Source organism: Globicephala melas, chromosome 13, assembly GCF_963455315.2.
Source record: "Globicephala melas chromosome 13, mGloMel1.2, whole genome shotgun sequence".
NCBI lineage: Eukaryota > Metazoa > Chordata > Mammalia > Artiodactyla > Delphinidae > Globicephala > Globicephala melas.
Genome location: NC_083326.1, coordinates 3,005,670 through 3,149,848, shown reverse-complemented (window position 1 = coordinate 3,149,848; position 144,179 = coordinate 3,005,670). Strand labels below are relative to the sequence as shown.

General features: G+C 41.9%; 1 protein-coding gene across 4 annotated transcripts; it reads right to left on the bottom strand.

Annotated features, from left to right (window-relative positions):
* Nucleotides 1-43,047: 43,047 nt before the first annotated feature.
* Nucleotides 43,048-113,976, bottom strand: ARK2N (arkadia (RNF111) N-terminal like PKA signaling regulator 2N). Of its 4 annotated transcripts, none has more exons than XM_030867844.2 (5): nt 113,819-113,976; nt 86,679-87,463; nt 66,715-66,897; nt 55,430-55,556; nt 43,048-46,389 (listed from the first exon to the last, which is right to left on the bottom strand). In XM_030867844.2, the coding sequence occupies exons 2-5, from the start codon at nt 87,391-87,393 to the stop codon at nt 46,200-46,202; spliced, it is 1,215 nt and encodes a 404-aa protein (XP_030723704.2). In that variant the 5' UTR covers nt 87,394-87,463; nt 113,819-113,976; the 3' UTR covers nt 43,048-46,199. The 4 variants fall into 4 exon arrangements, with proteins under 4 accessions (XP_030723704.2, XP_030723701.2, XP_030723703.2 ...); XM_030867841.2 differs by lacking the exon at nt 113,819-113,976 and adding an exon at nt 113,208-113,495; XM_030867843.2 differs by lacking the exon at nt 113,819-113,976 and adding an exon at nt 112,094-112,212.
* Nucleotides 113,977-144,179: the final 30,203 nt, after the last annotated feature.

Genomic DNA, 144,179 nt, shown 5'->3' with positions numbered 1-144,179 from the left:
CTAAAGGAACATGATTTCCACCCCAGAATGCTATAACTAGACAAATTATTAAGCAGGTGGGAGAGTGACATTTTTCAGCCATGCAGTCTCCAGAAAGCACCACTCCAAACTCTTTCTCAAGAAGCTACTAGAACTTGTTCACCACTAAAACCAAGAAAGAGGGACACAGGAAACAGAAGATCCAACCAAAAGCCAAAGGAATTTCCTGGAGGATAGTGGAGGGAGGCCCTGGAGAGCAGTCAGTCCAGACCGGAGCAGTAGTTATCAAGCCCTTTGCTGCTATAGCACATAGTTCCCCTGACGATGTGCTTTATGAAAGCAAGGGAGTAAACCAAAGAAGAGAAAGCTGTGAGATGCAGGACATAGAAGCACACACACCCCCCAACTCAAGAGGAAAGCAAAGGAAATTTTAAGGATGACAGCAAAAGTGAGTCCCAGATGACAACTGGATGACAGGCCTAGAGGACAGCAGGTCTAGCCTGCAGATAAATGAAAGTCTCCAGGAGGGATAACTCCAGGAAAAAAAAAAAAAAGGAAATGATAGATTACCTCCTACGATTGACCTTATGGAAAAGTGTACATTGGAGGAATATGCAATGGGTATAAAAAAAGTTAAGCAAATGAAAGCAACAAAGCAATTATTAATTTTGGGGGAAAACAAAAGCAAAAAAATAAAGAAACAATAACATGCATTATAACGCTCAGCTGTGAATAATTTTTACATAGGCATAATAACAGAGTCTCTGAATGCTGTTTCAAGAAAAAATGTAAAATAACCATATTGGGAGGATGGAGAAGGGAAGGAGAGAGGATACTGGTGTAAGAGCACTAACCCTCATCTGTCATGATAAGAAATCAGTTGCATATAGTCAGAAGCAGCCGCATAGCACAGGGAGATCAGTTCAGTGCTTTGTGACCACCTAGAGGAGTGGGATAGGGAGGGTGGGAGGGAGGGAGACGCAAGAGGGAGGAGATATGGGGATATATGTATATGTATAGCTGATTCACTTTGTTATAAAACAGAAACTAACACACCATTGTAAAGCAATTATACTCCAATAAAGATGTTAAAAAAAAACAGAAATCAGTTGCATAAATATTTACAAATGTTATATCTTTTTGTTGAATTGAACCTTGTATCATTATATAATGCCCTTCTTTGTCTCTTATTACAATCTTTGTTTTAAAGTTGATTTTGTCTGACATAAGTATAGCTACCTCAGCTTTCTTTCATTTTCCATTTGTATGGAATATTTTTTCCATCCTTTTATGTTCAGTCTGTGTGTGTCTTTATAGCTAAAGTGAGTCTCTTGAGGCATCATATAGGTAGGACTTGTTTTTCATCTACTCTACGTCTTTTGATCAGAGAATTTAATCCATTCACATTTAAAGTAGTTATTGAGGGACTTCCCTGGTGGCGCAGTGGTTAAGAATCCACCTGCCAAGGTAAGGGACACGGGTTCAAGCCCTGGTCCGGGAAGATCCCACATGCCGCGAAGCAACTAAGCCTGTGCGCCACAACTACTGAGCCTGTGCTCTAGAGCCCACGAGCCACAACTACTGAGCCCGCATGCCACAACTACTGAAGCCCATGCTCTGCAACAAGAGAAGCCACCGCAATGAGAAGCCCGCACACCACAAAGAAGAGTTATCTCCCGCTTGCCGCAACTAGAGAAAGCCCACACACAGCAATGAAGACCCAATACAGCCAAATAAATAATTTTTTAAAAAAATAAAGTAGTTATTGATAGGTATGTGCTTATTGCCATTTTGTTCATTCTTTTCTGGTTGTTTTTACAAACAAATTGGACTTACAAATGCACTCTCAGAACAGAACTCATTCCTATGTAGGGGACTTACTGTACATGGGCAGAAGATATAAATAGACATTTTTACAAAGAAGACATACAGATGACCAACAGGTACACAAAAATATGCTCAACTTCACTAATCACTGGGAAATGCAAATCAAAACCACAACGAGATATCACCTCACACCTGTTCGAATGGCTATTCTCAAAAAAGACAAAAAAATAACATGCGTTGACGAAGTTGTAAAGAAAAGGGAATCCTCATGCACTGTTGATGGGAATGTAAACTGGTACAGCCACTATGGAAAACAGTATAGGGAATTCCCTGGGGGTCCAGTGGTTAGGATTCAGAGCTTTCACTGCAGTGGTCCAGGTTCAATCCCTGGTTGGGGAACTAAGATCCCGCAAGCTGTACATCACAGCCAAAAAAATAAAAAAGAAAATGGTATAGAGGTTCCTCAAAAAATTAAAAATAGAACTATCGTATAATCCAGCAATTCCACTCCTGCGTACTCATCCAAAGAAAACAAGAACGCTAGCAAATGATACATGCACCTCATGTTCATTGAGCATTATTCACAATAGCCAAGATATGGAAATGACCTAAATGTTCATTGATAGATGAATGGATAAAGAAGATGTGGTGTGTGTACACACACACACACACACACAAACACAATGGAATACTACACAGCCATAAAAAAGAATGAAATCTTGTCATTTACAAGATTCCACATGGGTGGACCTTGAGGGCATTATGCTAAGTGAAATAAGCCAAGACAGAGAAAGACAAATACCATATGATCTCACTTATATGTACAATCTAAAAACAAAAACAAAACAAAACAAAAAGCCAAGCTCATAGATATAGAGAACAGATTGGTGGTTGCCAGAGGCGGGGAGTGGAGGGTGGGCAAAATGAGTGAACGGGGTCAAAAGGTACCAACTTCCAATTATAAAATAAATAAGTCAAGGGGCTGTAATGTACAGAGTGGTGACTATAGTTAATAACATTGCATTGTACATTTGAAAGCTATTAAGACAGTAGATCTTAAAGGTACTCATCACAAGAAAAAAAAAGGAATCAATTGATAATGTCTTAATGTGACTTCACCACTCTTCCCATCCAGGGGTGGAGCAATCTGCCCCGTGGATCTGACCAGCCTTGGGAGTTGTTTTGACCAATAGAATATGGTAGAAGTGGCATTGAGTGAGTTCCACAGCCTAAGCCTAAAATAGTCCTGCAGCTCTGCCTGTGCCCTCTGGGAACACTGACTGGACCGCCTCACAGGAGTCTGGTTTATCCTACAGGAGGATGAGAGATCACAGGGAGGGAACTGAGGCACCCACCCAGCTACCAGGCATGTGAGTGAGGCTGTCTTAGACCTTCTATCCTGACGAGCACCCAGCTGAATGCAGCTGCAGGAGGGAACCTAGGTGAGACCAGCAGACCACCAGCCAACCCACAGAATCATGAGAAATAAAGAACCATTATTGTTTTACACCATGCAATTTTAGGATGGTCTATTTCACAGCAATAGATAACTCTTATATCAAGCCAGTTACCACTAAGGGCAACTGGAGCTCAACCCTGCTGGGGAGCCTGGGAGACAGTATGGAACATGCCTCAGAGTCATCTCAATCGAGGGAAGGGGTAGCTGGGATATTTATTTGCCAGCTTCCCATCTGTCATCGGTTGAAAGCTGCTTCCAAGGGCACGAACTCTCCAGCACTTTCCTTTGCCCTGCAAACAGGCCAAGCATGTTCCCTGTGGCCAGAGATCTGTCCGCTGTGGCACTAAGCAGTCTTCAGTGTATGTGGGGGTCTGGGAAGGGCACTGACAGAGCTCGCTACAGCGTGTAAACCAGCATGCTTTTCAGAAACTTCTTTTCTGTTTGATCGACTAGAGTCTATGCCTGTTGCCCGCATCCTGGGCCCCTGACTGATGAGTGTGTGCCTCTAGTCCAGTCCTTCCCGCTGCCAGCTGACCTGCTCCCTCTCTATTCCACAGTCCAAATTCTGGAGGCAGCCACGTGGATCAACTCTGCACACCTCCATCACCCCAAACGAGCAGAGCTCTTCCCTCCTCGTGGTCACCAAGTGGCCTGCACATGGGCTGCCTGCAATCAGGGGCCTACCTAGACCAGCCAGGGTTCAGTTACTTCTTTGAGCAGGGCCACTGAGTGTGTGCAGGCACCATGACTGATCTGCTGCAACAAGGTGGGAGAGGCATTTGTGTCTGAATTCCTGTCCCTGCCCAATCTCACCGTGGGAACTTGGCCCATTGTTTCCTGATTCAGAACCTCTGGGGCATGGAGCCCTCTGTCCACTATAGGACAGAAGTAAGGAGTTTCTGGTACCCAAAGTACTCACCCCATCCCCCGGTCTCCCTAAGGAGCCCCCAGCCCCCTGATGCCACCTAGAAGTGAGATGCATGCCTGCACTCCAAGTTGGAAACTAAAATGCATTTTCTCACATAAACCACACTATAAATGGTGACCAAGTTCAGTTAACGCTGCACTGTTAATAATAAACTTTAGGAACATTATGAATTAAATAGAAATTTGTGGACTGGCCTGAAAAACCAACCACCATTTATAACTTGGTTTCTATGGGAAAATGCATTCTGAGTTCCAAACAACTGGCTCACACAGAGATTTCTGGAACACAGCCTCGTCACAACGTTGGGAACTGTAGGTGGCTTCTCAGTATACCCAGTTAACATGGTCACTGTGGGTAGTTAATAGTGGGCTCTTGCTCCAGGCTCAGAGAGCCCTGAAGAAAGGTGTGGGATACTCTGGGCAACCTTGTGGGGCAGCTCATCCCTTCCTTCTGGAAGCTGATGGGGACCACAGAGCTGATGGGGAGAGCACAGGACACCTAGTCTGGCACGCTCCCCAGGGTAACACTCCTGACAGCCTTTGCTTATATGCTCGCAAGAGCAAGGAGCTCATTGCTTCACAGAGATTTTATAGGGCCAACTGTCACCGCTCAACAATTCTTTCCTATATTGAGCTGAAATCTGCCCTCCACTTCCTCCCACCCTGATTCCACCCCTGCAATTTCTACTCATCCTTCAAACCTTGCTTGAGTTTTAACTTCTCTATGAAACCTTCCCTAACCCCACCCACCTCCATGTTAGAGTAATACTAGCTGCTGTAACAAATAAACCTCAAACGTTTCAGAATATGTCTCTACTTATCAAAAAGTGGGTGTCTTAGCTCAGGCTGCTATAACAAAATACCATAGATTGGCAGCTTAAACAACAAGCATTTCTCTCTCACAGTTCTGGAGGTTAGTTCGTGGAAGTCCAATGATCTAGTGCTGGCAGATTTGGTGGCTGCTGAGAACCTGCTTCCTGGTTCATACACAGCTGTCTTCTCACTGTCTGCTCATTTGGTAGAGAGAGATTGCCTCTCTGATGCCTCTTCTAGTAAGGGCACTAATCCCACTTGTGAGGGTTCCACCCTCACAACCTAATTAATTTCCAAAGGCCCCATCTTCACATACTATCACACTGGAGATTAGGGCTTCAACATATGAACTTGGGGGGGGGGCGGGTGGAGGCACAGACATTCAATCCATAGCAGAATTTCCCATTTGGTGATTGAGGGTCCCAGGCTCCTACCAACCTGCCAACTTCCCCTCAGTAGGTGGGAAGGAAAGCAGGGAGAAGGCACACCTGCTTTTTAACTTCACTTCTTGCCTTGGAAGTGAGCCATCATTTCTACTCAGTGCCATTGGCAAGAGTTCATCACATGGCTCCACCCAGATGAAGGCAGTGTCCTCCATAGCTAGACAGGCATTTCTAGTGACAAATGCAGACCAAGGAAGCAGACCTGCAAAGTTTTGATGGACATCAGCTTGTCTTTTACCTAGTACACACACACACACACACACACACACACACACACACACACAATGCAAGTCAGCTCCTGGCAGGTAGATTCCCGGCCAATCTGCAGGTATTAAGCTGTATGCTGAGCTCGGTCTTACTGAGGCAAAAGTCCAGGCCGATCCCCCTGCTCTAAACTGATCCATGTGTCCCAAGGGTCACAGGATAACAGGAGGGGAAAAAACTTAATGCTCCAGGAAACACTTGCTCTAGTTGGAGGCACAATGGGAACAAAAGACTAGAGCTGGATCTGCTTGCAAATGCACAAGCTTGAGAGAGGCCCTGAGAACTCCTTGTCCCTAAAATATTCCCTATTGGCAGAACATCAGCAATTCCACCATTAGAGCAGCGAGACTGAGCCTTGAGGCACTGCACATGGATAATGGGCAAACTGTAATAATCTCTCCCATTTACTGAGCACTTACTATGTGGCAGCATTGTTCTGAGAACTTGATGCTATTAACTCAGTTAACCCTCTTCCACCGTATGACTGAGTTCTATTATGCTGTACGTTACAGAGAGGGATGCTGAGGTACTGAGGTTAAGTCACTTGCCCAAGGTCACAGAACCAGGTCGTGGTAGAGCTAGGCTACATCCCAAACCCTGGTGTAGAGCCAGGAGCTAATCACTGGGCCATACTGCCCAGCTGGACAACAGGAGGCCCTCAGTCCTTGGCACTTCTTTCTTTGTAGAGCCATCCCAGCCCCTTATATTCGGGGGGGGGGGGGGAGGCGGAGAGGGGAGGGAGCATGAAGACTCGAGCTTCTGACTCCACCAGGGTGCCCCCCTTCAGGGCGGGGAGAGAGCAGCATTCATGTGGATCAGGGGCTCTGAGCCCTCCTCACCCCAGTCCCCTGCCCAGGCTCCCCAGTCAGCCACCTGTCGCCTAAGCATCTCTGAGCAGCTGTGCCTGAAGGCCCCTCTGGCCCCTCGCAGTGAAGAGGCCCTGAGGCAGGGTAGGGGAGGCCAACCAGCCCTAATGGGCTTTTCTGTTGGGCTTGCAGCAAATCCTCCAGCCCAAGTTCACCAGGAGGTCGAGAGGTACTCCTTCCACCCCCATTGCCCCACCCCTAATCCCCGCAGCCTAGATGAGACCCACAGCTCCCATGGCGGAGAGACCAGAGAGTGTGGGTCCCACTGTCCCAGGATGGGAGGTACCCTAAGCCACAGCCTGAGGATCAGAGATGGAGACCCCCAGGGGAGCTGCCTCCCAGAAAGGACTCCTCACACAGGTGGTAGTGGAGAAGCTCAGAACACTTGGATTCCAAACTCCTCTGTCAATGACTGAAAAACAGCTTAGAAGGCACACTAGCATTTGGGGGTCTCGTTTTTCTCATCTACTAAATGGGCTTCCTTCCCTCAGTCTAAGTCTCCTGGGGTTTCACACGATGTCAGATTCTTACTGACCTGCCGGCCCCACAACACCCCCCCTTAAACCCCTTGTCACTGTAGCAAAAGAGCAGAGATTTTTGTGCATGACATTCTGCAGCCAAGAAAAACACTCCATATTATGCAGAAACAGATACTGTATATTGTTGAATGAAAATGACAGGTTACAAGGCAGTAGGTTCATATGATCCAAGTTTCATGAATCTAGATATGACATATAAACAAATATAAAACTTGGAGATAACTACATACAGATATATAGATACATAAACTTGGAGAGATATATATATCATAATGCTAACAGGGTGGAATAATTATCGGGAAGTTTTAATTTTCTCTTTTGTGCTTTTCAGCTTTTTAAAGTGCATTTTCTACAGGTATTCGTTACCAGATTGAAAAAAAAAATTCAGGTACCTAAAACTTTAATTTTGCCGTGTTCACTCCCCTGCTCCCCAAAACACCAAAGGCTCCTTCCAGTCCACATAATTAAGTTAGTGAGAGACCTTCCTTGCTGGAAGCATCTGAGACTGTGATGTTTAACTCTTTGGGATCCACCCACCTCTTAGAGAATCAGATGGAAGTTATGGGCCTCTCTCCACAAAAATACACATAGATGCAAACCTTATGTGATTTGGCAGGAGATTCTTGGACTCCATGAAGTCTGTCCATGAACTTCAGGTTAAAAGCTTCTGACCTGAGACTTCCCTGGTGGCTCAGTGGTTAAGAATCCGCCTGCCAATGCAGGACACACGAGTTCAATCTCTGGTCTGGGAAGATCCCACATGTCACGGAGCAACTAAGCCCACGTGCCGCAACTACTGGGCCTGCGTGCTCCAACTACTGAAGCCTGCGTGCCTAGAGCCCGTGCTCCGCAGCAAGAGAAGCTACCACAATGAGAAGCCCATGCACCGCAATGAAGAGTAGCCCCGGCTCGCCGCAACTAGAGAAAGCTGGCGCGTAGCAACAAAGACCCAATGCAGCCAAATTAATTAATTAATTATTTTTTTAAAAAAGCTTCTGATCCAAGTAAATTTCAAGCCAGGAGAGAGAAAGCAACTTACTGAATGTTGCCAGCAGGCTAGTGGCATTCAGATTCCTTTAAGGTTGTCTACAGTCTGACCCCCACTAACCTTCCCAGGTTTATCTCCCATTTTTGGCCTCCACTCAGCACACTTGGCCTTCTCCAGGCTTTTCCCAGCCATTGCTCTCCACCCTTCTGTTCAATGCCCTTTCTGCTCCCTACCTTCCAAATCCTCTTCATCAGTATCAAGGTTGGCTTCAGCTGCATGTAAGTGACCCCCATCCTCCCCCAGTAAGAGTGGCTCAAACACTCAAGGGTATATTCTATCTGGGTAAAGTCTAGAGGTGAGCGATGCAGGGCTGGTAGGGTAATTCCATAAAGTTGTCAGGATGCCAGGCTCCTTCTGCCTTTTTTGCTCTGCCATCCTCAGTGTGCACAATCAATATGCAATGTTGCCTCAGGGACCAAGACATCTATCTGAAAGCAGAAAGAAGGAAGGCAAGAAGAACAATAAAGGCACACCTCCCTCAAGTTTTCCTTAAGAAGCTTTCCCAGAAGTCCCAGGCACCACAGCGGCTGTATCTCACTGATAGAAGCTAGGCTCCTGGCCACGTCTAACCACAAGGGAGGCTGAGAAGTGTAGTCTTTCCCACTGGGCACCGCGCTAGGATTCTGTCACTAGGGAAGAAGGGTGGGATGGATATGGGCCAGGCAGTCTTCAGCCTCTGCCGTGTCATGTATAAAGCACGCTTCATTTGTGCAGCCTTGCCCACCCACTCCAACTGCCAGTGGTCTCAGCTTCCTGTGCGACCTTCTAGTCTGTGTCTAAGCCTTTTATTTTCCAATTCCCATCTCCAGTTATTATTTAAATATTTTATTGCTACCAAATTTGGAGGACTTGATACATTGTAAACACTATTTACATTTGTAACATGAATGCAATGCTTTTTTTACCTAAAATCTATGTTCCAATTTTGTAAATTGCCCCAGTGCTCTTCTTTTTTTTAAACATCTTTATTGGAGTATAATTGCTTTACATTACTGTGTTAGTTTCTGTTTTATAACAAAGTGAATCAGCTACACGTATTCACTCTGTATGACAGACTTTAGGTCCATCCACCTCACTACAGATAACTCAATTTCGTTTCTTTTTATGGCTGAGTAATATTCCATTGTATATATGTGCCACATCTTCTTTATCCATTCATCTGTTGATGGACACTTAGGTTGCTTCCATGTCCAGGCTATTGTAAACAGAGCTGCAATGAACATTTTGGTATATGACTGTTTTTGAATTATGGGTTTCTCAGGGTGTATGCCCAGTAGTGGGATTGCTGGGTCATATGGTAGTTCTATTTATAGTTTTTTAAGGAACCACCATACTGTTCTCCATAGTGGCTGTATCAACTTACATTCCCACCAACAGTGCAAGAGGGTTCCCTTTCCTCCACACCCTCTCCAGCATTTATTGTTCGTAGATTTTTTGATAATGGCCATTCTGATTGGTGTGACGTGATACCTCATTGTAGTTTTGATTTGCATTTCTCTAATGATTAGTGATGTTGAGCATCCTTTCCTGTGTTTGTTGACAATCTGTATAGCTTCTTTGGAGAAATGTCTATTTAGGTCTACTGCCCATTTTTGGACTGGATTGTTTGTTTTTTGATATTGAGCTGCATGAGCTCTTTGTAAACTTTGGAGATTAATCCTTTGTCAGTTGCTTCATTTGCAAATATTTTCTCCCATTCTGAGGGTTGTCTTTTGGTCTTATTTATGGTTTCCTTTGCTGTGCAAAAACTTTTAAGTTTCATTAGGTTCCATTCATTTATTTTTGTTTTTATTTCCATTTCTCTAGGAGGTGGGTCAAAAAGGATTTTGCTGTGATTTATGTCATAAAGTGTTCTGCCTATGTTTTCCTTTAAGAGTTTTATAGTGTCTGGCCTTACGTTTAGGTATTTAATCCATTTTGAGTTTATTTTTGTGTATGGTATTAGGAAGTGTTCTAATTTCATTCTTTTACATGTATCTGTCCAGTTTTCCCAGCACCATTTATTGAAGAGGCTGATTTTTCTCCATTGTATATTCTTGCCTCCTTTATCAAAAATAAGTTTACCCTGGGCTTCCCTGGTGGCGCAGTGGTTGAGAGTCCGCCTGCCGATGCAGGGGACACGGGTTCGTGCCCTGGTCCGGGAGGATCCCATATGCCGCGGAGCGGCTGGGCCTGTGGGCCGTGGCCGCTGAGCCTGCACGTCCGGAGCCTGTGCTCCGCAACGGGAGAGGCCGCGACGGTGAGAGGCCCGCGTACCGCAAAAAAAAAATAAAATAAAATAAGTTTACCCTATGTGCGTGGGTATATCCCTGGGCTTTCTATCCTGTTCCATTGATCTATGTTTCTGTTTTTGTGCCAGTACCATACTGTCTTCATTACTGTAGCTTCACAGTATAGTCTGAAGTCCGGGAGCATGATTCCTCCAGCTCCGTTTTTCTTTCTCAAGATTGCTTTGGCTATTCAGGGTCTTTTGTGTTTCCATACAAATTGTGAAATTTTTTGTTCCAGTTCTGTGAAAAATGTCATTGGTAGTTTGATAAGGATTGCATTGAATCTGTAGATTGCTTTGGGTAGTATAGTCATTTTCACAATGTTGATTCTTCCAATCCAAGAACATGGTATATCTCTCCATCTGTTTGTATCATCTTTAATTTCTTTCATCAGCGTCTTATAGTTTTCTGCATACAGATCTTCTGTCTCCTTAGGTAGGTTTATTCCCAGGTATTTTATTCTTTTTGTTGCAGTAGTAAATGAGAGTGTTTCCTTAATTTCTCTTTCAGATTTTTCATCATTAGTGTATAGGAATGCAAGAGATTTCTGTGCATTAATTTTGTATCCTGCTACTTTACCAAATTCATTGATTAGCTCTAGTAGCTTTCTGGTAGCATCTTTAGGATTCTCTATGTATAGTATCATGTCATCTGCAAACAGTGACAGCTTTACTTCTTTTCCGATTTGGATTTCTTTTTCTTCTCTGATTGCTGTAGCTAAAACTTCCAAAACTATGTTGAATAAGAGTGGTGAGAGTGGACAGCCTTGTCTTGTTCCTGATCTTAGAGGAAATGCTTTCAGTTTTTCACTATTGAGAATGATGTTGGCTGTGGGTTTGTCATATATGGCCTTTGTTATGTTGAGGTAAGTTCCCTCTATGCCTACTTTCTGGAGGGTTTGTATCATTTTGTCAAAAGCTTTTTCTGCATGTATGGAGATGATCGTATTTTTTTTTATTCTTCAATTTGTTAATATGGTGTATCACATTGATTGATTTGCATATATTGAAGAATCCTTGCATTCCTGGGATAAACCCTACTTGATCATGGTGTATGATCCTTTTAATGTGCTGTTGGATTCTGTTTGCTAGTATTTTGTTGAGGATTTTTGCATCTATGTTCATCAGTGATATTGGCCTGTAGTTTTCTTTCTTTGTGACATCTTTGTCTGATTTTGGTATCACAGTGATGGTGGCCTTGTAGAATGAGTTTGGGAGTGTTCCTCTCTCTGCTATATTTTGAAAGAGTTTTAGTTTCTCTAAATGTTTGATAGAATTCCCCTGTGAAGCCAACGAGTCCTGGGCTTTTGTTTGTTGGAGGATTTTTAATCACAGTCTCACTTTTAGTGCTTGTGACTGGTCTATTTATATTTTCTATTTCTTCCTGGTTCAGTCTAAGAATTTGTCCATTTCTTCCAGGTTGTCCATTTTATTGGCTTGTAGTTGCTTGTAGTAGTCTCTCATGATCCTTTGTATTTCTGCAGTGTCAGTTGTTACTTCTCCTTTTTCATTTCTAATTCTATTGATTTGAGTCTTCTCTCTTTTTTTCTTGATGAGTCTGGCTCATCAAGAAAATTGATAAAATGGTTTATCAATTTTGTTTATCTTCTCAAAGAACCAACTTTTAGTTTCATTGATCTTTGCTATTATTTCCTTCATTTCTTTTTCACTTATTTCTGATCTGATCTGTATGATTTCTTTCCTTCTGCTAACTTTTTTTGTTCTTCTTTTTCTAATTGCCTTAGGTGTAAGGTTAGGTTGTTTATTTGAGATGTTTCTTGGTTCTTGAGGTAGGATTGTATTGCTATAAACTTCCCTCTTTGAACTGCTTTTGCTGCTTCCCATAGGTTTTGGGTAATCGTGTTTTCATTGTCATTTGTTTCTAGGTATTTTTTGATTTCCTCTTTGATTTCTTCAGTGATCTCTTGGTTATTTAGTAGTGTATTGGTTAGCCTCCATGTGTTTGTATTTTTTACAGATTTTTTCCTGTAATTGATATCTAGTCTAATAGCGTTGTGGTTGGAAGAGATACTTGATATGATTTCAATTTTCTTAAATTTACCAAGGCTTGAGTTGTGACTCAAGATATGGTCTATCCTGGAGAATGTTCCATGAGCCCTTGAGAAGAATGTGCATTCTGTTGTTTTTGGATGCAATGTCCTATAAATATCTATTAAGTCCATCTTGTTTAATGTATCATTTAAAGCTTGTGTTTCCTTATTTATTTTCATTTTGGATGATCTGTCCATTGGTGAAAGTGGGGTGTTAAAGTCCCCTACTATGATTGTGTTACTGTCAATTTCCCCTTTTATGGCTGTTAGCATTTGCCTTATGTATTGAGGTGCTCCTATGTTGGGTGCATAAATATTTACAATTGTTATGTCTTCTTCTTGGATCGATCCCTTGATCATTATGTAGTGTCCTTCTTTGTCTCTTGTAATGGACTTTATTTTAAAGTCTATTTTCTCTGATATGAGAATTGCTACTCCAGCTTTCTCTTGATTTCCATTTGCATGAAATATCTTTTTCCATCCCCTCACTTTCAGTCTGTATGTGTCCTAGATCTGAAGTGGGTCTCTTGTAGACAGCATATATACAGGTCTTGTTTTTGTATCCATTCAGCCAGTCTATGTCTTTTGGTTGGAGCATTTAATCCATTTACATTTAAGGTAGCTATCGATATGTATGTTCATATTACCATTTTCTTAATTGATTTGGGTTTGTTATTGTAGGTCTTTTCGTTCTCTTGTGTTTCCTGCCTAGAGAAGTTCCTTTAGCATTTGTTGTAAAGCTGGTTTTGTGGTGCTGAATTCTCTTAGCTTTTGCTTGTCTGTAAAGGTTTTAATTTCTCCGTCAAATCAGAATGAGATCCTTGCTGGGTAGAGTAATCTTGGTTGTAGGTTTTTCCCTTTCATCACTTTAAGTATGTCCTGCCACTCCCTTCTGGCTTGCAGAGTTTCTGCTGAAACATCAGCTGTTAACCTTATGGGGATTCCCTTGTATGTTATTGTTGTTTTTCCCTTGCTGCTTTTAATATTTTTTCTTTGTATTTAATTTTTGATAGTTTGATTAATATGTGTTTTGGTGTGTTTCTCCTTGGATTTATCTTGTATGGGATTCCCTGTGCTTCCTGGACTCAATTGACGGTTTCCTTTCCCATATTAGGGAACTTTTCAACTATAATCTCTTCAAACATTTTTTCAGTCCCTTTCTTTTTCTCTTCTTCTTCTGGGACCTCTATAATTCGAATGTTGGTGCATTTAATGTTGTCCAAGAGGTCTCTGAGACTGTCCTCAAGTCTTTTCATTCTTTTTTCTTTATTCTGCTCTGCGATAGTTATTTCCACTATTTTATCTTCCAGGTCACTTATCCATTCTTCTCCCTCAGTTATTCTGCTGTTGATTCTTTCTAGAGAATTTTTAATTTTATTTATTGTGTTGTTCATCAAAATAAAAGATGCTCTTTAGTTGCTCTTTTGTTCTTCTAGGTCCTTGCTAAACGTTTCTTGTATTTTCTCCATTCTATTTCCAAGACTTTGGATCATCTTTACTATCATTATTCTGAATCCTTTTTCAGGTAGACTGCCTAGTTCCTCTTCATTTGTTTGGTCTGGTGGGCTTTTACCTTGCTCCTTCATCTACTGTGTTTCTCTGTCTTCTCATTTTGCTTAACTTACTGTGTTTGCGGTCTCCTTTTCACAGGCTGCAGGTTCGTAGTTCCCATTGTTTTTGGTGTCTGCCCCCAGTTGCTAAGATTGGTTCAGTGGGTTGTGTAGGCTTCCTGGTGGAGGGGACAGGTGCCTGTGTTCTGGAGGATGAGGCTGGATCTTGTCTTTCTGGTGGGCAGAACTGCGTCCGGTGTGTTTTGGGGTGTCTGTGACCTTATTATGATTTTACGCAGCCTCTCTGCTAATGAGTGGGGTTGTGTTCCTATCTTGCTAGTTGTTTGGCATAGGGTGTCTAGAACTGTAGCTTGCTGGTTGTTGAGTGGAGCTGCGTCCTAGCGTTGAGATGGGGATCTCTGGGAGAGCTTTCGCCTTTTGATATTATGTGGACCCAGGAGGTCTCTGGTGGACCAATGTCCTGAACTCGACTCTCCCACCTCAGAGGCACAGGTCGACACCAGCCAAAGTACCAAGACCCTGCCAGCCACACGGCTCAGAAGATAAGGGAGAAAAAAAAAAAGAAAGAAAAAAATAATAAAATAAAGTTATTAAAATAAAAAATATATTATTAAAATTTAAAAATTAAAAATTCATAAACAAAGAAAGAAGAGAGCAACCAAACCAATAAACAAATCCACCAATGATAACAAGTGTTAAAAACTATACTAAAGGGCTTCCCTGGTGGCACAGCGGTTGAGAGTCCACCTGCCGATGCAGGGGACACAGGTTTGTGCCCCAGTCTGGGAGGATCCCATGTGCCGCGGAGCGGCTGGGCCCGTGAGCCATGGCCACTGAACCTGTGCGTCCGGAGCCTGTGCTCCGCAACGGGAGAGGCCACAACAGTGAGAGGCCCGCGTACCGCAAAAAAAAAAAATCTATACTAAAAAAAAAAGGACAGAGACCTAGGACAAATGGTAAAAGCAAAGCTATAGAGACAAAATCACACAAAGAAGCATACACATACACACTCACAAAAAGAGAAAAAAGAGGACTTCCCTGGTGGCGCAGTGGTTGAGAATCTGCCTGCTAATGCAGGGGACACGGGTTTGAGCCCTGGTCTGGGAGGACCCCACATGCCACGGAGCAACTAGGCCCATGAGCCACAACTACTGAGCCTGCACGTCTGGAGCCTGTGCTCTGCACAAAGAGAGGCCGCGATAGTGAGAGGCCCGCACACCGCGATGAAGAGTGGCCCCCGCTTGCCACAACTAGAGAAAGGCCTTGCACAGAAACAAAGACCCAACACAGCAAAAATAAATTAATTAATTAATAAACTCCTACCCCCAACATCTTCTTTTAAAAAAAAAAAAGAGAAAAAGGAAAAATATTTATATATCTGAGACAGTCATAGCTGTTTTTAGGATTCGAGACAGAGATTCAGGGAACAATGCAAAGATGGTGTGCTCCATCCAAGACAATCTCCCCTTTGTCCTGAAGCCATCTGTAGAGAATTACTACACCCTGGTAACTGATAGCCCTCTGGTGGTCGCCTTGGCATCGGTGTCGTCGCTCTTCCTCTTCTTGGTGCTGGTGTTCTTTGCGGTGCAGCTGGGCAGGCCCCAGTGTTCTTTACACCACTACATAAAGTAAGTTTAGCAAGAGATTAAGACATTTATGGTTCTTTCTGTCGGTAGATTGAGGGACAAACCACTGTGTTCAAAAGTTACATGGATTACTTTTCTTCTTTCAGTGTGTTTATTTATTTGAAATACAGTTGGATTCATTTACTTCCATTTGAACTCAGTTTTACAGCTCCCTCCATCCTGGTTGATTTAATACTAGGTTTTTTTTTAATATATAGAATATTAACATAATTCCCAAAGTCAAACTACATAAAAGGTACACTCAGCGAGGCATCACTCTCCTAAACTTCCCTCTGGCCTCCCTCCCCCACCACCCCTTTGTAGATAACCAATTTCAGTAGTTTCTAGTTTATCTTTCCTTTGTGTCTTTTGAAAAAAAATAAGCAGATATCGTTATGTTTTCTTTTCCCTCCTTTCTTATATAAAAGGTAGTATGCTGTATGCTCTTTTTTGCATTTTGCTTTTGTCACTTAGTGCATCCTGAAAATCACTTCATATCAGTTCAAAGAGATCTTCCTCACTCATTTCACAGTTGCGTGGATGTGGATCCACTGGATGGATGTTTCCCAGTTTATTCAACCAATCTCTCGTGCTTTGACAGCTAGGTACTTTCCTATATTTTGCATCACAAATCATGCTGCCGTGAACCACGTGTACTTATGTATTTCCACGTGGTTGAGGTGTATGTTCAGGGTAAGCTCCCGCAGTTTGGTTCCTGGGTAGAGGGTAAAAGTGTACGTAGTTTTCTTCAGTGTGACAAATTCTCCTTCGTGGGGTCTTGCATCCTGCAAATCCCACCAGCAATGTCTAAGACTACCTATTTCCCCACAGCCTCGCCAACAGAACAGATTATCAAAAGACTGGATTTTTGCCTATCTGATGAATGAGAAATGACATCCATATCACAGTGTAGTTTTAATTCGCATTTCTCTTCATACTTTCACTTGTTTAAGGGCTATTGTTATATCATTTTGTGTGTGTGAATTGTCTGTTATATCTTTGGCACATTTTTCTACAAAGAAAAATCTTCAAGAATTCTTTTAAGATTAAAACAAAATTTTAATATTTTTTTCTTTCTGTTTTTATTCTTTATATTTTAGGGATATCTCATTTTATTATTGCTGTGTAGCATCTACCTCCTCTGTGCCAGGCACCATACTAGGGACTAGGAATCCTACACCTGGATGGTCATAGTTTAGAATAAGAGAAGAATTTGACACAATGTCCTAAAAGTTATAATAGAGACATGAAAAGGGTAGGAGGAACTTCTGTGCCTGATGGAATCCAGGAAGGCTTCACAGAGGAGGTGAACTTCAGAAAACTATCAAAATTCCAAAACGTAGAAGGGCAAACAGACACAAGTGGGGAAAGACTGGGGGAGAGGAAGGCATGGCCCAGGCTCCAGGGCCCTTTCCAGCACCTTCTTACCCCCTAGGCTTGGAGGGTGAGCTCAGACCCCTCCCACCTAGCCCTCTTCCTGGGCCATCCCAGTGTCCTTCCATGAGTCATAGTTCTGCCAGCTGCCACAGCTACTCTCGTGTACCCAAGATGGCTACACTAGTAGTGGGGGGGAGGGTGGAATTTTGTTCTTTACCTCTTTAGACCCAACTGCTCAGCTGTTTCAGGCACAATTGGGCTTGCTGCCTTGTTTGTGGGCCTGAAGACATCTCTGTGTGTGTGTGTGTGTGTGTGTGTGTGTGTGTGTGTGTGTGTGTGAGGAGGGGGGGCATATGCCCAAGAACATCCACGAGGAGTGTAATCTATTACCGAGAGGTCATGTTTCCTCCACATGCCTACAACCTGTGGGTTTGTAGCTAAAATTAGGACTCGCCTTCCCTCTGCCACCTGAGACTCCCGCCATCCCAAGCTGGGGAGGTTCACATTCCTGTCTCCCCCGCCTCTCCACCCAGGAAAGGGAGGGGACTCATGGATTCGCTGGGCAGGGAGGGACAGTCTATCAGAGGCTTGACCTGAAATGGTCAGGGAAGGCTTGCAGGCAGACATGGGGTCTGAACTAGACTGTGAAAGTCAAGTGGGATTTAGAGAAGCTGGAGAGGCAGTGGGGAGTGTGAACAACCCGAGGAAAAGACATGGATCCAGCACCCAGCACAGAGTGCACAGTAAGGAAGGGCTGTGGGAGCTATGGAGATGGAAGGTGAGACAGACACCAGCAGGTGCAAGCTGCTTATGCTGGGAGGGCAGGTGGACTGCGGTTATAAACTGACCTGAGATGTGGAGGGGCTTGAACACAATAGAAATCCATTTCTCCCTCTGTCTCTCATCTCCTCTTGGTCCCACTGCCTTTTCCCTCTGTCTCCTCTGCATAGGGCACCTTTCTAGCATATTTCGTATTTTTTACACATGTGCCTTCTTGTTTGGGCCCCATATAGTTTTAATGAATGCAAATGGGTTGTGTTACAGATCTCCCTCTCTGACTTTTTTCTCTCGGCTCTGTTTTAAGCTCCTCCATTTGGCTGTCTGTACATCAAATCTGTTACTTGTGACTGCCGCGTGCAGGGAGGCGTCACACACATCTGAGGATAGAACAGGGAGCCCGGTGGCCAGCACACAGGACCTGTGAGCGTCCAGCGGTGGGGTGGGCGCAGTAAGTTATCTGAAAGGGCGCAGCCCGGAGGCCCTTGGACATTAGATTTGTCTCATCTCCAGGAGGGTGCAGCTCCTTAGCCGCATTACCAAATGGCTGCTGTGGCTGCCACGTGTCCCAGTCCATCTAATTAAGCCTGGATTAATTTCAGAGGTGTTGGCCTTCTGACCCCAGAGTGTGGGGCACAGAAGGCTTGGCGCTGGGTCCACGTCCAAGCATCCAGGAGGGCATCACAGGCCAGGAGCTGCCTGGCAGGGTGGGTATCGAAGAAGGTCATGCCTCAGTCCCTACTGCCCACCTACCAAGGGCCCAACAGGAGTAGAAAACAGAGTACTGATCGAGTGCTGACTCTGCCCTGACTGGCTTCAGGAGGGGAGGGCGCCGAGTGGGCCTCATGGCTGAGGAGACCTTCCCTTGTAGAACTCGCTTCCTCAGCCCTAGGGGCCCCCAGAGGCACCAAGGGGAGGGTGCCAATCCCCCAGTCCCTCCCCAGTCTGAGCACTTGAGTGAGAGCATTTGAAGAAAGGGTTCTGCTGCCATTTGAAAATCACTCCAAGGCATCGCCTGGTCTTAGATGAACTGCATCTGGTCCTTGACACCTTCATGAAATGAGTTTAAGCCCCTTTCCTCCTGAGCGGGCACTTTGGTAGTGTGCAGACCTGAGCACTTGGGGGGTCAGGGCTGCCAGACAAGAGGGAAAAGGGGAGAAGGGGACGCCTATGAAGAACTGCCTCCTTCACCGTTCCCACCGCCCCTCACCCCCCAGCCCAGGTCCCTCCTCTGGTTCCAGTCTTCCCACCTGTTCCAGCTGACAAGGGAAGACTGTCTGTGGGCTCTCCCCACTCCTGGGACAGCCCCCAGCTGCCCACAGAAGGGATGGGAATGGATGACACAGAGACTCATCCCCCAAACCCGTCTCCCCAGCTTCAGACAAAAGAGGGTGGTCCCAGCAGAGCTGGAAGGAGATTCAAGCCGGACTGGATTTCAGGATGAGCCTCTGGCCTTCATCTTGCCTCCTGCCTCCTCAATATGAAGGAGCGAGGAAAGCCCGCCACTTACACCTTTCTCTTCACCTGTGGCTGATGTCAACGAAGGAAATTTACGTTAGTGTGGCTAACATTTTTGAGCGGTACGTGTCTAATTCTTTAGGTGCTAAGTGCACTATGTGCATTATCACATTTAAGGTAAGGTGCTTCGATTACTTCCGTTGTTTAGATAAGTAGGCAGATTCCAAGGTCAAGCGACTTGCCAGGGTCAAATGGCTTGCGAGGAGGTGGGTCAGCCGTTCACCCCAGGTGGCCTGGCTTTCAGCTCTGCTCCATGCTCCTCTAGGGGCAGGTGCTCCATTCAGTGGTGAGCAGGTCTGGCTGCCCCCCCCACCCCCAGGCTCCCATTTACTCCCAGGAGCCGCTCAGGCCATGGTTCTCATGCGGAAAGTGGGTGGGTATCAGATTTGCCTGCGAAATTTTCCAGAATGTCCCTGTCCTCTCCCTTCTCCGGCTTGTATCAGGATAGGCTTGCGTGAGGTGCACAGCACATAAGTGGCAAAAGCTCCCTCAGTGATTCCAGTGTTGTCCCTGCCGGTCCCCAGGCCTGCCACCCGGGGACCTGTGCCCATCAGGCCCCTGGGAGGAGCAGCCTCTATCCCATCTTATGTTTTGAAGGAGCCCCAAGGCTGCTGCGGCTTCTTGCACCTTTCCCATAGACCAGAGGTTCTGCCCATTTCCAAGCCGGGCAGAAGTGTGCAGATGTGACCACATAATCACACACGCCCAGCACCAAGAAGCATGGGGCAGGGAGTGTAGAGAAAGAGGATTCAGCCCGCAGAGATTTAACTTCTGGCCCTCATACCTAGCCCAGCACTCCCCTCACCTCACCAAGCCCAGCCCATAGCATGGACTGGAGTTATTCCACCTACTTGTGCGTAAATGTGAATGTTTCCGTAATTAAAAATTGGGTTTTATTCCGAATGGTTTGCAGTAAGGATCGGATGAAATACTGGATGTCTTGTACTTTGCCTGTGCAGGCGTGAGGCCTGACAGCCGGATTATCTGGCTCATCTCTTAATTCTCCCTGGAAGAGCGTCTGGTGGAAGCTCAGGGCAACAGCCCTCACTGGGAGGAAAGACACGGAGGCCCAACGAGGGTCACAAAGTCATGCATCTGTGAGGCAGGGACAGAGGGGCCTGAAGCTTACACAGGGTGGTTATTTTGTTTGTTTGTACATTTGTTTTGGTTGAAGGGGGGGCTCTGAAAGAAAAAGAATACGAAATAACAAAAACACAATTAAAATGAGTACAAACCTGAAAATTTGTCTAGAATGAGGAAAAAAGCATACTAAATTACAAATATTAAAAAGCCGGGGCTTCCCTGGTGGCACAGTGGTTGAGGGTCCGTCTGCCGATGCAGGGGACGCGGGTTCGTGCCCCGGTCCGGGAAGATCCCACATGTCGCGGAGCGGCTGGGCCCGTGAACCATGGCCACTGGGCCTGTGCGTCCGAAGCCTGTGCTCCTCAACGGGAGAGGCCACAGCAGTGAGAGGCCCGCGTACCGGAAAAAAAAAAAAAAAAAAAAAAGCCAAGAGGGGACTTCTCTGGCAGTCCAGTGGTTAAGACTCCGTGCTTCCACTGCAGGGGACATGGGTTCGATCCCTGGTTGGGGAGCTAAGATCCTGCATGCCACACGGTGCAGCCAAAAAAGAAAAAGGAAAAAAAAGCCGAGAAGTACCACAAACATCACAAAATCCAGAAAAATAACATAACATTTTAATTAATTTCCAGCCCAATCTACCTCTATTGTACTTCTTCTTTTTTTTTTTTTTTTTTTAAATTTATTTGGCTGTGCCGGGTCTTAGTTGCGGCACATGGGATCTTTAGTTGCAGCATGTATGCAGGATCTAGTTCCCTGACCAGGGATCGAACCCGGGCCCCCCTGCATTGGGAGCGAAGAGTCTTAACCACTGGACCACCAGGGAAGTCCCTCTACTGTATTTCTATCTTTTTTTGTCTGTATACTCTTTGAATACCTCTTCCTGAGACAATTCTGTAACTGTTTTGTTCTCCACAGAGAAAATGGAAAGATAGCCTAGTCTTTCCTCTAACGTGGCTGATCCAAACTTGTGTTTTGATTATGGATAGTTTAGAAAATGTTCACATTCACAAATTATTATTGGTATTGGCATGTAAATGTTTGGGATTGTTGTTAAATTTGGGGAAAACCTCTATCAGTTTCTTTTGTATGTAAACTATAGGAATTCAGGGCATTTCAAGTTTTCTTGTTCAAATCAGCCAAAAAATTAAACACCAAAAATCTGATAAATTCTATTTCATGTGATTCCCATTTTGAAAAAGAGTGTGTATTATGTTAAAAAAAAATCATTATTCCTGAAACTTGTTAAAGATGGTCAGGAAGACTTTATTCAAGGGGGGGCTGGCTACTACAATGGGGTTTGTAGAAGGGAGAGAGATCAGGCTCAACTCTGAATACAGCAAGGAAAGTGGGATTTATAGCCAAGGAACAGGGTGTTGGTCAGTGGATGGAAAATTACTAAGAGGAAGCATCAGGGGGAGGGGTTTCTTGCAGAAGGCAGGACAGGGTGATCAGACATCAGTGGGGGATGCTGGAGGAAGAGGGTGATCAGATAAGGAGGGGCAGATTCTGGCTAAACTGACTGACGTAGTAGGATTCTTGTTAAAACTGGGCAATGCAGAGACAAACACAGAAGCCCAATAGTGAGGGCCCAGTTGATAAGGGAATTCAGAGGAGCCTGACTAGGGTTTGGTCAAGGAGAGAATCTTTATCAATTCTAGGATTGCACTTCCATTTTGAATAGGAATTGATAAGAACAAAAGTTTTTGATTTTATGCATTTGAAGATCAGAAGAATGTTCCCCAGACTAGCTTGCGGCTTCATCATTTCAAAGTTTATTCTCCTACAGTGCCCACGTGTTCACAGCCCAGCCTCAGGGGGACACACTTAGTGTGATACAATCTCTGGCCCTGCACCTTTCACAGTGAGCCACAGGAATGTTCCCAGTAGCCATTTCTACACCAGCATGACCAGCAATGAGCTAACGACAGTCAGTCCTCCATATTCTCAGGCTCCACATCCTCAAATTCAACCAACTGCTGATCAAAATATTTGAAAAAAAATTTCCAGAAAGTTCCAAAAAGCAAAACTTGAATTTGCCACACACCCAGCAACTATTTAAATATATTTTATTTACAACTATTTACATAGCATTTAAATTGTATTAGGTATTATAAGTGATCTGGAGATGATTTAAAATATATGGGACGATGTTTGTAGGTTATATGCAATTACTACACCATTTTATGTAAGAGATTTGAGCATCCCCATGGATACAGAGGGATGACTGTATACATGCAGTGACTGCAAGCCCTTCTTCCACCACATTCTGATTTACTTGCCACATGTTTGTTGAGTGCCTGCTGTGAACTCCGCCCTGGTCAAAGTGCTGAAAAAGACCCTTAGTGCAACTGCAAGGCAAGCAAAGACTACCTCTAAGTATCACTAGAATTTCGATTCTCACCACCCCAACTCCTGAGACTCAGAACATCTCACCTAGATTTGCAGGGACCATCTAATAGGACATTTTATCCCCACGTTATCTTCTAGTGTGTCCTGCACTCAGCTCTCAAAGGACCTAATTGCATCAGGCACATAGCACAGTGTCTGGCATACAGATAGGGCTTAATAAATGATACTCGACTGAATGAATGAATCAGCAAATGAGTATCACTCCCTTAAGGACTCCCTAAGGCTTCCTACTGTGATAATGCTTTTCTGTGAGTTTTGCAGTTTCAGATACTGTATTCTGTCCTCTCATCCCCACAAATAGGCTGTTATCTGTCCAATTATCAGTCCTAGTTTGGCCCAGCAAATAGTCATTTGCTGACCTTGGCATTGCCATTGTAGTGGCCATCAAACCTAAACAGTCTACCTGACTTTCAAGGCCTTCTACAATCAACCCCGCCCTAAATATTTATCTAGACTCTTCCCTCTTACCCCCTCCCTAGTTTACTGTTTCAGCAAAGAAAGTAGCCTCGGACTTCCCTGGCAGTCCAACGGTTAAGACTCCGTGCTACCAAAGTGAGGGGCACAGGTTTGATCGCTGGTTGGGGAACTAAGATCTCACATGCTGCACGGTGCGGCCAAAAAATTAAGAAAAAGTAGCCTCACACATGTAAGAGACACATTTACTTTACTTTAACATGACGTTGACTGTATTTTAAACAGGTCGATTGTAGAAAAGTTGGGAAAACCAAAACGAACCAAAGCACAGTACAAACATTAATGTTCATTTTCTTGCCATCTCTTTTCAACGAACACATGCTTAACTTTCTGCTTTCAGCGAAGTTGAGAGCACAGCATTTTGCAACATGCTCTCTTCTCTCAGTGATAACACATTTCCTTCTGCCTCCATGTCTTCACCTATAGATACACAAATCTGAGAGGTGAAAGGGACCAGAGCAGGGCAAGGGGTCTTCGTTAACATTCAGAGAAGAGAGTGCCTAAGAACCAGCTTCTGCATTTAAATACCCCTGATGAGTGGGAACCTCTCCCTCCCAAGGCAGCCCGTCCACTGGGGGGCGCTTCTTCGACAGTGCTTTCATTCTTGGTGAGCAGAGACGGGCCTCTGGGAGGCTCTGTGTTCTAGTTCTGCTCTCTGGAACACTACAGGAGAGCCTACACGTTCCTCCTGTTAGCCTGTCCACTCTTCAAAGATTGATACAGCATGAACCCTTTTCTAGGTTCAACAATCCTGAACTCTCCTCATCTTAGGTATTCCCTGAATTCCCATTCTCACCATCATTCTTCTTAGTCATACTATTAAACTCTGCCATTCAGGGAAAATTACAGGTATCTTTTAGGTACATCTTCCTGATCTTCTATAATTTCCAGATTCTCTACCATGAGCTTATATTATCCCACTGGAAAAAAACATTTAACATAAAATGTGATTTCTCTGCTGTTCTGCTATTATTTTTTGCTCCTAATTAGCTGAATCCTGAAGTGTCACAATGACTCTACTGTGTCCTCCCTCCCACGTGTTCCGCTGGCTGTTCAGTGGCTGGACCAGAGTCCCGTGGCTGCCGCCAGGGACAGAGCTCCAGGTTGACAGCCATCCACTGGTCCAGCTCTTGGGGCAAAACTGTTCATACTGTTACAGACCTCACCTCACTCTGCCTCACCTTGCTCACATGTCTCTCTCATGTCCACACGGACAGCAAGGGAAGCTTCGCTCAGTGCTTGCCAAGATAACCTTTGCTTTTCCTAACATGCTAACAATAAATATGTTGAATGATTGAAAAAAAATCCTTTGGTAAATGGGGATTTGGGTTTGACATGATTTAATGAACTAATTCTGGAATGAGTATGGTTCTCTGTAAAGTGCTCCCAGACCATCTGTTTAATAATTCTAGAATGCTGTTGAGTGACATTAAGCTTATGTCCCAGGAACCATATTATTCTCCTTTTGAAAATCAGGACATTTTGCTCCCTCTGGCTGGTTAGTCCTTCTTCTCTTCTCTAACCCATCCTACAAGTCCTGTCTCTTCAGGCCAATCAGGATCATTCAGTGGATTCACCCTTTCCTGAACTCCTGTAATGACTCACAACCAGAAGGAAGCAGCAGCAATAGCAATAGCTACCGCTTATTAGAGCTTGTTCTGTGCCATGCACTTGGCTAAAAGACTTTACATTCTTTATCATGTGTATCAATTAATCACTGTATCATACTTTTGAATATATATAAACTTTTAATCACCTGAATAACAGGTGCTATTATCACCCCCATTTAGCAGATGAGGAAACTGAGATTTAGAGAAGTTTAGGTTCCTGTGTTGCTCAGTGTCCCTTAGCTGGTGAACAAGCTCAGGTTTGTCTGGGTCCAAAGTCTGAGCTCTCACTTCCTATCCCCCAGGTATTAGCACCTGTGTTACACAATTTAGCCCTTCACGTTATACCATTCTCTTATTGTTTCTGGAACTTTGGTCTTAATATTTCTGGCACCTCCTGGGCAGCACCTAACATGGCCTTAGGCACAGTCAGTGGGCCCTTAGCAGCTAACTGGTCTTTCTTGAACACTGCCCCTGGTTCTGTTCCTTGCTGGGAGCTGGCAGCATCCGTCACCTCCATGGCCAGCTGCTGGGAGAAGCTGCCTTGGAGGGGGCTGGGCAGGGAGGCACCAAGGGCCCAGCTGTCTCCACCTCTCACTTCAGGATGAAGAAGGGACCACATCACAGAAACCAGAGGGATGTGCCCAGCCCCCTAAGACCCTAGGAGGATGACACTCTCAAGTTTCCACCTTCTGTTCTCTCCCACTGAGCCTCTAAGGGCCCGAGGCCTCAGCTGACAATTCTGATAATCTAATTCTCAACAAGGCCTTCCTGGCCAGTAATTGAATCCTTTGTTTTCCTCCCAACACAATCAGGGGGCCTTACCCGCACATCTGCTCAGCAAAACACTGGGCCAGTCTTGGTGGGACAGGCAGAGGTGTGCAGACCCTCCTCAGACTCCAGGTGCTTCTGTTCCAGGTGCCACAGGTGCAGGCCTGACAACAGGACTGAGTGGCACATCTGGGACGCTGTCCTTTGCAGGACAGTCACTGTGCTTAGGAGGCCTTCAAGGACACAAGCCCTGGAGTGTGTCTGTGGAGGAGGATGGACTGAAGGCAGGATTCTGATAGGGAGGAGAGGGAGGCATGGGCCAAGGCCTGGGGGTGGGAACATGCATGACACATTCAGAGACAAGAAGTCAACCCGCCTGGACGGGCCTTCACGGCCTTCAGCCAAGGAATGACTCTAAGATGCCCAAACCGTTATCAGGAATTATGTGTGTGGTGGGGTGCAGAGGCGGGGCGCCACAGTGTCAAAAGGCCCGCTCTGACCATGCCTATCTCCAGCCCTCCGTCTACTGAACAAAGAGGAAACCTACTGGTAGGGCTAGGTGTAGGGGGTTCCCCAACTCTGGACACAGACCACCCAGTTCGTCGAGCCCAGAAATGGGCCATTTCCTCACCTCCAAGTCCTGCCTATTTCACCATCTTGACAGGTCTTCTATCATCCCTCTGGCAGGCGGGCCACCGTCACATATGACCTGTGTGGTGGCGACGGGCCCCCTCCTTGACTACTCTCCTCCAGGCATGTTGTTCTCTAGCACATTCTCCACACACATCTCCACACGCCTCCCCTGCACTGACACTCTCCAGTGGCTTCCCAGGGCCTTCAGGTCAAGAGCACGGTGATAACGCCTTCTGCGGCTTTGTTCCCCCATCTCTCCAGTGTCACGTCTTGTCACACTAAGCTCCCAAGATATGGGGTCGCTGTGAGGATTAAGCACATACAAGAAACCTCACTTCTTACTGTTGGGATGACTTGCCTGAGGTCACACTAGCCAGTAAGTGTGCAGTGTGATTCACACCCAGATGGCTTGTCTCCAGAGCCCAGCTCCTTCAAACTAGATTACGGTCCCTTTGGAAACTTCTATGGGCACCAGGAACCCCCATCAGCCCTCCATCCCAAGTTTACACACAAGCCCCCACTGCATTTAAGGCTTCTACCTACATGGCACCTCCTCCAGGAAGCTTTCTCAGATGCCCCACCCCATAGGTTTGGCTGGGGGCAGTGGTTGCCCTACTTTGCTACACATTGGAATCACCTGGGAATCTTTTTTCAAACTACTGATGCCTGACTCCCACTCCCAGACGTGATCAGGTTGGTTCTGGGTGCCCCCAAGATGACTCCAAGGTGCGGCAAAATCAGGTAACTGCTGGCAGTCGCTCTCGAATTGGAATATGCATCAGCATTGGCAGGAGGGCTTATTAAACAGATAGCCAGGCCCACCCCCAGTTCCTGATTCCATATACCTGGGTTAAGACCTGAGAACGTGCATTTCTAACAAGTTCCTGAGCTCTGCTGCTGCCCCGGGATCATGCTTGGAGAGGCCCTAAGCTAAGGAGTCCTCCAGATACCCACGTGTTCCCAGAGTGCTCAGTGATCATCACCACCTCTGCACCCATCACATCTGTTGTCATCGTCTGTGTGCTTCTTGGCCACCTTGGCCAGGCCGGGAGCTTTCTACTCCATTATCTTCAGTGACAGGTGTCAACACATGTTAAATCAATGAACCCACGACACACCGGGCAAGCTTTGACTGGCACTCTGCAGCCATCCTTGCTTCTGAGTGGGAAAGGAGCTGTTATTATAACCAGTGCTGTCTTTTACTGAACACAGAGGGGTGGAGTAAGTCATTCAGGCCACAGACGGAGAAAAGGGCAGAGCTGGGATCACACATGGCAGCCCCAGGCCCACACTTTCAATGGCTGTACCGAGGGGTCCTTTCCTAGGTGACCCCTAATCTCCCCACCCCCCTGCTGTCCCCACTCCCCCATCTTAGATTCCCAGTGAGTTTCGGAGTATAGGTCTCCATCTATTGGTAGGTGTGAGCGGTATTTTTCAAATGATCTAATCCAGGACAGAACTGAACAAACTAGATCAGAATGCACCCAGGTAGTAAGAGTAAGTATTGTTTAGCAAAATACACGTGCGCGCAGACCTATACTGGGTCGTGAGGTAAAATGCATGTCTTACTGTGGATCATGGTCCAAAAAGTCTGCAAATCCCTTTCTTAGAGGCAGAGTCTCCATCAAATCTCCATCTGCGGCTCTCAGCCCGAGAAGAGCTAGGCCGGCCCCTGCTGGGCACTGCCAGTATTGCACCAGGAGCCTCCACCGCTGTGAGCTTGGGGGTGGCCTGGCCCTGACTTGGTGAGTAGGTGTGGAAAGCAGCGCCAATTGCCTCATGGGAGTTCAAAATACAAAAAAAAATTTTCAATAAAAATTGTAATGAAATGTTATCAGTTCCACAGTGTCTTCCCTGTGCTCTGACCGCTCTCATCTCCCCAGGGAGAGCGGAAGCTCTTGGGGGCACGCTGGGATCTTGCGTCCCACCCGAGACACTGGTGAGGTGCGGTGCTCCACTCCCACGTGCTGACTGATCGGCCAGTACTGAAGAAGGAAGTTGTCTAGGGTCACCAAACACTTAGCTAATCATTCTGAGCACCCAGGCAAGAAATGGGTTGCAAAAGCAGAGGGAGACGTGCATCTAGAACATATTAAGTAGCTACTATGAGGCAGATATTCATAGATCCTATTTCATCAAGTCTTTATTCCTCCCTTATTATCCTCACTTTACAGACGAGAACACCGGGGCTTAAGATCACGAGGCTGATGAGGAACAAGTTCCAGAAGCTGGGCCTGCTAAATTCTAGGCCAGCACACCTGGAGACAGAGGAGGAAGTCGAGGTAATTGGACCCTTTTCCCAGCCGGGCCTCTTCTTCGCCTCTAGCTTTGCTCCCAGCTTCTCCCTGCACTGTCGCTGGAGGAGCTGATACCTTACAAGGTGACACAATAGTCTTGAAGCATGGGGCTATCCTGGTTTAGAGTGAGTCACTGTCGTGGGTTTGGGCATAAATCTTAGAGGTCCCCAAACCCTCTAAGACTGAATTTGCAGTCTTACAGAAAGCACATTTTCACAATTTTAAGCCATAACCATTCTCTGCTGGAGGATGAATCTGTCTAAGAGAAGCATTCTTGTCTACTGTGCACCAGGATGATTTGGGCTACGCCTGTTTGGGAGCTCAGGAGGGCTGAGTATATGGGCGGAGAAGAATTCGGAGATGAGGGCAATTTGCAGGAGACAGATGAGGAGCAGGGAAGGCAAGAGGAGGAGTAAGGCGCTTACCAAACGGCGCAGGTGTGGGCACCGCAAGAACCCAGACGCAGCCACGCGCCCAAATGCTTGGTGTGGGGTGATTTCTGCAGAATGAGAGAAGGAGTTCATGTTCAAGCTTAAATCCACGGCAGAACAGGGCGTGCACATATAGACACAGGAACCAAGAGACAGAGGTGACCCCCAAAACCTAAAACACAAGTCCGCAAACATCTTGAAGGGAACTTGGGATTTCCACAGGCATTCCACAGAGGACGGGCTCAGCTGACATCCTGGAGGGACCTGAGTATCCTCAATAGCCTTGTGCTCACCTCTGAAAACTACCAGGCAAGAAAACAGACAAACTCCCCAAGGAGACTTTTTTTTTTTTGGCTGCACCATGCAGCGTACGGGATCTTAGTTCCCTAGCAGGGATCAAACCTGTGCCCCCTGCAGTGGAAGCGCGGAGTCCTAACCACTGGACTGCCAGGGAATTCCCCAAGGAGACTCCTTCGGGAGAGCAGAGCAATACAAATCTCAATGCACTAAATGACCGTATATCATCAATCAACAAGTAGTTATTCATAGCCTGTTACCCCACTACCTCTCCCCTGCAGATGGCCCTTTCCAAATCCCTACTTGTTCTTTATCATCAGCATCTACAGGGTGTTTGTCTTTCCAATATCTTCTTAAGCTCTTCCTCCACTCTATAGCTCCTTGTAGCTCATCCCAACACCCCTTCCTTTTGTTCATCTCAAATCTCCTGGAAAGAGTCTGTCCTTGTCTTCACTAACTGCCTTCCTGTCCTCCTTTCCTGACTCCAAACTGACCTCTGCCTCCATATTGCTGATGAAACTACATTAGTAAATGTCCTTGTTGCTAAACTAAATGGACGATTATCAGTTCCTATCTCTCCTGCCCCTCTGTAGCACTGACCTGCTGGCCCTTCTGGCTCTAGGAAACTCTGGCTTTCACAGCACTGCTCTCTCCTGGTTTTCTTCCTACCACAGCTCCTTTGCAATCTTCTCAGAACAGTTTCTTAACCTCAGCACTATTGACATTTGGGGTTGGACAATTCTTTGTTATGGAGATCTGACCTATGCATTGCAGGATGTTTAGCAGCATCCCTGATCTCTACTCACTAGATGCCAGTAGTAGCATCGATCTCCCATCCCCCACTCCGACGTTGCGGACAACTAAAAATGACCTCAGGCATTGTCAAATGGCCCCTGGATGAGAACCACTGCCCTAGAAGGTGCCTTTCTTCCACTGGCCTCTTTTTTTTTTTTTTTTTTTGGAGGAGGGGAGGGGTGGCTGTGGTTTTTATCTGCCACCTTATGCTAATATGTAAGTCTACACCTCCAAAAGTCATACGGCCGCTGCCTGATGCCTATTTCCACTGGATGTCTCTACAGCATGTCAAGTTCAGAGTGAACTCAGCCTCTTCCTCCCTGTCTTAGTTTAGATTCTCCCAGAAGCAGAGCCTGAGACAAGCACTCAGGTGCAGGCAGTTTAATTAGGAGGTGGTCTCATGAAACAGGAGGGAGGAATGAAGGAGGGAGAGCAAAGGAGGAAAAGCCAATACAAGGTCCAACATCAAAGTCACTGCTGTGAGCAGTGGGGGCTCAGTTCCACGGGGCTCTCCTAAGAAGCATGCGGAATGCCTCCCAGAATTGTCTAACCACCACCGCAAAAAAATGTGAGGCTGAGCATTTATCCCCCAGCTAGGGCAGGTGAGGCAGGAGCATCCACCCACTGGCTCCCATCCTCCATGGCAGAGGGTTGTTCCAGGGCCATTAGCTCCCCCAATTTCTGGGCTGTGTTTGTGCTACGCAAGCCAAACAGACCCCCGTGGCTTTGAAGAAGGCTCTAGAATAGATATCAGAATGGTGCACACATGTGCTTAAATTCGGGGTGCTGTCAGCATGAGTCTAAGCTCACAAAGAACTATCACGGCTGCAGCTAAAATCAGAGACTGATGAAGGGGATGCGAGGCAGGGCACCCCAAATAGTCTATTCAATCTGCCCTCTGCACCACTCGGATCCACTTATGCCCCCACATTAAGTCTATTCAGTCACTGAGGCCTCAAGGTAGTGGCCAGCCGTAATTGTTCCAATGAAAATGCTTTGTACAGGAGAGTTAGTGGGACAAGTTACAACCCAACTCACAGCTGCAGCAGGTCTAGAAGCTGACACTGCTGATCATGGTCTTCCTTCTCCACTACCTCTTCCAGATTTTCCTCATTGTCAGCTGGTCTAGGTTGCTTGCCTGATGGGGTGACTCAGATCTACATCCCTGAGAGGGCTGAGACCTCAATGGACTTGGCCTTTTCAGGCCATAGTTGTTGCAAGGGCCTGTTCTTCTGATGTCACCAGGCATGGAAGCCCTGAGTTCTAGACATATTCCTGAGTGAATCTCCTGAGTTCCAGACATCCTCTCACCTGGTACAAGTGGACCACTGAGAGTGATGGGGAGAGGGACCAATTCTACATCCACCTTTGATTCCTGGACCTGTGTATTCTAGCAACTGGGGACACAGTGCCATAGATCAGCTCTATTCTGGATGACAGCACCTAACCCTAGTGTCATCCTTGAGCTGGGACAATAGCTGAGGTTTTTTGTTGTTGTTGTTGTTTTTATGGAAAACATTAAAAAATTTATTGAAAATTAGCAATAAAGATTTCTTAATGTTAAAAAACACAATTTTCCCCAATAAACTGCTACTTTAATGTGTAACTTTATACCAAAATTAAAATTTTATGCATAAACTAAATGAGGTTTTTAATTGATGTGAATGTGTTTCAGTGCAGGGTCAATAGATGTCTTCATCTTAGAGATGGTTCCTTTCTCCACTGTTGTAATTAGTGAGGGTTGGTCACCTTCCAAGCTGAATCTTACCTGACATGAAATCTGTACAAACTACTTTCCAAGTTTAAGCACAAGGTAGCAAGTTAGCTCTTTCTAGATGTATTTATCTTACTGCACAATGACTTGCATTTTATGGCTTCTGAATGAGGCATTTGTGACCAGGAAATCCAGCTCAGCGACAAGGGAGACAAACTCTTATACCTATCCCTGCTGGTGTTAGGGAGAGTCAAGGTTTATTACACGGGGCTGACATGTCAGAGACTCAGGGCAAACGCAGAGAATCTTCTCAAGCCCTAAGTCTGGATCCACTAATGAATGGGCTGCAGCCTGGTGAGTTGTCGTAACTCCTCACATCTCTTCTCATGACCTTGTTGCCATCTGTAAAATACAGCCTTTCCCACTGATAGAGAAGTTCCAAAGACACCGTAAGATCCTTGGCATCTGGGTGCTCAGGATGTACACAGCATCATGATTTCCTTCCTCAACTGGTTATGAAAAAAGACAGCCTCCAAAACATTACCTGAGTTTTTTACAAACCATTCCATCATCCTATTAGGTCCACGGCTTCCAGCGATTTGGTATATACCAGACCTGTGGATTCTGTGATCACATACCCGTTGTCACACTTCCTTTGCTGTCAGATGGGCCTCTTAGTCAGATGTGATGTTATGAGGCATCATATGTAAATAAATCAGGTACTTTGTGAACCCTCAGATGAACGCTAGAATAGGTATCAACCCCAGGAAGGTGGATTCGCTGCTCTTTCCAAGGTGGAAGAGGCCAAATGTAATGAACTGTCATCAGGTAGCTGGATGGTCAAGGACTCAGGGCCTGTCTCTGTGCTGACAGACCAGTCAGCAGTGGCAGTGACCAGAGCCACCTTGAGAGGGAGCTCACACTGTTGGGCCCATGCCTAGCCTCCATGCCTCACCATGGCTACCCTATTCGTGGGCTCATCGTGCAAGCCCCGGATGGCTGAGGTCAAGGCTGACCTCCACAGGGCATCATGCTGTTCAGCACCTCCTCTGTGCTGGGTGCTCTCTTGACAAACATTAGCAGAAACATAATAAAGACCCACACGCTTTGTGCCCACTCCCATAGGATCACTCACATGCCGCTTCCCCAGACCTCCTTGTCTCTCTTCTCTTTTTCCTTTCAGGTCTGACCGACCAGCCAAGCCCTTTGCCACTGCTCAAAATACATATCCTTATGGAATACAGACTTCTCCCTCTAGACCACACTGATGGACAGGTATACTTCTAGAAGTTCTGCCCACTGGGAGAGGTTCCATTAACCACTGTCCTTCAGGGCTACCCTGACTGGGGCTTTCGTGAAACCAGCAGCCTGTTTTTGGCTAACACCAACACATTGAACCAGGCCCGGGATCTTTCTTCCTCCAGCAGCTGGTCACAAGAAAATGCTTGGTGTGAACTGTGGGAGAGTCATCTATACAACAGGGGGGTTGCCTTGGAGGTCTGAGGAAGAAGCCTGTGCAGCTATAGCCTATTTGTGCAGCTTACTTGTGCCCCTTGGCCTTTTGCCCAGTCCTAGATGTACTACTTTCATCTTAGACTGGACTGTCATTGGGCCTGCCTGGATTCATAATGTGAATGGTACAAAACCCAGCTCATGATGAGCAGTTGATGTTTTGGTCACTTGGTGTTGCATGGTCAGGGCCCAAGAGCAAGCTGGGAGCTGCTTTACAAATGGTGAATAGCTCGCTGCTGCAGAAGGCATAGCCTTGCTCCAAAGCCTGTAGGATCCATAATACACCCCTTCTATTGGGGCTTGCCAGAGACTCCACACTGTACTTTAATCCACCAGGAATGCTTCTAGCACCACTGGATTTGCTGTATCATAATGGTCCAAGCAGCAACGCAGCTTGCATTGTAGCCTGGGTTTGCTGCAGAGCGCTTCCTTGCTCTAAGTCGCTCAATGAATGGGCGGGAACGGTACTTCCAAATATGGTATGTATTGTGTCCCAAAGCCAAAGAGGTCCACCAAGTGCTACGTCTCCTTCTTAAGGCAGAGAGTACAAAGTGCAATAACCTGTCCTTGTCTTAGAGGTCTATGACATGGGACACTCAAAAACCTCTGCTACATTCTCCACACCTGATCCCTTTTCTGCATTTCCTACTCAGTGGATGTAATAACCTGGGAGCCTCTCTTCCTGACTCCTCCTTCCTCACTCACATGCTGAGTACCCCCAACACTCCGTAACCAAGTCCTCCAGAGTCAACCTCTTAAATTGATTTTTTCATTCTGACCTCTCCTCCCTTTTCTCCTTCCCATCACCTGATACAGCCTTGTTCTCTTATCTGTTCAATTCCTGCAGAAGCTTCCTAATCATATTCCCCACTTCCAATTCCATTCTCCTCTAATTCACTCCCCATTTTACTGCCAGAAGGAGCTGCTCTTACTCCTCCCCTCCATACAATACTTTAGTGTTCCCGTCATTTCAGAGGTACACCTCCACTGCATGTATGTGTTTAGACGTTCATTTTCTGCCTCAAAGTGCAGGCTTTTAGAGAGTAATATACATGTTCTATTAGTGGAGACCAACAGCTAGAGCATCTGTGAGATGTTAGTGAGGCATTCAAGGCCCTTTGCCTCATGGCTCCCAACTATATCTCCAGCTTACTCCCCACCATTCACCCCCTTTCCCCCCAAAATGCAGTTCCTCTATGAGCCATGCTTTCTCTCTCACTTCCATGCTTTGCCTGAGCTTCGGAACAGCACCCACCCACACCCTCCACCTTCTACCTCCTCTGACCTCATAGTTCCTACCCATCCTGCAAACTTAGCTCACCATCACCTTCTGCAGGAGCTCTTCCTCCATTTGTTCACTCCACCCCAAAGGTGGCTCAGGGAGCCTTCTTTTTGTTCCCACTGCATTGAGCTCTGTCTCAGCACTTGTCAGGCTTTGTGACAATGGTTTGTTACACCAAAGTTACTTGAGGGGGAAGACTGACTTCCAGTCACCTTTATGTCCCTGGAGTCTGGCCCACTGCCTAGCACATAGCAAGTATTTAGTATTTGCTGAACCAGTGAAATCTGCATCGTACACAGGCAGCAAACTGGCAGCCTGCAGGCTAAATCAGGCCTGCAGACAAGTTTTATTTGGCCCACACAGTCCCTGGCTGAGCTAGATCAAATAGGATTGATTTAGGTTACAGGGCTGGTGAGACTGATGACACGAAATTGGCCTCTATTCTCTTCAGTTGACTGTCTAGCCAACCAGAGAGATGTACTCAGGCAATACACGAGACCAAGGATGGGAACTGATCACAGCTCCGTGAGGCATCCTCTGTCCCTTACAACAGAGATGCACCTGGAGCTTGGTAGTCTCAGCAGCCTCTACAAAATAAGGGTCAGTTCACTGGGCCACCCCGGGCTCGTCGCTTTTTATCCCATTCCTGAAGGACTGAAGGGAGTACTCCTGTACCAACAGTTCTATTCAAGCTGTATACTCAGGAGGTCCGACCATGGCCACACAAGAGTGTCTACAAATCAGAAATTTCACATATACGTTTTTAAAATCCACATGTCTTTTCTTGAAAAATCCACAGATCTGGCAACATCAAGCCTGTATTCTCTCATGACAAGTCACAGCTCTCCCCTTTGGACAAAGCATATGCTCTCTCCAGTGTGCCACAGTCCCCCACTTGTCTGGCCCAATGTGTTAACTTCCATTACAGCCTTGCTTCCACAGTCATTTGGGTCTCAAACTTCTAAAGTGCTTTGAATCATCCTATACTATTCTATTACCTTATTTGATTGCCCCACGCCACCACAGTGGTAGGCCTGCAAGTGGCAGGCCCTTCAGAAATGAAGAAGTTGAGATCCAGAGAGGAGGATGACCTTGGTAGGTCACACAGCTTGTTAGCAGTTAAGGCAGACCTTGGGACATTTTATTTTTCACCACCCCATGCCAGTTATCACATAAACAAACTGTTGATTGCTTTCTCTGAAGTATTTCACTTCTGAAAAAAATGCTGTGAGGGTTTAACTTTGCTGCTGTAAGACTGTTAGTAGCCTACAGACAAGTTTAATTTGGTCTACACGCTTCCCGGCTGAGCTAGCCAAACAATGTTGACTGGTGCAAAGCTGGCGAGACTGATGGCATCGACTGATGGCCCCCATTCATTTACTCCTATGACAATCCCATAAAGCGGGTACTCTCATCCCCATTTTATGAGTTAGGAACTAGAGGCACAGACAGGTTAGGTGAATGCAAGACTGACTCTCTGACAGTATACACTACTTTGGTTCTATCAGTTGTTAAAATAATGCCACATTTCAATCGCAGTTGGCAAAGAGCCCCTTCCTGGAGCTGCCTGGAGTGCCCTTCCCACCGCCCTGGTCGCTCCCCAGGATCTGCAGTCTAGCGATGAGAGGGTAAATCCCATACCTGCCACAGGAGGTTGTGCCAGCCCTACTTCCGGTGCTAATTCTGATTGGTTGGTGCCTGTGCTGAAGATTTTGCATATTTCACCGCTGAGTGAAAGGTTCACATTTTTAATGGTATACAGTTTTAATGTCACAACAAACAAACGTACTCTGCCAAGAGCCCAAAGAGCTAATCAGTAGAATTCAGCCGTCTACTTTGGGAAGTGGAAAATTACCAACTGGATAAAAGAGGAGAGGTACTACCCAGCACTGCATAAAACTAAGGTCCTAACGTGTTTTCTGCCTCAGCACCCCTGAAGGACACCACAAACTCTCAGCAGTGACACCGACTCTCAGGGGCTGGCAACCGAGAGAGCGTGTGAGTAGTTAAAGCAGAATCTCCCAGGCGGCAGGGGCGTAGCTAGCGAGACGCTGACCCCACTCTAACCCCATGTGACTCTCTGCCCAAATGGTGCAGTCAGGGCCACTCTAGCAGGATGTCAGCTATCAGGAATGGTCTCTCAGGGTGGCTGTAAACTTTCTGGGCAAAAACCAGGGGCAGGTCCCAGGAGCTCACAGGAAATGGTCCTGACCTTGCCTTGAGGGCAATCACTTACATTTCAGTGGGAAAGGGTTGGTTTCTTTCTGAAAAATCTTCACCCTCAGCAAGCCACACCTCTCTCCACAGAGGGTAGATCCCCTCCTAAAATTGCATCTCAGGGTCAGGGCAGGCCACACCCAGTGAGAAAGTTGGCCATGCCTGGCTTCAATTACTGTCATGTTGGTCTCCTGAGTCCCTTTTCAAAGCTGGGTTGAAACTTCCTCATTATGCCCCAACTATCTAAATCCATTTTCTGCAGTGTGCCTGCACCTATTCATGCCAAGGTCTTAGCAGCTTAAAGCATGGTACCCTCAGGTAATTGGGAATTTTTTTTAGTAACAGCTTTAGTTAGATGTAAGTCACATACCATAAAATTCACCCTTTTAAAATGTGTAATTCAGAGTGTTGCGCCATCACCACTATGGAATTTCAGAATATTTTCTTCACCCCCCAAGAAGAAACCTCTCACCCATTAGCAATCACTCCCTCCTTTCATCTCCCCCCAGCCCCTGGCAATCATTATTCTTTGTTCCTATAGATTTGTTTATTCTGGACATTTTCTATAAACGAAAGAATATGTGGTGGGGTCTTTTGTAACTGGCTTTTTTCATATGTTTTCAAGGTTCATCCATGCTGTAGCATAAAGCATCATCAGCTGATAGACATCTGGGTTGTTGCCTCCTTTTGGTATTATGAATGCTGCTGCTATAAACATTCGTGTACAAGTTTTTGTGTGGACATATGTTTTCATTTCTTTTGGGTGTATACCTAGGGATAGAATGGCTGAGTCACATGGAAACTCTACGTTTAACCATTTGAGAAACAAATTGTTTTCTGAAGCGGCTGGACCATTCCCATCAGCAATGTATGAAGCTTCTGATTTCTCTACTTCCTTACCAACAGTTGCTGTTATTTGACTTTTTGATTCTAGTTATCCCGGTAGGTGTGAAGTGATATCTCATTGTGGTTTGGATTTGCATTTCCCTGATGACTAATGATGTTGAGCATCTTCTCATGTGTTATTGACCAGCTGTATATCTTCCTTGGAGACATGTCTATTCAGATTTTTTTAATTGGGCTTTTTGTCTTTTATTATTGCATTGAAAGAGCTTTTATATATTCTAGATGCAAGTCTCTTATCAGATATAGGATTTACAAATATTTTGTCCCAATTCCACAGGCTGTCATTTTACTTTCTTGATGGCATCCTTTGAAGCACAAAATTAATTTTGTTAAAGCCCAAGTTATCAAATTTATTTTTTGTTGTTGCTTATGGTGACATATCCAAAAAGTACTGAGGGCATCTAAAAGGAATCAGCTTCAGATCTTACTCATTTCCACTAATATCATCTGGAACGTCATAAAGAGCTTTTATTCCTTCTGCTTGAGACAGAGAACAATTTTTATTATGAAATATTTAAGATATACATAAAGGTACAAATAATAACATACATCTGTGTCCCCACTACCCAGCTTAAGAAATTTTGCCAGTGAAGTTGAAGTCCCTGTGACCCCTCCTTACCTCCCTCTCCAGAGGCAACCATTAGTCTGAATTTGGTGTTTATTGTTCTCATGCATTTCTTTATACTCTTATTATGTGTGTATCAATTTTTTACCAATATGTAGTATTGTTTTGTCTTTTTGAACTTCATGTAAATGGCATCATGTAGTACAGATTCTGCAACTTGCTTTTTTTCCACTCCAGTGTTGAGGTTTATCCATGTTGATATAACTAATATAAGTGTATAAATATTGCTCTAGTTCATTAATTTTCACAGTGGCTACACCTTCTATAAACACAATGTTTATCCATCCTATAGATGAATATCCATGTTGAAATAGCCAAAAACTGGGGAAAAATGACACTAAACATTTCTGAGCATGTAAACCAGTTTCTCTAGAGCCAGGGCTTTCCATATCTTTTTACTGCAACCCACAGTAAAAATAAATAAAATACATTTTATATCTTGACCCTACGTACACATACATGTTTGTGTGTAGATGTTTATCAGTATATAACAAAAGTATCATGTAACAATATTGTCTCCTGTTATTTCTATGTTGTTAATATTTCCTTACATAAACAAAAGATGGTTTACAGACACTGAACTGATTTCATGACTTCCCTACCTAGGCTACCACAACAGTTTAAAAGTTGCTCACGGGTATCATCCCAGATAGTGTAACTACTGGGTCATGGGTCTCTTAGTCAGCTCCGGCTGCCACAACAAAATACTACAGAGTAGGTGGCTTAAACACAGGCTTTTTTTTTTTTTTTTTTTTTCCTCACAGTTCTGGAGGCTGCAAGTCCAAGATCAGGGCGCCAGCATGGTCTGATTTGGATGAGAGCCCTCTTTCTGGCTAGCAGACAGTTGCCTTCTTACTGTGTCTTACATGTCTCTTCTTCTTCTAATAAGAGTGCTAATCCCATCATGGGGGCTCTGCCCTTAGGATCTCATATAAACTTAATTACCTCCCAAGGGCCTTACCTCCAAATAACATCACACTGGGCAGTAGAGTTTCAACATATGAATAGGAGGGAGGGGAAACCCAAACCTTCAGTCCATAGCTTGAGATATGCACATATTCAGCTTTTTACTAGACAATTCCACTGTTTTCCAAAATAATTGTAGCAAATTATGCTCATACAAGAAGACAAGTGAATTGCCAATGTCTTGCCTCCTTACTGGATTTAAATGTATTCTTATCTGATTCTGCCTATGTGAAATGGTGTCCTGTAATGTAAGTTTGTATTTCCATAATTAGTAGTGAGCCTGAGCATCTTTTTTATGTTTACTGACCATCCACATTTTCCTGTTCCATAAAGTACGAGACAGGGAATCTATCTATGGGAAAAGTTTCCAAGGCCATTCCTGAGCTTGAGTTGAGAGGCATATGCAGGTGTGCGGTTCTGATGTTTAAATCTGTGACCACTTGCCCAAGAAAAAAGGGAACCAATCAAACATTACCTTCTCAGGAAGACTTCTTCCAATTCTTCTCAGGCCAGAACAAAGTAGAATCAGCAGCAATAACAATGAAGGAAAAACCAGGTGGAAAAAAGAGGCTTTGTTTTTCTTAAAGCTAAAAAGTCCTAATTTGGACCACAGAAAAAATCTACTCTTGCTAAGTCGAGCTATGTAAATCTGGATATGTTATTCTTCTGTTCTCAGTCTTCCAATCTGCAAAATCAGGACAACAATCTGTACCACTTCTTACCCCCATGTGAAAATTTTGAAATACATATTCTTTTAAAACTTTGAAAATAAAGAATTTGTAGAAATTCAAGGTTTTGTGGGCGTTAGTCATCCAACGCCTTCCAAAACTTAAGTGAGATGATAGAACTGTAGTCCTTTAAACAGCTTTCTGGAGTAAGCCACTCTCCTCAATTCCTGCCTGAAAAGCGACGGCTCTGCAGAACAATGAGTTATTCCCTAAAATAACACAGTCCTGTCTTTCAGTCTCAGAAAATAAATCTTAGAAATTCTCCATTTTAAGGCATAGAAATCAAATCCCTTAGCGGTCAGTCTTTCTCTGGAGTCTCCTGCTCTCTGGTTCAGGCTTTTTAAACATCAGTCCCTCTACCCTCTGGTCTGATTTCCCTCCTGTTGCAGGTGCCAAAATCCATCCTAAAGTCACACTTGCTTGCTTTAGACTCAAGCACAAGAGTGAGGGCTCAATGGTGCACAACACTTCACCCTCCCACTCTTAGGACAGAGCAGCCACGGGAAGGAAACAGAAATGACTCCTTCGAGGTGTCGATTATCAAAGCACAAAGGAAAAAACTGGTACCAAATAGTTTCCTTTACCAAAGAATAAGAAGTTAGATTAACAGAATTTACAACCAAGAGGTGTTCCCACCCTGAAGGCCAGGATCTATGAGCAGATCACACAAGCTGCTGCCACCACCTTCTTTCTGAGGGTTGACTTCACTGCCAGCACTCGCTCTCATCTTTTACTAACATCCACCTACCAAATGGGATCTCAAGGCTTGGCAGAAAGGAAAGAAAGAAATGGTGAATCCTCATCACACAAAGGGATCCTTGCCTAAAGCCATCTCCATCTAGAAGGCATGCTACACGCAAAGTAGCGCAATGGCAGTTGAATTGAGCCAGCAGTGTTACAACCTCTGTTGGGCTAATGGATGCTCTTTCCACATCACTATCATGTTCATGACCATCACCTGCATCTTTTTCTGAGCGCATTGCTCCTTCCAATATTTGACACTGCCTTCTTTTGCTCCAGGCATATTCTCCCAGCCAAAGCTCCACTGTATAGCCCAGGAACTTCTCTAATTCTGTAAATCACTGCTCTCAAACACAGAATCAAGAAAGTAAAGAAAATCATACCTACCAGTGACCTAGCAGGATCACTCCATAGATCAGCAAAATGGTTAAAACAAAACCTAAACCTAGAAGAAATTCACCTTACTTCAATTGCAAAATTGGAGCTGAAGAGATGTTTATGTATTTTGTAAAGATTTATGTAATTTTTCTGTTTGGACTAAAGTTATAAATAGCTGTCATCTACTGTGAAAAACATACAAACAAGGGAAGGCAAGGCCAAAAGCCAGCAAAGAATAGAAAGAGGAAGCCAGAATGAGATTAAGTACTAGCCACAGATTATTTTACTTACTCATGCTTTGTCTATTCTTCAAAAGCAGCGTCCAAGGGCAAAAGCGTTCAAAAACAAGACCCTAAGCAAAAAATTTTCTTCTAGAGCCCAAGAAAAGAAGTTTCTCATAGGCACTAACATGTCTAGGTCTCAGATACAAACTAGTATAAAAGAACCATTTCCCAAAACTAAAAACACTTCCTAACTGTTAACAGTGTACTTCCTAATTGTTAACAGATCTCTTTCCAGTGCAGGTAGGACTAAAAATTTGATGAACATAAAGAGATCCAGGAGTGAATATTTTAATAAACACAGGCTGTACTCTGTCTGGTTCCTCATTCTCCTTTACATGACGTAAGTTACAAAAGTCATGAGATGTTAACGCAGTAAGTAGTTCCTGTCATTTTGATAACCAAATAAAAACCCTGAAAATAGAACCAAATTAGGAGGAAAGTTCTTTGGGCTATTTTTGAAACACCCTGTATTTGCTTCAACCACGAGCAAAGTGCACACAGTCACAGCATCTTACCCTGGCACGTTGGTCTCTGGGAAGTAACTATCAGCTGAGTTTTGTTCCCAGGAGCAAAGGGGCCTAGCACTAGGGAGCCTTTCGCCAGCTTTGAAATCTCACTGGTTCTAACTGGAAAGGGAAGTGGGGGCTACAGGAAAGCTAATGCAAAACTATTTTTATCTAAATCTAACACACCAAAGGCCACCTGCAAAACATTCTAAGAGTAGGATACAGCTGTTGCTTGGAAAAAATCAGGGAACTTTAACAATAAGATCTGATAACAAAATATAATTCACTTTCACATCCAAAAGCTAACTTGGGAGCTGCTCCAGGCACCATCTAATTAACTGAAGCAGATGGAAAAAAAAAATCCTCAGAAATTATCTTTGTTTAAATACACTCTATTTTATTTTGTCTTAAAATAGTTTAACCTTTATGCTACAGACTTATTTCAAAAAACAGAAAATCTTATCTTGCACCAAAAAATATATATATAACACTCTGTTTTATTATTATTTTTTTCTCCAAAGACCATTAAATACTAAATGGAAACAAAAACTAAATAATGAAAAGAAGAACCAAATTTTGTTTTAAAAACTAGAGTCACACATTTTAAAACATTAATTCTAAGCAATGATTTGTCGTCACTGCATCAAGTCCACGCTCACACTCCAGCAACAGCAGATCTGTTAACCACCAAGTGCATTGGTTCCTAGCCATACAATGGCTAACATTTCATTTTCATGGTAAGAGGAGCAAAAGGCTTCAATGACCTTTGTACTCTTTAAACAACAAAAATATTTCCTAGTTATCCAGTGATTTTTTTTTAAGATCACTACCCTTTAAAACTTGTTAAAAGAATAAGAAGTACGTAGTGTTTTAAATAAAATGAAAAAATACAACAGCATTGGACTAAAATACGTGATTATTTTAAACAAACAGTGCACAATCTGAGGAAGTTTGGTTAGGGCGCAATCATTTTTATATATACATGGAAGTCGCATCATACACATACTGAAAAACAGGGATGGAGGGGAGCTCTTTGCCTTTAAAAAAAAAAACCTTTAAACTGAAAGACAATACTGTGTCCCCAGCTTTTTCAAAAACCTTGTGACACAGTATAAAAAGCAGGCAACAAATTCATTTTTAAATTGCCTATGGTGCTAATCTGCTAAAAGTAACAATGAACAATTGACTAAATTAGCAAATCAGATGGTTCATATTCACAATTGATAATAATAAAAGCAGAATTTATGGGATGCTCAATTGTTACGAATAATGGAGTCCATTCAGTCCGGCCCCTTCCATCAAAATGAAGAGACAACTACTGGTGAGCAATAGCTACGTATCAATATTGCTGTACTGATGCAATAGCTGAGTTACCGCTCTGTGGTTTCCAATTGGGGGAAGGGGGGCACTTAACCAAGTTAGTGCCAAAAACCAATCTGCGACCCAAGTGTACCATTTTAGTGGAGATATTACTTTGAAGAGACGGTGAAGCATAAAGTGTCTATGCTACCAAATGCAAAACTTTGGTTAAAAAAGACCCCCTTAAAAGAAATTTTAAATGTCAGAATTTTAAATTTACCACAATTTTTTTTTTTTTTTTTTTGTGGTACGTGGGCCTCTCACTGTTACCACAAAATTTTATCATTAATACCTTGCCAGAAACCACATCCCTACTCTCCTGGATCTGGCAGTGAAAGAAGAGCTGAAACATAGTCTCTCTTATAGTTAGTAGGTGGAAAAGTCCCAACCTAGTAGGGAGAAAAGCTATCTCTACCATCCCTTCCCCTCCCCGCTTTTTGCATATTAATTTTTGTTCTGGTGCATCAAGCCAGATAGGGTGCTGGAAAAGGGACAGGTGAGGGCAAAGTGTAACCCAATATAAAAGCAAAAGGCCAGAAAAGAGCTTGGTTACAACTCCGCTCTCCACTCCCAACCCACAGTGCACACAGCACACCCAGAGAATTCTCGTTAGAGGATGACTGTTAGGGACTAAAGAAAATATGCCCTGGGAAATCCCCTGCTATACGGAATTGGACAAAACATACTGCTAACGTAAGAACAGGTAATGCAAAAATGTTCTTTAAAGTGGGGCTCTGCCCTGATAGTGGGGGGAAAATAAGCTGCAAAAACTTCAAGTCATAGAATCCACTCTATTCTTTCCCCAATGATTTTCCTGGAAAATATAGACCAGAAATTGTACATTTCTGCTCTGTCTAGCATTTTAATTCAAGTCAAAAACAACGTGTAACAGTAAAATTCAATAAATTAATCCTAAAGTAAAATGTGAAGGTCCAAGGATACACCAGTAGTGAATGTGCAGAAGGTCCTATTTCGCTCTGGCCTCTGGGTCTTTGGTTTTTGTCTAGAATTGTGGCCACGTGAGAGACTTGAGACATGAGGTGCTAAAACTGGAGATTCAAGATCTCTTTAAAAGCCTGATCTATTAAAAGTAGAATGATAAGAAAATAAAAAGTTGATGAAGAACAGAGGCCAGATCAAGTGCGATGTTATCAGAGAAGGTGAAAGAACACATGCTTAAATACATTCCCATGGAGAGGTGTATGGACGAACTAAAGCAGCAGGAAGAAGGGTAAAGAAATAAGCGAGTCTTTACACACACAGGAGACAAGGCCAGGCAGCTGGAGCCAGGCAGCCGGACGCACGCACATGCGGTGGGTGTCCTGTTCTCCGCAGCAGCCCCACAGCACCACCACAGCGCCTTAGGCAGAACAGGCACTTGGTATAAATGTGTGTCCGCTGAGTGGAAACTGAAAATGGTCGTTCTCATGCTCGTATGATAAGGAAGAGCCGCCAAGGCATTTGGGAAGGGAGGCAAAGGGCTAGAGCCCCATTATATGGTAAAAATGGAAACAAAAGCAAACAAAAAAGCAGACAAAAACTGTGGAAAAACAAAAAGTGAGGTCTTCTAAGCCAGCATTACTTCACTCCTCCCTGTGCACAGTACATAGTGTTCTAATTCTAGGTATTGCTTGTAAAATAATTCACTAGTAACTACAATGTTATAGTAAAAAAGGTAGTAACTAATGCCACAAAACTCCAACACCGGCATTTCCTGAATTCCCTGATGCTCCTACTACCCTTTGTTATTCCTGTTAGATACTATAAAACCTACAGGGCCATTAATGTGTTTTGCATCTGGTTTCTTATGATGTATTTTGAATTTTCCACTTTTAGAAGGTAGAAGAGAAAAATACCCAAATATAGCAACAGGTCAACTTCAGCTCAAGTATCAAACAGTTGTCATTACATCCTTTACAGAGAGACCAGCTACAGAAGAAGGCACTGCCCTCTCAGATTTTTCAAGTTCCCAAAGCCTTAGAAGCCACACAACTTTTCATATTCAACCTAAGTAACAGGTTCTATGTTTCTCCCATTATTTGAACAAACCAGGGGGAGAAAAGGGATCTCTCAATACTCTCCTCAGATGCCCAAACCTCATGGTGGGGTATCTATCTGAAATGCCTCTGCCTCACAAGGAGATATTTTCCAGAGTTATGAATTATTGCAACAAGGAGATCAACTAAGTCACCTTAGCAGTATTTATAAACACAAAGGGTCATGTCAATTATCTGTGTTGTGGGAATTCAGCCAGGAGCAAAGTCAGGAAAAAAGGCAGAAGACTTAAGCTAAAAGAAAAGTAACACTTCTGTCTTCTATTTTTAAGGACAGGTTTTCAATGCACATGCCCTACTAGGTGCCAAAAAGGAACTGACTAATATGTGTGCAAATGCCCTAAGGTAGGAGTGCCAATGGGTGGGCTGACAGTGGTCAAGTCTACATATTAATTTTATTACACAGAAAAATAAATACAAGATTCAAAAACTGAAATCCATTTCACCTGGTAATTAAAATATCATTCTAAAAGGAAGGCAGTTTCCTAAGATTGAAAGTCACCAAGTAAAATGAAGTTGTCTAATAAAATTCATCATTCTCAGATTCCTACTGAGGGAAAGAAGAAATTCTTTTCTCTGTGATAAGTTACTTCCTAAGTGACTTCTTTTAATTTAAAAAAAAAAAAAAGGGAAGGGGGCAATTTTCCATGAGTTTCAATTATACAAATGCCACAAACAGCTTCTGAAGCTGAAGCTATGACAATGAACTTCCATGTCACAAAGAGGAGGAGGAGTAAGTGGAAGGGAACAGTGCAGAGGAAACACAGTGACATTGCATTACAGTAGGTATTTACGTCTGCTATCCTCATCCAATGTAAGGTCAACAACTTCTGCAGGTGACGCCCAAGTCTGCTGGGGAGTCACAGCAGTCCATGACTGTGTTTGCCGGGTGCTAACATACTGCGTGCCAGAGCCGTGCTTCCATGAAGAAACACTCTGAATCACACCTCCTCGAGGATGAACACACCTGAAATTGAAATGAAGAGCAAAAGCATGGTTAATCCTACAGAAGGCAAAATGGCTTCAGTTGTACTGAGATAAACCTACTACGCAAGTTCATCAAACCCAAAACCAATATCCCTCCCCCTCTTCCTCCTTCCCTCCATGTCTGGTCTGTCTCCCCACCTCTCTCAGTTTAGCCTTAAAAATGCCAAGATTTTTGTCTCAGCCACAAAGTCCTGAGTTACGTCTAGATCTGTACTGAAAATGGATAAGATGATGCTTCTCTGAATTCATTTAAGCCCCTGGGGTCTTCAGGATAGGGCAGCATATAAATCCTGAGCAAAATTAAGATGCCCAGACAATCTTAGTCTGAGCTAATGAAACAGTAAGAAATACAAGTGAAACTTGTTCTTAAAATAAGTTCTGTGCCATATTTGTTAATAGTACTTACAAAAACAGAAGTAGTAATACCCCTTTTACAGATTAGATGTCTAAACATCTTTAAGTACTAGGTCATGAGTTAAAGATCAATTTCCCTCAACCTGAAGGTGACAAGAGAAACACCTGGCTAGTTCATCACAACCACTTATGCTTCAGTGAAAATAACAAGGCTGAAGTACTCAGTTTAGATTCTCTAAAAGTATCCTATAAGAGGGACAGAACTGCCTTGCTGACAAATCTCATGAGTTCACTGATCGGGAGAGAACTGTTTCAGAAATACCTACATATTGAATTCCACATTGCAGTCAAATGATAGAACTGTGAACCTCCAGGATGAACCACTGAGTAAGTTTTGATTCATATGAGAGGAAGGCAGGCAGCTCAAGTTATCACTGCTCCTGAGGTCCACACACGTAAATTATAGACCTGTCTCCCTGCAGCATATGTGAGAAGTGACAAGTGGCACGATTCTAATCACACAAACTACTACAATGGATCGTGAGCAGCTGTTCTGACAACATGTATACGATGAGTGATGCTGAATCACTTAAGAACTCCAGCTTCGACCCCAGGCTACCTGAACCTATAGGTTCAAAAGAAAACATTAGAGTAACAACAGACAAGGTTTAGCTGCAGAACTGCCCTTAAGGACCCTTAGGCTTATGGAAAGAGGCCCTGCTCCTACAAAGGCTAGCCTGAAAATGACTCCCTTACCAAGAGAGGTGCCGAAAAACAGATCCCTTGAGGCCAGAGTAGGGGTAGACTGCAGATTTGTTACAGTACCAGAGAGCCATCATCTTTTCAGAAATGGGCTAAGAGTAGCTACTAACCCAGAGGCGACCATATTTTCAAAGATTAGCTAGTAAAAAGCATTAAAATAAGACACACAGGGACTTCCCTGGTGATGCAGTGGATAAGAATCCGCCTGCCAATGCAAGGGACACAGGTTCGATCCCTGGTCCAGGAAGATCCCACATGCCACGGATCAACTAAGCCAGTGCGCCACAACTACTAAGCCTGCACTCTAGAGCCTGTGTGCCACGATTACTGAGCCCGTGTGCTGCAACTACTGAAGCCCATGTGCCTAGAGCCCGTGCTCCGCAACAAGAAAAGCCACTGCAATGAGAAGCCTGTGCACCACAACAAAGAGTAGCCCCCGCTCGCCTCAACTAGAGAAAGCCCGAGCGCAGCAACGAAGACCCAACGCAGCCAAAAATACATAAAATTAAACCTTTAAAAAAAAAAAGAAAAACAAGTCCAAAGTCTAATCCAAATCTGTCCACCCCTTAAATACACTCAGATTAAATGACCGAGTAGTCACGGAAAAACGTCAGCCAAAGGAGTCCATCCAACATTTTATTTTTTTTGTGGTACGCGGGCCTCTCACTGTGGTGGCCTCTCCCGTTGCGGAGCACAGGCTCCGGACGCGCAGGCTCAGCGGCCGTGGCTCACGGGCCCAGCCGCTCTGCGGCAAGTGGGATCTTCCCAGACCGGGGCACGAACCCGTGTCCCCTGCATCGGCAGGCGGACTCTCAACCACTGCATCACCAGGGAAGCCCCATCCAACATTTTAAAGGAATGGTTTTGATGACTGATGACAACAGAATACTAAGATTATTAAGCAGTTTCTCCTCATCTGACATGCCCGACAGACCTATGAGGTAGATGTGGAAGTTCTTATCCATACTCTGACAGGGAAACTGAGGGTTAAAGAGGTTACATGACTTGCCCAGGGTCATACTGTTTGAAAGTATAGGCAAAGGAACTTCAGGCCAAGTCTGATTTCTGGTCCAATGCTTTCCACATCATGTTGTTGCTTTACAAATGTGTGTATTAAATTCAGTAAGGCAAAACACGGCAAGAGTCAGCAGAGTGCAAAGACAGGCCCAGACCACCAATTTAAAAATATAAAGCTGTTCAAAAGCTCATCTGTCAAGTAGTAATTGAAGTAAAGTTGGTTAGAAACTTAGAAAAATCAGGGAATGAATGACTACCAAAAAAAGTCAATGTAATCATTGACAGAATTCCTAGAAATAACTCTGAAATAAAAGCAGTATTTAGTCCCAATTGTTACTCTGCACTGCTCCTTAAGTAATCATACAATGTAACATCAGGACATCAGGTAGTAGCTTTAAAAGGGATCTAATCCAATCTTCCCATTTTACAGAAGAGAAAACCAAAACCAAAAGACAACTGCCCAGGGTCTTAAGAAAGTAAAACATGGAACCAGAACAAAATCAGGTCTCCACTGGGGAGTTTATTTCCAACTATGTCTTTCTCAGACTGCTCCCGAAGTACTTACTATACACTATGTTTGACTGTAAGGGGAACTGCCTAGCCCCTGCGGGTAATACAATAAAGAGCAAAGCAGATTCTAGAAAGTGTCCAGAGTAGGAGAGTAAGAGGTTTAGAGATGGTATTTACTAATGAAGAATGGTTGAAAGAGGTTATAAATAGTTCCAGTTACTGGAAACCAAATTGCGCTACTTTAAGCAAAAAAGAAAATTTACTGGAAAAGCACCTTTACTTGAGTACCTCAAAGAACCTAATGATGCTGGAACAACTTGGCCTCACTCATTTGACTCAAGCCCCAATCCTTAGTCTGTTTCTCTTCAAAATTTTAGATTCTCTGGAGAATGTGATGATCCTATCTTTGGTCAAAAGCTTTCCTGTCTCCTATTAACTGCAACTGGAAGGGCAATTGCCAGAGAAGTGAGAATCATCATGGAAGGCAGCTCCTTCACCAGTACAGAGATCTTGAGAGCAGAATAACAACCATGAATCAGTTTCTAGAAGGCAACTTTTGGATGATCATTACTACACAACAATTACAGCCACTACAAAATAGAAAATCTGCCTTTTAAACATTCAAGCAGTTGCTGGGGCATCTGTCAGGAATGTTAGTAAGATTCTGAATACAGGCAAAGCTATCCTGTTAGAAGTCAGGATAGTGGTTACAGAGGGCAAGGTGGAGCCAAGAGGGACTTCTGTTTCTTAATCTGAGAGCTGGTTACTTGGGTATGGGTACAAAAGCTAAAGCGTACACTTATTACTTTTCTGTGTGTGTTATAAGCCAATAAAACATTCAAATTTTTTTTATGATTTAATGACTTCAGCCACCTTGAATAAAATGGTAGCTAGGAGATGGATGAGGACAGAACAAGGCTTTCAACACATTTTTTTTTAAGTACAGGGGAAAAAAGGTTGAGCCCTATTTTATAAGATGGTACATTACAGAATAACTTATACCAGATGCAGAGGGGGAAAAAATTTCAGGAGGAAATGCGACTACAACAATTGTTATAAGCCCTACAGAGATGCCCTCTAAAGAAGGATGTGAGAGGCTCAAAATTTTGTTAAGGCAACTAACAAAGCACAGTTTCATGTACTATCACATATCCTTTTTCTATTATGAAAGATATGGGGTGGGAACATACTCAGCTGTTTTATAATTGGTCCAATCAGATTCTAGTGCAGACACCAGCTTTTTTCTCACAAAGCATTTAATCTGCATATGACTGGCAATAGGTTTGCACAACTAGAGTCACATTTTGAGTATTATAACCAAGAAAAACTGCTTAGGCCTCACTTCCATAGACCGCCCCCCCCCATCCACTATTTATAAACAGTAAGTTTTGATAGAATAATTTCCTGCTCTTCATATATTAAAACCAAAAAAAGGAGACTTCAGAGTAGAAAGGAAGAAAAACACAAAAAGAGGGCAGGTTCTGATGATCAGCTGTTGATACAGTTAACCTACTATTCTAAGAAAACAACATTAAAAATTAATCATTTTTGCTCTCATTTACAGATTCTGAAGGTGACCTCTTAGATAACATTCCTACTTATTTTTCCTAACTGAAGGTAGAGTGAATTCTTGTAGCTTCAGGGAAATGCTAATCTGCCTCCCTTGCTTTTTTTAGGGTTAATGTTAGCAATTGGTTCTAAGCAGCAATCAGTCTTAAATGCTAAAGACCCCCCACAGCAATTCTTCTGAAGAAGGGTGAACCAACATTAACCAATGGACCATAGGACCACGTGAAAGGAGGTAAGGGTCTGATTATTCATAAAAGCTTCAGAGAACAGGTACTGAAAGAACTGTTTCAGCACAGTTCCATAACATAAAGATACATGCATTCATCTTCCTAGGGCAATTACCAATGAAGCTTGCAGAAGAAAAGAAGGAAAATGGAACAAGGATAAAGAAAAATATTAGCAACAGGGTCATAAGTTAAAACTTATGGCAAAATTAAGCGGGCACTGAAGAACTAGAGATGATGGAAAAGTCTCCACCTCACTGGCAAAGAGCATCTTGTGAAACTGGACTGTCCAAAAATTAACACCTAGAAATGACATCTAGGTAATGACAGGAGTTCATCACAGCAATCCAAGGCAGCCATAAAAGATGCATTCAACCATTAGTTAGGCAGGCATGCCTTCTAGTCTATGACTAGAAGAAACACAGAAGCTAAGTGAACATACCAAAATCTAAAAGAAAAGAGCAGGGGAAGATGTTAGCATGCAAGAAAAGAAAAACAACTGTTTAACAAAAAAAGAAAAAGAAAAAAGAGGCACATCACAACTAGAATTACTGATATAAAGGTCAACAAACCGGAATGCTTCCAATATGGAAAAATGGCACCCAAACCCAAGTCAGAGCAACCACAGTCCCAAAGAGAACAACTCAAGAACCAAGTCTGAGTTTTTTAAAGCTCTCAGAAAGCCCACAAGGTAGAATACCAAAAGGAAAAATAAGAACAGGACAACTAAATCCAAACAAAACATCTATGCATGCAAATCGAATTAGAACAAAAAGATGTGGATCAAAACCTAAAACCTTCTTCCAAGCGATAACCCTGCCAGAAGCCCATCAATACTTCATAACTGCAACCCTAAACCTGTAAAAGAAATAAATTCCAGATGAGATACAGGCAGCTAAAGGGGCAATTCTGAAGCAACCAACAAGAAAGGCTCTCCCCCCACCTGCTTCTCAGCTTTTTTTTAATTTTTATTTATTTATTTATTTATTCTTTGGGTCTTTGTTGCTGCGCGCGGCCCTCTAGCTGCAGTGAGCAGGGGCTACTCTTTGTTGCGGTGCACTTCTCATTGCAGTGGCCTCTCTTGTTGTGGAGCACGGGCTCTAGGCATGCAGGCCTCAGTAGCTGTGGCACACAGGCTCAGTAGTTGTGGCACACGGGCTTAGTTGCTCCGCAGCACGCGGGATCTTCCCAGACCAGGGCTCGAACCCGTGTCCCCTGCATTGGCAGGCGGATTCCCAACCACTGCGCCACCAGGGAAGTCCCACTTCTCAGCTTTTTAATCTCAATGTTTGAAAAATTATCATGCTTCTTCTAAAGAAACTGCTGAAAAATTTTTCAGAAAGACACAGCAGAGTCAGTGAGATCCTGCTCAGTCCTAGACCCAAGGGCCAAAATAAAAGATCCCCTCAAAATGATACAAGAGTCCATTCAAAGTACTCCAACAGAATTTGTCAACTCTACATTCCATTTTATGGACAGTTATTAACCACCACTGAGATTTCAAGATAGATCTGTCACCTCCAAGATATGATTTCTCCAGGATTCAAATTAAAGGATCAGAATTTAAAAAACCAAAAAAACACATCTTTATGCTTCAGAACCCGTATGAAAAAGTCCTTGAAAGTAATGTTATAGCATGTTATTTAAAATGTACCCAAAGTCACTTGACTTAGTTAAGAGTGAAACAAAGATGTTTATAGGGTAAAATGACAATCTGGATAAAAGACTTTAACAAGTTCAGAGAAGGGTGTACTAGAGATAATCGGTGTGCATGTGTGTGTGCTGGAGGTGAGAGAAACTTGGAATTTAAATTTCCAAGTTTTAATAGAAATATAGTAATTTCAACTCCAGATAACAAAAATATTTGTAGAAAAAGAAGCTCAAGATATCATTATGGAAGGAAAGTTTAACAAAGAATCTGAAAAGAAGGGTAGCTCACTCTGTAACATTTCTAGGCACAAGGAGACAATAAAGAAGGGAGAGTCGGTAGGAGTTAATAGAGAACTGGACCATATCACTGATATGTCTCAGAACAGAGTAAGAGATTAGACAAGACAGCACAGGTTATAACCTATTCTTTCCTACTTGAATAGGAACACATGAGTAACACTGAGTTAAAATTTGAAAAGTAAGTCAAGAGGAAGTTGGTAACTGGATAATGTGCTCCTGGCACAACTGACGATAATTTACCTACATCAATCTATCAGTCAATATGCAGAATAAGTTTTATAGTACACAGTCTGAAATGAAATATACTGTAATATTCTACAAAGATCTTGGCATGGGGCTTAAAAATATAATAATGTCTTCTATACTTATATAATGCTGAAATAAAATGACAAACATATACTGAAGTAAAGGAAGAAAACAAGAGTTCTATCTTCTTCATCTCATGGATAAGTCAGCTTGAAGGAAATAGATGGGGAAATGAAAGAGAACTTCATAGGAAAAAGTTTTTGACTAAGGCAGAAAAAAGGAGAAAAAAGAATGAGGTAAAGGAAAGATTAAAGAATGAAAATTCTTCCCCACCAGAATAGGGGAAATAACCATTTAGAAAGAAAAAAGGAAGCAGCTATACAGGCATACTTACAGCATAAATATAGGATAGAGGATGAAGTGCTGGGACAATACTAGTTCTGACAGAGAATTAGCCACTTCTGGGGAGATGGCATGTTAAATTATGACTTAAATCTACATACTTAAAGTTCCAATTGTTTAACTAAAAAATGCTTTCAGAAAGTATAATCAGTTCTCATTAGAAGAAGGATCCTCAATTTATGTGTATGTCTATTTTGCCCCCACTCTCCACTCCTAAATTCACCTTTTAAATAAGTAACAGAAGAATGCTGGTGAATGTTTTATTACCTTCCTAACCAAAGATTAAAATCAGATCTAAAAATAATACTATGTTATATACCTATTTGAGGAAATCACAACTTAACTCTTGTGGCATAGGAGAAAAATTCTACATAGAATACAGATTTTTCCAAAGACTAGATTTTGTTGTGTATGTATGTGTGTGTGTTAAATGTTCCTCAGGTATACCTCTGAGAGGGCTGCAACTAATTCTTAGGACTGTATCTTAAAGCAAGAGTCAGTAAAGTTTTTCTGCAAAGAGCTAGACAGTAAATATCTTTGGCTCGGCAGGCCCTAGAGTGTCTGATGAAACGTCTCAATTCTGCCACTGGAGTGCAAAACAGCCATAGACAATATGTAAGTGAACAAACATGGCTCTATTCCAACAAAACTTTATTTATGGATAAATAAATTCTATTTGAATTTCATACAATTTTCATGTCACAAAAGATGTCTTCTTTCGATTTTTTTTCCAACCATTTAAAAATGTAAAAACCATTCTTAGCTTGAGGTCCATATAAAAACAGGCAGCAGGCCAGATCTGGCCCATGGGCTGTAATCTGCTCACCACTACCTTAAAGAATGACAAACCTTATAAAATTATTTCCATAATACTGTACACTAATTTGATGTCTTGTGGCTTTTTTTTTTTAATTCCTAAGAAACAAGATTCCCTAAATCACACAAACATCACTAGAAATACACTATCAGGAACTGACCAAAGTAACTTGCAACCTTTCATGAAAGATAAGGAGAGGTGCTCTACCAGGACATGGAAGCAACCTAAGTGTCCATCGACAGATGAATGGATAAAGAGGATGTGACATATATATACAATGGAATATTACTCAGCCATAAAAAGAAACGAAATTGAGTTATTTGTAGTGAGGTGGATGGACCCAGAGTCTGTCACACAGAGTGAAGTAAGTCAGAAAGAGAAAAACAAATACCGTATGCTAACACATATATATGGAATCTAAAACAAAATAGTTCTGTAGAACCTAGGGGCAGAACAGGAATAAAGACGCAGACGTAGAGAATGGACCTGAGGACACAGGGAGGGGGAAGGGTAATCTGGGAAGAAGTGAGAGTGTCATGGACATATATACACTACCAAATGTAAAATAGATAGCTAGTGGGAAGCAGCCGCATAGCACAGGGAGATCAGCTCGTGCTTTGTGACCACCTAGATGGGTGGGATAGGGAGGGTGGGAGGGAGACGCAAGAGGGAGGGGATATGGGGATATATGTATACATATAGCTGATTCACTTTGTTATACAGCAGAAACTAACACAATAATGTAAAGCAATTATACTCCAATAAAGATGTTAAAAAAAAAAAAAGAGGTGCTCTAGGAAGGGGTATGATGTCAAATGCAGATTTCTCAATTATTTGCTTCCAAAATATTTCAAGATAAAGTGAAAGGCAAGAAAATATGGATTGGGGGTGGGGGGGAGTACGGTGATACTTATGCCATACCAGAAAACTCAGTCAAGCCACCTAGACATTTGTTAAAAATAAGAGACAAACATTAGTTCTGTTTCACATACATGTGTGACCGAGATGTTCTTGATATAAGACAATATGCAACACATTCTGAAGCTCATACGTGTCTAGAATCAAAATGTATTTCTTTAACCACAGGAATTTGAGAAATAGCCCCACCATTCATGCCAGCCATGCCATGGCATGCCATACCATTTTCTTCTCTCCAATTAATATCCTACCTTGCATGTTCCTGAACTCCCACAATCTCCACTTCACTATCTGAAGAAGCAATGTTAATTTCTTCGTTGAGTGGTGCATTGCCAGCAGATGTTTTGTCACTTGCTAGGAATCCTGGATCCAAATGACCTGAGACAGAAGGGGAAAAAAATAAGCACTACATTTTGACTCCTTATAAGCAGCAGAAACAACTCACTGACAGATTTCTCCTCCCAGTTTAATCACTGAAACAGAATCCCCTCATGAAAGCTTGCCTCAGCGAAATTGTTACCCATGTGAAGGAAACTGGGCAGTGTTCTGTTAAAAAAAAAAATTATTAAACAGAATACATGCACATTGTTAAATGAATGCTGAAACAACATGGACGTATATAAAAGTAAGAACTTCAAGTCTCTCACTTTCTACTCGCATCCCTTAGGAGAAAAAACTTTGGAGTACTCTGACAAATATATATATCTAACTATAGGTATATATAAACTGTAATTATACTCTACTTCATTCTATAATGCTTTATGCATTCAAATCTAGTCTGCTTTTAAATGACCTGCATATGACAGGTTTGTCACCACTTAGAGGTCAATGGGGTTCTCTACTGCTTATCATTTTAATAGAACAAAATTCTAAACCAGAAAAGCTCAAAAGGGGACTTCCCTGGTGGCGCAGTGGTTAGGAATCCGCCTGCCAATGCAGGGCATATGGGTTCGAGCCCTGGTCCAGAAGATCCCACATCCTGCGGAGCAACTAAGCCCATGCGCCACAACTGCTGAGCCTGCACTCTGGAGCCCGCAAGCCACAACTACTGAGCCCGTGTGCCACAACTACTGAAGCCCGCGTACCTAGAGCCCGTGCTCCGCAACAAGAGAAGCTACTGCAATGAGAAGCCCGTGCACTGCAACGAAGAGTAGCCCCCACTCGCCACAACTAGAGAAAAGCCCACGCGCAGCAATGAAGACCCAACGCAGCAAGCAAGCAAGTTCAACGGCACAAATGGAGTAAATAATAGGATCACTAATATCATATTTATACTGGGATGCCTTATGAAAGATTTAACAATCTTATCTCAATTTTAAACAATTTTAACAATTTTCTCCTAAGGAATGTAGATTTGACAAAATCGGACCCAAGGGAGTTCCCTGGCAGTCCAATGGTTAGGACTCCAAGCTTTCACTGCTGAGGGTGTGGGTTCAATCCCCGGTTGGGGCCAAAAAAAAAGGGTTAAAATTCAACCTATGTACTCAGCTCTTGAATGTTCTGACTTAAAAGGATGAATTTTAGAATATCTAGGAGTTAACATGGAATAAATAGAGTCGTAACAGGTACAAATTTTCATTTACTCTTTAAAGGGTATTTTTAATTGAATATATTGTCATCTGATACAAAATTATTTCTCCCTACTTAAAAAAAAATCCTTTGTGACACATCATAAAAGTTAAACCAATATAAATAAGATTTTATGTACACAGCTTTCTCTTCCCCTCTCACCTCACTCACTTCAATGCTTCAAGGTCATTAAGACACCTTGTACTTTCATACTCCTGCCAACTTCTAGTATAACCCTTTTGGAAAATCATGGACAATTCCAAAGCAAAAGCCTTACAATTTTTACACTCTCTGACCCTATAATCCCATCTCTGAGAATTTAGCCTAACAGCAAAAACTTTAAATAAGCAAAGTGTCATGATGTCAAACGATAGTCACTGGAGTGCTATGTAGAAATTTGGGAAAAGTGTAAGTATAGCATACAAAGAGTTACATATAACAAGATAAAAATATGTATGGGCTAGTTAAAAGCTATGAAAAGTAATCAAATTTGAATATGATTGTGGGTCTCTTTTTACAATTCTCTAATATTATTTCTACTCTTTTTCTTCCATTGAAAATGATGCACATATGAGAAAACAGAAGATTAAAAAGGCTTCTAGATACAACTGGTGATTGAGATTGTATTACAGTCTGCATAGGCTTGTTAACCTTCTGTATTAAAAAATAATCTAGATAGGATTCTACGTGGTGTGGGCAGTGGTACTGAACCCTACAAGCATACAAAAGGTGGCATCCACCAGACAAAACCCAGTTTTGTTAAAGCTAGGGTGGTTACTTAAGTGCAATTGGTTAAGTCTGGATTTGGTATACCTAGATTCTTGCTCTGACCCCAATACTTTGCTTGCAGCCAAGTCTTTTATCCAATTTCTACTTAAATGTTGTAGTTAAGACTGTCGTCATGAACACGGTTCCTACGGCACTGCTACGGAGGAATACAAATTGAGTCTCCCTTTTTCCCAAACCTTCAACTTGCCCATATTCAGTATTTTGAGCAGCCTTGCTTTGCGCAGCTATAACAGTCTACTTTATCTATTTGTTTCTAAAATAAATATTTGTTTATGATATGCTGTGCACTGTGCTCAGTGCCAGGAATACTACAGGGAATAAACAAGGGAGGCAGTTTCCACCCTCAACGAGCTTACAATATAGTCAGGGATAAAAAAAGCAGTCCACTGCATTATGGCTTGAAAACTAGTCTGACAGGGAGGTAAATAATAATGCCCTGGATGCACAGAGAAAAGGAATGTTTCCTGGACTTGAGGATAATCAAGGACACTGAGCTCTCGGGGAAGAGCAGGCACAGGTGAAGGGAAGTACCATAAGGAACACTGTGTGCCCTTGAGGGTATAAAAGTTTGGTGAGATTTGGGATAATGGTAGTAAAAAAAAAAAGTAATGAGAAATGAGCTGGCAAAGTCAGCAGAGGTCAGATCATGCGTAAGGAGTCTGGACTTGACCTTAAGAAGTAGGAAGCCAATGAAGGATTTCAGTAGAGGAATGACATGATCTGATTTTGTATTTTGAAATTTTTCCTTTTGGAGTATGGAAATGGAACCAGTAGCAGGGCAAGAAATACTAGAGGCAAGGAAACCAGTTAGACTGCTATAGTTTCCTGGGTAAGAAATGACTATGGCTGAACTAGGAATGAAACAAAAGGAGAAATATTGTGTTTCTCTAAGTACAAAGGGTGAGTAATGTTGGGAATCAGGCAAAGTAAAAACGATGCCTAGGTTTCTGATTTAGGTAACTGGATACAGTGCCATTCAGTGCACCAATGAACATGTGAGGGTGGTTGCTTAGGATGATAATGTGCTGTTGAGATGTCCAATAGGCAGTTGAAGGTACTACTGTTCTAAAGCTCAGGTCAGAGGTCTAGAGAGGAAATAACAGATTTGATAAGTCCTCCCAACAGGTGGGGAGATAAAGGTCATCCAGAGGAGTGAAGGGGGCTTAGAAGAGAACCTTGATAAACACCAATAATTAAGGGACGGGCACAGGAAGAGGAGCTCACCAAGGTTCAGCAAGAGACAGAGAAAGAAAACCTGAAGATATGAAGCCAGGGCACCATAAAAAGAGCATTTCTAGGAAGAAGTGCTTAACAATGCCCAGTACAGAGGCCCAGTAAGAGGAGGAACTAAGTAGAGGCCACTAGAATTGGTGATAAGGATGACCATACATGACCTTGGCCAGGGGAACCTCAGAGGAATGATGGGGCTGAAGCTAATGTAGCAAAGCAAGCCGAAGAAGAATGGAAGGGAAGGAAGAGCAGACACATTTTAAGAAGTCTGGCTATGGAGGAAAAGGCAATAGACGGTACTGAGAGGAATATGGGTTTGAGGGAGGGGGATGCGTATGTGCATGTAGTATTTTTACTGGCCATATTTAGAAAAAAAGGCAGAGAATAGCTTTGATGGCAGAAAGCTGAGGTAATCTTGATCTGTAAAGAATGCAGAAAGGGGCTTCCCTAGTGGTGCAGTGGTTGGGAGTCCGCCTGTCGATGCAAGGGACACGGGTTCGTGCCCCGGTCTGGGAAGATCCCACATGCCACGGAGCGGCTGGGCCCGTGAGCAATGGCCGCTGAGCCTGTGCGTCCGGAGACTGTGCTCCGCAACGGAAGAGGCCACAACAGTGAGAGGCCCACATACCGCAAAAAAAAAGAAAAAAGAAGAATGCAGAAAGACCATCTGCAGAGCACAGGTGTGGGTAGGGCAGCAGAGTCAGCTTAGAAAAGTGAAGTAGCCACTGTGAAGAAAGAATACTGCCTACGGAAAGGCGGAAGGTGCCGGGCAGCACTGAGAGCCAGGATGAGATTGCAGATAAGGAAGTTAATATGACCCACAACTTTCCAACTACATGAAAAATCATCTCCAGTGTGGATAAAGGCTGTGAGTGTGCATCCAGAGATCAGACTTGGCCAGCTGGGTACAACAGGAAAGCCAACTATACGAGGAGCTGAGGATATCGGTAAAGGAGAGTTGGGCTTAACATATGCTAGATAGGTAAAGAAATGCAGCTAGGGGGAGGTGAAAAAGGACTGGGTGATAGGTTCAATGAGGTAGAGGAATAGTGCAGTGGAAGTTAACAGTATGAGTCCAAAAATGCTGCCAGTTCGAAATGAGAAAGCATCAGGAAGAGGTAGGAGGAAAACCAATGGTTATGAGAAGTAAAACGTACTTCCACCCTCCTCGCCACTCACAAAATATACAACCCTCTGGGACCATCCATTTGTCTGTCTTGTCCCCTACTCAGTTGTTATTCTCCTTTGCCCCAGCCACCTATTACTCCCCTTCCTACAACTCTTCCACTCCACTGCCCTCTGGAGTGCTAGCTCTATGGAAAACGGCACTGAACCTTCTCTTCACCTCCTTGTGGAAACCTGACTTTCCTGAAAATGCTGCCTCCCCTGCAGGCCTCTGACTCCTACACCTCAGGTTGGGGATCAGGATCACTTACAAACTACTGTCCTCCATCCTCAAGTACCAACACCAGCAGTCCTTATCTTCCAAGTTTTCCTTTCACTCTAGAAGTTTCACTCAATGTGAAACATTATTGGCACTTAGTTTCTTTCTTTCTTCCCCCTCTCTCCTTCCCCTCTCCACTTTAAGTCCTGCTATCACTATTACTCATTATTATATGAATGCTCATTATCTGTATGGACAGCCACCCCCAAGCTCTCCATGCCTACTCACTAAGAAGCAAAGAGTAGAGAGCCCCAAGAGATACTTAAAACCCCCTGTGGCAGACTCACAGCAACGGGCTCAGCCCTAACCATACTAAAAATAAAGAAGCTAATTGAATTAAACCAAACTGAAAAGGCAAATTGTAAGAAGTCACGGTTGCTATAACCTAACTCTTCTTCCTTGATTACTCAATGCTTTTAAACAACAGAAATTAAGAAAACACAACAAGAACATGACAGAATTAGTTAATTCTTAGTAGCTCTGTGTCCAGCTCTATTTCCACAGTTCTAATTTATAATTCCAATTTGTGGAATGTTCTGTGAAATGTCACAGTCATCAATATTTCCAAATAACGAGTCTTCATTGATTAGGCCCCTCATCCTGACCCTATCACCTACATAGCCTCAATTCAGATCAGGAAATATCATCACTCTGCCTTTTTCTTTTTTAAAGAGGAACGAAATGAAAAATTACTATGCTAACTTTTGCTCATAATTTTATATCTTAAGAAAAGCAGGGGCTTCCACGGTGGTGCACTGGTTAAGAATTTGCCTGCCAATGCAGGGGACACGGGTTCGAGCCCTGGTCCAGGAAGATCCCACATGCCTCGGAGCAACTAAGCCTGTGCACCACAACTACTGAGCCTGTGCTCTAGAGCCCGCGAGCCACAACTACTGAGCCCGCGTGCCACAACTAGTGAAGCCCACGTGCCTAGAGCCTGTGTTTTGCAATAAGAGAAGCCACTGCAATGAGAAGCCTGTGCACCACAATGAAGAGTAGCCCCTGCCCGCGCGCAGCAACGAAGACCCCACACAGCCAAAAAATAAATAATAATAAATAAATATATTTTTTAAAATCTTTAAAAAAAAGCAAGTTAAGTATCACCCAAATTTAAGATTCTTCTAACTTTATTCATCCATTATGTATTCAGAAACTAATAATTTACATATTGCTTTTACATTATCAGATCAATCCAAACCATTTTGGCGGTGCACTTTTGGCCATAAAATTTATAATCCAAATTTGCTGGCATTTAGTATTGTTAAAGAACCTGTATGATGCTCTAAAACTGATCACTTAAAATCAGGGTCTGCTCTTGTAGCCATTATCTTTATTGCTTGGTCTAAAAGTCAGTACAAGATAAAACAGGGGAGGCGGGCAGGGCGGGGGATGAGGTGGAGTGGGAAGGTACAAACAAATTTCCTGGTGAGTGTTAACAACTCTAGACTAATGGTGTGAGTGTTCTACCACATTTCCTCTCAGAGCCATTAAATAAAATGTGCCACTCAGGTAACAAGTCAGCTGGGATCTACACCAAAATCTGTGGGATCCCATGCTCTGTAAGAGACACCATGGCATTCTCCAACAGCCAGGAATGCATCCCCTCCTCTATTTCACAGCCAGGACAATTAGTCCTTTTCTCTCAATGTAACCCTCTTCAGCAAGTCACACATTCTTTTGGAAGCTCTAGTGCAGAGCCCAATACTCTTCTGGCCTTTGGGCCATATGCACACTGCACCAGCCCCCCTTGACCTCAAAGGAATCCAATGGCAAAGCAGTGCCTAAAGCATACACAAAAGTGAGTCAAAGATGTTATAAGGTTCTTCAAATACTGTCAGTGGTACTAATCTACTCCTATTCTAGAACAAGAATAAGCTCTGTAGAAAAAGTGTAAATACCACAATTACCATATATTAAACTGAAAATAAAGCAGAGGATTTATATTTAGTTATTGTGGCATCTGGCCGTCTCTGTGTAGGTCTTTCCCTGTGTAGCTCTTTGGAAAGATAACTGCTTTCACTCTATAAGAAAATTTTAAATTTTTGTCCTCCCACTACAGATCTTTTCAACACATAAATAAATCAGAAAGTAGAAAAGGTAGTAATTAAATTATCATGGCAAACATTTTCTTTTTAAATCATATATCTACTAAGAACTAGTCCTAAGACTATTTGAAGTATATAAAATTATTACATACTGGATGACAGTGGCATGCTAGGTATAAAAAAGATTACTATCTTAAATCACTACTCATTTAGCTTTAAAGCAAACAAATTATTACCGTGTTAAATTTTTTCAACAAAAATATTAAAAACTTTAAAAAGTGGGAGAAAAGGAGATCAGAAATCTAAAATCTTACAGTCCACATGTACCAGCTGAACAAGAGGAAACTTGATCTCCTTCACAAGACTTGATACAATGATTTTAAAGTGCTAACAATAGAGGGCTTCCCTGGTGGCACAGTGGTTAAGAATCCGCCTGCCAATGCAGGGGACACAGGTTCGAGCCCTGATCCAGGAAGATCTCACATGCCGCAGAGCAACTAAGCCCATGCACCACAACTACGAAGCCTGCGCTCTAGAGCCTCCAAGCCACCACTACTGAGCCCCCACGCCACAACTACTGAAACCTGCGCACCTAGAGCCCGTGCTCCGCAGCAAGAGAAACCACCACAATGGGAAGCCCACGCACAGCAACGAAGAGTAGCCCCCACTCACTGCAACTAGAGAAAGCCCGCACGCAGCAATGCATACCTAACACAGCCATGAATAAATAAACAAACATATTAAAAAATAATAGTGCTAACAATAGAAACATGGTCATTTTGGTCTGATCATAAAAAGCCCTACTCTAAGAACAGGAAACCCAAGATTTTTTTCTCTTCACTACAACTAAGCTTGTATTATGGACAAATCAAGATTACCAGACCTATTTTAAGGATGGGGAAAATGCTCATAGTCTACCTTCTTAATAAGAAGGCTGATGGAAAAAATGAGATCATTTGTTTAGAATTTTTAATTTCCGGGGGCATAAATACATAAATAAATTTAGTGTAATAATTATAAGCCTTCCACACCAAGAGTACTTCAGACTTCTGCTTCTTTTAGCCTCATCTACATTTATGTTTACAGTGAGCTGTTATTAGCAATAAGCAAAAATCAAGCTATTTTCATATATACTGGTGCAGTTTCCTAAACATGTCCGATGCAAAAGTTATTAAAAACAGATTCCCAGACACCATTTCAGATCTATTTACAAGATTTTCAGGGAGAAATCTAGGAGTCTGAATATTTATAAGCACTCCAGGTAATTTCTATGCTCAGGTAAAGTTTAGGAAATACTGCAGCAAGAGCAACTCATTCCAGGGCAGGAGAATAAATTAGAAATCCACTGACTGGGTCCATAAATCACTTCCTTAGCCTACTTCAGCATAAATGTATTAACATAATGCCAGTTAGCATTCCTGAGGGCCTGCTGTGTACTTCATCCTATATGAATCACATTATATGTTATTCCACATAACAGTATAATAACCTCTTGGGGTGAATACTAGTTTTATCCAAGTTTTGTAGATAGGGAAAACTGAGGCTTTACATAATTTACCTGAAGTCACACAGTATGCAAGTGGCTCTGCTGGTTCAAAATCAGGCTGTTTGCTGGCAGCAGGCTGCCACCCACTATACTGTCCACTTCTAGCATCAAGTGAGAAGGAGTAAACATATGGCAAGAGCTGAAATGGAAAGTTCAGAAAGTTTTCTGGGTCAGAAAGTTTTCTTGACCAATGGCTTTCCTAATTTCAACTCTTTTTCCTTGGTTGAAACTAAAACTAAACAGTAAAAACTATTTTGCATACAAGAACATCATCTAATTGCTTAGAAAAAGAGATAAGCTACTCTATCCCTAATGATTGCTTATGTGATTCTAAATGGAGTGGGACTGTAGACCTGGTCTGAGATGCTGCTATCAGTTAGCCACTGCTGCTATTAATTAATTAGTTCAGTGACTGGGTTTTTATTTTATTGGGAGGGAGAGAAGGAAAACTCAGATTAACCATTACAACATTTATCTTAAACTCCAAACTCAAGAATGACCATCTAATTGATACTAATACTCCCAAGTATCAAAACTATAAACTGGCAATTGAGAATAAATTCTATGAACATTTTGTTATGATATAGTAAGTATATTCAAATTCACAAGATGGGTTCCCACTATGATAATTACATCAAGACTACAGTGTATTATTAAGTTTTATTTATTACTCACAGACCTGCATGTTAGATATTAAAAAAACCCAAAACTTTGAATGAGACAATAAATGGCTTCATAAGAAAATATCATGGGGATCTCTTGAACAGTGATGTCCATGTCCTACAATATACAAAGATCTACACATGATTTGTAATATATAGAGAAAGCACACACATGTGCTTTCTCTACACATGTACCAAGAGACATGTACAGGAAATGTCAATGGCAGCATCATTTGGAATAGTACCCTAACTGTCCAAGAAGACAATGGGTAAGTCTATTATGATATAGTCATACACTGGAATACTAAATAGCAGTGAAAAGTAAATGAACTATAGCAACACATCAACAAGAATAAACTTCACAACATGTTGAACTAAAAAAGCAAGTTGCAAATGATTGCCTTCTATGTAATACTAATTAGTATTAAAACATGCTTGTTTACAGATACAAAACAAATGCAGCAGAAGTATGGAGGAATACACAGGAATGCCAGACATTAAATACCAAATTCAGGGGAGCTTTGGAGTAGAGAGGGGCTGTTTCCCTCCTCAAATATTTTTGCCATGTTTTATTTCTTAGAGCTAAGCACCAAAGGCTAGTGGTATTTTTAAATAATCAAGCTAACAATTACTTGAACCTGAAAATGTGATGCTCCCCCCCCCACCCAATGCTAGTGACTTTAATGATACTGTAAGACCCCAAGCCTTGCACTTTTAGGTTAACTCATATTAAACTGCTAAATTTGTTGTAGATGAGAAAGTCAAATATTAACAATTCCATATAGTTCAAACTAATATTAAAATTCTCTGTATGAAAAGCAAAATAACAAAAAGTAATTGTTCATATTTTTCCTAAGAATTTACTATAAAGTGGTCTACATTTCATGGCAAGACTAAGGAAACAGGGTAGTAAAATTGAAGTAGAACGGATCACTTAACTGTCAATGGATGAAAATTAAGATAAACTACTCCCCTTTGATATAAAGTATTACTACTTGATTCTTTTCAAAGTACTTATACACATTAATAAATACTTAAAAGATCCTTGTTGGGCAAATCAAGCATTTATACATATAAAAACTGAAGTCCAGAGGAGAATCACCTTGTCCAAGGTTAAATAGGCAGTTAGCAGTCACAACACAGTTAAAACTAAATCCAGGTCCTGTTCCAAAATTAGTCACAATAAATTAATCAGAAGCTCAACAAATAAGAGAAACTTTTTTATTCAGTTTCAATCAAAGATTATGAAATGAACAATTAATGACAATGATCTGTGGAGTTCTGTCTCCCCTTTTAAACAATTTAAATATAAAAAGTTCTAAATTATAACTCACTGTTACTTTTGTAATAAAAACTCATTTCCCATAAAAATAATGTTTTAGGTAGTTATTAAGCCAACGCAATTTATAATTTAACTAGAAAACTATAATCCTTCTATGGCACTAAAGAAAATACACACTACATAAGCAGTCTGTCTCTCAATCCCTTCTACCTCTTTTCTTAAACTTTTCTAAAAGCACTAGTACTTTTAGAAAAAGGTTTAAATTAGAAAGAACGTTGGAAGAAAGAGTTTTGAGGAACATAATGAAGGAGACTTGGAGGCACTGTGCAAGGTTTTCAAAGGTAACAGCAATAGGTTTTTCAGAGAATAAAATATCACTCTTAAGAATCATCCCAGAACCAAGATAAACAACGTAAGACAGGTAGAGAGATTTTCCTGAGATAACAGAGACAGCAACGGAAAGGAGTTGGAAAAGACAAAATGAGAACAACTGTAAAGGAATTAACAGGGACACTGCACACTGAGGCAGAAGAAACAGTGCAGCACTGCACTGCAACAGCCCCACAGGGCAAATTGTAACAGCTCCCTCCCCAAACTATAAGGTCCATAAGTGAGTGAAACCACTAAGAAGGGGGGATGGGATTGCGGGTGGGGGTGGGAGGTAGTATCAGGTCATCTGGGTAATTTTTACATGTTAGGCATTTTTAACTCAAGAAGTACATATACTGAAATCTACCGATGCCTACAATTACTGTCTTAGATATTCTCATTTTTGCTTTCTTGTGATTAGGAAAGACGAATGACATGCTACCCAAATCTTTTCTGTTATAAAGGGCACCCTGGAAGCCACAATCATCTAATGCCAGATGTCTCTTAGTTGGCCTGCTCTCCTCAGCAAGGAAAATAGCTGCCAGGACACATGCATACTATACCATCAGAGAAAGGGGGGAGCGGGGGAGGGAGACCAACCTGCCTCTGCATTCAGCTCCTCTAGAAGCCCGCTGGTCCTCCAGGTAGCTCCTGTGTCCTGGCCTCCTACAGAATTACTGTGCTCTTGAACTACTGCAGCCGCCAATAAATTGTCCACATTTACCACTTCTGGCTCAGAGCTGGTGTCAGACATATCATAATGAGCTACAACTGGAGGTCCATCTAGGGAGGAAAGAAAATGTATACTTGTATCTAACTTGTGGGGTGAAAAATACTTCTGCAACTAAGAGCCCCCTAAATGCCAATTGTCTTTATCTTATGATTCTACATGGTCAGAAAAGCTGCACTTTATACAATCTAATATTTTGTACATGATATGAAAGTGAAAGAGATAACCCGAGCTTACAAAGATGAGGGACACATTTGGCAAGGAGGAAAAAGGGTGTTATTATGAAGAACAAAGACAAGAATATACTGAACAAAAGTTACACTGAATTCCTGTCATTCTCCTAAAGAGCAAAAGATTAAGAAAAAGGGGAAGACTCTACAGTGAAAGTGAAACTGATTTTTTAAAGAAAAACACTGAGGCAAACTATTAAGCTCAATTTATATTTTAAGAGAATGAATCTAGTTTCTTCCTCTTAGTAGCTAATACTAGAAGTCCCTAATAGATTCAGAGAAGAAAATCAAATATATATTTTTCTACTTTAAGAGCTCTACTTGACTGACATCTATTTCCAGTAAAGCTCTTTTATAATAGTAGGGATGTTATGCATCTTACAATATGCTACAAAAAGACAATGCTCATGAAATCCATCTTCAGGATTTTGCTTTGGATGTCTTATGAGGGATATTTCTATTTTATTTTCCCTGAGAAAAACAACCAGCTCATACTCCAAGGAAATGATACACAACCTTATGGGTTATTTGAGAGGAAGATGTTAAAATTCTTAGAAAAAAGAGATCCCTTCTACCTCCAAATCACCCTAACTAGCTGAAAATGGCAGCTGAGCTCTGAAGTAATTATACTGCAGTGATTCATGCTAAAATAATTCAATATTCATGCTTGTAAAATAGATACATGCTTTAAAATGCTACCCTTTTCTAATATAAAAGCAGAAAGCAAAAATAAAGTTTTCAGTCAACTATGAAACACATCCCTTACTACTACTGCCATTTTAAAATAAAATGCTTTTCCTCCCCCAAGAGCTATTTATGAAGTGCAAGCAAATCACTTATTTCCATAAAGATTTCTTAATATAATCCAACAAATTAACATTAAACAGACCTATTTTATGAAACTCTTGACTATGAAGGAATACATATGCCAACGAATCATTAAAATAGAACACAATGAAGGATTACTGTTTTAATACAAACATCCATTGTGTAAACTGTCACTAAACAAAACATGGAACACACTTGGGGTACTTATCCCTTAAGACTAAGTTCCCAAGCCATAGGTTTATGTAGCAACATTTTTAAAATAAAAAATGACCAAACATAAAAGCAAATGAGTTGTTAAGTGCCACCGTATAAGGAACAGACATGTCACAATATGAAATTCTGACGATCATGACAATTTCAGTTGACTACTTAAGAATAATTTCCAATTCCCAAAAGGGTAAATCATGTTCATAAAATTCAAGAGTGTGGCCTCAGTAACAGTTAGTAATGGATTTTAGATCAAATAGCAAAAACCTGGTTCATGTCTGAGGTTTTTCTTTTCTAAAAAAGAAAAGAAAGCTGTAACATTTATGGAGTTCTCGTCAGAGTTCAAAATGATTATTATGGAATAATAAGATACTGTGTGATGTCCAAATAGTTGGTTGCAGAAAATATGAGGGTCAAGTACAATATTGACTATTTGACCAAATGTTCTATTTTTAAAAGGGCTTTATTAAGTGTTTTGTGTTTGAAAAAAAAAATAGTGATTTATTTTAAAATTTATATCACAAATACCATTCACAACCTCTTGCCCTCACATTCCCCCCACCACAACCAAATTGAGGCAACAGGTCAACAGTCAAGTCAAAATTGTACCACTCCTACATGTGAAATCATGCAAAAAGTATAAGTGTATATGTACATGCAGAGTAACATCACCTACCCATGGAAATAACTTGTCTGAAAGTCTTCATCAGTAGGATATACAAGCATAAACTTGTTATCTGGCTTCATTCTTGTATCTTCCATATTTCCAAACAGCACACCTTATAGCTTAGCTTAAATTTAGTATTCATCATAAACAAAGACAGTAATATTTTCACATTTTAATTATACTTAAAAATTAAAATAAATTATCACTGTCAATTTTTATATCTAGTATATTCAAACAATGACAAGTCAGTACTATATCAACTTTAATAAAGTAAAGGAAAGGTTGCCTTTCCAACTTTGCCTTCCAACAAGAAACCACAATTAAGGATCTTGTGTTCCAAAGTCATCTTATACTTATTAGCAAACCAAAATTAAATAAGATGTGTTCAAAGCACTTAGCCTCAGGGCTTGGACTTTGAACCGCTAAGTGTGAATATTAGCTAACTGATGGGGACAATCTGTGATATTCTTTAAAAACACGATTCTTGCTACACAGCAGAATTAAGAGACAGGTAAGATCCTTTTAAAATAAGTATCTCTTGAAGGAAAAAATAAAATCAAACCACTGAGGAGGAGCTAGAAAAACTCAGCATATTAATAACAGAAGCAGCTAGCTACGCTTCCAGTTTGACTCCACCAATTCATTACAGGATGGAATAAACATGAAGCTACTGTCCTTCCTCTCGCTGATTGTTAAAACAACTGCACCGCTACTAAGATTATTTTGACTTTCAAAAACATCAAAATAGTCACTTCAAGTAAAATTACACATGGAAACATTTCCAATTTAAAATGTAGTCACTAAGCAGTCCATGTTTACAACATAAAAGGTTATCCAAACCGTACATTCTCCCATTTGGTATCTGTCAATCTTACAACATCAATTTATAATGATGAACTTAACTAGTTTTTCTATAGTCATTAAGAGCATCTCTCTATAAAGGTAAATTTAACACAATTATTTAATAACTACTTGGTCTGTAGTTAATCCAAGTGCTGTTTCTTCTCCTGATTGAAATATCTTGAAATTTTTGCTGCTCATTACAAGGGAAGAAAAATAAAAGGTCAAGCAATCCACCGACTATGTTTTATTTCAGAACATCAACTTGTCTATATTATGCTAGATAGGTTTGTGTCCTCTCTCTGACTTCCTAGTCTATAAACAGGTTCTAACTTTTCAAATACCAAAATACAGATGTATCTGTTCATCACACATTCCTGATACAGTGAAGTTTACCCCTGTGTGACTTTAAACCTTCTGTATTATTATCGACAAATGTTTAATTTTATGAATTAGTTTCCTTTTATTCAAATATGTTCTCTTCTAAATCTCATGGAAAAAATTTGAATCACAGAAACAAAAAACCAAAGCAAACCAAAGCCTAACATCCTCTACTACGTTTATCTCTGACAAATCCCTCTTTTCAAAGTTAACAACAAAAAGCACAGAATTTTAGAACTACAGAATACATAATTTACCAGGCTCATTTTACAGATGAGAAATTTGAGTCCTCCGTAGGTGAAACCAGAATAGTTTACAGTTGTTATCAGTGATGAGGGAATGGGAAATATACAGAATGAGACTGGGAGCAGCATAGGAAGTACACAGATTTTTGGCAGCAAATACGTAGGTTAAAGTCCTGCCTACTTAACTGTATGACTGTTTGTTCACAGGGTTATGGTTAAGGTTAAAGACATAACACAGAACACAATAGTTCAAACACTGGTCCAATGCCCCACCTTTCCATTATAATTAGCACCTACCCTACTTCATTATTTGCTTGCTTATCTTTGTATGTAAACTCTGCTGTACACAGCCTGCAAGCAAGAAGCTTTGAGAAATCATCACTGACTGGGCTGGTGCCTTCTACTGGTCATAGATTAACCCACTTGTTAAGTAAATGCTTTGCTGGGATTAATGAGGTCATCACACATGTGGCTTTCGTATTTTTATTTTTGTTTGAAGTGAAATGGCAGCTTGGATGTATTCATATGAAAGTGTTTCAAAGCCAAATAGAGATCATTTGGGATTATTTCATATTTGGCATCATTCTTGCCTACAGAGAGAGCCCTTGCACTAACACAAGTTTTGTCAGTCTCCCAGTATGAAATCTAATCAAATCTAGGAAACAGAATTCCTCTTGTATCCCAGAGACATCTGGAAACACCACTCCTCCTTCTCTCTCTATTGCTAAGTCTTAGGCCCAAGAAAAGGTGGGGCAAATGGACAAATACAGTGTTTGCTCATTCAATTCCCATTTCAATGGCTATAGTAATATACAATAAAACCCAGAATAAATCCCTTCTCTCCTCTTTACTACAGCCAATCTCCCCAAACCCCTCACTAGGAGAGAAAAAAAATCCACCTTGCTGCAAAGGACCCCACAGAGGTTCTGTTGCCTCAGTCATTAAAGGGCCTAATAAACCCAGTGCCATTATCTACAACATCTAGAGAGAGTGGGAGGGGGTGGAAATCACACTCAGCCTCAATCCAGATAGTGAGATTCAAAAAGTTACATCTAAAAGAAGAGTTCTTAGAAATTACCTAGGCGAGGAGTCTAAGAAGGAGGAGCATGTGTGTGGTGACTAAGTAAGGAAAAGAAGTGTAGGGGGAATAAGGTGTGGGCCTGAGGGACTGAGAAAAAGGGAAAACCTCAAGAGTTGCAGAAGGGAATTTGCATTTTGGTAGAACCTATCCAATAAGAAAACAGCTTTTTCATTACACATCTAAATATTTACCAAGATGAAAACTGATTATTTTGCAAATGAGAAAAAATACTTGAGAATACATATGCTGTATTTTATTACTATCAGTATATATACACACATGGAGCGAGAACAATTAGAATAAAAAGAAAACAGTCATTTTCAAAGCATCTCTTGGAAAAGATAACTACATCAACCAGAAAAGACAAAAAATCTATATAGAAAAGGGCCATCTCTAGAAAAACAACTTTAAGTACCAAAACTGTGTATCTTTTCTTTATAACAGTAGCATAAAGCTCTTTTAGAAAAAAGAAAAATAAGAAGATAGTGCTAAATGAAAATGAAATGCAGCAATATGCACTGAAATTTTATGTTTAAGAGTTAAAAAAACATTTTAAAAATAAAATTGAGTCAATAACTATTTTGTACTTTTCGCATTATACTCATCTCAATTATGAAAAATTTAGATGTTATAGTTTCCAAGGGAGGAATAAAGTTTTAAGGATTACATCTGTTCTTACATCATACTGACAAAAAAACAGGTCATTTTGCCCACCCAGAAAAGTTACCTACGATACTGATGAAGAGTTAACTTTGAAAGTATCAAAGAGGAAGTAAAAGGAAATATTCAAGATTAAATACAGAAAACAGGGCACTTGAAGAGGTCACTGTCTTTCAATTTATCTTTGTATCTCAGGGACAAATCCACAACCTACTGCTTTGAGGATTCAGATCTATAGAGAACAAAACTAAAATATCTGCACTACATAAACGAAGGAAGAAGATGAAAATCAGATATGACTTTAGCTACATCCTCATGTCTATGTACCCTGCAAAAGACACATCCATTCCGGCTTTTTGATTATTCCTCAATGTAGTCTAAATTTTGATATTTTCTAAATATTCCTAAATTTTTAATAGGATAACTTAGAAGGACATATAAAAGAGAAGAATCTCCACCTTTTATGTTAACACTGGTATTTTGTTATTTTCTTTTTTGATATACCAACTACAAAAAAACCTGAAAATTATCCGAAAAACATCATGTAAAATCTATTATTAGTGATACCTAATTCCATTATGGAAAAGCAGGTTTCCTGACTCAGGAACACCTAATGTGAATTAACTGGTAGGGAATCACTATAACTAATGCAATATGATCCTAAAGAGAGTAACAAGAAACATTTCTTTTTTAAAATTTTTATTTATCTAGGTTAGTTGATACACTTCAAATGCAGAGTTAGGTAAAAGATATAAAGAAAATGCAATAAAAATTAAAATCACAGTAATTTGATAACATTCTTCCCAAATCTTAAAGTTATAATATGAATACCTTCATTACCAAAGAATACATTTCCTCGTGGATTACTATTCCTTCATTTCTTAGGATGTCTTCTATTTTAAGATGTAGTAATTTAAGATACTATGAAAAGATCTACTCATTACTAGTAAACTAACAGTTTGGTTTCAATCCCCACTAACTTTCCTAAACGTCAGAGAAATTAAAAACAGAAATCAAGAAAAAAATGAAAAGTATAGAACTCGGAAGTTATTCACGTTGATTACAATTAATGTACTCATACAACTGTTCTAGACAAATTAAAAAGACAAGTTTCTTATCTGTACAGTGATTAAGGGCACATACACCATTTTTAGAGAAGATTTTGAGAATTATTCTTTGAGAACAATTTTTATTAGAACAAATTTAATAATAAATTAATAAATTTTCAGTTTAATAAATTTGCTGAAATTGTTTTGATACTGTATTTTCTGACATGTGGAACTCCACAAAATCTTTTTCATTGTGCCCTCACTGTACCATTTAAATAATACCAACAGAAGAGAGGAAATCAATACAAGTTAAACAAAATATAACAGGTAATTATTTTTAAAAGTCACCTTCTGTAAAATAACTTGCCTATAATATGTTACTCTAAACAAATGATGATACATAGCATGAAGTCTATTCACCATCTTTCCTATAATTTTCATATAACTGTACCATCAGGCAAATTTAGCTGTATATTAAAAATGAAAATTATCAGTAATATCAATCTGGGTGTTTTGTTTTGCTCAACAAAAGAAATCACTATAGCATTTCTTTCATTAACAGCAGATTTAATACATTTAAAATGACTTCATTTCTAATATTCTGACTTGCATACAAATTTTAAGTAATAAATCTAATTAAACTGAGCTGTACCTTGACCCAGAGACTAGAGTCTCTGCTGTTAAATATACCTAACACTAAGGAATGACAAAAGCAATGATGCAAAATAAACTAGTTCATGTATATTCTTTTACTCAGTCGGCTAATGAAACAAACAAGTGGTCCAAACCTTTACTTGATAATCTAAGAAATAAATTTTTCCCTTTAACTAATCACCCTAACTAGTATGTGGGCAACTTTTTTTCAACACACATTTAGGAAGCAATAAATGGATACATTAATGACCTGAATCCATTAAAATCCCTGTAGACTATTGCATAGTTATGTCTCCAGCAACCTGTCAACTATAACATTAATAAAAATACAGAATTAATTATTTCAAAATTCTGAAGGTGGGTACACATACACGAGCACGTGCACAAACATACCCCCTTGAGACTAGGCTTATTCCTTTGACTTGGTAACAAAAAACAGGCTTTCTCTTGGAGCCCCAAAATGACAGAACCTTTATTCTAAATTTAAAAAAAAAAACACACTTCATGCAAAATATTAAGTTTTAAGATTTTAATTTTACTGAACTGTGTTCTAAATTAAAATTTTATTTGAGCTCTTATTACACTCAAGTTTTAATAAGCACACAAAGTACACATCAATATAATTAAAAGTTATCATCTAATGAGTGGCTCGCATAACCTGATAATTCTAACCTGCTGATTAAATTCTCTTAAAATGATTAGAAATCTAATGTCCTAGAACACTGAACTAGTATAAACTAGGTAGAAAACAGTCTATAGACAGATTATTAGAAAACATTTATCTTCACTGCCCCCCCTTTTAAATACCAGCAACTAAATTCCATAAGTACCCATTAGAGATGACATAATCCAGATACGGGATTATATTCTTAAATAAAAAGCATTTGGACCATGTCTAGATTAATGCTATAACTTGAAAGAAGTTTCTGTCCAGCATTAGCCCTTTATACACTACAAAAAGTCCAAACAGGATATATTTCTTAACCTTCTTAAAATTCTAGGAAAATTAAGGGAATTAAAGGGAAGTTAAGGGAAGACCACTAGGCACTTCTAAAACAATACCTACATAAAAATGCCACCACGTAATCCAAAAATAATTCCCACTTCTTTGTATTAGTACATATAAGTACTATAATCTTAGGAATATAGACTTTGCCTCAGTGAAAGAGAATTCAACAATCCACAACAGCAGTCAAGTTTTTTTAAAACTACTTCAAATACTTAATACTTCTTTGTCCATAATACAAAAACAAATTTTTCTGAAAGAAGAAATTTTAAATTGTGCAACCTGGAAAAGGTATAATCACTTTAAAGCACAACTCATATTAAAAAAAACTACTGTTTTTCAAAACAATACTCTTTAAGACAGCAACACATTTTCAAGGCACTGTGAGAAACTGAAAATCAGAGGGAAATCTGTATATATGTTTCTGCTATAAAATTATTCTTAAGGTTAAACTCTCAAAACCACAAAATGTCAATTTTTACTTCGGAATAAATTATAATATTTTGGCATATATTCTATGAATTAAATCAATATATTCTGGTGTTCCTTTTCTTTCTATCAAAGCCTCTGTCCACATCTTTATCCAAAATTATGTAGAAAAGGCTTCCCAAAATTATTAACACCTTCTCAAATATTCAAAATATTATTTTTACCTTGAATATCAATTATTAAAACCTATGTCTGATAATTCCATTAAATTGACATTTTTCTCTAAAAGGCAAAAAAAAATCTGTAGATCTCCTACTCTGTTATCTAGTAACAACAAGAATTAGAATATATCCCAGTCAATACTAGGAATATGTCTATATGTTATTCTTAAAGGATTCATTAATTATTTTCTATTTTAAAATTAAAAGGCATTCCACTATATGCTTAATATATGAAATATTAAATCATGAAACAAAAAAGAAATCTGTTAAGTGCCTGAAGCAGTTTATACATGCATAGAAAAGCAGTCATGTTAACATGCTGAAATTAAATTAACATTTTCTTATATCTAAGAATCCATGTCTAGTAAAATCTGTGATGCCAGGGAGAATTTGAAGACAGAACAAACTTCCCTGAAAACATCGCAACTACAAGTAAAGATTACAGATTAGTTAAAAACCTGTCAGTCACCCAAAACCAATCTGCTCTTCCTGTTGACATAAAACTTAATTTAAAAAAAAATTGGCTGAAGTAGTTTACAAGTGTTGCACTATCATTTCAGAGAAACTCCCAATTCTCATATATCAAGTTCTAAAAAGAAAAAAACCACAATAGTCATTTTTCACTTCAAAACTAGAAGAGCAAAATAAATTGACTCAGTCTATTACAGTTAATTTACAAGGTATAAATGTCTGAATATAGAACTAAATAGAAAAAGTGGTGACAATTTTTCTGAGTGGTTACTGGTAAATTACTAAAATAAAACAGAGGTCTTTATTGTTTATACAGTCGACCCTTGAACAACACAAGGGTTGAGGCTCCCACCCGCGCTGCACAGTTGAAGAAAATCCACATAAAATGTTACAGTCTCTGGTTCTGCATCCACGAATTCAATCAAGCTCAGATCGTATAGAACTACAGCACATAGTTAGTGAAAAAAATCTGCATATAAGTGGACCTATGCAGTTCAAAATCCTGTTGTTCTTGTGTTAACTATACATGAAACTCCAAATATGCCACCTATCTTTCCTCTTGCAAAACACAGAATTAGATCTTTTCCAAAGTTGCAACTACATTAAATATTAAAATAATTAACCTTATTCATATTGAGAAGTTATTAGGTTATAAATTTGAAGGGAAAGACTACTAAATTTTTATTGTAAGTAAACCCAGTAGAAAGTACAATTTTAAAAAAACAGGTAATGTTAGCAAAGTTATATAGTCCTACTGAAAATTTTCTTCCTAATTTAGCTTTTTCTCACAATATTCCTACCAACCCAGAAAAGATAAAATACCAGTATCTCCCAGTCCTAGGCCACACATTAAAAATCTATCATGTTGCAAAACCTTTCAATGCTGTGCTATTTTCTCCCCTTTGACACACTCCATGGGCTCTTTAACATGCCATTTATTTTCAGTCCAGGGATTGAAAACAAAATTAAATTGGTAGTACATTAGCCAATACACTTAGTCACTAGTAATTTAAAAACCCATTCAATACACACCCTTAATAGAGTGACCATTTCATCTGTATCCTCTAGAGGTACCCTTTACATCAGAGCACCAAACAATTCCTCTCGATGATGTCTGCCAGGTTATTGGCTCAGGCACTGAGCTTTAAGTTAAAGCTCAAAATAAAAATTTATCTATGTAACAATGAAAACTACTATTTTTCTCATGCATGAAATCAAACTCCTTTCTAATCCGCTTTCCCTACAGTATCTTGCATAGTAGGTACAGAGAATTAATTTGCTTGAAAATAATTCATTCTTCCTGCATACAAAGGTGATTTAATATAATTCATTAAAGACTAGCAACAAATTAGTTCATTAAATGACATACGAAAGAATGATAGAAAAGTGTTCATGCAATATATTCACTCATGACCTCCAGAGCGGAATTAATTACATCATTCCTCCTATTGGAATCAGAAGGGAGTCAACAGTGTTTGTAGAGAATAATGCTAAGAGACTCTCAGGGAATTAACTACTTACCCACCTTGGATTCACTAAGATTCCCTATTTTATATTTTATTTATATTTTTGCATGAAAAAAGCATAAAGATGAGGATCACCCCTACCATCGTATAAATATGGTTCTACGTTCCAACCACATGTAACAAAACTCAAGCTAGAATTTATCAAACTCTGTTCTGAATATCTAATTTTTTAAAAAGAAACTGTTTACTATTATCATTTTTTAAACATCATCAAAAGAAACTTACAATGGGCAAAAGCATATTCTTTCTTACACAATTCAAAAAGCAGATAAAGGTTGTTCTGTAATATTCCCATTTTCAGCAAAGTTAATTGGAAAACTGTAATGTCTTTGAGAACTCTAATGTACTGTCAACATTGTGACAAGTCACAAAGGGCTGCTGTGGCAGTTCTTGGGAATCAGGCATCTGCATGTAAGCACCTGACTGGGTGACAGGGGAAATTCTTTGGCCAACTAGTTGCATTTTAAGTTCCCTGGGTTCCAGTAGCTGCTTGTTCTCTTCACCAGTGTCAAGTAGAGTTAGCTTTTCCATCCACACCAGGAACTTCTCCTCTTTCTGTCTCTGCATCTTGGAAAAACAGCTCATGGCCTCTTCTAGGACACTGCCTATGCAGCACCTATCACACACAGCACCCCTGTCAAGTAATCCTGGAATTTCCCTGGGCGCTCCTTCAGATCCCCCAGCACAACTGAAGTCAGCTTTAAAGACATTGAGGCCATTTGATAAAACATGGTTAAATCAGAAAACTGTATTTTTATTAAGACAAGCTTATTCAGGAAAATGGCATAAGCATTACTAAGAACAGCCATATAGGTATAGCACTCATAAGGGGCACTTTAATTAATTAACCAAACAAAAGTTGGTAATTCTGAGAAACACAACATGATACTACCATTTTTCATAGCTTCACTGAATCTGTAGAGGATTGTGTATTTTGTTACTATACAACTAACTATTAATCTGTAACAGTGTTTTTCAACCTTTGCTGAACATAAAGACCTGGAATGGTTTAACAAATACCAAAACCTAGGTGGCTCCCAGACATTACAGGTTCTTTTTGTTTTAAGCTCTCCAGGTGATTCTAATGTACAGCCTTGATTGAAAACCACCGCATCCCTGAATATTCTCCCACTATGACTTTAAAATTCTAAAAGTTGTTTTGACAGCTGACCCATAATAAATCAGTATACAATAATTGTCAGCTAATTGATTTTTATCAAATGCTCTTGTTTTAAGTTAAAATTTTTTTTTTCCTTATGGAAAAACCACATAGAGGGGACTTCCCTGGTGGTCCAGTGGTTAAGAATCTGCCTTCCAATGCAGGGACATGGGTTTGATCCCTGGTTGGGGAACTAAGATCCCACATGCCGCAGGGCAACTAAGCCTACGCGCTCTAGAGCCCACGTGCCACAAGTAGAGAGCCCACATGCTGCAACTACTGAGGTTGTGCACTCTAGAGCCTGAGTGCCATAAGGAAAACTCCCACATGCCACAACGAAGATCCCACGTGCCGCAACTAAGATGTGACTTAGCCAAATTAAAAAAAAAAACAAAAAACCCCACAGAGGATATGCATAATCCATGTATACCTCTGGGTCAGTTTTTTATAAACCCTGGTCTGTGCAAGATGCTAAAAGGTATGCCTCAAAAAAAAAAAAGGTTTGTCGTTAAGTTTGGGATATGCTACAAATCATATCCTCCCCACTTTGGAGAGCACATTAACGGCTCCGAGTTGTCCTGCAGTAAAGAAATCTGCTTCCACATGATCCAGCACTTTCCAAACGTGTGAATAGTGTACAGCTATTAATAGCAAGTAGAACAGTGGTTTCATAGGATTCTAGTTTTAGGATATGCTCCTCTACATACAGTGTTTTATCCTTGAACTAGGCCAGATCAGCTTTGGTTTGGGTCCCATATACTTTGGGTTTCTAATAAAACTAATTATACTGAACTCTTCATTTCTTCAGGGAGCTATTAAAAATGTTACCTCCTCAGACCACTCTTGACTACAATATCTAAAACAGCTTTTTTGGGCTTCTCTGGTGGCGCAGTGGTTGAGAGTCCTCCTGCCAATGCAGGGGACATGGGTTCGTGCCCCGGTCCGGGCTGATCCCACATGCCACAGAGCGGGTGGGCCCCGTGAGCCACGGCCGCTGAGCCTGCGCGTCCGGAGCCTGTGCTCCGCAACGGGAGAGGCCACAGCAGTGAGAGGCCTATGTACAGGAAAAAAAAAAAAAAAAATAGCTTTTCTACCCCATCCTTAGTCCATCTTTATCTCATCTCTTATATCCTGCTTTATTATCATAGTGTATATCCCTACCTGATAGCATATGATGAATTCATTTATTATCTGTCTCCTCAGAAAAGATTTAAGTTTCATGAGGGCAAGGACTTTTCATTCACTATTGCATTCCCAATGCCGCATAGTAGGTGCCCAAATATTTGCTGAATGAATGACTGATGGAATCAATCAATCTTGGCCTTATACCATCTACCTATACCAAGAAGTCTTATAAAGAACTACCCTATGAAATGCTCTGTTGCATTTATCTCAGGGTATTTCTGAAAATATGGTTTACTTTATCTCATAGTGATTTTTTATGAATAGACAAAAGAAAAATTTCCCAGGTCTCAGTATCAAGAAAAGAAGTGTTTCTCCTAGAAAATGAGAACTGCTTATGTCATGCCACCTCTTTTCAATGCCTAAAAGGCTATGGGACAAATTTTTAGCCCAATTCTACCTAGCAAACAAAAACCTCCTCCCCTGATTACTGCATTCCATCCCCTTTCTTCACATTAAAAAAAAAAAAGGGCTTCCTTGGTGGCACAGTGGTTACGAATCCGCCTGCCAATGCAGGGGACATGGGTTCAAGCCCTGGTCCGGGAAGATCCCACATGTCACGGAGCAACTAAGCCCATGCGCCACAAGTACTGAGCCCGCACTCTAGAGCCCATGAGCCACAACTACTGAAGCCCACGTGCCTAGAGCCCATGCTCCGCAACGTGAAGCCACCGCAGTGAGAAGCTCGCGCACCGCAACAAAGAGTAGCCTCCCCGCTAGCCGCAACTAGAGAGCCTGCCCGCGGCAACGAAGACCCAACGCAGTCAAAAATAAATAATTTTTTTTTAAAAAACACCTTATTTATAAGTAAACTTCCTCAAGAAGGGCACACCTTTCCCCGAAGTGTAATATATTTAGCTTACGGAAAGTCTAAATGGAATTTAAAGAATACTAAACTTTCTTTAAACAGTTTATCCCCATTATAAGTGCTGGGTAAACTGAAGTGTACAGGACAGGAAATGATATGGCTACTTTGATGTTTCAGATTCTGGCGCTGCTTATTTTTCAACAAACACTGGAAAATGAGTATTTAAAAGCTGAATTCAAAAAACTGGTGTGAGAATACTTATGCTAAGGACAGTGAGATAAGTTGCAGCCTCATAAAGATGACTACCAGCAATAAATACTGAAAACAAGACATTCTGAAGTCTTAAAAAGAGGACCCAACGATACGTGTCAAACAAAACCCACAGAATGCACAACACCAAGTGTGAACCCTAATGTAAACTGTGGACTCTGAGTGATAATATGTCAATCTACGTTCATCAATTATAAGAAATGTACCATTCTGTGGGGGTGTTGATAGTGAAAGAGGCTGTACGCATGTGAGGACAGGAATAAGTGGGAAATCTCTGTACCTTCTGCTTAATTTTGCTGTGAACCTACAACTGCTCTAAAAAATACATTAAAAAAAACAAACAACAACCAGGGACCATATTCTCACCTTAAACACACATATGTCCTTTTATTAACACTAAAATATATCCTACTTTGAGAAAGACATCAAAAGCAAAGCTTATGCTTTTGCATACACAAAGTTTTTAAAGGCACTCACTTTAGGAAATAAGCTAGGAAAAGCAGGCTGAAAATAATACCTTGGTGCTTTAACATTAGAGATTGCCAAAGGATACCCACCAGTAAGATTTCAAAGCTTCTAAATTTAAGGTAACATTATGTAGACACTGTAGCATAGAGAAAACCACATTTAAACAATGCATGCTTTTAAAATAATCACTTAAATGGAGTAAAATTTAAAGGTGCTTATGTTTATTAATCACTAATAACATATTTAAAAACTAGATGACACTGTTCAGAACTTAACAGAAGCAGACTACCAGTTTTACAATGATTTTTAGCTATGGGAGACTTAACATATCACTTTGCTTAACTGAGCAGTTCTCAGCCTGGCTGCCCACTGTCATCACCTGGGAGCTTAAAAATGCTGGTGCCTTTATGATAAGTGAAATAAGTCCGAGAAAGACAAATACTGTATGATCTCACTTGCATGTGGAATCTTAAAAAAAACAAATTCAAAAAAACAGAGTAGTTTGGTGGAGAGTACGGGGTGCAACAAGGATGAGTGAAGGTGATCAAATAGGACAAACTTCCAGTTATAAGATGAGTAAGTTCTGAGGATGTAATACAGCATGGTGGCTATAGTTAACAATACTGTATTGTATATTTGAGAGCTGCTAAGAGAGCAGATCTTAAAACTTCCCAACACACAAATTATAACTATGTGAAGTGAGAGGCGTGTTAACTAACCCTACTGTGCTAATCATTTCGCAGTATATACATTTATCAAATCAACACGTTGTATACCTTACTTAAACTTACACAATGTTATATATCAACTGTATCTCAAAAAAGCTGGGAGAAAAATGCTGATGCCTGGGTCAGATCCAGAGATTCTGATTTAATTGGTCTGCAGTGGGGTCTGGGCATCATAAGTTTTAAATGCTCCCAACCCCCAACAAGTGATTCTAACATATAGCCAGACTGAAAACTGCACAGATATTACCTGCTTTGTTTGCATTTACTAATCACTTTTCAGGCAGTCTTCAACTGATTACTCAGTCTCGGTGTCTTGTTATCAATGTATTTAGTGAGTCTCCTAAATAGCTACCAAAATACAATCAGATTACAGAGGCTTAAATTGGGGACATGGGGCTTTTAGTCACTTCATATTCAATATAGGAAAAAGGTCATGGAATTCCTAACATGGGTTTGGGGGTCTTATCTTCTACCATGAGTTGCTACTGCTTAAATTAATAATAATATTTTTCAAGTAATTCAATCCCCAGTAGGTTAAGAATCCTCACAAATCAATTTAAAAAAAAAAAGTGTAGCAAGAGGAAAATGTGCAAAGAACATGAATAGACTGTTTACCAAAAGAATACAAATGGCCAATATGATTTTTCAACTTCATTAGTAATCAAAGAAATGCAAATTAAAGATACAGTTCATCCATCAAACCAGCAACGTTTTTATAAACACTCAATAGAAAGAATATAATGCAACAAATACTCAAGCTCCTGGATGGAATAAACTTAATAAAGTATTAAAAAGTAGTTTGGCAGTATGTGTCAAGAGCCTTCAAGTGTTCATACCCTTCCTCATAATAGCAAAAACTAAAAACAGCCCAAAGGGCCAGGAGTAGGGAAGTTATTTTATAGTTAGCTAAATTATTCAAAATCCATACATGGTTTTAGGGAGACTTCTGTGTTTTGGTTAAAGGCTCAAAATGCAATGTTAGAGGGAAAGAAAGAAGTATACATAGTATGATAAATTTTGTTACATATTATGGAAGGCAATATACTTAAATGTTAACAAAAGCAGGATTTTAATCTTATACATCACATTTTTCTATTTTCAAAATTTCCTACAAAGAATTTACTAAAGAAATTTTTTTCATTTCCAAGTAAGAGTTAATTGATCAAGCGTAATAAGCCTCTACCTCAGAAAAACTGTAAGGTAAAATGATAGCTTATCATGAGGAATTTCACTGTATAATTGTGTGGGGTGAGTAGTGAGTGCTGAGATCCTAGCTTCAGTAGGACTGAGCTGCGCCTGGCCACATGGATTGAGGATTCAGATGATCTTAAACAGGTGTCCTCAACAGCCTCCCTGACATTCTCCAACAAAGACCGATTAGATTTTCTAAAATGCAAAACAGCCAAGACAACTGACCCTTACCTACCAAGGTGGATACTATTTTTGGAACCTCAGTCTGAGTGGGCACTTGCATGGTGGACTATTAAACCACACAAAAGCAGGTCATTATAGCCAAGACAAGATGAAGCTACCCTGAGGTTTATTCTATACTAAATATTTATGAAAAACAACGGTCACTGGAAAAACTCTTCCCTGCTGCCCACCTACAATGATGCATGTAAGTTGGTCTGTTCAGAGAATTTTTGAATTGAAGTCTGATGTCACAGACTTATTCACATTCACTAAAATCAAAACTCCCTGCAGGGAACTCCCTGGCAGTCCAATTGTTAAGGCTCTGAGTTTTCACTGCTGAGGGCCCAGGTTCAATCCCTGGTCGGGGAACCAAGATCCCACAAGCCGTGTGTCATGGCCAAAAAAAAAAAAAAAATCCCTGCAAGAGCAGACTTTACAGCTCTAGTCTCAAAGTGATTTTACAGAAAAACTGACCCCCCCAACCCCCGAAGAAATAATGCTCTAATAATAAAGTATAAAGATTAATAATACAAAAATATCACCTATAAATGAGACACTCAACAAAAGCCTTGAATACTCAAGACTACCACATAGTATTTTCACATTAATATGCACTACAAAATACTCTATTTTTGCTCATCTCTAAGTCCCCCAAATGAAAGAAGTGCCAGAATTATCTTGATATGATACCTCCAGATTCTTAAAAGAGCAATATAGTTTCAAAAACTTCAAGGAAAGAATGATCTAGTGTGGATACTAAGCTGCCTGTCAGTTAACTGTTAACTAAAGCAACAACAACAAAACCACTTCATAAACATCTACTGTCCAAATATCAAACTCAATTATTAATCATCACCATGCACTATATAAGTCTGCAGCATTAATTATTTCCACTCTTTAAAAGAAAATGCATTAATTGTTCAACTGTTTGGCATAAGTGAATATTTAGCATAATTCCTTCAATGTTTAAGCTGCTGCCAAAAAAAGTTTATAGATACAGCAATTCTGAATTACTAAATTAGTTGTACCTTGATGAAAGCATATAGCAAGAATCTCAGTTTTTAACTTTTCCTCTTCGTTTCCATTCTGTATAAACAGCTGGATTCAAATTTCAAATTCCAAGAGATTTGCTGTTAGGTACATCCAGTTTAAGTTCACCTGAATGTCCATGGTGTTGCACTCATCTTATAAGTCAGTTCACAATTTATCCTATCTTCACAATCTATACAACTTTTCAACAACTGCCTTGCTATAAGGTAGAGTGTATCCCCCCTGCCCCAAAGTTATAATCTGATTCAAGAAACTGAGGTATACATAATTATGACATCAGCAATGAAAAATGTCAAAATTTTTCGGGGGTAACAATGTGGATAATTGAAATGAACTTCCTAATATTTCAACTTAGGATGTTCTACCTTTGCTTTGCATAATTCCAGGAAAGACCATTCACAGCTGCTTATGTGTACAGCACCTTCTGTAACTCTGTGGTGCAGAGCCTAGGCAGTCATATACAGTGGCCCTACAGCTTACCTCCCATTTGATTCTCCATGATTACCTTAGAAAACTCTTCATGTTTTCAAAATCCACCAACTTATTAAGTGGTATGCACAACAGAAACTAAATTACAGATTCAGATAATTTGGTGTTTTGGTTAGTATACAATTCAGAATAGACAAGAAACAGAAGACTGATGTTTTAGAAGTTTTAGACACTGGTCAAGGTAGTCAATTAGCAAAGAGGTTTCGAAAATATGAACAAAGCACACCTAACCTATTTAAGCCAAATAGGGAGAATGCCCACGAAGATATTTTTCATGCCACCTCTTCAATGGGGTCTATCTTCAAAGAGCTCTTTGTTCACCCACCTTCTCCCTTTCCATAAAAAGACAAAGTATTGGGCAGTTACATAAAAATCTATTTAGTGAGTGGAATTAAGTAAGAACTATATCAAGAGATCCATCATGATCCTGATTAATAGCTTAGAACAGGACATAAGAATGCATAAACAATTGTATAGGTGTTAATATAGCTTTCTTTAAAATATTAAATGTAAATCTGAAATACACCTAGAACCTGCCTTAGAACAACCCCAAAGTTTGCTTCTCTCATGCAGTCATCTGATGAGCTTCAATTAAATCCCCTCCCCCAGTAATTTTAACATAAGGAACTACCAAAGGAATTCAATAGATATTAAAACAGTAAGCATTTCCAACGATGGTTAAAAACTCATATTTAATATACTATATGGATGATGCTTTTATTTTAAGTTGAACACCTATAAAATCATTCTTATTACTGAGATTCTGTAAGTTTGGTTAGCTATAGGTTTAATTAACCAATATGATTTATCTTGAAATATTCTTTGTATAGCAGCAATATGCTGACGTATAGAAACAGAAACATTTCAGAAAACTAGGAGGAAAAAAGTCACCCATAAAACTTTGAAAACCAAAACTTCCCCCTTTAACGTAGCAATAAATAATGCTGTCATTATCTATTAAATGCCATGTACTTTACAGAATGTTCCTAATCGAAAGAGTCTCTTCAATGAGAATTCACCCAAGAACCATTCAGACCTCACCTTTCTTCCACTATGAAATCTCAAGACTGCCTTCGTAGTACATACACAGTATCAGACGTAGTAATATGGAGAAAGCAGATGTGTCAAACATGTAATAAATTACAGACTCTTATACCAATAAGAGCTGGAACAGCAGATTTTTCTGTACTTTTTAAACTTGGGGGCGTTAAGGGGGAAATTTTGCAAAAAACATTCCTTTCAATGCAAGTGACAACTAGTTAAACATGCACTGAATGGGGGGGGGACACATAAAACTACTGTTTTAGGAGGAATAGTTATTAGAAACCTTTAACGAAAGGTAGAACATGTTATTTCAGACACCATAAGCTCGAGTGCAGTGGCTATACAATAAAGCAAGGTGCCTATTCCTGAGGAAAACGTACTTAGTAATAATGCTGAACAGTGAGTATTAAATCTAAGTAGTGCTAGAAAGGCAATGATGGGAATTCAGGTAATGTGTTACAGAGAAAGAGACTTGTGAGAAATTCCATTACTTAAAAATAATCCTGTCCCTATCATTAAGTATTTTTTTTGGCTGTTGTGCTAAAGTGCACTGGAAACCTCATAACAGGTTTTTTAATTGGCCATGTCTTGTTAATACACTGCAGTCTTCAAATTTACACAGAGCTGCAGGTCTCCTGGATTTTTTCAAGTGTCACTCATCTAACTGAGCCTGAGAGCTGAGAAATGCCATCAGGTGCTCTACAGTCAGTTTAAAAAACATCCTCTACCTGGTATCTCTGCAGTGATTGTCTTGCTGCTCCCTGAAACTTCTTCATCATCATCTGATGAGCTCGTGCTTGAGTCACAAGTCAGGTCACTATCACTGGTACTACTGTCCTGCAACAAGTTATATTTCTTTCGTGCAGCAGCCTCCCGTTTCTGCCTCAGTAGCCTGATTCTCTCCTTGTGCTTTTGGCTCCGATGACCTTTAACCTTGGTGACTCGGCCATTCTGTTTATCACTGGATTGCCGGTTTTTCTTGGCAGCCATGGTGGATGTTTCACTTTCAGATCGGGACCGGCGAGACTTGCGCCCAACTGTGGCACCAGACACTCCGGAAGGGTCTCCTTCTACCGCTGTTTCTGCCTGGGAGGGTTCATTCTCCTCTGCAGAAGACAGTGTATCTGAATCGGCCAGGTGACCACTAGAGGAAGGGGAAAGCATGCAGTGGTTAGAGGAGTCACTCTCATAAACTCGACCAGTTGTCGGCTTGTCACTCTCCGTGGATGCCAACTGAGACTCAGAAGAGTCCCTTCTCAGTTCCATCAACAAGCAGGGCATTGAAGAAAGAACTGTAGAATCCACCACACCATCTTTCGGAACTTGAGATTCCAGTTCTACAGATCCATCTTCCTCCTTAGCTGTCTCTTGTTCAGATGTTTTTGGTGGGACTTCAGACTCAATGAGTTCTTCAACTTTTCCCACTGCCTCCTCCATCTTCATTTCAGACTTTCAAGTTAAATCATGGAGCAGAGTCTAGGAAACTATGTCAAAGATGCAACGGGAAAGCAACCTGTACAAAAACACACAAAAATCAATAAACGGAAATGGCAGATTATTTAATCAACACAACATTCCTACCTTTCTAAGTGGGCAGCAAAAGTTACCATCATATAGGCCTTTAAAATACATGTATCTATTATTTGCTTGAACAACAGTCAAATTCAGAGGACTTAATACGACCAAAATACTGGCATACACAGCTACTAAAAATGGCACAATATTAATCTTCTATTACTGAACTTGCAAGACCAGCAAGCAACCAAACAAGGATTTTCAACTTTAAAACTTTATTTAAACTGTTCAAGAAAAGGATCCTCAAAGCTTTGATATAGTTAGCAAGTATGTAAACTTTAAATGAAAAGGAATGCTCCAAAAAAACTGGTCTACAACAAGTGAACTGGAATGATTACTTTTACATTCAAATCCTCAAAGAAAGGAAGCAAGGGAGTGAGTTACAGTGGAGTGACATCAAATGTACACTTATGTTAAAGGGGGAAAAAAACCATCAATTACGTGCATTTGGCAAGTGGGCAACAAAAGTAATTACATGCATTAAAGCTGTCATTCCTTTCAACAGGAGTTGCTCTAGAGGGGCATTAAGATGAAAAACCTGAAACTGCTATTTCCTCAGTTCTTCCTAGTTCCCACAAACCTCTCATCATGCTTAATATGATGAGTCTAATGTTTAAACATATGTTTTGTTTCATAAACAATAGCCACTAAATACAGATTAACTACTTTGTGAACCCAAAAAACCTAAAACTCTCTATTCTATGAATGACTTAAGGGGGTTAAAAGAAAACCCCCTACACACATTCTCCACCTCCTATGCTAACTTTAGAACCTAATATCCTTCCACCACTGTGTGTGCTACAACTCCACTTAATCACAGACAAACAGGACATAATCTTTAACCACAAGAGTTGTGACCTATACAGTGCAAACTTCATTAACTAGTGGTTTTTTAAGAGGAGGCTAACAATGTGCAAAGCAAGTAAATACCTCACCCTGAACAACTGATGTTAAAGAAGGCAATGATCATGTGCCATAAGTCACAGACAGACACAAACATTAAGCTAGATGGTATGTCAGTGAGGCACAATAAGACATCTCCGTCACTTCATTCCATCAAGTTACTTGATAGTTCACTATATGGTAGACAGCAACTAGAAGATATCTGAAAAATGGAGCTATTTATTGATCTAACATGACAAGCCTACTTTTTTGCTTACTATAAACATAAATGTTCTATATATCTGGGGTTTTTTTCAGGTCCTGTTCTCAGCTGCTGATAAAACAGGCATTCTGATGAATTTTCCTTAACACATTCATGAAAACCAGAACATTCATGGCCACTGGAAACATTTATAAGTTAAAAACAATCTCATGGAGCTTCCCTGGTGGCTCAGTGGTTAAGAATCCGCCTGCCAATGCAGGGGACACGGGTTCGATCCCTGGTCCGGGAAGATCCCACAGGCCGCGGAGCAACTAAGCCCATGAGCCACAACTACTGAGCCTGCTCTCTAGAGCCCGTGAGCCACAACTACTGAGCCTGAGCTCTAGAGCCCACGAGGCACAACTACTGAAGCCTGGGCCCCCCCAAAGTCCATGCACCACAACTACTGAGCCCACGCACCACAACTGCTGAAGCCCACACACTCCAGGGCCCGCTTGCCACAACTACTGAAGCCTGCATGACTAGAACCCATGCTCCGCAATGAAGAGTAGCCCCCACTAGCCACAACTAGAGAAAGCCCGCCACAGCAACGAAGACCCAACACAGGGAAAAAGAGAAAAAAAGAATCACATGCAATAATTTTCAAAACCTGGCTGTCAATTCTGGACAATGAAAATGCACTGTTTTATTAGTCCTGTAATAATTAAGAAACTAACACAAAAGAATTTGAGGACAGGAAGAAAAGTTAAACCATGGTAAGGAAGCAGTACACTGCCTGCTCTGAGGAGATAAGGAAGTGGTAAGTATAAGAGTAAATTAGGCTACTGGGAAAATCTGGAGGGAGTTTGTATCATATCAGATCTCCTTCTTGGTCAGCAAAGCATAACACAAGGTGAAAAATAAGGCAGGTTTGGGAGTTTGTGAAAAATGGAAAAGGGTTTAACATACGTTACAGAAAATCTGACAAAGAATAAAACTGCTAAATACAATGACTTAAACAGGGTGAAAAAGAATTCACAATACTCAATTTCTAAACTATGTAGAAACCATTAACAGAAACTTGAGGTAAAATGTGATTGTTCTTCCCTGCTCAAAATCTCTGTCCACATCTCTAGTTTCATCTTGGGCCACTCACACCCCAGCTCTCTTTACCTACAAAAACTGTCACAAAAACAATTTTTTCAGATCTCTGGCCTTTCACACTCATTTTGTGCCGGACCTCTTGCTGGCTACTCTTTGCAGGTTATCAGAATAAACACTGCTTCCTTGGGGGTAGCATGGGTACCTTACAGACTAATAAGATCCTTGTTATCTACATATTACACACCTATTTTCCTTCAGGACACTTTGCATAACTGTAGTTAAGTAATTGTGTCATTGTTTAATGTCCATCCCCCATACGTAAGGACATACAAAGGTTTAAAGGAAAATAACTGAAAATTATATAACCACTCCCCCCAGCTGATTTATCTGTATGATTAACAGGCAAAAGAGACCTTAACGCAAAAATTATCATCAAAACAAAAGGTGTCATTCTAATCTTGCATGGCCCAAAGATAAACATGATGGGAATCTGTGGAAGTTTTCTTCTGACTACAAGTTTCTCAAGAAAGTAGAAAGCAAGGTCATCAGTTAAGAGTGAGGATGAGTAAGATGGTGGTGAGGCTGATCAGAGGACCAGGTGTGAAACAATAGTGAGAAAGTGAAGAAACTAGGCAAGTACAGTAAATGATTTCCAGACAATAATAAGGGCCCACTCTAAGGGCTATAGCCATGAATGTAAAGTGAAACTGGTATACATGGATGTGACTCCTCCTTTCAAGTTCAGCTGTTAAGTCCAAGTGCAGAGGAGGTAGACACTAGATTTAACCTGAACTGTAGTTTCACCAAGCAACTAGAACAAAGCAAGAAAAAGCAAGTGTGTACAAGAATATGATTTAAATGATCACATTAAGAAGGTATGGGGTAGTGAAAATGTGCTAGGACCAACAGAATGGACATCCCAGTGTAGTAAGGGTATACACTGAACTGGAAAGATAGAAGGTGGTAGTCCAAGAGCACTGTGAATGAAATTGAGATTACAGAAGGGTTGCAGTTACTGGTAACTAACAAGATCTAAAATAGCACTCAAAGTGCTGTCCTTGAATGACTGTCTGCAATGAGGGAAGTGTAGAAATTAAGAGTAACTGATTAGAAATTTACAGCAATTTGATATTGTCATGACAACCAAAGAGCATTTCGATTTCCTAGTATCTGATTTTGACTGTATTTTATCCAAAAAATCCACCAACGATGGATTGTAAATAAAAATATAATGGCCCTTTACAACAGACAGTTCAAGAAACATAGGTTAGAGTATGACTATGGAAATACGTGGCTGAGGTAGAGAAGAGAACAAAACCATTACGGGAACTGAGTGGGCAGTGTCAGAGGAAGCATCTATGCGTATATTGAAATGACCAAGAATTAAGACAAAAGTAATAATGGACAAAATGACACTAAGCAAGGAACAAAAATCATCACAATATAAAGGGGTCAGTGGCAGGACTTCCCTGGTGGCACAGTGGTTAAGACTCCACGCTCCAAATGCAGGGGGGGCCCCAGGTTCAATCCCTGGTCAGGGAACTAGACCCCACATGCATGCCGCAACTAAGAAGTCCACGTGCCCAGCTCACATGCCGCCAACTAATGATCCTGCATGCCACAACAAAGACCTGGCACAGCCAAAATAAATAAATAAAATATATTTTTTAAAAAACAAAAACAAAGCACAGCCACTCCTTGCAAGGTGAAGCAGTGCCCTCAGGGGAAAGCCAAACTGTTATTAGTATCAGAAGATAAAGGGAAAGTTCAGAGAGGAGGTTGAGAATATTGGTGACTTTGCTGATGATAAAACAAAGTGGAAGGAAGCTGAAGACGGAGGGGAAGAAACAGAACAGGGAATGTGCAGTGCTTTCTGGAGATTAGAGTGCAGGAAACGGGGTGACTAAGGAGTCTGGAGCTTCTTGTGATATTCATGAAACAAAAAACTTATGTAAAGCACTCAGTTTTTCTTTTCCATTCCATATAGTTAAAAAATTTGGTGCTGGTCATGACTCAGTAAAATGATTTCACAACTAATAGTTGGCAACCTGAAGCTTGAAAAACACTGTCTAGAGAAACATATGTGTCATAAAAGCACTGTTTTGTGATAGACAAAACAAAAACCAAACATCTATTAACAACAGAACGGTAAAATAAATTGTGGTAAATTCCTACAATGAAGGAGCATATATAGCAGTGAAACAAATAAAAGACCACTACAGGGCTTCCCTGGTGGCGCAGTGGTTGAGAGTCCGCCTGCCGATGCAGGGGACACGGGTTCATGCCCCGGTCCGGGAAGATCCCACATGCCGCGGAGCGGCTAGGCCCGTGAGCCATGGCCGCTGAGCCTGCGCGTCCAGAGCCTGTGCTCCGCAACGGGAGAGGCCACAACAGTGAGAGGCCCGCGTACCGCAAAAAAAAAAAAAAAATGCAGAGATTGTCAAACTGGATAAAAAATATCTAATTTTATGCAGTTTGCAAAAGATGTATCTTAGATTCAAAGATATAACAGGTTGAAAGAAAAGAATGGAAAAGGCTATACTATGCAAAGAGTAAACATAGGAAAGCTAAAACACAACATCATCAGACAAAACTGACTTTAAGAAATGTTGCTAGAGACAAAGAGGGACATTTCATAACGATACAAAGGAAATGACACCAGGAAAATATAAAAATTATAAATGTATACATTACTTATAAATATATATGCACTTAACAAAGGTCCAAAATATATGAAGCAAAAACTGACAGAATAGAAAGAAGATAATTCAACACTAACAGCTGCAGATTTCAATTCCTCATTCTAAATGTATAAAACTAGACAGAAAATCAGCAAAAATATAGAAGTTTTGAACATTATTCACAAACTCAACCCATAAGACACATACTCCACTCCTTGGGTGGTTACTGGCATATACAGCTGGGTACAGGGTAACCCCCCAACTAAGATGTGGTCTATAGGAAGAGTAAAAAGAGAAGTAATCAACTTTGATTTGAATTAGATAATGCTCATAGGAATACCGGTCTCAAAGAAAAAAAAAACAGAAATACAAACTTGGACATTATCAATATAAGCAGAGGTGATAGCTGAATATATCAGCTCATCCAGGGAGAAAACAGAGTGAACAGAGAAGAGACTAACAGTCTTTTTTAAAAATTGTGAACCAGGGGCTTCCCTGGTGGCGCAGTGGTTAAGAATCCTCCTGCCAAGGCAGGGTACACGGGTTCAAGCCCTGGTCCGGAAAGATCCCACACGCCGCGGAGCAACTAAGCCCCTGCGCCACAGCTACTGAGCCTGCGCTCTAGAGCCTGTGAGCCACAGCTACTGAGCCCACGTGCCACAACTACCGAAGCCATTGCGCCTAGAGCCAGTGCTCCGCAACAAGAGAAGCCACTGCAATGAAGAGTAGCTCCCGCTCGCCGCAATTAAAGAAAGCCCGTGTGCAGCAAAGACCCAACGCAGCCAAAACTAAAATAAATAAATAAATTTATAATTAAAAAAAAAACAACTGTGAACCAGCTGCTTTAGTCTATAAACTGGTAGGTAAGAAATTATCTTTGGAAGAAGAAAAACCACAAAGACATCCATAAAACACACCCAGAGAAGAAAGTCTTCCTTCTTGTAGTATACTCTTGGATGTTTAACAACTTCCAGTACGCTTAGAGGTGTGAGAAAGGGCCATGATAAGTGAGGTCTTATCTAAGATGAGACCACTATAGGGAACCCTCCTGAGGATTTTGACATAGCTATGTATAAAATCATTAAGTACCTAACATAAGAAAGTCTTGCCGTTCACACTTCTCATTTTAAGCCCTTGAACAACCATCGTTAACCATTCTTTAACACCACTGCATGAAATGACACAAAAATGAATGAATGAATAAACTGACACTGTATTGTCCTTCCTGATGCGGCAAATGCAAACAAGTCATTTGCTGTTACAAGTTTACTTACAGGCACTTTTTCCGTTGAAACCACAAATTGACACAAGCACATCCCACTAAGTGAAACTGCTTCTAGACAAGATTTTGCTCGACAGTCTACAAAATGGGGAACTCCTGCATCTTTATTTCATATCACCACCCTAGAATTGTAAGAAACACAAGCAGGTAATGCCTCAAACATGAGCTAGATGAACCAGTTAACTTACACTGCTTCCTGACATGTACAAGCCATAGCATTAGATAATTCATGAATTCCCACTTTGCTCTCTTGCACAAAACAAACAGCTTTCTATTTAGACAAAAAAGCAACTTTAAAGAGGGTTGTTTAAAGTTTGTCAATGTTTTACTGACAAAATAAGAATTCTTTTCTGCCCGTTTGAGTAGAGGCTATAACATTTTCCCTGTCACAGAAATTTAAGTTTAAAACAAAAAGTCTTACAACTGATCCTGTCTATTCCCTTGCAATGCAGGATTGGTCCAAACAGGTGACCTTCTACTGTTTTATCTAATCTAGCTTCAAGTACCAAGTGATAGGGCTTATACCAACCTCCCTTGAGAGATCACTATGTTCCAAATAGAATTTATAACATGTTTTTTTCCAAGATTTAGTCTACTGCAGCCATTCATTTTATTTAAAATTGATACTAAAAAGCTATCTATATCTGTGACCCAAAACCACCCAACATAAAAAGTCTACAAGAAACACAATAAAGATCAATCTTCATGTGAGTCTGCTCTTAATTTCAATGTTTAAATTTTTTAGTCATTTCTCTTCCCCCCAAAAAAATCTATACTCACAAATTTTCAAAACTAGTACATAGGCATCAGACCACTAAAAAACAAATTTGGGTACTGGGTTCTCTGCTCTTTAATTCAAAGCAGTCACACTCTCCTCTAAGTTTTGGGGGTTTTTGTTTTGTTTTGTTTTGTTTTTGCAGTACGCGGGCCTCTCACTGTTGTGGCCTCTCCCGTTGCGGAGCACAGGCTCCGGACGCGCAGGCTCAGCGGCCATGGCTCACGGGCCCAGCCGCTCTGCGGCATGTGGGATCTTCCCGGACCGCGGCACGAGCCTGTGTCCCCTGCACCGGCAGGCAGACTCCCAACCACTGCGCCACCAGGGAAGCCCTAAAACCATTTTTAAAAGACTAGGACAGACGTTATTTAATTCAGCTAATATGTATTAAGTACTTACTGTGTCAGGCAACATGCTAGCTTTGGGACTACAAAATGAAAAAGTCACGGTACTCAACTCAAGTGTAATAAAAAATAAAGATCTGTTGAAAACCTACTATTCAAATGTTTCAGGGCAATTAAAGACAGTAAGTAGTTCACACAAATGAACTGGCTGAGTACAAGTAGGACAGAATTAGGTAAGTACTACAGGAAAGTATAAAGAACTCTGGACATTCATAAGATCAGAACTAGAAAAAGTGTCTACAAAGAGGATAATAATTTAACTGGGTTGGAAAGATAAGAATGATTTCAATAAATATAAACAAGAGGGTTTCCCTGGTGGTGCAGTGGTTAAGAATCCGCCTGCCAATGCAGGGGGCACGGGTTCGAGCCCTGGTCTGGGAAGATCCCGCATGCCATGGAGCAACTAAACCCGTACGCGACAACTACTGAGCCTGTGCTCTAGGGCCCACGAGCCACAACTACTGAAGCCCTCGCGCCTAAGAGCCCATGCTCTGCAATGAGAGAAGCCACCGCAATGAGAAGCCTGCGCACTGCAACAGAGTAGCCCCCACTCACCGCAACTAGATAAAGCCCACGCACAGCAATGAAGACGAAACACAGCCAAAAATAAATAAATAAATTTATTAAAAATATAAAAAATAAAAACAAGAGTAACAGGGCTACTACAAAATCTTAACCTATATTCCATAATGAGAGACATGGGGGAAAAAAATCAAAGGAAACAAGAAAGGTCAAAGGTACTTGACTTAAAACCCAAGAAGGAACTTCAAAGTTTCATTTGAGTTACTTTAAAAGTTGATTACATTTAGATGACAGGTCTATTCTGGCAAAGACAATAATCCTACAGAAACAAAACTGCTGCCAGTTTTCATCAATGTCACTCTAAGCACTAACACAATATGGTAACAGCCATGAGATATGGTAATCCAATGTCTTTCAAATATGAAAATAAAAGTTCATAAAAACACCAGTTGTAAGGTGAGAAAAGGGAAATGCTGTGTCCACTGGCAAACTGATGTTCTCTAACATTGGTTTTCCTTGTTTGTAAAACTTCAGTTCTTGGTAGGATGAAATAAATGACACTTAAAGCACCTAGTACATAACAAGCACAAAGTCAAATTTCAAGAAATAGTGTTTTTTAATATTTTTATTCTCTCTTCTTCCTCTTCACTTCAAGTCCATCACAGAACAAACAAGTCACTTCTCTACAACCAAAGTCATGAGGATTCATTCAGGCTTTCAACACATATTTATTGAGTACCTAGTGTTAGCTACTACGCCAGGCACTGGGAAATATATGGTACATTCCTAATGGAACTTAGAGTCTAAGGGAGAGACAATCAAATAATCACACAAGTGAATAATCACGCAAATATTAAATTTATTTCTGCGGTAAGTCCTGCAGAGAAAAGGTATGTTGGCACCATGAAAGGAGAAAAAGAAGAGGAACGTAACATAGTCTGGGAGATCTAGGACGGCTTCCTGAGGAATAAATAGGAACCCACTGTTTCAAATAGGGAAGGCAGACATAGATTTAAGCTGATTTGTACTTTAAAAAGACCATTCTGGGTTAAGAATCCGTCTGCCAATGCAGGGGACACAGGTTCAAATCCCTGGTCCAGGAAGATCCCACATGCCAAGGAGCAACTAAGCCTGTGCACCACAACTACGGAAGCCCACGTGCTGCAACTACTGAAGCCCGCGCACCTAGAGTCGGTGCTCCGCAACAAGACAAGTCACCACAATGAGAAGCCCGCACACCACAAAGAAGAGTAGCCCCCGCTCGCCACAATTAGAGAAAGCCCACAGCAGCAACAAAGACCCAATGCAGCCAAATAAATAAACAAATAAATAAATATAAAAAGACCACTCTGGCTGCACAGTGGAGAATGGATGGAAAAGGAAGGTAAAAGTAAATGTCAGCTGAACAATTCAAAGGCAAGGCTAAAAATTTCAGTAACTCTAGACTGACTGTAGTGGCAACAGAGAGATATGGGTGAATATGAGAGATCATAGAGCAAATACGGGAGGTGAAAAAGGCAGGTATCGGGACTTGCCTGGTGGCACAGTGGTTAAGAATCCGCCTGCTAATGCAGGGGACACGGGTTTGAGCCCTGGTCTGGGAAGATCCCACATGCCGTGGAGCAACTAAGCCCGTGCACCACAACTACTGAGCCTGTGCTCTAGAGCCTGCGAGCCACAGCTACTGAAGCCCACACACCTAGAGCATGCCGCAGAGCAACTAAGAACATGTGCCACAACTACCGAGCCTGCGCTCTAGAGCCTGCGAGCCACAGCTACTGAAGCCCACACGCCTAGAGCCTGTGCTCCGCAACAAGAGAAGCCACTGCAATGAGAAGCCCGCGCACCGCAACAAAGAGTAGCCCTCACTTGCCACAACTAGAGAAAGCCTGCTCACAGCAATGAAGACCCAATACAATCACAATCAATAAATCAAGACAGGTATCAACGACAAGTTCTTGGTTTCTAGATTCTGCAACTAGACTGATGGAAGAACCAATCACTAAGGGAACATGAAAGACCTGTGTAGTGAATGGAGAGGGGAAAGGGACATCAAAGACTTTAGTATCAGGCATAGGGAGTTTAAAGTTCCTTTGATATGGAGGTTCTTTAAAAAACTAAAAAGAGAGTTACCAATATGATCCAGTAATCCCACTCCTGGGCACATATCTGGAGAAAACTAATTCGAAAAGATACATGCACCCCAACGTTCACTGCAGCACTATTTACAATAGCCAAGACATGAAAGAAACCTAAATGTCCATCGACAGATGAATGGATAAAGAAAACATGGTACACACGCACACGCGCGCGCACACACACACACACACAATGGAATATTACTCAGCCATAAAAAGAATGAAATAATGCCATTTGCAGCAACATGGATGGACCTAGAGATTATCATACTAAGTGAAGTAAACCAAAGATAAATATCATACGGTATCACTTATATGTGAAATCTGAAAAAAAAAACATACAAATAAACTTATTTACTAAACAGAAATAGAGCCACAGACACAGAAAACAAACTTATGGTTACCAACAGGGAAGGTGAGGGAAGGGATAAATTAGGAGGATGGGATTAACATATACACACTACTATATATAAAGTAGATAACCAACAAGAACCTGCTGTAGAGCACAGGGAACTATACTCAATATTTTGTAATAACACATAAGGGAAAAGAATCTGAAAAAGAATAGATATGTGTGTGTGTGTATGTGTGTGTGTGTGTATACATATATATATATATGTATACACACACACACATATATATAACTGAATCACTGTGCTGTACACCTGAAACTAACAAGACATTGTAAATCAACTATACTTCAATTTTTTTTTAAAGTACCTTTGAGACATGTAAAGAAATGTTGAGGAAGCACTAAGATATTTAATATTTAGATCTAATGCTTGGGAGAGGTGCGGATGGATTCTCCTGCCAATAATACTAAAATATCCTTGGCATTCCTAAGAAAACATGAAATAAAATCATGAACTGGAAAATTTCAAATCTTTGAGAATCAGTACCATTTTCTTCTATTTCTCTGCAGCTGACTCTCATCATACTTAAAAGTAATGACAGATGAAAAATAAAGGCAGCAAAGTAGAGAAAAAAAATAATTTAAGAAACCTGAATTCTAATCTTAGGTCTACCATTAACTATATAAATAAGGATGAGTATCTTTTTTCTTTAGTTCCTAATATACAAGCCTTAAAAGAAAAAAAAGATAAGAAGTAGGGAGTAAGGATACAGACTCTAATGGTTATTAAGGGCAACAAACATGTACACATGACAATGTTTACAGAATGCTTTAAAAACTCTAAAGCACTACACAGCTCAGACACCTCTCAATATATATACCCTGTATGGGTGCAGGAAAGCAGAACAGTTGTTTAAGTAGTATTTTAGTACTAATCTTACATTCTTGTAAAAATAACTGCAAATAATTCAGCCTTTGGCATGACTGGATCGATTGTTTGATGGCCAAGGATACAATCTATCTGTGGGGGGTAGGGTGGTGGATGTGTGCATATATGCTCAGTAACTATTAAAATCAAGCACTCTCTACTCTCTAGAAAATCAGCTAAGCATTTAAATGCATAACCCACCCCCAACCCCAACCCTACTCACAGTCAAAAATCCAGTATAATATAGTCAGCCTTCCCTATACTCCTTTCTTCCATATCCTCGGGATCTCCGTATCCTTGGCTCATGTAGTACTGTAATATTTACTACTGGAAAAAAAAATACCCATAAGTGGACCCACACAGTCCAAACTCATGTTGTTCAAGGATCAACTGTACTATTAACCCATTTTTAAGACAGGTACAAAGTTAGGCAATTTGCACAAACTCACAGAGCCAATACTGGAGTCAGAATTTTAACTAAAGCAACTCCAGAGTCCAAGTTCTTCCCTACTCATCACTCCAAAGTATAACCCACTTAGCACCATACCTTAAAATAATGTGTTCAATAAATATTTACTATTGGTGATAGTAATAATCAAAAAAAAAGTATGCTTCTGCTATAATTCTACTTTTAACACTGATTTTCAGCCAAAAATGCTTAAGAATATACTGCCAAAAACTGGAAGCAACCAAGAAGACATCCTTTAGTACGGGGGTCCCCAACCCCCAGTACTGGTCCGTGGCCTGTTAGGAACTGGGCCACACAGCAGGCGGTGAGCGGCAGGTGGGCGAGCAAAGCTTCATCTGCCGCTCCCCATCGCTCACATTACTGAACCATCTCCCCCCAACCCCATCAGTGGAAAAACTGTCTTCCACCAACCAGTCCCTGGTGCCAAAAAGGCTGGAGACGGCTGCTTTAGTAGGTGAATGAATAAATTGTTACATCGGGACAATGGAATATTATTCAGCACTAAAAATAAATGACCTCTCAAGCCATGAAAAGACACTGGAGAAACTTAAATGCATATTACTAAGTGAAAGAAGCCCATCTGTATGGGCCCAACTGTATGACATTCTGGAAAGGGCAAAACTATGGAGAGATAGTAAAACCACCAGTGGTTGCCAGGGATTTGCGGTAGGGAGAGATGGATAGGCAGAGCACAGAAGATTTTCAGGGCAGTGAAACTGTAATTGTGGAAACATGTCATTATAAATTTATCCAAATCCATAAACCACCAAGAGTGACCCCTAAAGTCAACTATGGACTCTGGGTGATAACGTGTTAATGTAGGTTCCTCAGTTGTAACAAATGTACCACTGGGGGGGCCGGGGGGGGGGGAAGACCGTTGATAATAGAGGAGACTATGCATGTATGGGGCAAGGAGTACATGGGAAATCTCTGAATTTACATTCAATTTTGCTGTGAACCTAAAACTGCTCTTAAAAAATTAAGTCAATTAAAATAAATAACTGAATAGTCTGTTAAAAAAAAAAATCAGAAGTTGCCAGAGGGTGGTGGAGAAGAGGGAGGAATTAACAAGATGAGATCTTCAGGGAAGTGAAACTATTGTTAGATACTATAATGATGGATAGGCATTGGTCCAAACCCACAGAACTGTTATTTCATGCTATTCAACAGAGTATTATCTCTTTTTCAACACAAAGAGTGACCCCTAATATAAACTTGAACTTTAACAATGTATCAATATTAGCTCATCAATTGTAACAAATGTACCAAACTAATGCAAGATGTTAATAACAGGAGAAACTGGGGAGGAGGGTTAAAGTAACTCTCTGTACTTTGTTAAATTTTTCTGCAAACCTAAAACTGATCTAAAAAATAAAGTCTATTAGGTTTTTTTTAATGCTGAGGAAACTTGTTGGCTTGGAGCTGCTGGGGGGGCCAACTCTGTCCTCATGAGAGGAAAGCCTGGCTGGAAATTAAGCCCACAAGTAAAAGCAATAAAGAGCCAGTATACAAGAAAGAAAAATAGTGCTCAGATTATATCAAATGAACTCCTAGATTCAGCTAGGCCAGATGCACACTGGAGTTACCACAGTTAAATTAACCTATTAAATCTCATTTTTGCTTTTTAAAAAATGCGTATGATCACACACACGTTTTAGTCATCTCCTGAATAAACAGCTTCACAGGAACTAGGGTCACAACATATAGAAAACCCTGTAGTTGGCGGCTCTCCTTGTAGACTTCATGGAAAAGGTAACATGAGCGCAATCTGCATTACCCTGGCCTTTACTTCTCAGCATCAGAAAACCAGTGCCTCCAAGTGGCACTACGGGTGCTGCTGGTCAATTTTAGCCACAGCATAAAATATTCAACCATGAATTAGCCAAGACCTCAATGTTTTCAAAAAGTTTCAAGGATTATTTTAAAAAGATAGAGTCAATTCCATTTTAAAAACCCACTAAAAGAATGTTTCTTTCAGTCACTAACAATTTTTAAAAAGAAATTGATAAATGTTTTATTGCTTATTTGTAGGCCTTTATAAAAGCCGTAATTTAAAAAGATACACAGAATAAAGTGGTCTACCCACACTGACAACGTATCTAAACAATTCTATTTAGGTTTTCAGAGCATTTTAATTATTTTTATTAATTATTGCTCATAGTTAACCTGGAATGTATAATCCTCATTTCTAAGAAAAGAATATGTAGGTCAATGGCCAAGTTATATTTAGATATATTTAGACAGATATATTTAGAACTGTTTCCAAATTTCCAACCTGCTTCTTAACCTAAGACTAGATCATGCTACACAAGTAGCCTCCTGTAACCAAAATAAAAGTTCTGAACACATAGATCTTTACAAAAGATAAAGTAGGTTATATATTTAAAAGATAAGGTTTTAATACAGATTCCTTTAAAACAGTTTCTGTAATATATTTGAAGTTTCTGTAATATATTTGAAGTCTGATTTTAAAATTCATTTTTTGTTGCTAAACCATTTACAGATAACCTGTTCCTGGGCAGCCAGAAAGGCCACCCATCACACACACACATTCGTGGGGAACCTGGTGCTAAAATTTGGTTTTGCCCACAAATATACAAGAATATATGTCCTGTGTAAATCAAGGCACATCTACATTTTACCCCGGAGAGGGTAAACAAGACTGCTCCTTGCTTAGACCCACAGTTTCTTTATATATATTTCCTTACAATTAGAATAAAATTTGAATTTTTTTTTTTTGAGGCTTACAAGGTATGTCTTGCTCAATCCTCATTTCAGCATCATTTTGTCTCTTTAGGCTCCAAAATCTTCAATTTTTCTGATTCAGGGTATTTTGCACTTGCTGTTCACACTGCCAGGAAAGCACTCCCCTAGCTCTTTTTCAGGCTGGCTCTCATATTTCAGGCATCAATTCAAATTTACATTACAAAGGCCTTCCCTGAATGCATTAAATGCATCCTCTCACCCATACCCCATTATTCTCTTTTTTTAAAGTGTCTAAAATTATCTTGCTTATTTATGTGTCTAGGTTATTGCCTATCTGCTTCATAGAATGTAAGACACAAGACGGCAAGGATTTTGTCTCCTTGATTACTATACCAGCACCACTAGAAAAATACCCAACACATAGGAGACACTTAATATTTCTTGAACATATACTTTTTTTTTTTTTTGGGCTGCGCCACACAGCATGCAGGATCTTAGTTCCCTAACCAGGGATCAAACCTGTGCCCCGTGGAGTGGACGCGCAGTCTTAAGCACTGGACCACCAGTGCAGTCCCGTTCTTGAACATATACTTACAGTCAGAATTTATTAAGCAAAAGACATTTTGCTAGGCCCTGTGGATAAGGCCCATATCACTTAAAAATTAAATGTTTTACTAAAATAGAATCTTAAGGACATCTTGATTTTTTTTTTAAGTGGACATTTTAAAATCTCACATATTTGTTAATAACGTCCAAACCATTAAAAAATTTTAAGTACAAACTCTGCTACAGTGCAGTTACTTCAGCACTGACTTTAACTACAAACGCATCATTAGCATAGCATGAGTCCTTTCAGATATGCATAATAATGATACAAGGCTTTAGAAATGATTTACTTATTTTTTCAAAACAGCAGCTACCAGATATGCAAATGCATGCCATATCTTTGCTTAGATCTATGGCTCAATTAGTACAAGCTAGTAATATTTAAATAACCAATACCAGGAATTCCCCGGCAGTCCAGTGGTTAGGACTCTGAGGAACTTCCACTGCAGGGAGCACGAGTTCCATCCCTGGTCAGGGAACTGGGATCCCACATGCCCTGCGGCATAGCCAAAAAATAAAAAACCCAAGTCACTTCATAATTTGGCTTCGCCCACAAATACACATCTTTTGTGTAAATCAAGGTATATCTACATTTTACACTCAAGAAGGTACACAAGACTGCTCCTTTGATAGTTCTCCCTAAAAACAAAACATCCTTTGTTTTAATTCATCTTATAGAAACCACACAACCACCATTTCTTCAGTATCTTTATATTTGAAAAAAATGGTATAGTTTTCCATACGCATTGACTTAACGTTATGCCCAATGATGTGAAATGGTTAATCAATGAAACTAAAAACTATGCCATGTAAGGAGGGAAAAGAGGAATTATTAAGCAAAGGAGCTGCAGTTTAAATAGCCTCACAGCAATCTAGTCTAAACGAATTTTTTATTTATTTATTTTTAAAATTTACTTATTTTCTATCTAATTACTTTTGGCTGCGTTGCGTCTTCATTGCTGAGCGCTGGCTTTCTCTCGTTGCGGAGAGGGGGGGCTACTCTTCGTTGCGGTGCACAGGCTACTCATTGCGGTGGCTTCCCTTGTTGCGGAGCACCGGCTTTAGGCACACGGGCTTCAGTAGTTGTGGGGCACGGGCTTAGCTGCTCCACAGTATGTGGGATCTTCCCGGACCAGGGATCGAACCCGTGTCCCCTGCATTGGCAGGCGGATTCTTAACCACTGCGTCACCAGGGAAGTCCCTACTTTTATTTTTTAATTTTTATTTGGCCACACCACACAGCTTGCAGGACCTTAGGTTCCCTACCAGGGACTGAACCCAGGGTCACAGCAGTGAAATCACCAAGTCCTAACCACTGAATCGCCAGGGAAGTCCCTAAACAAGTTTTCTATTTTTTTTTTTAATAGGCTTAGCTTCAAAATCTAAAAATTGTTAGCTGCCTTACAGTTCAAATATTCAACTATGCATGTTTATTACTGAACTTATGATTCAAAAATAATGCACTCTCCCAGCAGTAAAAATCAAATTGGACTGTTTCTATACTTTTGTTAAAATATTTACTTCTTACATGGATGAGACTTAAAAAAAAAAGTCATGAGACCACCAATAAGAATGTAGCTAACTCTAAGATAACAGAAGTTTCTGCTTTCGTGACAGTTATGATATGAAATAGATTATAGCTTGCGTCTACTGCTAACTCATTTTTTTAAGCAGTAGTAACTTCCCTAATATGTAATTGGGACCAAGGTTTAAAAAAAAAAATCCATGACATCAGTCACGGGTTTTTAAAACCACTCTCTTAGGTTTTTGTCAAAATTTGCCTACTCTACACCCAGAAACTTAAAAAAAGGCCTAAAGAGTTCTGAAGTTTTGCTTGGTTTTGTTTTTCAAATATAAACAAGAACAGGAGTCCAGGACCAGAGACAAATTGCAACCCGTGAAGATAAAACTAGAATGAAGCAGGGCTTTCAAAAAGTATTGTGTGCCTACTTCCTGCTGGTGTGGGCAACTGTCACAGAAAGATTATAATAAGATTCTACAGTGTTAGACAAGTTCAATATCAAAATAGATATTGTGACAATCTAATTCTAATGGTGGGAGAAAATCACAAAGCAGTAATCATCAAAAAAATTAGCACCTAACAATTATTACCTGAATTTTCTACTTGTGGCACACAAACACACTGCTGTAAGAGGGTGATTTTTAAAGCAAACCACACACACACACAAAGGACTGAGAACATTTAACCCCAAGAAATTAAGAGCTAACCTTATACATGAGGGAGAAGGGAAATAACACACCATGAGGAAAGCAATTTAAAAGATACAACTGGGGCTTCTCTGGTGGCGCAGTGGTTGAGAGTTCGCCTGCCGATGCAGGGGACACGGGTTCGTGCCCCGGTCTGGGAGGATCCCACATGCCGCGGAATGGCTGGGCCCGTGAGCCATGGCCGCTGAGCCTGCGCACCGCAACGGGAGAAGCCACAACAGTGAGAGGCCCGCGTACCGAGAAAGAAAAAAAAAAAAAAAAAGGGCTTCCCTGGTGGCGCAATGGTTGAGAGTCCGCCTGCCGATGCAGGGGACACCGGTTCGTGCCCCGGTCCGGGAAGATCCCACATGCCACGGAGCGGCTGGGCCCGTGAGCCATGGCCGCTGAGCCTGCGCGTTCGGAGCCTGTGCTCCGCAACAGGAGAGGCCACAACAGTGAGAGACCCACGTAACGCAAAAAAAAAAACCCAAAAAACAACAACAAAAAAAGATACAACTTACTGGTATAAATGTTTTACTCACCCTCCTCAGCCCCATTATATCACAATCTTCTTTGAAAACAGAGATTATGTTAATCATCTTCGGTTCGCTCACAGTTCCTAACACATAATATTTAACAAATATTGGTTGATGAATCGAATCATTTCTAAATATCACCAAGACCACTAATGAAATACATACCTTGTTTGCTTTATAGTACTAGTGACTTGTATATAAAAATATATTCTATTACAGAGACTTCTCTGGTGGTCCAATGGTTAAGACTCCGTGCTTCCACTGCAGGGGGCATGGGTTCGATCCCTGGTCAGGGGCTACATGGCAGCCAATAAATAAATTAATTAATTAAAATAGGGAAGTTTAAAAAATATATATATTCCATTACATAGAATCAGCATGATTTCTGATAGAGTAACTCCCCTTTTATCTTTCCAGATAAAAACATAAGACAAGGGCTTCCCTGGTGGCACAGTGGGTGAGAATTCGCCTGTCAATGCAGGGGACATGGGTTCGAGCCCTGGTCCGGGAAGATCCCGCATGCCACGAAGTAACTAAGCCCATGCGTCACAACTACTGAGCCCGTACTCTAGAGCCCGCGAGCCGCAACTACTGAGCCCACGTGCTGCAACTACTGAAGCCCGCATGCCTAGAGCCCGTGCTCCACAGCAAGAGAAGCCACCACAATGAGAACCTGCACACTGCAACAAAGAGTAGCCCCCGCTTGCCACAATTAGAGAAAGCCCGTACACAGCAACGAAGACTCAACACAGCCAAAAATAAATAAATAAATAAATTTATTTTTTAAAAAAAACATAAGACAAAACAGACACAACTGCTAACAGCCTAGTAAAGCTGCCTCCTTACATTGAGAACACTATATAAAGTGATTGTATATTCATAAAGATGCAAAACCAGAAACTATCTTAAGCCACATAACACAAATAATGTAAAAAGCAGTATCGTATCAAAAATCAAAATGAAGCCCCCTCTCCCCAGATATTCAGTTTTAGGAAGAGATTCTATGCATCTTTAACAGTGATGCTCTCAAACTGTTTGAAATAGAAAAATTAACCTCTTTTCTAATTTGTATACATAAATACTAAGATACTTTAACGACAACAGTATTCTTATCTTAAATAAGCACCATCTCAAAACAAATTCTGCTTTCGAAGGTCTTCTTTCAATTATTTGTCAGGATTCAGGGTAAGTTTTTCCACTGAGAAGTTGTAGCATGGATAATGTGGACAGTACAGGAATCAAAAATTGAAACTGAAATAAAAACATCTACAGGGCTTCTCTGGTGGCGCAGTGGTTAAGAATCCGCCTGCCAATACAGGGGACACGGGTTCAAGCCCTGGTCCGGGAAGATCCCACATGCCACAGAGTAACTAAGCCCGTGCAGAGCAACTAAGTCCGTGGGCCACAATTACCGAGCCCGCGGGCCTAGAGCCTGTGTCCCCAGCAAGAGAAGCCACAGCAATGAGAAGCCCACGCACCCCAATGAAGAGTAGCTCCCGCTCGCCGCAACTAGAGAAAGCCTGCGCGCATCAACGAAGACCCAACGCAGCCATAAATAAATAAATAAATTTTTTAAAAAAAGAAAGAAATTGGAGTGCAAAAGGTTTGGAGTACAGAAAGGGAACACTAAAACTTAATGCAGATGAATAGATGTGGCCTACCTGGAACTGAAATATAAATTGCAAGACTGCAACCACGGGAAGAGAGCAGCTTTGCTTGCTTGCCAGCCAACCTTTTCTCCACTGATATAAGCGCTATAAATAGGCCACGAGTGATAATGGCTGCTCAAATCACTTCATATTGCGGATACTACTACTGACGAGTATCTGGCCTAGCACCAGGGCTGTGAATAAACTAGCATTAAGTAAGAAGCCAAGGAAGTTACCAAATGCAAAGAATGCACCGTTGCTAATGAGAGACTCAAAAGCACCATCAGCGTAAATCAAGAATAATTTAAAATACAGGTTTCTAGATTTCCCTCTGGCCATTTTCTATCTCCCTCAGAAGACAGTACAAATAAAGAGGGGTCACCACATGCTGGAATCTGAGGTCCCCAAAATAAATACTGCCAAAATCCTATCTACTATACATGCCCTCAGGCTCAGAGAAAATTGTTTAGTGGATCGCAGTGGACATAAATAATGGGAAACCCTTGATGATATAATGCTGATTTAAGACTAAACTATGCTTCTGTGCTAGGTCAAAACTAAGGCAGACAAGATACTGCTTAAAATTCTAACCACACGAGGTTTTTGTTCTTAGTACAGAAAGGAAAACAGTCCTGTTTTCCTAGAGTTTTAGTCCATACCCAACTTCCCTATCCCCAACAATACCTTTCTCTAATTATAAGGCACCTAACAAAATGCTGACTCTGAACATCACAGAAGTTAATTTTTTTAAGCCAGACAACTCAGTAAAAAATAACTTCTACTGATCCCTTTCGTCAGTATCTGGTTTCCCTAATGTTAACCATGTCGATGAAAACTTGAATTTCTAGATCACCTAAACACAATCCTAGTTTATCCACATTCTTGGGAATGGCTGCTATAATAAGTTCTAACATTTAATTTTGTTGCTCTTTGGACAACAATCAGAACTAATTTACTAATACATGGACTTGTATTCCAGGCATAGGAAAAAGTTATTTTGTACATGAACTGGCAGTACAAAAATGAACATTCAAGTCTCCAATCATTTTCTTTTAATCTTAGAGACCCATTTAAGAAAAAAATGCTATTTTCCAATACCTAATTTTAAATTATTTTATAAAGAAATAAACTAACTCCATACTCTAGTTATTTTGTACAGTACTTTTTGTCCTACAGCCTACTTTTCTTCTCCACATTTCAGAGCCGGAAAGAAACTTAGAAATCATCTGGTTCCCTAGATTTGAGTTCCTTGAGCAGAAATTTCTTTTATCTTTGTACCCATCTCCACCTGGGCACCTGAGTGCTCAGTAAATGGGTTTTTAATTTAACCAGGTATAACTGCCCCCACATACAAATTAAGTTCTTCGAATAAATTTCTTTTTTCTTTTTTCTTTTTTTTTTTGCGGTACGCAGGCCTCTCACTGTTGTGGCCTCTCCCGCTGCGGAGCACAGGCTCCAGACGCGCAGGCCCAGTGGCCATGGCTCACGGGCCCAGCCACTCCGTGGCACGTGGGATCTTCCTGGACCAGCCTGCATCGGTAGGCAGACTCCCAACCACTGCGCCACCAGGGAAGTCCCAATTTCTACTTTTGATTAATCTTAACTAGAAAATACTCATTCAGGTAGTTTTTAAATTAAAGTCAAATTAGTAACTTAGGACTTACACCATCTATTGGCTATTTTAAGTGACAGAATCTGAGCAAAGAGGTATGAGGTATCTATCTGGAATAAAGACATAAAAGAGAATAGAAACAAAACTTAAAACAAACACTGTAACATAGAAAACAGACTTGTGGTTGCCAGGGCAAGGTGGGAGGAGGGGATGGAGTGAGATTGGGGTTATCAGATGCCCGCTAGTATTATGTGGAATGGATGGACAATGGGGTCCTGCTGTACAGCACAGGGAACTACATTCAATAACCTGTGATAAGCCACAGTGGAAAAGAACGTAAAAAAGAATGTATATATATGTACAGCTGAATCACTTTGCTGTACAGCAGACATTAACACAACATTGTAAATCAACTATACTTCAATAAAAAACACTCACTGTAAATTAACGCCACAAATTTTAAATAAGACAACCACCAAACCTGAGTCATACTGGTCACTTCACAGTATTTTTAAATCACAGTTACTATTATTGGTTTCTACTAATATGTTATGATAAATATGTACTATATATAATACACATTTTCTCTCCTAGCAGTTTAGGAATATAAGAGAGTAAAACAAGCAAGATAATTTTAGTTTCACCCAGCTCCTTCCTTTCATCACAGGGCCGGTAGGCTATGTGTGAAAACTGACTGAACATCAGTCCCACTTCTGCTAAGAGAAGATGTCCACACAGAAGCAGAAAACATATACTTCCCTAAGTTCAATCATTAGTTCTGAAAGAGTAAGGTAAGTTAGTTTCAATTAAAGATAAAGGCTCGGACTTCCCTAATGGTTCAATGGGTAAGACTCCGAGCTTTCAATGCAGGGGACCCAGGTTTGATCCCTGGTCAAGGAACTAGATCCCACATGCATGCCGCAACTAAGAGTTCACATGCTGCAACTAAGAAGTCTGCGTGCCGCAACTAAGACCCAGAGCAGCCTAAATAAATATTTAAAGAAAAATAAATAAAGATAAAGGCTAAAATAGGATTGAGAAAAGTTTCATGACACCAATCAAATTTAAACTTAAGACTGGAATTTGACAACTTAAGAAAAATAACTATCAAATTACTTTAGTCTGGCTGTCAAGAATCAACCCATAATAAAGAAATAATACCAACAAAACTTCTACTCAGTGAACTTAAGGATACAGAAAAATCTTTCAATGAATGTCTACCTCATCCTTCATATTCCCCTTAAAGAAAAAAATTAATAACCCACTAGCAGACTAAGGTACTTTTATAATCCTGGCCCTACCTTCCTCTACCCCACAGAGTTTACATCTATCCCTCTGTAAACTCAAGGCACTGGCCACACCATCCAAGATCACTGATACTCACAACTTTGCTTAGGCTGTTCCCTAGCCTGGAATGCCCACGTGTAAATCCATCTCAAACTCCAGGTTTAAATGTGTAAGTTCCTTCAACCAAGATATGCTTCAGGAGGTGAATAAATAAATAAACAGTGGTAGATCCAGACAATGGAATATTATTCGACACTATAAAGAAATGATCTACCAGGCCATGAAAAAACACAGAAGCAGCTCAGATATGTATTACTAAGTGAAAGAAGCCAATCTGAAAAGGCTACATACTGTATGATTCCAACTATATGACGTCACAGAAAAGGCAAAACAGTGGCAACAATGAAAAGATCAGTGGTTGCCAGGGGCTGTTGGGGGTAGGGTGGGGTGGAGGAGCGAAGGACAGGCAGAGCATTTTTAGGGCAGTGAAAATACTCTGTATGATGCCATAACGATGGATACATGTCATTACACATTTATCCAAACCTACAGAATGTCCAACACAAAGCATAAACAGTAATGTAAACTTAAAATTACAAAAAAAGTGTAAGTTTCTTTAGCATCAAGACCTGACAGTCATATTCACCACTAGAGCACCAGCAACTAGAGCACTACTGGCACACAGTAAGCAATCAATAAATTAGTGTTGTGAGAATAAAGAAGTTCCACCTGAATGTTTTGTTCTGTTTCCTCAATAGCTCTTCCCCTCTTCTATAGTCTCATAGCTTTTTACCCAGTTATCAATACATCTATTTCATTTTTACTTCTCAATTACACAAGAAACTTTATTTGGCCCTAAACTCTTTTCTAAAATAATACAGAATACCGAAATCAGTTGTGGTTCAAAAGAAAACACATTAATAGTACAACATTTTCCACCTTTTACAGATTTTCTTAAGTATTGTCAATTCAGTAGACAAGAATATACACTGTTTTCATGTTGCTAGTTACCTGGAGGAAAATTAAGATGATTTACCGAAGTTATAAACATACGGTCTCGGTCTCTACTGTGTGTGTGTGACACACACACACACACACACCAGTTCCAAGCTTTAAAAAGAAAAAACAAAAACATTCTAATCGCCCATATATCAGCTTTATTCATGCACACATTAAAATAAAACCATAAGACTGAAGATCCTGGCAAAACAATCCCTTGAATGAGTAACTACACCACCTCCCAGAAATTACTAGTCATACACTAAGGGCACTTAAGGTACCAATGTCATATATGAAACAGAAATCTTTGAAGGACAAACATTGAGCACTCAGTTCTCTCAGAACTGCATTAAATTAGAATCTAAAGCTAAACCTATCTTTCATCATGAAGACTATAAAACAAAAAGCATTTATGACACTTTCATAAATGCAATTAAGAGTAATATAAACTGAATTAGTGAGTAATGTAACAACTACACTGTGAACTTAATATGAAGCTAACAGTAGGGAAAGTTTCCAGTTTAGTCCATCTCATTTTTCACAAAATGATTCAGAAAAAAAAATTTTCCATTAGAAAATCATATTTAGCTGATACCTCAAGTATAATTACCTCGAAGTTTCTCCCTTCCTTTCATATTTTATCACCTATTTGGAAACTTTGTTAACATTATGAAAAAGATATAGTTTGAAGTTTTAAGATTACTGAAAAGCACTCTGAAAGAATCTGATTTAGAAATATCTAAAAATATTTTTATTTCTCATTTTATGGAACTGCATGAAATTTCATTAAGGTTCTTCATAAAGCAGCATACAGGTCATCACAGTAAATATCATCTTAGTTTCCTGATTTCAAACTTAATTCATAATTTTATTTATTCAGCACCTACTATGCATAAAGCACTCAATTAGGCATTTTATTAGCCAGATTATTTGGCCAAAATATTACACTTCCTACTAAAAAAGATCAGCATTGTGACTCCTCAGGACATCAGGTAATAATTGTAGGCCTCTAAAAATGCTTGTTAAATCAAAAGGCAATGCTCTTACTGAAGGAATCTTGATTGCTAGGATCAGCAACACCGCATTATAAAGTTAATAGCCTCCATCCTTAAACTATCCCAGGAGAAGAAAAGGAGTAATTCAAACTGTTAACTTGTGCCCAACGACACCACACAATAACAGCCTAAGCAAAACTGCCAGATGTATTTGTAATTAAAAGGTCCAACCTTGACAAAGCATCATCAGTGGGTTTTTCATCCTACTGGGTGGAAGGATTCAGAAAGCAGAAGCTCAGGCGAGAAACGAAAAGCACATCCAGCACAAACTGTTCAAGCGGTTCAATCTGGAACAAGTACAGACGTTCATTCCTTCAACCTGTGAGCATCTATTCTGTGACAGCGAAGAGGACGATTTAAAAGGGAGAATGAATGACGTGAAGTTCTGTTGGGGGTTGCTGCCCCAACAATACACTGAGATCGGTGCTACAATTAATAAAGTACAAAGTACGAAGTACTACTGCGGAAAAGAGGAGAATTCTCTCTGAAGAGAGTCAGAGAAGACGATGATCTTTAAGCTGAGGCTCGTCAGTTTACATCCTCGCCAGGTTTCTAAATAAAGTTGACAAACTGGCCAGAAGAGATCAATTTTGGAGACTGACACATCCCTCCCATTGACCGGAGGCCGAAGGTAGTGGAAGCACTGCCGAAACGCAGGCGGCGCCACGCCGGAGAAAGCCTTCCTCCCTTCTCCTAGGCCTCGGCAGCCGCGGTGCTGGGGCGGCCGCCCGGGCTCTCGAGAGTCGGGGCAGGTGTCGGCGCCAGATCCCGGCTCGCGGGGCCAGCACAGCTGGCAAAGCCGCCGCCGCCGCCGCCGCCGCCGCTCCCCCAGCGACCTGGGGCCCCAGAAAGTTGCGTGAAGACAACTCCAGTGCGGCGAAGCCGCTCCCCCGCGCGGCCCACGGGCTGCGGCACCTCCAGCCTCCTCTCCGCCGCCTGGTAAAGGAACCCGCCGGGCCAGGGAAGAGGAGGGGGGCTCGGCCCGCCAACTCGGCCGGGTCCGGAGGGCGCGAGGGTTACCAGCGAGCGAGCAAGCCAAGGGTCGGGCTGTTCTGCCCCTCTCGCTGGCCCCCACCCGGGCCGCGCCTCCCGCCACGCCCGGGCTCCAACACCCGGCGTCCGACAGCCCTGCCCGTCACGACCCGGACGCCCAGACGCCGCAGAGCCTCGCCCGCGGCCCGCGGCCCGCACCCCTCCGACTCAACCCGACCCTTCCCGGGAAGCAACCCGGGTCCCGCGGCTCGACCGGTAGCCGGCCGCGGCCCTGCGCCCCTTCCTACCTCACCTGCGCTCCGCGGCGGCCCCGCACCTCCTCGCTCGCTCCGCGCGCCCCGTCGGGGCACACACCGACCCCCTCCGGGCCAGGTCTCTCCGGGCCGCGGCGACTCTGAACGTCACGGCCACCGCCGCCTTCTCTTCCTCTGCACAAGCCCCGGCGGCGAGCAGGGGGTCGCGGTCAGAGCCCCACCGGGGCCAAAGCGAATCTCGCCGCCTCCGCAGCCTCCACCGCCAAGTCCCTTCACTCGCCCGAGCCGCCCGGAGAAAATGTCACCAGAGGCCGTTCCGCTCGGCGCCTCACTTCCGCCCGGAACCACAGAGCCTGAGCCGGTCGGCTAGAGGGGCCGCTGCGGCTGGGACCTCTAGGCACTCGAACGGGAGGCCCAGAGAAAGCCAGACAGCGCCATCTGGCTGGGCTGACCCGCGCTCCTACAGCTGCAGAGCGCCCGGCGTGGGAGCACAGGCTTCCTGGGCTTCTTTCCCGCTCTCCCTTCATCTGCTCAGTCAGCTCCCTTCCAGAAATTTCCCAAAGGGTCGGAAAGCCAGTCAATACAAGCCACGGACAATGCCCTAAGAAAAGGACGTCGCTCCATTTTCCGTTCGCTGCTCAGTACTCACCCCTCCTGAAGCCTTCCCGAATGAAACTTGTGGTGTCACTCCAGGAGGGACTGCGCTCCGTTCTCTCCCCACCTTTTCGCGGATGCCGACAGCTCGGCTCGGCGAGATTTGGCTGTGCTCCTCTCATGCAGTGGCATCAACATCCCGTTCAAGTTTCTGGATGAACCTTGCACGCCTCTCAGACCGATCGCCACCTGCTGGTGAGTCAGGGTCCCGCAGGGAGACCCCGCTCCGCCCCTACGCGCGATGCAGACGCCCCAAATTCCACCTCTGCAGTCACTCCTGATTTGCACCAGCGAGCCCTGAGTTTTCGACGCCCTTCGTTGAGGTCTGAGATCGTGAAGGAAACGTGCTGGACGCTTACCCGGAAGAAAGGTAAGGTGGGCTTAAGGAGAAAGAACAAACCTCATAACTCAAGATCTGGCCAAGGCTTTGCGCTCGCTAAAAACAGGGTTTTGAGAAATAAATGAATACATAAGGGCTTGAAGAGAAAATGTAAAAGGCATTTACCTTTTCAGGAGCCATGCTGGGACCTGGGGTGACACTCTCCTAGAGGAGATTCTGAAAATCACAGCGCCGGCTCCACGCTCCCCTTAACATCAGTCTCCCGTTTAGATCAGGCCCCCCAGCTCCCCCATTTCTCTCATTTATGCTAACTGCCCACAAGCATGGGAATTTTCCATCCCTAAATGAGTAAGTTGATAAAATAGTTTTACAATTAATAGCTAACTTCTCTGAATGCCTATTATGTGCAAGGAACTATACTATGCATCTAAGTGGATTCATTCATTTAATCCTCACAAGTCTATGGGTTTGGTGGTATTCCTGGCCCCAGATGACAAAAGTGGAACCAGACAGAGTGATAAAGTGACCTGCCCAAGGTCACACATCAGTAAGTGTCAGGAGCCTGCATTCTCAACCACCACTACCAACTGCCTCCTTGCAATTCACTGAGAACATACTGTGTGCCAGATAAACATTTTGTCTCTGTATGTTATTTCACTCATTTATTTATTTCCCTGCTTCCTTAGTCCTCAAGGAATTTGAGAGTTTGTGGGGTAATGACAAGAGCCCAGTCTCTTTCAGGAGAAAAAGAGAAAAGAAAAGAACTATTAAAATCACAGCTGTCAGTCTGGAAATGAATGAATGAATATGGACAAATACATTCAGTTTTAAAATGGCCCCTCGATGGTCTTATCTCATCAATGCTGTAGAGATGCTGAGGTAGGCCCCTGACTACTGAGGTACCATCTTGGCTCCTTCTGTTTGATACCAACAAGTCAATTCCTTACAGTGAATGGACTGCTTTTTTTCAGAGTCTGGGATGTTTGATATACTAATTACTAACATCCCTATTACTGCCATATTTAGATTGCTAAATAGGGCACCTGCTTTCTTCTTCCCCTTCTGTAGGAGCAGGAAGGGCTGGGCAGTTGATCCTACTTCTGCCTTGGAATTGTCTCCTAGAATCTCCTTTGCACTACATACTCAGCTCTCCCAGCCCCTGAAATCCCATCCCCATAAAACCAGCCCAGTCCAAATCACACCATCACCCACCCTCCATCCTGTTGCCTCTATGGAAATTTCTCTCAAGATTCCTCTGCTCACAGACACTGTCCTACCAACATGTCCACCCCTTGGCCTATCTGTAGTATTACTACTGGATCATATCAGTGGTTCTACGCTCAATTTCTTTTATAAACCCTGGAGGCCAAGGCCAAGCCCATCTGAATCACCCTTCAGCTTCATTGCTTGCACCTGATGCACCACTGGGACTGGGGCTGGGCTTGCAGCAGGTGCCTATTAGAAACCGTGGCCTAAGCAGTAGCATCACAATGTGGCTGGCCTTGCTTTGACTATAGTCTGTTCTCTCTGACTGAGCAGGCAGCTTCCAAAATTTGCCCCTGTAAGGTGGATGCTGTTTTTAGAACCACTCTTTAGATAAGGAAAACCGGGGATCCAAGGGATGGAACCCTCACCTCAGCTCTAGGCTACCCCTCCCTCAGTGTAACCACCATTACCTCCCCCCTCCCACCCGCAAAACCAGCATCCACTACAATCCCCCAGCACCTGCTATAAGACAGTTGAACAGTTGAATGAGGAGGAGGGGTGATGTTGAACCTCTTGACCCTGGTGGCCACATAACTGCAGACAAGTCACCATGTTCAGAGTTAGCATCACCTGTTCTGCCCCACGGCATTATTCCACAGAATTAAATTATGCCCTCCATATGGAAGGCCATCCGGAAGCAGCCTGAGAATTCCAAGTAGTGGAAGGTGACATGGTCTCCAGGACCGAGAGCTCTGGAGCCTGACAGATTTTGATTTGGACCGGGTTCTGCCTCCCTCAGCAGAGTGACCTCTGGGCACTTCTGCAACCTCACTGTGCCTCAGCGTCCTCACCTGTCAAACACGGCGAAACCTGATACTACTTTGCAGGTTCTTGCGAGGGGTGAGGGCGAAATGAGCGTGTGTAAAGCTCTCAGCAGAACTCTTGGCTCAGAGAGAACACTCTCAACAAGGCCGTTGTTCTGACGGCAACACTCCAGGCCAGCACCTCCTACAAGCACAGACTCACACTGGTCAAGTACGGTGTCTAGGGACTCATATTTCCAGAGCAACAAGTTCACGCGGAACCAGAATGAAAGAGGGCAGAAGGGTGCCATGAAGGTGGAGTCACGCGGTGGCCAGGGGTGTCTGGGAGCGGCACCACCCGCAGCCCCCATACAGTTCTCTGGGGTGGATGGTGGAGGTGCCTCTGTCTTGGGCTCCAAGTTCCTCTTTCCAATCAGGTGACACCCCTTCTATATGGAAAGTCTGTAAGTCTATTAAAAAATGGAAATAAATGCAAAGGACAGTATTAAATTTTTCAACAAGTATGTATTGGCCTCTTTTTTAATAAAGAATAGCTTTGTGGGACCTCTGGGGTGGGAGGGGTGAGGAGTTCCTCTGACACCCCATCTAAACTAGCACCCACCACCCGTCACCACACCTGCTTGTTCCCCTCATAACATTTACCCTCCTTTGCACCTGTCATGCATATTCTTTCTCATCCATCTGACACACCAAAGAGTAGCAAGGGAGCCAGGTCATGTTGTCCTGCTCTGTAGTGGACACACTCAGCACAGGTGTGGACGGAGGAAATCTATCTAAGCATCTAGCTGGGGAGACACAGGAAACTGAAAAGATGTCAAAACAAGGAAGTGGCACCAGATGCCAAGTGGGTGAGAGGCTGTGAGGAGGGTAGGAGGCCTGACAGACAGTTGTTGAAAAGGAAGAAGAGTCAGTGCCTCAAGGGCAAAGCTTAGGCAGTCCTCCCTCACAGCTCCCTTGGTGTCCAGCACAGGGAATGGCAGACAGAGCAAGGAAATAAATGTCTGTGACTGAAGGACAGCTGTGCAGAGAAGCTGACATTTGGGGGAGGAGAAATAGAATCTTTCCTGTAAACAAAGGATGTCACAGTCATCAGCAATTACAGCCACTGCCAACTGATGAGCTGGTGAGTCCTGAGGGAACTCAGGAAGGAAAAGAATACCTGTCATCTAGCAGCCATCAGACTGCAGCCACTCCCTATGTTGTGCATTTTTTTTAAGTCAACAGGGAAAAGGAACAAGAGGTGGAAAAGCCCCTGGGATGTTTGAAGGACAACAATCCAAGGGCCCGGCTGCCTGTGACTGGACAGCGGAGGGATGAAGCGGGAGACGGCCAGCAGGCATGTCTGGGGCTTAATGTGAGGGGAAGGAGTCTGGGCTTCATTTTTAAGCACTAATGGGGCAAGCAGGGTCCGAAGTTCTCACCAGACTTCTAGGGAATGTTCCGGTCAAAGCCAGCAGAAAGCATATTGTCATGGCCCACTAACAACTTGGAGAGGAAGGAGAGCACTGACCCCAGGCTGACCACCGCAGCGGACATGTGGACCTCCGGGAGGGGAGGGAGGGGAGAAGCGAGAACTGCCAAGAACTGCCCTCTGCAAGCGAGAAAGAAGGTGTTAGGAAAGAAGGGAAGGGCCTGTAGCCCTAGGGACCTTCCCTGTGGGTGGCAGGTAGGATGCCTTCCAAAGACAGAGAATGATCTGGAAGAAAGGACTTGTAAAAGCTTCTGATCAACATCAGCTTTGAGGAGAACATCTCCAGTCCTGCACCTTCCCTGCAGCTCCAAACACTGCAGTATTTAAGTAAGAACAACATCAGGGGATCTGTGTATAATTAAAAACACGTATCTGGTCTTTGTCCCAGGTCTCTGGCACAGAGCTCCTTTAAAATGCTTGGAATTTCCTGGGTGATAGGAGTGCCTTTTGTTATTTGCAAGAGACCTGAGTTTATGCTAAGAAGGTGATTCTTCTTTTTTTTTTAATTTAAGTATAGTTGATTTGCTAAGGAGGTGATTCTTGATGGGCCCCTGGGGTAGCTTCAGGAGGGGGGCAGCTCCTCAGAGGAACTAACCTTTGAAGAGAGAAAGGGTTGGAACTTTCAGCCCCTCCCCCACCTCCAGGACGGAGATTGACTTCAATCACCGATGGCTAATGATTTAATTAACAATGCCTACATAATAAAACCTGGATAATAACCCCTACGTGATGGAGTTGAGAGAGCTGCCAGGTTGGCAGTCCCACTCCCACATTCCTCTTCCACAGGCTGTTCCTGGCTTGTTTCTTTTATAATAAACCAGCAATAGTAAGGAAAGTGCTTTCCTGAGTTCTGTGAGTCATTCTAGCAAGTTATCAAACTTAAGGAGGAGCCATGGGAACCCCTCAATTTATAGTCTGCAGAATATAAGTGTGGGTAGCCCAGGGCCCCTGCTTGTGGCTGGCGTCTGAAGTGGGACAGTCTCATGGGACTGAGCCCTGAACCTGTGGGATCTGCACTAATTCTGGGCAGTTAGTGTCACAACTGAACTGAATGGTTGGACACCCAGTTGTTGGAGAATTGGTGTCAGAAAAGAAACCACACAGGATCCTAAACTTTGACTTTAAATAAATATGTTACATTTGGTTTCAAATAAACATGTGCCATTAAGGAAGGCCAGTCCTAGGCCAAATCTCTCTTCAGACTCCTCACCTCCTTTCCCTGTGACCACGTCCACCTCTTTGCTGGCAGTCAATGCTGCCCACACCCAAGCCTCTGAAAGGCTGAGTAATTTAATGCTTACCTCGCACAGGGGTATGGAAACATAAAGGAGTGCCTCTGAAGAGGAATTCCTCTTTCCTGGTGACAGTGCAGGAAGCAAATGCTGGGTGGGTATGATCCTAGCATTCCTCATTTGCACTTGCACACAGTTAAGTGGAACCTCCTCTACATTCTTAGGAGAACAGCAAAGTATGCGTGCCATTCAGTCTCGTTCAGAAGACATCCATCAGAGGCCTGCCCACTAAGCACAAGGCCACAGTCAGCAAGGGGAGGGAGGTTTTACAGAAGAGGACACAGAGGCCCAGAGAAGACAGTGCACCTGACCAGGGTCACATGAGCTAAAGGGCAGAGCCAGGATTGCTGGAGGAGAACATGTCACCTCCCTCAAGACCATTGGTCAGTGTAGTAACAGGGCTCCATCTAGAAACAAACTGCAGAAGCAGAGGAGGGGCATGAGGGAGGGAGAAGTTAATTCCTCTTCGAAGAGGAAGTTTTGACCAGGACCTTGGAGAAAGAGCAGGGCTTCCAAAGACAGAAATGTAGAGAAAGGTATCCTGGGCAAAGCAGGTCCAGCTTGAGGAAAGGCTGGGCTCCAAAAGCGCAAGTACCACCGGACAGCAGAATAGGTATATTTCTCACACAAGTGATATATCAGGTGTTGTGGTTTGGGCCCTTGTCCCCCACGCTCCAATTTTGTTTTTATCTTTTTGCTGATTAATACCGTCAACGTACTCTTGTTTAGTGTTTACCTTGACCACTTCATAAGTATGACTTCATTAGCTCCTCCAAACTGTCCTGGAAGGTAGTGGGGCGGGTGGTGTTAACATTTTGCAGAGATTATATAGCAGACTGACACAAGGAGATTCTGAATAAATGCTTATTCTGAATGAATGAATGAATGAATGAACGACTTGCCCAAGGTCACCGGCACTAAATGGATGACCATTTAGTGCTGGTGACCTTGCTCTGTTGCCTCCAAATCCCAGACTCTTTCCACTACCGTTCATGTCTGGAGGACTTACAGTGTCATTTTGTGCGTGTGCGTGTGTGTGTGTGTGTGTGTGTGTGTGCATGTGTGTATTGGGGGGTGGGGAATTAGACTCATTATTGTGTTTTATAATGTGCTGATCATTTGAAAAAGGCTTGGGGACTGAGAACAATACAGGCATTCATTACAGAACCTCAATAGACTGACAGCAGCAACAATAACCTAAAATTAAATGAAGCAGAGTATCTCATGTGACTCCTCTCTTGAGGAGTCAGTGCAAAGGAACCAGGCTTTGGGAAAACAGGATAGGGTCCCCAAGGAGAAAGACAAAGCAGAGATTTACAGAAATTATGGGGGTGTCAGCAGTCTGGGAGAGCCCCACCAGCCAGGCATACAAGTTCCCGGGAGCACAGGACACCAGACAGCTTCCAAAGGCCTCCCCTGTCTTGAGCAACTGTGATTCAATGGGAACCACGAGTAACCACCAGGCCTAAGAAGGAGGCTTAGAGATCACCCTCTTGTTTTGCAGAAAACTAGTATATTTTTACTAATTATACTTTTTGGAAAAAATGTGTTCCTTAAAGCACTTAGTAGAGCTGTTCTGGCTTTTTAATTCTGCTTGTGGTTTCTGCCATGAGTCCTTCAGAGTCACTAGAAGGGTACGAGTCCAGCTCTGCAGGGAGGCATCTCAAGATCCCTTTCTGGGGCAATGGGGAGGCCTCACTGAGTGAAGCCAGGCCCACCACAAGTCCAGTGTGTTTACAAAGTTGGAGAGCAAGTGCAAAGCTGGCTCCATTCTTGTCACCCAAGAGAACATGCACTCATGTACTGTGGATCAGACTGAGGGATGTATACTGGCCATCCCTGCCCTCAGAGAACTAATGGATAAGACAGTGTCTCCTGAATGAGTTACCTCTGCTATACAGGCGGCCTTACAGAAGGCGAAACAATAAAATCAGTTTGTCTTTGGTGTGTGTTTACTCGTGTCCAGGACCCTCCCTGACCCAGTCAGTGCCTTTACCTCCCACCACTCAAGGCCTTAGGACTTTAGCCCTCCTTGCCTCTCTCCCCCACCTTCTGACACCCAAAACTTCCTGGTCTAGGACTCAGTCCCTAAGGCTTCTACTCTTTTTGTCTTAAAAACAAGTAATTAAGGAACCTAATTCTTGCTAGAGTGGTAGCTGACTAACATATTACCCCTCCCAGGTGACAGAATACTTTGTCCAAATAAAATAAACACTTCTTGGGCTTCCCTGGTGGCGCAGTGGTTAAGAATCTGCCTGCCAATTCAGGGGACACAGCTTCAAGCCCTGGTCCGGGAAGATCCCATGTGCCACAGAGCAACTAAGTCCGTGCGCCACAACTAATGAGCCTGTGCTCTAGAGCCCGCGAGCCACAGCTACTGAGCCCACCTGCCACAACTACTGAAGCCCGTGCACCTAGAGCCCGTGCTCTGCAACAAGAGAAGCCACCGCAATGAGAAGGCCGCGCACTGCAAAGAAGAGTAGCCCCTACTCTCCGCAACTAGAGAAAGCCCACACACGGCAATGAAGACCCAATGCAGCCAAAAATAAATAAATAAATTTATTAGAAAAAGGTGAATGTTTAAAAAAAATAAAAATAAAATAAGCACTTCTCTAGAAGCTGTCAGGAAGTGACATAAAAGGAAGGCAGGTCAGTTGGGGAGAGGAAGATATTTTTGGTTCACCAGGTTTTTCAACATTCTCAAATCACAACACGCTGATGACCTGGGAGAGCCAATCCAACAAACAGTCATCTGTGCGTTCTCACCGAGCCCCAAAGCCAACTGTTTCTGCATTGCCGTTATACCAGGAACCTGGGAAATACCAAGAAGCTCTAGAATTTACAATCCAAAAGGTCAAAAATAACTCAAAGAGAAAGAACAATAGGAGGAGAGCTGAGAACTAAGTCTGTGTTATTGGTTATTAGTGCTCAAATAACTCAGAGAAGGAAAAGATTGATGTTGTGTGGGAAGAGTCCCACTCTATGGTGGGATGAGACTGGGTCTAAAGTGTAGGTTGAATACAAATATGGAATGTTCCAGGCTTTTTAAACTTCAGAAGTTTCAAGAGCCTCTCTCCTCATATCACGCAAACTGGATTTCCCATTGCCACAAGGACTGCAGGAAGCTTGCTTCCAGGCTAGCTGGCCACATCCTTTTGGATAATCATGTGCCTTCAACTGCCCCTTTGGAGACATGTCTTCTCAGCCAAAACCCTAAATTGACGTTGTTGAACTGTAAAAGCCAGGAACAGCTAGGAGAGAGCTTATCTTCCTGGGAGGCCCAAAAGACATTGCCCCTGTCTACAAGGGTGTGGGATGCACAGTCACTGCCAAGGTGACCCTGTCCCTGCCAGAGGGCCTGCCAGAATATAGGGGCAGAAGAGACTGACATAGAGGGCTCACCCCAGCTGGCGCCTGTTCAGCTGCTCTTGCGCTGCCTCTGCCCAGCTCCTATCTCTCCCCGAAACAGGGACTGTTCCTGTTTGTCCTACCCTCCCCTCCCCACCACCAGACGGTATGTCCCCAAGGCCGACCACCAGGGAGCAGGTAGAGATTCCCTCACCACACTGCGCCTGGGGAGCCTGGTCGCTGCATGGAGGGAGGGGAGAGCAGAGGGGACAAGGTGGGGCTAAAGAGAGAAGAGAGGTGCTGGCTGTTTCTAAGGAGTCTTAACTGGGCTGGAGGTGGCTCAGCATGGAGAGAGATCTGTGTGTCTCATGGTCCCCAGCACCGTGCGCCCTGGAGGGATCTTCCCATCCTGCACAGCCTCCCCCTCACCCCCCACCCCACCGGCCTCAGTCCCCCCACACACCCCGGGGGGAGCTTCTCCTCCAGCTGCTCCACTCTCCACCTCATTGAGGGGAAAATAGAAGAACCTTCCCCACTGGGGCCTTTAGTCTCCGGCAGGAAACATCCATTGGCTGAAGGATTCTCCTTCTGGGGCTGCCCCAGGCTACTGTGAGGGCACTTGTACAGTCTCAAGAATGATAACACACTCCCCAAACTGCCACATTCCAGGCAACAGGTAAGGTGACGATGAAGTAAATTATGGGCCAGTTCAGCCCTTAGCAAAATTTCCTGGGAGTTCCCTGGTGGCCTAATGGTTAGGACCCTGGGCTTTCGTTGCCGTGGCCAGGGTTCAATCCCTGGTCACAGAACTGAGATCCCGCAAGCATGCGGTTAGGCCGAAAGAAAAAAAATTCTGGAGCGGAAGACAGGGAAGGGGAAGCAACATATCAGGACCTAAACAAAGGATCCAGAATTCATTTCTTTCTTTTTCTTTTTTTAAAAAATGTTTATTTACTTATTTATTTATTTATTTTGGCTGCTCCAGGTCTTAGTTGCAGCACACGGGATCTTTAGTTGTGGCATGTATGCGGGATCTAGTTCCCTGACCATGGATCGAAACTGGGCCCCCTGCATTGGGAGCACAGAGTCTTAACTGCTGGACCACCAGGGAACTCCCTCTAGTGGATGATAATCTAGTCCTCCAACTCAATTTCTTTCCTTTTCTTTTCTTTTTTGAGTCTTTTTTTTTTACAATGTTGTGTTAATTTCTGCTGTACAGCAGTGATTTAGGTATACATATATATATACATTCTTTTTATATTCTTTTCCATTATGGTTTATCACAGGTTATTGAACATAGTTCCCTGTGCTATACAGTAGGACCTTGTTGTTTATTCATTCTCTATATAATAGTTTGCATCTGCTAACCCCAAACTCCCACTCCATCCCTCCCCCACCCCTCTCCCGCTAGGCAACCACAAGTCTGTTCTCTATGTCTGTGAGTCTGTTTCTATTTCCTGGATAGGTTCATTTGTATCATATTTTAGATTCTACATATAAGTGATATCATATGGTATTTGTCTTTCTCTTTCTGACTTACTTCACTTAGAATGATAATCTCTAAGTCCATCCATGTTGCTGCAAGTGGCATTATTTCATTTTTATGGCTGAGTAGTGTTCCATTGTATATATGTACCACATTTTCTTTATCCATTCATCTGTTGATGGACATTTAGGTTGTTTCCATGTCTTGGCTATTATGAATAGTGCTGCTATGAACATAGGGGTGCATGCATCTTTTTGAATTATAGTTTTGTCCAGATATATGCCCAGGAGTGGGATTGCTGGATCGTATGGCAACTCTATTTTTAGCTTTTTGAGGAATCTCCATACTGTTTTCCATATTGGCTGCACAAACTTACATTCCCACCAACAGTGAGGAAGGGTTCCCTTTCTCCACACTCTCTCCAGCATTTATTATTTGTAGCCTTTTTAATGACAGCAGTTCTGACCGGTATGAGGTGATACCTCATTGCAGTTTTGATTTGTATTTCTCTAATAATTAGCAATGTTGAGCATCTTTTCATGGGCCTGTTGGCCATCTGAAGCCAGCTCACTTTCTTTTTTTTTTGTGGTATGCAGGCCTCTGACTGTTGTGGCCTCTCCCATTGTGGAGCACAGGCTCCAGACGCACAGGTTCAGCGGCCATGGCTCACGGGCCTAGCCGCTCCGCAGCATGTGGGATCCTCCCGGACCGGGGCACGAACCCGTGTCCCCTGCATCAGCAGGCAGACTCTCAACCACTGTGCCACCAGGGAAGCCCCCAGCTCACTTTCTTTATGTCCTATAAACCAATTTAATTTCTACTCTAAGTCCCCCTCCTGGCAGGAAAGACCATGTCAGTCATTGCTGAAGCTTCATTTCCCTTCCCCACTCAGGACCCACAAGTGCCTGTAAAGTTAGGATAGGGTCTAGTCTCCCATCCACACAGATCTGTCATTTGCCAAAGCCCAGTGGTGGGCAGTAGCTGGGGTCTCTTTCCATGTTATGCATGGGGAGAAATCTTTGCCAAGGCTGGATCCTCAAAGGCCTCCCACTCCACGAAGGAGGATGGGCCACCTCCATCATGGACGGCTGTGCAGGGATGAGATCACCCACACCTCTCTTACCTTCCAGGCCCCCATGATTTCTTCTCTCTCAAAGGCCATCTCCCATCCCCCTACAACACACATGAAACCCAGTGAGCTTAGATTGTTTTCAGAGGACAAGAGTCACTGACCTCAACCTCCTTCTGCTTTGCACCCAACCTGAATCATGGAAACAAGAAATTACCAACCTTGCTGTCTACTTGAAATGGAAGGGGCAGGCAGAATACTATAAGAAACACACAAATTAATATGTCAAAACAGCATCCTGGGGGCTTCCCTGGTAGCTCAGGGGTTGAGGGTCTGCCTGCCGATGCGGGGGGCACAGGTTCGTGCCCCGGTCCGGGAGGATCCTGCGTGCCGCGGGGCGGCTGGGCCCGTGAGCCATGGCCGCTGAGCCTGTGCGTCCGGATCCTGTGCTCTGCAACAGTGAGAGGCCCGCGTACCGCAAAAAAAAAAAAAAAAAGAGCCAAGCCATTCTGGGAATGTGTGGGCCCGGCGGAGTCAGAATGCTCATTCAGGAGTGATGAGGGCAACAGTGAACAAGGAGTTTAGAAAAAAGAACAAAATCCCCAGGGAAGACTTATCTGTAACATGGTCTGAGATGTTTTTTTTCTTTCCTTTTTTCTTGCTAGGTTCGGGGATGGAGGTGCAATAAATAACCCTCTCTCTCCCTCTCCTCAAGTTTGGAACCAAAAAAAACATAGAAGTTTGGAACCAGTTGAGAAATAAGACACAGGCAACAGGTGAACATTTAAGTGTCAACTTTATGATAAATAAAAGCTAGATTGGAGGACACGGTTTAAATGTGCAGGCCCCACAGACTTCATGATGTGTCACGGCCCCTGTCGACAGACTGGACAACCTCAGCCCTTCCCCCAAGTAGTGGAGTTACTGCCTGGTGAGCAGCCCAGAATATACCCTCTCTGCAGTGGGGCAGGCCCTAGAGTGATACGTCAATTCACTGGGACTGCCACAATGAAGTGCCATAGATTGGTGACGTAACAGAAATGTATTTCCTCATAGTTCTAGAGTCTAGAATTCCAAGATCAAGGTGTCTGTTGCTTCAGTTTCTTCTGAGGCTTACAGTTGGCCTCCGCCCTGCTGTGTCTTCACATGGTCACCCCTCAGTCAGTATTGTCTGTGTCCTAATCTCCTCTTACAAGGACACCAATCATAGTACATTAGGGCCCAACCCAACAACCCTGTTTTAACTTAATTATCTCTTTGAAGGCCCTATTTCCAAATACAGTCACATTCTGAAGTCCTGGGAGTTAGAGCTTCAACATATGGATTTGGGGGGAACACAATTCAGCCCATAACAGGTACACAGCTGGTTTTAGCAGAGCATGCTCAGGTCCTTCCCTCAAACTTTGCTGTCAGATGTCTTTCTTCTGAAGAGCGACACTGGGACTGTGGCTCAAATGAAGCCCCCTCCATATGGACGCACCGGAGTGAGGAACAGAGTTCCAGGTCACACCCCACATCCCTCTGTGGGTGCTCACATTATTATTGTTTTCTGAAATAAAGGACTACATCACATCTATGTAGAAACCAAACTTTTCATAACACTTTCACATCAAAAACAAAGCATAAAACAAAGGTAGGAGAGTTTTCAGAAATCATGTAACCATACTCCCTCCTTTTACAGATGAAAGAACCCAGGCCTGGTTGGAGTCCAGCCAAGAGCCACACAATTAATTCGTGGTCACCTGTCTTCCAGCACTGTCACATGCCACAAGTTCACTTGACTTTAAGGTCCCCAACACAAAACTTTCTTCCCTCTTTATATCCGCTTCTCTGCGGCACCTATCCTAAGGATCAGCACAGCTGTTTGAAGAGGGAATTGAAGTAAAAGAGATTCTGAGTCGCTAACTGCTCTGAATGGACTCGAGTCACTTGGCCTAAGAAGTATGTTTACATTTGCATTGCCCAGTCCTCAGCCTGGGTCCAGTCTGGTAAGTACTGAATTCACGTTAGCTGCGTGCATGCATGAATGGCTGAAGAGCCAGAAGACTGGAGATAGGAAATGTCGCTTTTTCAGAAGTGGGTGAAGAGGGATTCTTCAAACAATAGAGCCCTGGACTTGGCATTGACCTGAGGTCTCTACTGGGCTTGTACTCTGGCACCTCTCCCCATTCTGCAAGGATCTTTCAAGGTCATCTCGGGTTCTTTCCTCTCCTCCAGCCCTATATCAAATTTGTTTCCAAGTTCTCTCATATCTCCTTCTTTTCCATCTCTGTTGCCATATCCTGGCCCAGGCCCTTATCGTATCACGCTGGTCTGGACTCACGTGTCTGGGCAGGGTTGAGCACGGAGGCCTGCGAGGCAGCTAGGAGGCTATCTCAGCAGATCAGGCTGCAGTGGATGCTTGTTTTGTGTTCCCTCCCTCTCCTCGGCCTGCGTCTTCCTCCTTATCGTTTCCCCTCATACGTACCCCCTGCGTCCTCCTTCCAACCAGCTCCCCACTCCTCACCCTTTCAGGCTTCCTCCACCTCCTCACTCGTGCCCACCCTTCCCCCAACCCCTACTTCAGGTTTCAATTAACTAGATGTCCATAGAAAGATTCCAGGAAATTTATTCTCCCTAAAATAGAAGTGACCCATAACAAGGCTTAATGAGGTCATCCCCCAAGGAATTTAATAAGGGACCATCGCTTCAGCCAGTGAAATGAGAGTGTCAGCTGTGTCTGAGTGAGTCTTTGCAGGAGGGAAGGCTGCTCTACCTCTGGGGCACATTGGTAGTCTGGGGCCCCTGTGACAGGAGGCAGGAGTGTAGAAAGCAAGGACACATGGCCAGTGGGCTCAGTGGGAAAACACAGAAGTAAAAGCTTACCCTCTTCAGAGGTTTGCCAAGAACTCACAGGAAACCTGACGCCCTCCCTGACTCAGCTCCCTGCGAGTTCCCCGTCCTGAGACCACCAGCCCAAGAGCTTTAGGTGTCTTGAGATGAAGATTGCTGGGAATGGACTTTTGCCCTTACTAAACTGATAGAGATGGGGCAGTGTCCAGTGTGTTGGAGCTTCCCTTACAGAGCAGGGGAAAGAGGATGTTTGTTTTTCCTGCTTTTGAAAGACAATTGCCTCTGCAGCCAGGAGTGGTGCCAGCTGTGGGCAGTGTCCAGCCTGGGAGGTGGGTCACCAGGGACTCAGGGGGAGTCCTCAGCTGTCTGCATTTTCTCTGCCTGTGCATTGTTTTGGAACCCACAGCCCCCTGCCTCACATCTGCTCACCCACTAAAGGACCATTATCTCTTCTGCCCAAACCAAACCACCCAGCATCTCAAAGAGTCTCCAAAAGCTACAGCCGGAGAGACTCCTAGATGTGACCTTAGTCTACCCATTTCCCCAGTTTGCAGATGAGCAGCTGGGGCTCATGGAGGTTAAGGACTGTCTCTAATGTGCTAGTTCTCTGTGTTGCATAACCAACAACCACGATCTGGTGGATGAAGACAACACACACTTACTAGCTCAGTTTCCATACGTCAGGGGTCTGAGCTTGACTTAGCTGGGTCCTCTGCTTCAGAGTTTTGATATGTTGCAATCAAGGTATCAACTGGGCTGCCATCTCATCAGAGTCTCAAGCGGGGAAAGATGTTTCCAAGCTCCCTCAGGCTATTGACAGACTTCCTCTGCCTGCTGCTGCAGAACTGAGGTCTTTTTTTTTCTTGCTGGTAGTCAGCCAAGTGCTCTCAGCGACTAAAATCTGCCCACAGTTCTTCGCCAATGGCCTCTCCATAGGCCCTTTCACAGCATGGAAAGTTCTTCAAAGCCAACACGTGAGAGAGTCTTGGCCCCAGGGAGGGCCCAGTCCCTCTTTTAAAGCTTTTACCTGATTAAGTCAGGCCCACTTAGGATCATTTCCTCTTTGATTAAATAAAACCCAACTGATTTGGAATCTTAATTACATCCTCAAAATCTCTTCACCTTTGCCATATTCTATTAGTTAGAAGCAAGTCACAGGTCCAGCCCACACTCAAAGGGCATGGATCTTACAGGGCAGGAATAAATGCAGGAGATGTGGAGCTTAGGGTCACCACATGACATGTCACATAGCTAGATAAAAGCAGAAATAAGATATAGAACCTAGGTTTCATACAGAAACAGGTTTCAGGGACCAGTTATGTTTCAGGATTCAGATGGTTCCAGATTTTAAAAAGACAGTCAGCCACACCTTCGACTCACAACACCCATGGTGCAGTCTGGGACAGGACTCTAATCAAACACTGTGGATTTCTGCAGTGAAACATGATTACTCACACCAAGTGGTACATGTAGACCAAAATTAGCTGCATGGTGGTTCAGATGCAGTTTTGCCACAAAATAAGTACAGGTCAGATTGGGTTTTGCCAAATGAATTATGAAAGAGTTTTAGGTTTTTAGAGCTTGGGGCTTCGGAAATTCCAGTAAGGGATTGTAGACATCTAATAACTAATACTCATTGAGTTCCTGCTCACACCAGATTTGGGCTAAGATTTGTGCATTCTCACAACTCTGTGGATGGAGAATATTTTTAAGATATTAACTATTTTCCTCCTTTTTCCTTCTTCTCATTCAAGTGGGCTCTGCACTCATTGACTTGGGGGTGGGGGTGTTACCAAATTGGTTGACTGGACCTGCTCTGGGGTCCCAGCCCAGGCTGAGACCCCTTGTCTCAACCAGGGAGGTGCTTTTTCCAATCGAATTTGTGCAGCCGATAACAAAACTGACGCTAAGACTGGAATAGCACAAGCTTTATTCAATGGCCAAAGAATGGAGAGGCAGGAACCTAGTTCAGAAATCAACTTCTCAACCCAGTTAGGGCAGAGACACCAAATATACAGTATAGCAGGATCAAGTAAAAGGGAGGGATTTGGAAAGAGTGGGAGGAGTATTAATGAATTATCTGAGAATAAGGGTGTGATTTGGACCTGGTACTGATACAACTCTCCTTTTCAGCCCTGGTATGGGCTTTTCCAGTAGTTGTCATGGCAATTGTCAATTGTCACGGAGCCTGTGGGTGTGTCATTTAGTTGCTAATGCATTACGAAGAGCTATAGTTATTCCGCCAGTTTGGGCCTAGTTTGTTCGAACTGTTTTTTTCTCTTCGAAGCTTTTTCCTAAAACTTAGATAAGAGCAATTGGTTTCTATTCGAGGGAGGGGCAGGGCTGTGATTCTGGGGCAACAGCCTTGCTAACAGGGGGAGGCTGGGTGGGGAAGCAGCCTGAGAGTCTCTCCTGCTTCTCTGTTCCCAAAGCTGCTCCAGCCCCAGATGGGGAGGGGATGTGGGGCTTTGATAAACCACTTTGGACACAAGCAAAAACCAAAATAAGACAAATCAATACACTGGAAATAGATGCCTCACCCTAGGCTACAGAGAGAACAGAGAAGAGTTGGAGCTCCTGGAAGCACAGCTATGCTGGCAGGACCCCAAGGGTAAGGGCTCATGCTGCCCCTGGAGAAGCTGGGGGCCTGGGTGCTCTGTGTGCTTCTCCGGGGGGCATGGTGGGGGACTCCTGACTGGACTCTGTCTGGCCCCGGCTGTCCTTACTGCTCTCTCATAATGTTGTGCAAGCGAGCCCTTGCTTTGTAGCCAGAACGTCTGCTTTTCTCCCACCTGATACAGACCGGGCAGCTGAATAGATAGTGCTTAGTAAATGCTCACTCTTCAGGGAGGACTTGAAAGGTGATGGGGGTGGGAGGTGCTCTAGGCCTCTCCCTCCAGGAGTTCCTGTGCAGTTAACTTCCTCTGAAGTGTTTGGTTTGGGAGACCCTCTGATCTACTTCATTACAACCTGGGTCAGGTTTCATTACATCATCCTCCACTCAAGGCGCCAGGGCCTCATGACAAACTGGTGCAATCTGCAGGCCTGAAGTGGGACAGTGCTGTGCTGTGTCCCCGTTGAAGTGAATCCCACCATGTGATTTTTGACTCTGGCCCCAGAACCCCAGCTCTAGCCTTTCAAGGAATGTGTTTGTCCGTTTTCTTCGCCTTTGAAAGTATTTTTAAAATATGACTGCCCCCTGGTGGCCAAAATTATATATGTAAATACCCAATGTCCTTCAAACACAATCCAGACAAGAGATTCCTGTCACAGGAATGAGAGAATTGCTGATCCGGTTACTGAGTTTGTTTGGGATTAGGGTAGGAGAGCAGAAGGGGACAAGTTTTTCTGTGCTTGCTGGCACAAAAACCAGATCAGGCAGTTAATTGGATCTGGATCGTTTCAGCTATAAACTTCATGAGGGCTGGGAACCACTTCTGTTTGAGTTCAGTGTTTCATCCTAGTGTCTAGCAAAGTGTCTGGCACACAGTAAGCGCTCAGAAACATACTGAATGAATGGATGAACTGCAGACCTGCCTCAAACGGAGCAACCACAACCTCACTCATTTTTACCTTATTTCACTGCCTCTTCATAGATGCTGAAAAAGCATTTGAAAAAATTCACCATTTATTATTTATTTTTTAAAAACTCAATAATTTCAGAATAGAGGGACTTCCTTGACATGTTAATAAATAAATCTGAACCCAGGCTTAAAGGTAAAGCCCCTTTAGTAAAAGAATCTCCACTCAACTCAGCAGTACAGCAAAGCTGTTCCTTTTAGCAGGTTGTATTTTCCGAAGACGACCACGGTGATATCTTCCATCCCACATGCTCCTCTTAGAATGTAATCCTGACAATCCACCCACTGGCTAGGGAGTCTATGTCCCTTTCTCTTGACTCTGTGGGTGGACTTTGATACAGTAATGATGGAAGTGAGGCTTTGTGACATTCAAAGTTGATCATAAGAATGCTATTACACTTCTGCTTGCTCTGTTAAAATGTTCACTCTTTTTTGGCTGCGTTGGGTCTTCATTGCTGCACACGGGCTTTCTCTAGCTGCGGTGAGCAGGGGCTACTCTTCGTTGCGGTGCGCGGGCTTCTCATTGCGGTGGCTTCTCTTGCTGTGGAGCACGGGCTCTAGGCACGCGGGCTTCAGTGGTTGTGGCTCGCAGGCTCGAGAGCTCAGGCTTAGATCCCGGACGAAGGATCGAACCCGTGTCCCCTGAGTTGGCAGGCGGATTCCCAACCACTGCACCACCAGGGAAGCCCAAAATGTTCTCTTAAAAGCCAGCTATCATATTAGAAAGAAGCCCAAACCAGCCACCATGAAGAGACCATAGAGAGAGGTCATGTGTAAGTGTTTTAGCCAGAGGCTGACAGCTTGAGACTCAGGCCAAAGCCAGCAAAAACTGCCAGGCCAGTGACTGAAGACACCTCTGGTGATTCTGCCCCTCAGCTCTTTAACGATCCCCAGCCTTTAAATCTGCCCAACTTGAGGCTCCACATAGTAAGGAGCAAAGATGAAAAATGCTCACGGTGCCTCGCCCAGATTTCTCACCCACAGAATCCATGATTGTTTTATGCCATTTGGGATAGTCCATTACACATTAACAATTACTAAAACTTTTGCTGTTACTACTGTTACCACGTTGGTATGATAGTACTGCCTGAGAAAAAAATTAGAAGAACCAAAATTGATAAGGAGGAAGTAAATTTATCATTATTTGCATGTGAAATAATTACATATCTGGAAAAGCCAAGAGATTCAACTAAAAAAGTATTAGAATAATGAGAGAATTCAATAAGGGACTAGGTTCAAAACTTGATTTCTTTCTTTTTTTTTTGGCCTCACCACACGGCATGCAGAACTTCCCCAGCCAGGCACTGAACCCATGCCCCCTGCAGTGGAAGCGTGGAGTCTTAACCACTGGACAACCAGGGAAGTCCAAAACCTAATTTCTTTCTACTTTTACTTGCATAAATGACCAAAGTTGGCGACTCACAATTGGAATTGGCTACTTCCATTGGCTACTCACAATTGGAATTCTAATTTAGAGACATTATCAGTGGAGAATACACACTGGTTGCCAGTTTAGCAAATAAAACAAAATACAAGACACCCCGTTAACTTTGAATATCCGCTAAAGAACAAAGAAAGTTTTAGCATAACTGTGCCTCATGAGTCCTATTTGTTAGAATGAAGTCATTAAGCTCAGCCCACACTCAGAGGGAGGGGTGTAGACAGCACAGAGGATCCCAGAAGGCAGGGGTCGTTGGGGCCATCCAGAGGCCGCTGTCATACTCTCATTCATAAATTTTCCTGAGAAATCCATTTTATTCCAAATAGACACTGTTGCTCAGAGAGCAAGCCTGGGTACCTCCCGTCCAGAATTTCTTCCCTGGGCAATGATTTTATTAGATGAACCAAGGGCTTAGAGGTTTTCCCACTAGGTTTTCATCTAGCCAGTGTTGAAGTGAATGGGTGTGTTATCACTGGCGTCCTATGTGAATAATAAAATGGAAGATGAAAGATGAATTACAGTGTTTGCACTTTATATGTTCAAAGTGTTGCTGAGGTCTGTAAGTTATAAATATATGTACTGATGGATGTATTACCTCACAGCCCAATTGATATCAGGATTGTGAGATGATGTTTGCTTCCTATAAAAGGGTTTGAACTGAGGTGGTGAATGTGACTGATGTGTTCAAGAAAAGACAAGATGGAGAACTTCACCAGAGAACTGGAAGTTACATGTTTTTTAAAAAGAACAAAATGGAAATTATAAACTGAAAAATACAATAACTGAACTTAATGAAATAGATGTGTCTAACAGCAGATTAAGAACAAGATTAGTAATATGTAAACATGATCGGTTAGTAAAAATATCCATACTGAAGGAGAGAAAAAAGATGGAAAAAAATTGAAAGAAAAAAAAGAATGGAAAATACAGAAAAGCATGTAAGATATATGAACTACAGTGAGACAGTCTAACATCTAGGTAATTGGGAGTACCAGAAAGGGGAGAGAAAATGAAGCAGAAGCAGTACTTGAAGACACAATGGCTGAATTTTCCCAAATAGATGAAAAATATCAAGCCACTAGTACAAGAAGTTCTATGATCCTTAATTAAGAGAAGTTCAAAGAAAAACACACTTAGAACATCATAGGATTGCTGAGAACCAAAAGCAGTCACAGAAAAAATACACACATTACTTTCAAATGAACCATGTTAACACAGGTGACTTCTTAGCAGAAATGTGTGTATAGACTCAGGGGGTCCCCCGTGATCCTTGCCGCCTGGTGTTCACATCCTTGTCTCATCCACCCTTGAGTATGGGCAGGGCCTGTGACTTGCTTCTAACCAACAGAATAAGGCAAAGGTGACAAGATGTACATGATTACGTGTGTGAGTACATTATGTTAATTATGAGATCGCATGATTATATTACATAAGATCATGGTGCCCCTCTTACTGAGGTCTTATCACCCTTGCTGGCTTTGAGAAGTAAGTGGCCATGTTGGGGAATCTCATTTGGCAAGGGACTTTGGGTGGCCTCAGCTAGTAGCTAGCAAGAAACTGCTGCCTGTATGCCTACAACCTCAAGAACTGAATTCGGCTAACAGACTCAATGAACAGAGAAGTGGATCCTTTTCCTAGTCAAGCCCCAGAAGAGAACCCAGTCCTGACCAACATCTTAATTGTAGCGCTGTCGAGGACCCGAATAAGCTGTGTCCAGATGCCTGACCCCCAGAAACTGTGAGATAATAAATGTGTTTTGTTTTAAGATGCTAAGTTAGCTGTAATATTGTTACAGAGCAATAGAAAACTAATACATGATGGAAGTAAGGAAATACTTGAATTATATATTTAAAGAGTTAAGGGACTTCCCTGGTGGTCCAGTGGTTAAGAATCTGCCTTCCAATGCAGGGGATGCGGTTTCGATCTCTGGTTGGGGAACTAAGATCCCACATGCCTTGGGGCAACAAAGCGGCTTAGAGAGCCAACTACAGAGCCCATGCGCCCTGGAGCCTGTGCGCCACAGCTAGAGAGAAACCCGTGTGCCACAACAAAGAGCCCATGCGCCGCAACGAAAGATCCCACGATGCAGCCAAAAATAAATAAATAAATATTAAAAATAAATAAATAAATAAAGTGTTAAAAGAAAATAACTGCCAACCTATAACTATAAACCCAGTGAAAACAACTTTTAAAATGAAGGTGGAAAGCACTAATGAAAAGAGAAAGATTGATAAATTGGATATTAACATTAATTCTGTTCATCAAAAGCTGCTATTAAACGAGTAAAGCGACAAGTCCCAGAATGAGAGGAGATATTTGCAATACTTATAGCTGATAAAAAAAACTCATATCCAGAAGATATAAATAAATCTTACATACTAATAAGAAAAAGGCAAACAGTCTAACAGAAAAATGGGCAAAAGACTAAACAGGCAATTCACAAAATAAAGTACCCAAATAGCCAACAAGCATGTGAAAATGTTCCACCCTCATTAGTCATCAAGAAATTGCAAATTAACACTACAAGGGGGATAATACCACCCAAAAAATGGTTTAAATTTTTTTAATGATAATACCAAGGATTTATGAAGATGTGGAACAACTGGAACTCACACACAGCTGGTGAGAGCGCAAATTAATACAATCATTTTGGGACTGTTTTTGCAGTATTTTCTAAATTTGAACATATCAAATGTTCAAAGTGTATTCTTCACATGTTCAAGGTGTATTCTTCACATACATGCAAACATATGTGCACCAAAAGACATGTATGAGAACATACATAGCAACTTTATTCATAAGAACCCCAAATGGAAGCAACACAAACGTCCATCCACAGTAGAATGGATAAATAAAACAATGAAGTATTCTAAAGTAGGGCACGGACAATTCTTCTGGACCAGATAATTCTTTGTTGTGAAGACTGTAGTATATTTAACAGCACCCCTGGCCTTTGCCCACTAGATGACAGTAGCGCTCTCCTAGTTGTGACAACCAAAAATGTCTACGACTATTGCCAAATGTCTCCTGGGGGGATTATTACCACCCCCCCACCCCCCGATTGAGAATCACTGCTCTAAAGCAATCAAAATAAGCAAACTTCTGCAATATGCGACATTGTAGACAAAGGTCAAATACATAATGTGTGAAAACAGCTAGACACAAGAGTACATGCGGTATGATTTCACTTAAAGTTCTAAGACAGGGTGAATTAATCTGCCTGACAGAAGTTGGGATTTTCATTACCTTTGTGAGAGTAATGACTGGAACGGGGCATATGGAAGTGGCCCCTTGGTGATATTCTATACACAACCTAATCTGGGTGATGTGCACATGGGTGTGTTCACCTTGTGAAAATTCATCAAGCTATATACCCTTATGATTTTGCCATATGTACTCTGCTTCAAAAAGAGTTATTTAGGGTTTCCCTGGTGGCGCAGAGGTTAAGAATCCGCCTGCCAATGCAGGGGACACGGGTTCGAGCCCTGGTCCGGGAAGACCCCGCATGCCGCGGATCAATTAAGCCCGTGCGTCACAACTACTGAGCCTGCGATCTAGAGCCCGTGAGCCTCAACTACTGAAGCCCGCACGCCTAGAGCCCATGCTCCACAACAAGAGAAACCACCGCAATGAGAAGCCCGCGCACTACTATGAAGAGTAGCCCCCACTCGCCGCAACTAGAGAAAGCCCACACGCAGCAACAAAGACGCAACTCAGCCAAAAATAAATAAATAAATAAATTCTAAAAAAAAGTTACTTAAGAATAATACATATTTGTAAACCTAGAGTTGAAGAGAGAAATTATTCTTTAAAAGAGTTACTTTACTTATTTATTTATTTATTTATTTTTAAGTCACATGTAATGCCCAAATTTATTGCTCACCCAGTATTCTAGATTATATTGCACCAAAAACTTTGAACTAAATTTACATGAGTTTGTATCTACTATTATCTATGGTCTATACCTTTCATTAATGATGTTTTCACATTTACAAAATTCTAAACTTATGTGCTTTTTTTCTTATAATCTCCCCTCTAATAATTTCATCATTACTAATCATCCACAGTTCTGTGACTTGCTTACTCATCCATTTCACATTTATCTCTAAAAGATTTACTTTAAAAATACAAACAGGGGCTTCCCTGGTGGCACAGTGGTTAAGAATCCGCCCACCAATACAAGGGACATGTTTGAGTCCTGGTCCGGGAAGATCCCACATGCTGCAGAGTAACTAAGCCCGTGCACCACAACTACTGAGCCTGTACCCTAAAGCCTGCAAGCCACACATACTGAGCCTACGTGCCACAACTACTGAGCCCACAAATACTGAAGCCCACATGCCTAGAGCCCATGCTCCACAACAAGAGAAGCCACAGCAATGAGAAACCCACGCACCGCAACGAAGACCCAATGCAGCCATTAATAAATAAATACAAACAGAAGGGAGCTCGATGTCTCAAATCGGAAGAGAAAGAATAATTGAGCTTTGTTAGAACAAAAAATGGCAGAAAGAGAAGTGACAAAGCTGAATAAAAAGAAAGGAAATCTTATTTCCGCAAAGAAGAGAATGGGAGCTAAAAGAAAATTTAACCCAGGACTGGTATGTAAAAGAATTTTGTCCCTAATTAGGGTGGGTAACTACAAGTCCCTACGTGTTAATCCTCATTCTCACTCTTTCTTAACGAATAGAAACCCAAATTTATTCTGTGCAACAATGTGCCCATAAAAACACTACATTTTCCAGCCCCCTACCCTTTGCAGGTAGGATTGTACAAAGTGATGTAGACATGAAAGTTGGTGCTACAGCAGCCATTATATGACTGTGAAGTGACATTGAGGATAGAAACCAGTGCTAAAACCATGTGAACCACAAAGAAGGAGCCAATTTCCCTGATGGCTAGAGAAGTCCCCATCTCTACCTTGAACTGCCTGCTTCTGGCATTTTACAAGAAAGAGACAAGCCATTTCTTTGCATTTTTTGTTACACGCAGCTAAATGCAACTCAAAACTGACACAATGACTCAGAGGGACCTGCTGGCCAATAGAGAGCATTTGGTACTACAGTATAAACTTGTGCTAATGATCCTTGGCAGCATCAGAGCAGTGGCCCCTAACAAAGGAACAGGGGATGGGACAGGGGCAACAAAGTTATCAAAAGGACCCAGAATCTATACATATACACAGAAAAACCTTCAGGCTGAATATATACCATATCTCACACACATATATGACAACCAGTTTTCAAATATCTAGAGCTGCTGTTTGATGAATAAGTTCAAATTGATAAAAAAGTCTTAATTTCTGAATAATATTAGCTTTTTGTTATTGTATACTTTCTCAATCATTGGTTACTAATTTTACAACCCTAAAGGGGGAGGGAATATCTGATGATTTTTGATGTTTATAAAGTATTTTGAATTGGAGCCATCTGAAAGTCATAAAGTACAATATATCTATACATTGAAATACTACAGTGTTACAAAGAATATAAAAATATGTGGACACTTCCCTGGTGGTCCAGTGGCTAAGACTCTGTGCTCCCAATGCTGGGGGCCCAGGTTCAATCCCTGGCCAGGGAACTTGATCCCACATGCTGCAACTAAGAGTTTGCATGCCACAAATAAATATCCCACATGCCCCAACTAAGACCCGATGCAGCCAAATAAATAAATAAATATTAAAAAAATATATACGTGTACATGTTGGATTTGCACAGATAAGTCTAGAATGATTCACTCTAATGATAGCAGAGAATAAGTAGTCAGTTACTCTTGGGAAGTAGAATTGGGGCTAGGAGTAGGAAAGAGCTTAAACTTCAAATTTTATATACTTTTGAATTGTTGGAATTATTTGTAATAAACAGGTATTACTTTTGTGGTTACAAGTAGTTTGGAGTTTTTTGTTATTTTTTTAAGGAAATTTTTTTTTTCTAACATTTGAGGAGCTTGGGCATCCCCAGTCTGCATTTCTAAAGTAGTTAAAAGCTAAGCAGGGAGGGCTTCGCTGGTGGCACAGTGGTTAAGAATCTGCCTGCCAATGCAGGGGACATGGCTTCGAGCCCTGGTCCGGGAAGATCCCACATGCTGTGGAGCAACTAAGCCCGTGCACCACAACTACTGAGCCCGCGTGCCACAACTACTGAAACCCGTGCACCCAATGAAGAATAGCCCCCACTCGATGCAACTAAAGAAAATCTGCGTGCAGCAATGAATAAATAAATAAATAAATTTATTTAAAAAAAAAAAGCTAAGCAGGGAAATTGAGACTTATTACGGTTCAGCCAAAAGTAGGTGATACAGAGGAAAGATCTTTGGTTTGGGAAATAAGCAATCTGGGTTCCCATCCCAACTCGGTCAGTGACTGGGTGTGACATCTGGGCAGTCATTTTATTTCTTTGGGCCTCAATTTCCTTGTCTATAAGAATAAAATTTGGACTGAACAATCACTTCCCGTCTGATATTCTGTAAATGTATAAGCTGCCTCTCTGAGATTGAGGGGAAATTCTTATTTATCTTTGTGGCTTCAGTACCCAACACATAGTACTTAATAAAATTTGTTAATAAGTAAGTGAAAGAACAAATAACAGGGCAGGTAGGGCGACTATTATATCCATTCGATACCTAAGTTTACATGATGTCTTTAAGGTCACCTTGCTAGGTAGTATAAGAGCCAGGTTTTATGCTCAGTGTCTGAACATGCTGTGGAAAATACAGCAATTCTCCCTCCCAACGCAGTGGAGGCAGGCTGTCAGCCCACAACTGTTGCTGCAGAATTGAAAGAAAACTGTAAATATGAGATCTGATCACTATAAGATAAACCTGAAAACATAAACCTGCACAGTGTGAGAGGAAGCTGTGCTAATAAGAGGACATCCATGCATCATAGTACTAAATAAAGCTGGCAGAGCAGCCTTTTTGAGTGGTGTGTCATCAAAGCCCGGGCATCAGCTGTCCTGGCACAGGGTCAGAGCCAGACTATGGTGAGCCAGCTGTCACGTGCTCCTGTGATAACTCACAAGAAAAAGTTCCCCTGGCAACCGAACAGGCTACAAGGACATCCACACACAATCCTCAGTGTTCTCTTAAAATAGCTTCAGGGCCTCCCTGGTGGCGCAGTGGTTGAGAGTCCGCCTGCCGATGCAGGGGACACGGGTTCATGCCCCGGTCCGGGAGGATCCCGCGTGCCGCGGGGCGGCTGGGCCCGTGAGCCATGGCCGCTGAGCCTGCGCATCCGGAGCCTGTGCTCCGCAACGGGAGAGGCCACAACAGTGAGAGGCCCGCGTACAGCAAAAAAAAAAAAAAAAAAAGGCTTCAGACACATTTGATGAGAAGCATCTTTTCATTCAAGCTGCACTTCTTACCCAATATTCAGTTTCACAAGGAGCCGAAGCTGTAAGAGCTAATCCCATTCTGCTGGTAACTCAAGCCCCTGCCAAGGTCATGAGTTCTTAATTTAGTATAGGCAAAGGCAAATCTATTGACAGTACAGCACCTCCCCCTCCCCTGCCCACAGGGCAGAACTTCGGGCAAAGGATAGTGACTCTGCAGGGCTTGGACCTATATATGCAATGGTCCCTAGGTCTGTGCCACCCTGACTGGACTCGCTCAGACAGCTGAATTGGAGTGGGGGGAGTTTCATAGACCTAGAAATGCGGGTCTAATGAAACAGTAAAGGCAAAATGGTCAGAGTCAGATATGAAAAACTGGATTAAGACAGACACAACTACATACAATGTATGATCTTGGATTGGAAAAACAATTGTTACGAAGCACACTGAGACAATTGGAGGAATTTGAGTATGGACTATATATTAGATAATAAAATTTTATCAATGTTAAATTTCCTAAATTTGATCATTTTGCTGTGATTATCCAAGAATGTCTTTGTTCATTGGAGATAAATGCAGAAGTATGTAGGGGTAGGGGTGTGGTTCTCATAGACAGACATGCAGTCAGAACTAGAGACAAAAGAACAGAGGTCCCTCTCACACACACACAGCCATACATATGGGTATATTTGATATTTCCAAGAAATATGCAAGTTAGAGACCTAGAAATGGAATTAGAGCAAGAAGGTTTAATTAGGGGCTGCTTTAGATGTTGCTTGCCCACACCTCACATCCTTCTTAGCACATCTACAAGTGGGCGGACTGTCAGCCTGAGCCATGCCCCTGACTCCTCCATGACCTAGTCTATTTCTCTTTGCCCTCTGTATCCAGGTTTCCTGGCTTCCTAGACCAGCCCTTTTTTAAAATCCCCAGTCCTACTGGAACAAGTAACCAAAGGGGATTCCCTTCAGATTCTGGAAATAGAGGATATAAACAACAATGCTATATCTATACACTTAAAAATTTAGACGAGTGACTTCCCTAGTGGTCCAGTGGTTAAGACTCCACGCTTCCAATGCAGGGGATGCGGGTTTGATCCCTGGTCGGGGAACTAAGATCCCACATTTTGCGTGGCGCGGCCAAAAAAAAAAAAAAAATGTAGATGACGCGGCAGATTTCTAGTTTGCTTTATTTTTTTTACAGAACCAACTCTTCGCTTTGTTGATCCTCTCTATTGTATTTATTTTGTTTTATTAATTTTTGCTCATATCTTCATTATTTCCTCCTGATAGTTTCTTTGGGTTTATTTTGCTCTTATTTTCCTACCTTTCTGGCATGGATGCTCACTTTACTAACTCCATTTGTGAATAAAAATGGTTTTACTTCTTCCTTTTTAATCTGTATACCTTCTCTTCAGCAGCTTTATTGAGATATAATTCACTTACCCCACAATTCAGCCACTTAAAGTGTATATAGAACTTCCCTGGTGGCACAGTGGTTAAGAATCCGCCTGCCAATGCAGGGGACACGGGTTCGAGCCCTGGTCTGGGAAGATCCCACGTGCCACGGAGCAACTAAGCCTGTATGCCACAACTACTGAAGCCTGCGCACCCTAGAACCTGCGTGTCACAACTACTGAAGCCCACACACCCTAGAGCCCGTGAGCCACAACTACTGAGCCTGTGTGCTGCAACTACTGAAGCCCACGCGCCTAGAGCCCGTGCTCCACAAGAGAAGCCACTGCAATGAGAAACCCGTGCACTGCAATGAACAGTAGCCCCTGCTTGCTGTAACTAGAGAAAGTCCCCGCACAGCAACAAAGATCAAATGCAGCCAATAATAATAGTTATCTTTAAAAAAATTAAGTGTATATAATTAAATGGTTTTCAATGTATTCACAGACATTTGCAACCATTACTTCAAAAGGAACTCTGTACCCTTTAGCTATTACCCCCTATCCCTCATCCTTCAGTCATCATTTGCCATCTCTATATATTTCAGGACATTTCATATGAATGGAATCCTACAATAAGTGATTTTTTGTGACTGGCTTCTTTCCCTTAGCATATGGTTTCAAGTTTCATCCATGTTGTATCATGTCTGGGTATTTCATTCCTTTTTATGACTAAATAATATTCCATTGTATGGCTATACCACATTGTTTGCCCATTCGCATTGTTATGAATAATGCTGCTGCAAACATTCATGCATAAATTTTTGTATGCACATGTGTTTTCACTTCTCTTGGGTATACAGCTGGGAGTTGGGTTGCTGGGTCAGAAGGTAACTCGATATTTAGTAATTTGAGACCCTTCCAAACTGTTTTCCAAAATGACTGTACCATATTACCATCCTACCATTAGTGTATGAGGGTTCCAATTTGTCCACATCCTCACCAACACTTGTCATTATGTCTCTTTTATTCTATCCATCTTAGTGGGTATGAGATGGTGTCTCACTGAGTTTTTGATTTTTATTTCCCTGATAATTAATGTCAAGCATCTTTTCATGTGCTAATTAGGCATTCATATATATCTAGACTGGAGAAATGTCTATTCAAATCCCTTACCCATTTTTAATTGGGTTATTTGTCTTTTATTATTGAGTTGTGAGTTTTTATAGATTCTGGTACAAGTCCCTTATCAGACATGATTTGCAAATATTTCCCCACATTCTGTAGATTGCCTACTCACTTTCTTAATGGTGTCCTTTGAAACACAAACGTTTTCAATTTTCATAAAGTCCAATTTAACTATTTTTTTCTTTTGTTGCTTGCGCTTTTGGCTTCGTATCTAAGAATCCTTTGTCATATCCAAGATCGTGACTTGTCTCTAACTTTTCTTCTAAGAGTTTTATAGTTTTAGCTCATATTGAAGGTTTTGATTCATTTTTAGTTTCTATATACACTGTGAGCTAAGGGTCCAACTTTATTTTTTGCATTTGGACATCTAATTGTCCCAGCACCATAAGACTATTCTTTCCCCATTGGATGATTTTGGCTTCTTTATCACTATGAAATGTACAACTTTATCTCCTGTTCTAACATCTATTTTGATATTACTGTAAACTTTTAGTTACTATTTACATTGTATATATTTTCCATGATTTTACTTTTAATCTACCTGTATTTTTTTTTTTGTGTGTGTGGTACACGGGCCTCTCACTGTTGTGGCCTCTCCCATTGCAGAGCACAGGCTCTGGACGCGCAGGCTCAGCGGCCATGACTCACAGGCCCAGCCGCTCCGCGGCATATGGGATCTTCCCGGACCGGGGCACGAACCCATGTCCCCTGCATCGGCAGGCAGACTCTCAACCACTGCGCCACCAGGGAAGCCCAGTCTACCTGTATCTTTAAAGTGGGTTGCTTGGGGACAGCATTTAACTGTCTTGATTTTTTTATTCAAGCTGACAATCTCTGCTTCTTAATTGGAGTACTTAAATCATTTGCAGTTATTGCGATTATTGATACGGTTGTGTGTAAATCTACTATCTTGTTTTCTATTTGTCTCATCTTTTCCTTTTTTTTCATTTCCTGACTTCTTTTGGACTGAGCATTTTTTATGATTCCATGCTAACTCCACAACTGATGTATTAGCTATACCTCTTTGTTTTCATTTTATAGCTACTGTTGTAGGGCAGGAGTTGACAAATACAGTCTGTGAGCCAAATCTGGCTTGCCTCTGTCTTTCATTATTTATTTATTTATTTATTTAAGCTGTGCCGGGTCTTAGTTGTGGCATGTAGACTTCTTACTTGTGGCAAGCAGACTCTTAGTTGCGGCACGCATGCAGGATCTAGTTCGCCAACCAGGGATCAAACCCAGACCCCCTGCACTGGCATGGAGCCTTACCTATTGGACCACCAGAGAAGTCCCTCTTTTTTGATTCTTATATTGTACATTTTTTGCTCTCCTTTTTCTTTGAACATAAGTTTCAAAAGCTATTTTATCAACTAGCTACTGCAGCTAACAACCTGCCCCAAACTTAAAATAAGCTTCAAACAACAATCATTTCTTATTTCTCATGATTCTAAGGGTTGACTCTGTTGGCTTCTAGCCTGCATCAGTGTGGTTGATCTCTGCAGTCTGCTAGTGGCTCAAGTGGGGCTGGACAGTGTAAGAAGGACTCATTCCCATATT

Coding starts and splice junctions, on each gene's coding strand:
- ARK2N (XM_030867844.2), bottom strand. CDS start 87,393: ATGAAGATGGAGGAGGCAGTGGGAAAAGTTGAAGAACTCATTGAGTCT. Junction 66,898..86,678: donor AATCACTGCAGAGATACCAG/GTAGAGGATGTT, acceptor TTTCCTCCCTAG/ATGGACCTCCAGTTGTAGCT. Junction 55,557..66,714: donor GGAGCTGAATGCAGAGGCAG/GTTGGTCTCCCT, acceptor CTTCTGTCTCAG/GTCATTTGGATCCAGGATTC.